At 39.0% G+C, this 144179-nt stretch overlaps 3 protein-coding genes and 3 non-coding genes across 10 annotated transcripts; 4 read left to right on the forward strand and 2 right to left on the reverse strand.

Annotated features, from left to right (window-relative positions):
* Nucleotides 1-539: 539 nt before the first annotated feature.
* LOC103059808 (pantetheinase-like) lies at nucleotides 540-12060 on the reverse strand. The gene is made up of 7 exons (XM_007425934.3): nucleotides 11781-12060; nucleotides 11552-11682; nucleotides 8096-8288; nucleotides 7341-7635; nucleotides 4689-5062; nucleotides 3634-3804; nucleotides 540-1774 (listed from the first exon to the last, which is right to left on the reverse strand). The coding sequence occupies exons 1-7, from the start codon at nucleotides 11991-11993 to the stop codon at nucleotides 1655-1657; spliced, it is 1497 nt and encodes a 498-aa protein (XP_007425996.2). The 5' UTR covers nucleotides 11994-12060; the 3' UTR covers nucleotides 540-1654.
* An 8345-nt stretch (nucleotides 12061-20405) lies between these two features.
* Nucleotides 20406-50508, reverse strand: SLC18B1 (solute carrier family 18 member B1). Of its 5 annotated transcripts, none has more exons than XM_088140925.1 (14): nucleotides 50129-50508; nucleotides 48267-48389; nucleotides 47044-47139; nucleotides 43538-43611; nucleotides 41176-41323; nucleotides 36475-36631; nucleotides 34508-34644; nucleotides 32252-32353; nucleotides 31803-31894; nucleotides 29565-29660; nucleotides 28599-28673; nucleotides 25808-25901; nucleotides 25671-25720; nucleotides 20406-23470 (listed from the first exon to the last, which is right to left on the reverse strand). In XM_088140925.1, exons 2-14 carry the CDS (start codon nucleotides 48339-48341, stop codon nucleotides 23413-23415), a joined length of 1254 nt encoding a protein of 417 aa, XP_087997051.1. In that variant the 5' UTR covers nucleotides 48342-48389; nucleotides 50129-50508; the 3' UTR covers nucleotides 20406-23412. The 5 variants fall into 5 exon arrangements, with proteins under 5 accessions (XP_087997051.1, XP_007425995.1, XP_087997048.1 ...); XM_007425933.4 differs by having other exon boundaries at nucleotides 48267-48406; XM_088140922.1 differs by having other exon boundaries at nucleotides 48267-48425.
* A 4675-nt stretch (nucleotides 50509-55183) lies between these two features.
* RPS12 (ribosomal protein S12) lies at nucleotides 55184-60215 on the forward strand. The gene is made up of 6 exons (XM_007425932.4): nucleotides 55184-55282; nucleotides 55444-55487; nucleotides 56702-56818; nucleotides 58992-59094; nucleotides 59366-59467; nucleotides 60125-60215. The coding sequence occupies exons 2-6, from the start codon at nucleotides 55474-55476 to the stop codon at nucleotides 60185-60187; spliced, it is 399 nt and encodes a 132-aa protein (XP_007425994.1). The 5' UTR covers nucleotides 55184-55282; nucleotides 55444-55473; the 3' UTR covers nucleotides 60188-60215.
* On the forward strand, nucleotides 58347-58420 carry LOC112540395 (small nucleolar RNA SNORD101). The gene has a single exon (XR_003084479.1). It is a non-coding gene; the product is annotated as a small nucleolar RNA SNORD101 (small nucleolar RNA).
* On the forward strand, nucleotides 59209-59298 carry LOC112540397 (small nucleolar RNA SNORD100). The gene has a single exon (XR_003084481.1). It is a non-coding gene; the product is annotated as a small nucleolar RNA SNORD100 (small nucleolar RNA).
* LOC112540396 (small nucleolar RNA SNORA33) lies at nucleotides 59783-59909 on the forward strand. The gene has a single exon (XR_003084480.1). It is a non-coding gene; the product is annotated as a small nucleolar RNA SNORA33 (small nucleolar RNA).
* Nucleotides 60216-144179: the final 83964 nt, after the last annotated feature.

A 144179-nucleotide genomic window follows, 5' to 3' on the forward strand; every position in this document is an offset into this window, starting at 1 on the left:
CTTGTATTTCAAAATAACCAGGTAGCATAATAAGTATAATAAATAAAGACAACAAGTTTGGTGTAGTGGTTAAGGTACTTGGCTAGAAACCGAGACTGGGAGTTCTAGTCCTGCCTTGGGCACAAAGCCAGCTTGGGTGACCTTAGGCCAGGCACTCTCTCTCAACCCTAGGAAGCAGGCAATGGCAAACCACTTCTGAAATCTTGCCAAGAAAACAGGGATTAGTCCAGGGAGTTACCAGGAGTCAACAATGCCTTGAAGACACCAAAATAATAACAATAGCAATAACAACAATAATAAAAATAAACAATAATACATAAAATAGCAGTTTGCTCCGCTTTCAGGATATCCCAAATCCCTGAGACAGTCACTTCATATTGCATAAGGATAGGACTGGTCCTAGGCAAAACATATCCCTTTCTTGCTTTCAGCACAGTGATATTGTCTTGCTCATAATTCTTTTAAGATTTACATATCACATTCCAGTAGTTTATAACAAACTGGCCTTTTAGGCCACAATATGTGTGTCCAAGTAAGCCAGGGAGACTTGCTTAAGTAAACCAAGTGTTTTATTTTAAGAAAAGTAAGTCACATAAACAGAAAAAGAAAATTCAGAACATTTTATTCACTGCACAGTGGTCTTTCCACTCCAACTAAGCATTCACAGGGTGACTTTTAGAAGTAAATTGCCTATCAAGCTGATTAGCAAAAAAGAAAAATGGGGCTCAAAAACTTAGCTGCTAGCTTCTGTGAGTACAGGACTTTTAAGGCTTTGAATAACAGAATTGGAGAATAAAGAAGATGCCAACACTTGGTCAAAACAGCTATGTGGTAATCTAGCGTCATTCAATATTCAGTTGGTACAACAATTCCGTTGATGGGACTTGAGGAATTCAAACACATTTCCTTGGGTTCAGGATAAATAGAGAGTGTTATAAATAAATAACTGAAAACTGATAAATCCTGAAGTGTGGATTGGATTACCCATACCTTCCTCTCCCCAGACATGACAATGATACTAAGAGGAGAGGGGAAACTTATTCGTCAACATTGACCTTTTCTGGGAAGATACTCTCTCCCCCAATCAGCAAAGCAAAACAGATTAGTTGCCTGAACATTTATACCTGGCATAGTAACTGACATATAGGATCAGCCCCCATCCTACCATGAACATGATATTGTGATTATTGAAAAATACAATACTTATTTGTTTAATTTTGTTTCTATTATACTGAAACACAGTTGCTCCTGGTTATAAAATATAGCCTGATGCTCTCCAGAGCAATGATGTACAAATGCAGGAAATTACCAATCAACAGGGACTGGGTACTGTCCTTTCTTTTTCTGCTCACCAGATTGGTGGTGGAAGGGGAAAAGATGGAAGTTGTGATGAAAAGTACCCTGCATTTATATAGAGACGGGAATAACATATGGATTCCCGTAAAATTTCATGGATGAAGAAAGTTGATTGCATAATTTGAAGCATCCATTTGGATCCTATGCATGTTGGAATGTTGATTATCTTTCACTTTGGCTTTTGCTGTTTGAGTACTAGAAATGTTAGGAAATAGACATAATTTCTGTGTCTAGAAAAATATTTACCAGGCACAGAATACCGACCACGTGAAAGGAAAGCAAATCATGAAGAGCAAGTTCATGGTGCAGTGGAGGTGGGGTGTGGAGAGTCTTTCTCATACCATCTTCCAAAAAGAGCCATAGACAAGAGTGGCTTTGACAGGCCTTTCTCACTTATTATCCGTCCATCAGGCAAAACCTGGAGATAAAAAAGTATAGGTCTAAAAATCACATGTGCAAAAGCTCTGTTATAGGAGAAGGAATGTGTCTGAGAATACAAAGAACTCAATCACTGAAAATCAAGTACAGCAGCTTCCAATTAGTTGGGGTTTTTTTGATGTGTGTGTGTGTTTTGCCTTCTGCAGCTTGTCATCTGAGTTGCAAAACAATCCATTTTCATCAGCATCTACTGGCCTGTTCCAAATAAAGAGAGCACCTGATAACTCACTGATCTTGGAGGGGAAATTGCCTTGTTTGTTTGTTTGCTTGGAACAAAATGTGCCTCTATGGTTCACATCCCAGCACCCTTTGCAGCCAGAACCACAGGTGATATTTAGCAGAGTCCTTTTGTCACACATTGTTAGCGTGTACTGGAGAAGGATTAGAACTCAGCTCAAATAGGAAACCAGCCTTGAGGTACCGGGATTTACTCTTTGATTCTCACTATAGACCAACACTATAGCATGGACCCCCGATGGCTAGCATAACAGAAGTTTCCTCTAGCAAGACACTGTCAAACAGTCTCTTTATTATAAGCTTAGAAATTAAGAGCATTGGGACTCAATCTGCCTTTCGTGGCTGAATACTTCAGTATACAACCATATAGGACCCGCATGGCCTACAGGCTAATCTGGTCCAGTTTAGACTGACTTAGGTGAAGCCCTCATCCCTTCCAGGACCAGTTACCTTAGAAAATATACAAATAAAATTTCTAAAAAACATCTTCCAAGTTACCCACTGTATTCCAAATGCTGTACTTCGATGGGAAGCAGGAGTCAGCAAACTCGAATCCAACCTCTGGATAAATATCTTTACCTACTGGTTAAAATTACATCACAACCCCAGTGGACTGACCCATCTAATACTGGCAGATAGCTTCAAATCCTCTTGGGAAATAGCCATTCAAAAGAAACTAAGTCTTTATGGTTTCTCCAGTGATGCCATTTTAACCTTAGAGTTAGAACAAGCCAGATTAACGTTAAGACAAAGGATCTTAGATACAGAAGGTCAAATAGAAACTCCTGCTTTTTCTCACAATATAATTGCTCATAACCAAATCTTAGCACCCAAACCAGTTTTGTACCTATATCATATTACAGTCCCCAAATTCAGGAGAGCTTATCTCTAGCCCAATTAAATGTCCTCCCCACAGCTGTTTTGGAAGGGAAGTATAGGAAAAGCCCATACAAAACCCAGCATTGCCCCCGTGACATGGGTGCTATAGAAACCATAACCCATGTTCTTTTGAATTGTCAGTTCTACAGGGATATTCACCAGCAGCTGATCACCCCCCTTTTATTTATATTTCCAGGGCACTCTGATAATTTTTATTTGCATTATCTGTTAAACAACCAAGATAAATATATTTCTCTAAAAGTAGCAACATTCTGCTACTTTTGCGTAAGCTTTGCCCACACATGGTTGCTAACAGTTATTGATGTCAGAGAATAATTTTGTTTTGTTTGTTTTACAGAACATATTTTTATTGGTTAATGACCAAAATAAAGTTTCTGTCTGTCTGTCTGTCTCACCCCCTCCAGCAAAGGCCCTTCCTCACCTACCCCTGTTGGTTGTCCTGTGGTTACTTGCTCGTATAATAGGTGCAAGTCTTCTTCACTGGGGGAGAATTGTACATTGGATAACCCACATGACGGATTCCTTAACTGGTGATATTAGAGAAACTCGTTGCCCTCCCATAGAGACAAGTGAAATTGCAGATATGCTTTTAACTTAATCACAATTCCATTCTTGTAACTATATATGTATTTTTCAAGGGACTTATTTTTAACCTAAAAATATCTCAAGAAGCCAATATGCTTACTGAAGTTTGAAGCTTACCTTAAATTCTCCAGGAGCCAGATGGGTCCCAGTGAGCAGCACTTCAGGAAACACATAATTAGTGTTAAATGAGCCACTGAGGGAAAAGAAGTTGAACCTGGTAGCAGCGGTATCAACTCGCTGGCCACACGATTTCAGATCTGTGCTGTTACACTTCAGTAGTGTGCAGATCTACAGTAAGAGGGAAAGAAAGGCTTATATGGAACCAGGTCATCCAGAATTATAAGAAAAACAGCCAACAGCTGGAACAAGCTACACTACTACTAAATATTTATGTATTAAAATTGTTTTTACTTCCCTTCCTTCACCTGAAAAGATTCCGAGAGGGATTTATACAAGCTCAAGCAATGTAGGACAGTATACGTTCAGAAGGTTGCAAAAGACTAGAAGGAAAAGAGCGGAAGAACAAAGAAGAAAGCAGACCCCTTGGCACTAGGTCCTTCAATATTATTTTGTAATCTGTCCTTTAAAAAATTCTTGGCATACCACTCTAGCAAGCCTTTTCAGGATCCTCTGACTCTTTCAGATATCATGAAGCTGTTGTAAATAGTTCATATTTTATTTCAGTCTTTTACCTAAAAAAGATTTGTCCTATGAGAAGTGTCATACATCATTCTTCTATAATAATCTCATAGAAGGGTTCTGACTGAAACATGGAAAAAAGATGGAAGAACAGTCTTTTTTTGTCTGTGTGTATCCCTGATGGCTTTGTCACACTGAATGTAGAAAATACTTTTTCACACAGATCAAGGCCAGCCCTATCCTTAGGCAATGAAGCAGATGCTTCAGGCATCAGATACTGAAGCTGAATGACAAAGCTATATATGTGCCATGTGGCCTTTGTTGCACTTTCTAAATAGCCTGCTGCCCTCCAGTGTGGTGAAAGATGCCAGTAAGAAGGACAGTTTAGCTGGAAATCTAGTTGTTGGTGAAATGAGCCATCAGCTTTGCTTTAGGCAGAACAATATCCTGGCCAGTTCAGATATGGATCTCTGTTATGCTCCCTTCCATAAAAGAATGTTCCACAACTCACCACACCTCATTGAGTCTTTTACCTGCAAATAATATTCTCCTTCAATCATGTGAAGCCCATCAAAAACACCCAAAGCATAAACTTCATCCTCTTGCTTTTCCGCCATAATGTAGCTTAAATAACAGCAGACGTTTTTCTGGCAGACAGTATAGTTTCCTGCTTCTTGTGATAGCTCCGTGAAGGTGAAATTATCAAAATAGATACTGCTGTTAAATACTGGGCTCTGCGGTGAGAAATGTTCAAGGGTTGATGCATACAAGCTCCAGTTGAAAGGGGGAGGATAGGTGGGGGAAAGATGGGGATGTGTGTCAATTTCTGCAAGCAAAAGTTTGCCATTCTGGGTTTCCATATCAAAGTGATACGCCTTTGGGCCATTGGGTGTAAAAATGCCACTCCCTGTGGAAGACAAAAGAGACAGACTGAGATCTGTTGATTGCTGTGCCGGAATGAACTGTGTAGTAGATCACAACTGTAAGGAAGCTACTTGGACTGCAGCTTTTCAACTTCATGCCAGAAGCTGGTCTATGAAAAGTTTGCAGAACCTGAAACAAACTGAGATTCATCACTGGGGAGTGAATATAAGAGGGCTGGATTTGAACATGGATGATCCAGAATTCAAATCTTGCTCAATTCAGAAATCTACCTTCTTAAACAACTACTCAGCTTCATACTGCAGCTAAAGGGGCTGCTTGGTATTCCTCAGAGAAAGAATAGCAAAAGGAATACAGATAGTCCTCATTGACTGCAACTGGGACTGGCAACTCCATCGCTAAGGCGATCCAGTTGTAAAGTGAAACATCACTTGGCCATGCCGACTTATGTCATTTCATCAGTTCCAGCTGCAGTCATTAAGTGAATCCCACCTAGTCATTAGGCATGATGTCATGTGATCGCCATTTGCAACCTCCCGCCAGCTTCCCTATTGACTTTGCTTGTGGGAAGCCAACAAAGAAGGTCATAAATGGCAATCATGTGACCGTGGTTCCCTGCGACATTGTAATTGCGAGCTGGTTGCCAAGCAGCCAAATCGCAATCCTGTGACTGAGGGAAGCTGTGATGGTCACAAGTTCGAGGATTGGTCATAAGTCTCCTTTCTCAGTGCTGTTGTAACTTCAAATGGTTGCTGAATGAGCAGCTGGTAAGCGAGGACTATCTGTAATCAAATGCACCCAGTCTTGCCTTTGAAGAAAGCACTTGTGAATCTTTCCCACATATCCAAATGAATGCAGAAAGTCACAAGAACTATCTGGGGAGCAATAATTTCAGATGACTCAGAAATGCATGCAGCCACAGACTTCGGGGAACAGCAGATTTATGCTAGGTTCAACAATGATGTAGTTTAGCATGGGATACATTTTTGTCAGCTTTTTATTCTTCTAGAGTAATGAAAAAAATTGAATATTCCATAAGCGTTTAAAAAGTTAATTTTTTGTCCATCTAATTTCTTGCTCCACAGATCTATCCAGTCCCTGAACTCATTTTCATGGCCCTTATAGCCTCCTCTAATTGCATCACTGAATTTCATCACTGCCACTGTTAAAAATCAGAAGCACAGTTTCTCCAGAAGTTCTACATTTTGTTATAGGAACTATACACAATGCATCTTCATAATAAATAACGCTCTGCACAGAAAGTCCTAGACCTTTCCATCTTTGTGTGACACCTCTTTATATGTTTATGTAAATGCCCCACCTAAGACAATATGCTCCACCTAGGGCAAATAATGAACTATGATCTGGAGCCAACAGGAGGTTGTTTATCCCTGGATGACTGAATTGCTTTAAAGAGAGGATTATGAATCTCAAAGGATTTTGAAGTATCACACCAAAATCACCTTGGCGCATTCATAATTTAGATGTTGGCTATGGCATGTTTCAAGTGCAATTATTTAACCATCAGGCAGCATTTCTATAAAACACAAGTCAATTTAAACTAGATTTCGTCCAGCCCCTCCCACTCTGTGTTCCTTTAGCTTTGTCCCCATTGTGCTGACTCACTTCCCCCTTTGTTCTTTAGATTCCGTCAGCATTGTCTCCATAGCAGTATTCTGAGTCACTTCTAAATTGCTATTTTCCCATTTATGTCATGCTCTATGTCATGCCACCTCTTCCACATAGTTCCACATGTCATATCACATAGGATACATTTGATTTCTAAGGTATTCTTCCACTTTCTGTCTTGTATTAATATATTCGCATGCAACAAAGAATGTAAGAACAACTCAAAGGTACATCGTAGTGTCTTTATGCAGCGCCCTGCATGAAACTGGCCAAATAGAAAAGAAATAAATAGCTTCTGTTCAGTTTTTAACACATGTGATGCAGTTCCCTATGACTATTTCTGAATTACAAAAAGATGCAGAAATCCAAAATGCTCATCACCAATCATACATTAATTTTGTTTCTCATTGTGTTTCCCTGTACGATATGTGGACTCATTTTACACATCTTGGTAAGCCTTAATAAATCACAGCAGTTGGATAGATTCACATTGCATGCTAAGCCATGAACTATGGTTTCAAACCACTATGGCTGAGTGTACACAACATGTAAAGTAAGACCAAACAAACCACCTTATGGCTTTCTGTGAGGTGCAAAGCCAGTTATTAGTATGCATTCATTCATATGCACATTAAGATCTAATCTTAAACCAAGTATATAAAGATTGTAATTACCCGTAATGTCCAAGCTGGGCCTATGTATATTAGCCGCAAGGATGTTCACACGCATTCCCATTGCCCAGGCTGAGTAATATTGAACAGCAGACAAAAGGGGTAGAGTATTTAACCAAGCAGTTGGGAAGAGGATAGTGTCCACCTTGAACTTTTCCACCAGAGATACAGCAGGTTCACGGAAGTTAAGCATATCAGCACAAGTGAAAACACCAAACTTCCCAAAGGAGGTGTTGAAGTTAATGAACTGCGGCTCCTTCGCAAAATTGAAGTGGACTTCCGAGGCAAAAAGGTTGTACTGTTTATAAAAAAGGGAGGGGGGGACACAATTTATATTTTTGGAAGAAAATTATTCCAGCAAAAACAGGGAAAAACACATTTGATGCTGATACATGTGCTATTTTCTAGTAGATATTCATTTATCATTGCTTTTCTTTACAATGTTATAAAAGACACAATAAGTGAAAACAAAGGTCTAGATAACAACTGGATTTTATGTTTTCAAAACAGGAAGATCAACCACTGCGTGTTTCTTTGTCTAGTAGCGCTTGGGGCAGTCCCTGCTTCCTGAAGCTCTTATTTGTTTGGAAGACTCAGGGGAGAGTACATTTTTCTTTTAATTCAATACAGCAGCATTACTTTATCTTTTCTACCGTGTTTATACAGAGGACTATCTGACTGATAGGACTATCATATTTAGATGGCAACAAATGGACATTACAACATTTGAAGCCTAGATAAGTAGCTTTAGTAGTTACCTTGTGATAACGTGCCACAAACTTTCCTTCTGAATCATAAACAACATTGGTATTGTATTGATAGTGACCATCACTGGGACACTGAGGATCACTAGAATTACATGGCTTCTTGTCCCCCATGTTGGCAACCACATAGATGCCATAGTTCTTTGCCATGCAGCTAAGTCTTTTCTGCACTGGGTTAAATCCAAACCTAGAATTGAAAGGAAGAATTTAATAATAAAGACAATCTAGGAACTACAAATCTGGTAGATTAATCACCAGTGCACAGATACTGGCTTGGGAAATGCATTCTTGCTGAGCTGGACCAAGGAAGGACGGAAGGGAGGGAGGGAGGGAGGGAAATGCTGGTTGATTCGAGAAAAGTCAGCAGGATAGATGATAAAAACAACACTGTGCCATCATGATGCAAGTTTTGCCGCTTTTGCATGTGCACTGTGAAGTTGCATGCCTGGATCAAAGGGATAGAGCTTGTATCATGCCACTGCCATGCTGATTTCATCCTTCTGATGAAAGCCTCCAATTCTGCAGATCCCTCTATTCAGAAGTATCAACAGCTTTAGAGAGATCTTTCTTAGTAATGGAGCAAAGAGCATGATTTCAAGGAAATCACTAAGCAACAGTGATATACCGATCTTACTATTCATACTATTCTAGCCAGTGGTGGCTAGAAATGTGACACCAAAAGAAGTGGCAAGCATATTGTCTGTGGCTGATTCACATTTTGTGTAACTGTCTCTTCGTAATATATAAAGATTGGGGCTTGTGCATTCTTTTACAGTGCATATACAATGTATTATATAAATTGACACAAATGAGATTTGCATATCTATGCCATCTATATCTGTATCTGAATCACACATCATGCACCCCGTTTACTTCTTTTTTGTAACAAGTAAATACTGGAAGCAGGACATACTTGTAAGCACAGAGAGCCTAAAGCAGTCTTCGCCAGTGTGGTCCAACTTAGTCTGCCAGACGTCCCAGATCAGCAATTCTTAGAATTTCTAGTCAGGCTGTACTGATGGGGGAATTCTGAGAGTTGCAAGACCCACACTTCTGGTTGACGCTTGGTCAGAAAAGCCTGGCCTAAAGTCAGGTCACAGAGCTGCAGGGTTAACTAGTGTTATGACATCCCTGACAGCCCTAAGACAGAACTGGCTGTAACCTTGGTTATAAACTTTCATCCAAGCTCCTAAAATTCAGCTACTCATCTTTCATTAAAGTGACTCAGTTGGGTGCAACATTTTACTTGAAAATTATAAATAAAGCAACAATTCAGTATTTCCTTGTGCTGGAGCTGACTTGCACCAGCTTTCTGGAATTTTGCCAGCCCATTGAGCACAGAGCTGAGCCACGACATCCTAGTGCACCAATCAGCTGTTCCACAGTTAGAGGCATAGCGGTAATGGAGCCGGCAAAGCTGGTTCTTAAACGTTCAGCAGCACACCATTGACTGTAAGTGGCTGACAATGCAATACAGGGAATATCTATTAATATCTGCTGTGGTGCCACTGTGACCTTTGATTAATAAAGTGACTCATATTCACTGAACTCTTGACTGTGCATGCGTAGGGATTTGTTTTGGCCTGTGAACTCTGATGAGACAGGTAGGATGTTCTCTGATGTGAGCTGTGGATACATGCTCCTTCTAGCTTTTTTGGGTAGCTGGATCCAGGACGAAAGGAGATCATATTGGTCATCACCTTGAAGGAGGCATTGGATTGGCCCCTGCTGAAGAGACTTTCCCTGGATTCAACTATACTGGACAACTACTGCCCTGGCTCCACCCTACATTTTTTTTTAGGAAAGGCTGCTGAAAAAGTGGTATGACTTCAATTACAGATGCGGTAGAGGAAATGGATTATCTGGACTCCTTACAGGTCATGGTTCAGGCCAGGGCATCAGATGGAAAGGGGATTAGTTGCTCTGGTGGATGACTTTTTTTTCAAGACCTGGACTGGGGGAATATGCCCTTTCTACCATTGACCGTGGGATCCTTCTGGATTGCCTACAAGGGTTAGGGGTAGAGAGTATTGTTCTACAATTATTCTGATCCTTTCTAAGTAGGTGACACCAGCTAGTGGGTGGCAGGGAACAGAGGTCAGCTCAGTGAACCCAGCACTGCAAGGATGGCTCCTCTCACCCCTACTTTTTAACTTCTGCATGAGATTGCTGGGAGAGATAACCCATTGCTTTGGATTGAAGCAGTGGTGGAGAGAATAATGAAGATGACCTTGATGGAGATATGCAGAAGCTGTTGCTTAGGCAAAAGGGGCTGAAATATTTTTAGCCAAAATGTCCAGATAATATATGAAAGTTGCTTAGACATTTGCCTCTCCCCCACCATCCACTGGAGTGTCAGAAGGGGGAGGTGGTACAGCCCAATTTGATTTGCAAGATTCTGTTATTATACCCAATCTCAATAAAAGTAACCTTAGCTTTCCTGTTACTATTGCCTCACTTATTTTATTAGTACATTTCATGGTGTGGTCCACCTAGTAGGACTGACATGTATGTTGATGATACCCATATATTTCCACCCAGAGCCAGTCCATAAATGCAGTGGACTCTTGATCTGGTGTCTACAGGCTATGAGGGCTTGGATGGGACTAAAACAGGCTGAGGTTGGATCCTACCAAGACAGAATTGCTGTTTGTCCAGAAAACAATTTAGCTCTCTGTCTGTTTTGGTCATAACACTGGGATGGGACATCACTTGTCCCGAGGAGAAGAACTTGATTTTTATAGAGAATCACATTCTCAGATATACAGAAGCACAGTAAACTAAGGAATTCATCATGACTATATGACATGGGGAAAGCTGCTGCCATACTACCACCTAGTGACAGAAATCTGGGAGACAGGTTTACAACTGTTTATCAGTTCAATCTGGTACAATATTTCTAGAACTCTATAATTCTCAGCATAAGCTAATGAAAGAAATCTGCAAAATGTTCATAAACATTTGTTCTCAGAGACTTCATTCTTTAATATGGTGATATACTTCCCAGTGAATGTTCTTAAGAACCCAGCTTTAATATATTTTAATACAGAAATGTATTATCATTATTTTTTGTTTAAAAAGATGAGAATCCAGATTTCACAGAGTCACTTGCAAAAGAAACTGCCTCACTTATTTTATCAGTATTTCCTAATTGCATTGGCAACTTTACTCAAATAAAATGCAAGAAACCCATAATAAAACACTGCATATATATCTGGTTACATATCAGGTAAATAAAATTGTGTGGCTATTCTTAATTATCCAACCAGTGGTAACTCTGTCCTTACAGTGACAAATACAGATTGGAATCTCTGTTGTGTACATACAAGAGCATTAGAAAAACCCATTATGACTTCACCATAAGAATGGAGAAGTGTGCTTGCTGAGACTCATTACACTACTTTGTGTACAGAACGTCAGGGAGATTCTACTTAGACTTGATGAGGTTACCTTTCTGGATCGTTGCATGGAGTCCAGTTTACTTCGGGATCTGGTATATCCTCAAGATAAGGATAAAGTGTTTCCCGAGTAAAGACCCACCCATAAATGCCATCTTCAGGAGTCACAATGATGCGGGCACCCTAAAAAAAGAAAGAAAACAATGCCAGTTCAAATAATAGATTCCACTGCTTCCAAGAACAAAGACAATAGAAGGTGACTATCCTTGCATCTGTTGTACCTGTTCAGCAGCTGTTTTTATGGCTTCTTCTAAGATGTCTAAATTTCTGTTCATTAGGCTCAAGGCTTCTTCTGGAGAGACAAGTTTTGGGGTGGCTCCTGTAAGTATAACAGCATGCTCATAGACAGCAGCAAGGTAGGTTTCCACAGCAGAAGCCCCAAGAATAGCTCCAGTCAGAAAGATAGCCCAAAGATGAGGCTGGAAGACAGCCATGCTTACAGAGCCTAATTCTGGCTCAGAATGAAACCAAATGGGAGGTCCACTTGGGTTAACAAGAAGGTAGGGAGGGATTTATTTAGTGCATGAATTTTCCTGTTACATAACCAGCTACAGGACAGGAAGAGTATATTGTGAAACATCATGATTACCACATTCTACCAAGAATGTTTCCTGAAGGTAGAATTATCTTTGTTAATAAAATAAACAAACATGAAGCTAAAATATACATGGTCGTTCCTGCTAAGGTAAATCCAGGGAATGCTTAGGAAGGATTGAAAGAAATGTATGAGAAGAGACAGAAACATCGTTGAGGCAACCTGAAATTAAGTCAGCCCGGCCTACCTGATAGTTTTAAGGAATAGCTGGGGAATTCCCTGAACCTGGCTGTACATTCAGGTTTTACTTGGTAGAAAAAGTCAATCAATTACCTTCTATTTCACAATCAGATCATAAGCACATTGTTTCCTATAGAATCAACAAAGAGTGGGGCCTGTTAAGCCAGTACAGCTTAGAGTTTAGTAGATGCAGGGGGCACTTAAACTTCCCTACAACCATCTCTCCAAGGTCACTTCTTTGTGGGAAGAGGTCCCATTTAGGTTTAAGCAATAGCAATGTTCATTCATCCTTCAGGGAAAAAGTAAATGTGTCACATTCATAAAAACCTGCTCACTGCTGTTGATCTTTAATAGAGAGAACTGCTCCAGATCTTCTGACAATACAGTCCTTTCCTCCCAACCCCATGGCAAAGCAATAGCTAATTTGTTAATTAATAATCATAAAACCCCATCAGGAAAAGAAAACTGTTAACAATTCCATGTTCTGGAATTTCATTATCAGATTCTCCCCACATGCTGACCTTTCTTTGATTTGAAGGTGGTTCAATCATTTCAATTTGCCAGCCTGGAAAGGGGGAAGTACAAATAGCTATATTATGTTATTGAGGAAATGTTACAAGCAGGCGTAATATATTTAAGGAACCTCAGTTCTTACATGTAGCCTCACCATATATCCTGATTTGACTGAGATTGCCCCAGTTTGGTGCTCAAGTTTGGGCATCCCAGCCACTTTACAACTTGCTCCCTCTTTTGCTGACATGTTCCTTTTTTGTGGTTTACTGTTCTATGTAAACTGGGCAACCGTGGCTTATTCAACAAATCACAATTAATAAGCTTGACTTAGCATCGCTCATTTATATGCAGGTAACCCACCAGTAGATTCCGGATAGTGTACAGGAGAGTAAAAAATAAATAAATAAAAAAATTAAAAAATGCAACAATTGTTTTCAAGAACAAAATACAAAAAGAATTATCTTATTGTTTTCAAGAAGAAAATACCAAAAAAACAAACAAACAAAACACCACACCCAACTTCTGAGTATGATGGGTGCCATAAAGCAATCAACTCTGCTTGAAAGCTTGGCAGAACAAAATTGTTTTCACTGCCTTATAGCAGTATTTCACAACCTCAACAACTTTAAGATGTGTAGACTTAAATTCCCTGGTGGGTTGGCATAGTTAGTTGGCAAGCTTGGTTTCTCTTAAGAAGAAGTCTTTTACTGATTTTGGTGGGGTGCCAATCTGGCTTCAGTGACAAAAATCCTAATTGGCTGGGTAAATCTAATTCATGAAGAGGCAAACTTTAGAGAAGACAAGTCTCTTTGTAGATCTTGCCAAGGTCTACCACAAAGAGACACCTGATGATACCACTTACAAAGTGCTGGTGGTTCCAGGATCCAGTGGCTTTCAGCACCTGATGACTTCCTGATCAAGCTTCCTTTCTGGTTAGCTTCAAGTGCTAGGCTTTCTCTGTCCCTGTAATGCATTTCATGTCAATAAAGCCTCTTTCGGTAAGGGTTACAAAACCTGCTTTGCATATCCTTAGTCAGATCAGATTCTCACACTCAGGAATGCTCACCCCCACACACAGAATGCTTCAAAGAAAGGTTTTTCTTTGCAGGCTCATACAGGTAGGCCTCGTTTAGTGACCACAGTTGGGACTGGAACTTGATCATTAAGCAAAGCAGTCACTAAGTGAAACCATGACTGTGCTTATGATCTTACTTCAGCTTTCCTTTGCTTGACAGACCTGCGAAGGTCATAAGTGTGAAGACTGATCACAAAGTTACTTTTTCAACACTGTTGTAACTGTGAACAGTCGCTAGATGAGTTAGTTGCTAATGTCCCTGCCGCAATTAAACTTTTCCAGGCGAAATCGCTTGCCCAGATGTTGTATGGGACACACCTTGGTCCCTCCTCCTCCTCCTTCTTACCCCTGGAGAGAGTCCAGTCCAAATTTTTAAGAGCAACCCTACAATTGCCTCGCTGTGTGTCAAATGCCTGCTTGCGCTTGGAGACTGGCCTTTTAAAGGTTGAATCAAGAATTTGTCTGTCATCTTTAAATCTATGGTTAAAACTTAACCTTTTTCCTCAAGGCCTTGCTCCATTAATTCTTCAAGATAAATTTGTTTCTTCATGGACCAAGGCTGTCGAGTGTAATCTTGCAAGGCTAGGCATCTCCCCGCCTTCGTTACTTCAGCTGGGCTTTGACAAGGCAAAACTGAACCTGAGACAAAGGGTGGAAGACATGGAGAGGCAAACCGATCTAGAAAAAGTTCTATCGTTTATGGCCCCAGAATCCACTAGATATACTGTAGCTGCCGCCAGATATCTCAGGCAGCTAGAGGTAGAGAACTACCGGAGGGCCTTTTCACTTGCCCGATGTCATGTACTCCCTTCAGCGGTGCTGGACAGTAAATATAAGGGAGTCCCATAGGCTAAAAGGTTGTGTCCATGTGGTTCTGGGGAAGTGGAAACCACTGAACATGTCCTCTTACGGTGTCCATTTTATAGAGAATTATGAACAAAATTTATTTCTCCAATGATCAGCAGATATCCTGGCCGACCGGACACTGAATATCTTCAAATTCTCCTCAAAGATGAGTGGAGTAATGTTACAGTGCAGGTGGCAAGATTTTGTGCAGCTGCTCTTAAGAGCCGACGTATTATTGTGAACAATTGATATAAGCATTCTGTGTTTGTATATTTATGTCCTCAAAAATTGATATTAACTCCTATTTTTAATGGTTTATAATGTGTAATTTTAGGATGATTGAAGCCATGGTGCATAAATTATTGTAAATGATTTTTTAATTATAACCGACAAGTACCTTGACTAGCTTACTTTTGGATATATAATCCCTTACTTGGATTGGACATATTTCATGTCTTCCCCTTTCTTTTAATATTGTACTGGTCTAATTGACTGTAATAAAGTTAATGAGTTAGTTGCTAAACAAGGACTACCTGTATGCTGCAGGTATCTCATCTTGAATATCCTGGCTTTCATTTCTCACTCCTCAAGTATTTCAGGGCAGGGAACAGCCCTAGCTTTAATTAAAGAAATGAGGAAAAGTCTACTGGCTTCTAAAATAGCAGATACTCATTTAAGTACAAAGAAGACTCTGAGCCAAAGTGTCATTTACCACAACTCATGGAAGCACAGCAATATAGACCGGCCACTATGAATACCTGTGTTGCTATTGGAAAATCAGAAAATATACAAATAAACAAAATTGTTCTTATTTCCTGCAATATTTATTACTTTTTATTGTAAATTAGTAGGCAATATTTTTAGGTGATAGTACTATATTAGCACAATGCTCTTTGAAAAACATTAACAAAATGTACTTCTAAAAAACTCTGACCTGCAGGTTGATTGACCTAAGATATTTTTTTAGGTTCCTGCCCAAAGATGCTAGTTGTGTGTCAGTGCCTGGTATCCAGCCTTAGATTGGGTAAGAGGGTGGGCATACAGCCCACTGGCTCTGATCCTGCTCCCCAGTGTGATAGAGAACAAGTCTACTGCCTCTTCTGTATGACAACCCTGAATACTGTTGTCATATTTTCCCTCAAGTCTTCTCCTCTGCAGCTGAACTTATCCAGTTAACTATTCTTCACAGGAATTGGTTTCCAGTCCCCTTGCTGTCTTAATAGTTCTTCTTTGGAGTAGCTCCAGTTTGTCAATGTAGTTCTTGGACTGCAGTGCCCAGAATTGGGCACAGTTTTCCAAGAGGGGGAAGGGATGAACAAGTCAGGGTAAAGTGGGGAAGTTATGTCACACAGTCTAGCCTTTATGCCCGTTAATATACCTCAAAATAGTATTTGCCTTTTTCAGCAGCTGCATACATGCTGTTGGCTCATGTTCAACTTGCCATCTACTAGGACATCCAGGTCCTTTTCATCTGAATAATTTTTTATTTTTATTGATTTATATTTCAAATTTGTCACCGCCCATCTCACTCTGCAGATACAATTATTAGAATTATAGGTAAAAGAATAAAACCCAAATAAGCTACAAAAATTACAAACAGAAAAATACAAAAGAAAAGAAGAAGTGTGGAAGAAAAAAAGAAAAAATAGAAAAGAAAAAAGAAGCAACTTCCCCCTTCATCCCAGCAAGTAAAAACAATCTTAGTAACTTATCACTGTCCCTAAATACAACATGATCTCACTTCACCCCCTATCTCATCTATTGAATAAAAAAAGAGAGTCCAAATACAGTGGTACCTCTAGTTACGAACGCCCCTCCTTACTAATTTTTCGAGATACGACCAGCTCCGGCCCCAAAAATTTACCTCGACTTGTGAACTCCGCCTCGACCTACGAACCGGATCCGCGGCCATTTGCCCTGCTGCCACGTGGTCGCGGCTTCCTGTGGGCGAGATCGCGGTAGCAAGGAGACATTCGGTGAGGCCTGTGGTGTGTTTTGTGGCGTTTTGGAAGGTTTTGGAAGGTGTTTGGTGTGCTTGTCAGCATGGCTCCAAAGAAAATGCAGAGCAGGCTTGGCAAGAATAAGGCTTTGAAGAAAAAAGTGACGATCGAACTGAAGAAGAACATTATAGAAAAGCACGATCATGGTATTCGTGTGACTGATCTGGCCTTGGAGTACAAGATGGCGAAGTCGACCATCTTGACTATTTTGAAGAATAAAGATGCCATCAGAGGAGCTGATGTGGCAAAAGGAGTAACCATCTTAATGAGGCAGAGGACACAAGTGCTGGAAGGGGTGGAAAAGCTGTTGTTAGTGTGGCTGAATGAGAAACAGCTGGCAGGTGATAGCGTGAGTGAAGCTATCATCTGTGAAAAAGCCAGGAAACTGCACAGTGATTTACTGCGGACAAACCCCTCTACCAGCGCAGAAAGTGAGGAATTTAAAGCCAGCAGAGGCTGGTTTGAGAAATTCCGCAAGAGAAGTGGCATCCACAGTGTGGCAAGACATGGTGAGGCTTCCAGTTCTGACAAGGCTGCTGCAGAAGCCTACAAGACAGAATTTGAGGAATTCATGAAGGTGGAAGGATACGTCGCTCAGCAAGTGTTCAACTGAGACGAGACAGGTCTCTTCTGGAAGAAGATGCCAAACAGAACCTACATCACGCAGGAGGAAAAGGCACTGCCAGGGCACAAGCCCATGAAGGACAGATTGACCCTTTTGCTGTGTGCGAACGCAAGCGGTGACCTGAAGATTAAGTCACTACTGGTGTACCATTCCCAGACCCCTCGTGCGTTCAGGGAACACAATGTGAACAAGGCCAGGCTGCCTGTCATGTGGAGGGCCAATGCGAGAGCATGGGTCACAAGGCAGTTGTTCATGGAATGGCTGCACGAGGTGTTCGCACCCAGTGTTAAAAAATACCTGTCTGACAACCAGCTGCCTGAAAGGTGCCTTCTTCTGATGGACAATGCCCCGGCACACCCTCCAGCCTTGGTGGATGATATGGACGCTGAATACGACTTCATAAAGGTCAAGTTCCTCCCCCCCAACACGACACCTCTTCTGCAGCCCATGGACCAGCAAATGATCTGCAACTTTAAGAAGCTCTACAAAAAGGCGCTCTTCACCAGGTGTTTCAATGTCACTGAGGAAACATCCTTGACTCTGAAAGAGTTTTGGAAGAAACATTTCAATGTCCTCCACTGCATCAGCCTCATTGACAAAGCCTGGCAAGATGTCACCTGCCGGACCTTAAACTCAGCCTGGAGGAAACTGTGGCCAGAATGTGTCGCTGAACGTGACTTTGAAGGATCTGATGCAGAGGTAGTGGAGGAGATTGTGTCCATGGGCAAAAACATGGGTCTGGTTGTCGATGATGCAGACATAGAGGAGCTTGTTGAGGACCATAAGGAGGAGCTGTCCACGGAAGAACTTGCTGAGCTCCAGAGTGAGCAACAGAAAGCGCTTGGCGAGGAGCATTCCACTGAGGAAGAGGAGGATGGGGAGGAAGTGAGCAGTGAAGTGATACAATCCATCATGGTGAAATGGAATGAGTGCCAGGATTTCCTTGAGAAGCACCACCCCAACAGAACTGTGACAATCAGAGAGTTGAACTTGATGAACGACAACGTGTTCTCTCATTTCCGGAGGGTTATGCAGCGCAGGAAAAAACAACTGACTTTAGACACGTTTTTCTCCAGAACTGAGCCTGCAGCTAAGAGGCAAAGAAGAGAGAAAACCCCTGAAGGAGATCTCCCCGATGTCCTTTTGGAGGGGGACTCTCCCTCCAAACAATAACTGCCTCCCCACCCCATTCTCCCTCTTCATACTGTGCTGTACTGTACTTTTTTCATGTTTTTGTGGTTTAAAAATAAAATGCATATGTTTCAGAACTGTTTAACCGTATGTATTTACATTGAACCTTATGGGAAAATTTACCTTGACTTGCGACCAACTCGACTTGCGACCAGAGTCACGGAACAGATTAAATTCGTAACTAGAGGTACCACTGTACTTTGTTGGTTGTTCTTCATCAGCAAAAGTCCAGTAAGGGCAACCAGATGTAACTATTTTTCTCCTTTAGCCCTGATCAAATAAACCAACCTTGTGTTCCTTCTCTGAATTTTTAAAAATACCTTTTAACACCTTCAAAAAAGTCTCAGAGCTAGTTTTCTGTTCATCAGTGTTTTAAGCCAAAAATCTTTCTGAACTTTAACCAATTTCTTTTGTATATCCAATAAGTAAAATTTATCCTTTTGTCATTTCTAAGAAAGTCCTTCAAAACTTTGACAGAACTCTTTTGTACATCCAGTAAAAAGATAATATCCAAGTTGGTTTCTTGATTCATTATTTGTACGTCTCCTTTTGGGAGTAAATCATCCATCGGTTCCATTTGTGTTCCCATATCTTCCTCCATATCTTTCTCATTGCTTAGTACATTTAAGTCCCCCTTCATAGTGATTTCAGAATCCTCCATTACAACTTGTTCTTGTTCTACAAATTCATTACAGCATGTTCTGTCATTTTTGTCAAGTTGTTTTTAATTATCTGTCAAAAATCTCAGCAGACATTCCCAAATTTGCATTATAGATTTCTGCTCCATTTTTTTTTATCCTTTAGCTCCCTCTAGCATCCATCCTTCAAAGGTCCCCTTATGATAAAAAGAACTCAAAACATTTGCCATTTTCCCTAGAGGAAAAATTCTTCTAATTAATTCAAAACTCTTTGTGGGCATTTAAAACTATAATTCCAAGTCCATCTGAGCCCTTAATCTGTTGTTAAACTTTCTAAAATCCATATTCAGAGCACCTTTTTGCTGTCTAATCCAAAAAATAATATTTTTCAGAAGTCAAATTTCAAAGTTCTTTCTCCAAGGAGAAAGAGACTCATCTAGCGAATAGAGTATAACTTGCTGTTCTGAAGGGTCCTAATCCCTTTTAGGCAGCAGAAAAAAAAAATCCAAAGTGATTAAGAAATGAGGCTCAGTTGAGTTTAATGTCCTTTAAAAAGGCTGCGTTGATGACTGTGAGCAAACATGGTTCTTCCCTCCACTCCCAGCTGCTCAACCCATAGGCAAACCATGAAACAAAATTCCTGTGGTTTACTCATGAGTAGCAGCTGTACGGAGTTGTGTGGGCTATTGCAAAGACCTCTCCTTAATCCAGCATTTCAGCAGCCAGGATCCCACATTCTGCACTGATCTCCATCACAACGCCATACCTCTGCAAAGGGGCATTCAACTTGCCATGGCTCTCAAGCAGAAGTCATCCAGATCCTTTTCACAACTTCTACCAATCCTCCCATCCTTTAATTTTTTTTTCTCCCCAGATGCAGGATTCTACATCTTTCTTAAACATCATTCTCTGGCCCGCTATTCAAGCCTGCCTAGATGTTTTGAAACTTTCTTTTTTAAGCTATAGCTACTGCTCCTAGTTTTATGTCATTTGCAAATTTGATAATCAGCCCCTCAGTCCTTTTATCCAGTTTGTTAGTAAAAATGTTGAATGGCCCAGGGCCCTGAAAAGAGCCCTGAAACATGGCCCTCAGTATCCTCCAACCTGATATACAGCCATTTATGAGACTTTATGGGTGTGATCAGATCACTTGGTCAATTAAGAGTCCATAAAACACTTGTATCATTAGACCACATTTCACCATTTTATTAATGAGAAGTTGATTGCAAATATATTTACAAATATAAAAATAACATACATTAATGTAAAGTTCAGTAGCAGCAATAACAACATTTTAGGAAGAGCAAAATGCTTAGTATTACCTAATCCATAGGTTAGCTGTTCTTACCTATATCAATAAATATAGAGTTGAATATCATGGTCTGTGAAGATAAATGCTGATAGCCACGAGGACAAATTTGGCCCAATATTGGAAAAGAAATACTTTTCTGACCATATCAGACTAGGAAACCCAGCTTGGGGAATACGCAGCAATGGCAAAATTAACAGTAGACATGCAGAATAGAAGTTTGACTAAATTTAAGAAAGAATGGCTTCCCTATATATTACATTTCACACAACAAGGCAAACTCACAGAATTAAAATATTTAATATTGTAATCAGAAGCAATTTTAATATGTATAGATAATTTGATGGAATCACTAGTTGGGTGCAATGGGAGGGAATCTAGAACTTAATACTGTTTTTACTGAGTGTTTTTGTATTTATTTTTTCTTTCATCTTTCATAAGATCATGTGCATTTATTTTAGGTAATGTCAACTAGTGGAGATATCAATATAAATATTGACATTTAGAGTTTTGCGGTGATTTACAGTTATTTATCGATATGTTGTAATGAATTTAGTTTTATATATTCAGTTAATTAATGAAATAATAATTTTTAAATTTTATGGCAATTGTAAATTCTGTTGATTTATACCAATATTTTATTTCCCATTCATTATGTCTTTTCTCATGTTTTTTTTCTTTTGTGTAGCCATTTATTTTATTCTTTAAATGTTTTAAAATTTATTTTTTAAAAAAATAAATACAGCATTGGTTGTCATTCTGTTTCTGCACAGAAAAACATGTGCTTCATCTGAGCAAGAATAACACATCACTGAGGTGATCAAAGAACATACAATTACTATCTTATATGGATTGATATACTTTCTCACACTCATACTTTGCCCTTTTTTTCAACAACTCTATAAAATAGGGAAATAAAATGCCATATATTTGGCTTTATAATGTATTAGGCATTCCATTATTTTTATTGGACAATGGCATCCCAATTGGGATTCAGAAAAAAGGTATATAAAAGTTTTAACCGCGTACTGTAGATATTAAAATTGGCATAAAAATGTGGCCTTTTTCACGGTGCTGATTTAGCACTGAAGCAGGTAATTCTTTCTCACCCTTTGTGAAAGGGTGAGGGGACATCTATCTTGTCAGCTACTATTCCAGCTAAGTTGGACGGGGTTGATTACAATAGTTTCTCTCCATTCTAAAACCAAACCAAAATGATTTCTGATTTCCTGATGTAGTTCAACATATGCACCCATGAGCAGTACAACTTAGCCTTACTGCTTAGGCATTCCATGGAACGAGATAGTTTCATTTCCTAGCAATTAAGTGCAATTGATGCAAACTTGGGTTGTTGTAAATCCTCAAGCATGTTTGGTTCCTGGGTAGATCTGAAAATTAATTTCTAAATTAAATCTAAGGAGGGTTTATCCATATCATAATATTGACTATGAAGGTTATGAAAGCAGGGCTGTGCAAAATATTTGTTCTGAGAGTTCCTTACTTAAACAAAACTACCAACTTCTGAGTTTGTTTGTTTTTTTGAGCTTAGAACAAAATAAAGCTCAGAAGACAACATGGTCACTTTGAGTATCATGCATATGCAGCGCTATGCAAGGCAGTGACTTCATTGAGGATTTTGCTGGGCTGCTGGAAAAAGCCCTGTTGCTATCTACAGGCTGCAGCTGAAGCTTTGCTGGTTCAGTATCTGTCTACCTCTAATAAATCCCCTTCTCCTACCGTTGTGCTGTTTTAATTGTTTTAGTAGTGTAAGAACTGATAGGTTACAGGGGGAGGGAATACCTCTCCCTCCCAGTCCCATTTTTCAAGGTAGCCCCCTTTAAAGTGAATAGCACATTTCTTTCCCCTCCCTGAACTGAAGCTTGCTTGCTTATTTGGGAGAAAACAATTTCCAGTTAAGTAGTGCGAGAAGACTACAAAGAGTACTGATAGGATGCTTGGTAGACCGCACCCACACAAACATTTCACTTTAAAACAAAGCTGACCTTTACTACTTCTCCTCTGAAACCTCCTCCAGTTTAGGAATAGTTGATTAGTCCATCCTGTTCTACACTGTAAAGTTCCCCCCAGTCTTCCAAACCATGACTGGGAAAGGGGCAACATGGTGGAGGACAGGGGTTTCAAGCACCTATTCCACTTGCCCCAACTAGCAGGCCCCTTTGCACGCGTCTTTAAGTGAGTAGATGGTGTTCTCCCTATATCACTGATGCACAGAAGTAGCAGGACTTTGCAAGCCAAAGGCTGTGATGTAAATATGCACTTCATGACAGCCATTTGCTCCACTCCAGGGAGTGTAAGCTGTAAATGTATGTTGAATTATTTGATTCTCTGAGCTTTGATATATATGCATTCTGTTTCTTCTGTCCCAGTGATGCTGAGTTTCAGAATGTGTTTAAAAAAGAAAAGGATACAAAAACATGCCCAGAATGCAGTTTCATATTAAAGTTCAATAAACTGACCAAACCAACATAGGATCATTTGAAATTAACGTTCTTATTAGTTTGCATTTTTGTGCATGCCCCTATATCAAAGTATAAAAGTCAATAATAGAACGTTTTGTGTGAAACACTTTTACTATCTAAACTTCTTTGACATTCTCTTCCACTGTAACTTTTCTCAGAAGATCACCACAGAAATGAAAAAAGGCTAAAATTGGAATGATAGATCTAATAATGGAATGGCATATTATTGTCTAATAAGAGAGCAGTACACCATAATTTCTTATAATCCAGGGATTTTGAAGGGGCATTGTGCAAGAACTACATTTCATGACATTTGCTTACTCTTCGTTTGCATATTATGCTCTTAAATTTGCAAATGAAGTTATATTTAAACTGGCAACAAGAAAAACTTCCCATTAAGTTTAATTCAATAAAAGAGTTCTCTCTTCCTTTGATCCAAGAAGATTTCCAGGATGGGACCTATGCAAAATGAAAAGAAAGAATGTTCTCAGCATATTGGACACTACAAAGACAGGCAATACGTGCACACTTTCCTACAACTCAAAAATAGCTACAATTTTTTTGTCTGATTCACATGGGAAGCCCAGAAAAGAGGGCTGCTGTAGAAAGGGTGGTTGTGTGGCAGCTTCAGAAGACTCTGGAAGAAGTGGATTATCTGGACCCCTTTTGGTCAGGGTTCAGGCCTGGGTATGGGACTGAGATAGCACTGATCACATTCTTGGATGACCTCTGGTGGGAGCAGGATGGGGGTGGTGTGTCCATCCTTGCTCTTCTTGACCTTTCAGCAGCTTTCAATACCATCAATCATGGTATCCTTCTGGACTGGCTCTGGGAGTTGGGGTGGGCAGCACAGTGTTGTGCTGGTTCTCCTCCATCCCCCGGGCTCAGTTCCAGTTGGTGTTGATAAGGGGGAAGAGATCCAGCTGGTAGCTCCGCCTTTGTGGGGTGTTGCAGAGCTCAGTACTCTCTCCCCTCGTTTAACATCTACTTGAAGCTGCTGGGTGAGGTCATCTGACAGTTTGGGGTGAGGCATCATCAGAATGCTGATGATACTCAGCTTTATATCTCCACCCTGGGCTACCTGAGTGATGCCATGGAGGTTCTCTCTCAGTGCCTGGAGGCTGTGGGGGCCTGGATGGGGCACAACAGGCTTCAGCTCAACCCAAGTAAGACTGAGTGGCTCTGGGTTTTTGACCTCCTGATCAGGGACCTTCCATGTTCGGTTCTGCATGGGGTGGCAATGCTCCAGACAGACCCAGTGGGAGGGTCCTCCTGGACTCGCAGCTCCTGCTTAAAGACCAGGTGGCAGCTGTGGTTAGGAGGGCCTTTGCGCAACTTTGGGTTGTGTGTCAGTTGTGCCTGTTCCTGGATTGGGAGACCCTCTTCACAGTCACTCATGCCCTTGTGACCTCCAAACTGGACTATTGCAATTTGCTTTATATGGGCTGCCCTTGAAGAGTATTCAGAAACTTCAACTGGTACAGAATGCAGTGGCATGGGCAGTTACTGGACCCGGTTACTCAGTGCATGTAACACCACTGCTCCGTGAGCTGAATTGGCTTCTGGCGTGCTTCTGGGTGCAATTCAAGGTGCTGGTTGTCACTTTTAAAGCCTTCATGGCTTGGGACCAGGTTACTTATGGGGCCGTCTCTTCCCAGTTGTGTCTACGTATCCTGTTAGAACTGGCAGGAGAGGCATCCTCTAAGTTCTGTTTGCTGCGGAGTGTTGGCTGGTGGGGCCCAGGAAAGCCTTTTCTGCCATGGCACCCATCATTTGGAACATCATCCCCCCTGAAATTAGATTGGCCCCATCCCTGTTAGCCTTTTGTAAGGCCTTGAAAACTTGGTTTTGTGCCCAAGCCTGGCGCCCTGGGCATGAAATAGAGCCTGTCTCCTGGCTCTGTGGATGATTGGTTGGATAATGCCTGGCTGCTATGTGTTTTATTTTTATTTTTTATTTTGTGTATTTTATTTACTTTACTGTAAGCTGCCTAGAGTCATATGAAAGTGAGATGGGCAGCTATACAAATTGAATGAATGAATGAAAATTGGTGCTCTATATTTGGCCACTTAAATCTCAAATTTGGATATAAGCCTTATCTGCAATGAAAGACTTAAGGAATATAATTAAAACAACCCACTATTTAATAATTAAGTAGCTACATCTGTGCTTGCAGGAGCCAGCAGTGGATATATTATAGCCATTTGCAACTATGCCATAGCGAATGGGGTAGGCCAGTGTTGTCCAAACTTGGCCACTTTAAGATGAGTGGACTTCAACTCCCAGAATTCCCCAGCCAGCATGAGTTGAAGTCCACTCATCTTAAAGTGGCCAAGTTTGCACAACACTGGGGTAGGCTAACACTCTCAGTGTGAATGTTTAGCAATGCAGTTATTTTCCAGTGATTAATTTGGTTTCATTTAATGGGTTATTTAAAAGCAAATATCGAAATTAAGAGACAAGTTGGCATGTTGTTCATAATGCTATTTGAATGGCATCTGCTGATATCTGTAAAAACACCCAGCCAATTAATCCAGTAATAACATAGAAGAGCTAACAGAAATTGGCATTAATTTTTTGCAGTCTAAATGAGAATCAGTAGCAAAGTATTCCCTTCCTTTCATCAGATTTTAAGAAAAAGAATAAAATTTCACTGTACCTCTTCCTTTGTATGGCTTCATAAATGTAAAAAATTGCAGATGCCAGTCCCTTGACAGAAAGCAATTATTAGTATATTTGTGATATTTCAGATTTAAATATAATAAAAGAATGAATAAATCATGTTAGTGTACATACACTTAACAATGAGAATCCTCCTTGTATGGCTGCAGACCATTCAAAACCCACTTTCTCATTTAAGAATCCGCCTAAAGTTGGACCTACAAAAGACCTGAACAAAAACACACCAAATTTATCATGGATCTAAGATAGATAGATAGATAGATATAAAAAAAAAATCAGGAAATAAATATGTAGCAGGGAATAAGAGGTTGGGGTAATCAACATCCAGGTAAACCTGCCAGGCTCCTTCTGGGAACTCCATGCTCAACCCCCTCTGCCTGAGTCATGGGGTGTCTGGGTATGGCTATTCCACAGGTGAAACAATTCCAGTTGGGCAGGTAGCTAATCTACTACCACCTATTCTGGAATGGGGAGATGCTACCCACTTCTGAACTCTAGATGTAGAAACTCCTCCTTCCCCAGATATAAGCTTTTAAATAAATGGCTCCAGTTTTGCCCTTTGAACCAAGGTTACCAGGCCCAAGTAGTTTCCGAATGCAGGGTGCTAAGGACAAACCCCACCCTGGAATGAAAAAGAATACATGATTTTATCTTAATAAAGACAACAAAGATTTGATAAAATACTTGAGATGTAACAGTTTGTGTGAGGCTGAGAGACACATACCAAAGGTAGTCATCATTAACCTGTAACCAGCCTGAGTAGACTAAGAGATAGACCAAAAATAGGAGTGCACATAAAGCTACCCAAACTGAGTAAGCCACACTGAAAAAAAAACAAATGATTCCTGACATGACTAACTGCGCATTCCCTGCCAAATTTAACTTGCTGGTTCCAAATCTCCTAAGACTTGGGTGATGGGCCTGAATTCCTAGGCTCAGTCACATGAAATCTGTTTCATAAGGCCCTTGCTTCTCCCCAAGACCATCAGCCAAGACTCCACAGAAACAGATTCCTGATTTTTTCCCCTTGACTTCCATCCTCTGCCTCTCACTTGAAAAGGATGGTTGTTATGTTTGTAGATTACTTAGGAATCCCCAAAGAGCCAGCTGGCCACTCACTCCACAGGTTCCTGGATCTACTACAAAATATGATATAAATATACAGGATGTACTAAAAGTCAGGCTCCACAGACTATTTATTATATACATTATATTAAATGTTAGAATTGGTTGCCATTTATTTCTAAACACTTCCTTACTCATTTAATGTATGACCTTTGAATATTTCTAAGTACAGTAACATTTTCTTTGAAGAAAAATCTATAAAACATACTGTGATTGACTTTTAGTACACCCTGTATATCAAGCTCAATATCAAAAAGAAGTGTATGTAGTTGGCATTAAGAGACACTTCCAGAAGCCAAACACTACCCCACCCCAAAGAATCAACTGTTAAGCCACATCTCATTTCTCTAGAGAAACATAATAAAAACTACTTTCTTCCACATCTATAAATAAAGATACAGAAACTACTTTAACTTCAGGGCTAGTAACTGTTTTACGTCTTCTGCAAGGGAAGATGTTTAAAATGCACAATTCCTCTGAAGTTTCACAGATGACAGGTTTGTATAGCCAGTACTCCTGACTTATCCCTGGCTACAGTGGATCATTTTGATTCATTATTCAGAAGCAAGCATGTTGGTGGAGTTGGTCCAACTGGTCCCAAGTTGACTTCTCCTACCAGTAGGTATGGCAAAAGCCACTATGAGTAAGGAGTAGCCAGCCCTTCCATATATGCATCCATCCTGATCTTTCTAGGCAGTCAGGAAATTTAAGCTCTGAGATGTGCTCATGACCGAGTGAGTCAAGCTCAGTGTCTGTTTCTACAAGCCAAAAAAAAAAAAATTGGCAGCTGCAAAAAGAAGTTTAGAAATAGAATGTATGACTTCCTATAAATCTAAAAAGCTCCTTTTATCTGTTCATATGATTTTATCCTTGTTTTTCTGCCCATTATGAATGAATATAGCATTCAACTATAGCAGCTAACATTAATAAGTTCTTATATCAGTTAGCTTTTCAATGTTATATTTATTTTTAAGAGGAAATGGCTAGTTTTACTTGTTGTATTAAGACTATAAATCTCAAATCAAAATCAGAAAACGTTCAGATATATTACTTTCCTTTCCATTACATACAAAATACTGGCTTGTGAAGGAAACATTGTAATATCTGTTCTTTAGCTGTGTTCATAACCAGCTTTCAGTGCAATAATAAGGCCTGCTTAATAACACAGAAAGATCCAAAGGAGAGCAAAATGACCATGATTGTGGTCCAGAGATCAAACACAATCATGCCCCTATCTTGACAAGCTATGATTATTCTGTATATGTGCTTTGGTGTCTTCATGGAGTTCAATCTTTTATACTTCTGGCAAGGTCCTACATGAGTTAGTCAACAATTACGGAGGATATAGATATTGGGAGAAATCATATATTGCCAAACTTTAAGGAGCAATGTTTCTGAGAAAGCCCTGTCCTCTCTCGCTATAACACTGATTGTTATAGCAAAGACTGCATATGATGTGGATGAGTAAGCATCACAGGCTAGTATTAAATAAAAATAGTGTCATCACTTGAAACAATAATAATTCTTCCTTCCTATGTCTGTGCCATTTTGTAAACCTCGGGTATCCTGTTTTAGAAGATAAAGGCTGTCTACACATTCTATTGCTCACGAAGCACCACTATAGCACCCTGATGGTGAAATGATGTAGCACTGTACCACAAGTGTCTCCCCTTGGGCAAGAGTTCCTTTTGTACTTGGATGATGCTCTCTGGTCTACATAATGGTCAGCAATTGTATTTGTTATCATGAATTATACAGGCGTTTGATGAGTGTTACATACCCAAGTGCCCATAATGCACCAAAGAGTCCAGACACCAGCCCTAACAAGCTTAATCCTTCTTCAAAACCATTCTCACTGCAGAAGGAAAGGCAGAAGCAGGGTTATTTCCAAAGACAATATTTTCATTCTCAACTACAAAATATTTTAGAAGGCAGTAATCTGAAAGATAATACTTATAGAATCCTAAAGCAGTGACATCTGCAACAGAACGGCTTTGTCTTTAAGTGTAGAAAAGAAAAATACCAAGGATTCTCTTTCTCCTCAGTTGAATAAATACAGCATTTAAAATCTTTTCAATGATTTGGTTACACACTGAACTCTGCCATGGTTTGCTTAATCGTGACTATTTCTGGGATTGGCCAAGGGCCACACTTAATGTTATTAATGGTCGAGGGCTGTATCAGATATGTGGGTTGGCAATTGGGGGGCATGGGGGTACTTTGTTTAAATGGATATGGCTTTGTTACATTCTTTTTTAATGTGTTTTCCAGTTCAAACAGCAGGAAATTGCCATTAGCTTTCAGCTATCATAAATGGGGAACACCAAGGCCAAAAAAAGAATTCAGGGGCCACATGTGGCCATGGATCGGGGGATGATTACTCCAGTTTATTGAATAAATGGAAGTTGACCAAGTATGTGCAACACATTAATCCATTAACCATGGCATGCAGACCTTTCCACATACAGATGCTGAGTGGCATGATGATGCCTTGTGTTGGGTTATGTTAAATGGAAGCCGTAGATGTATCATATGATAAGCAAGACTGGTCATTCTCCAGGGCAGGGTGAGAGAGAAGAAAAGGCTTTTCTAAACAGCGGCAGAGCCACCCCCCTAAATCATAATTTGGTTTAAACCAGAATAATCATTTTTGTATATTTAAAGCAATTCTAACATAGTACTGTAGTTAATTACTCTAGCCCTTGAGATCAAAGAATAACATAAACATCAAGAGAAGATAACTTACTATGCACAACTGAGCATTTCAGGAAATAATGGCATGCCAATCATCGCAAGAGCAAAGCCGATCAGGATCAACATCAGAATGAAAAGCCAAAGCTGGCTGCAAAATCATAAGCGTAGACACAGTGCTTCATTTCAGCTGTAATTCATAGTATGTATGTATGTACTCTACCTACCTACCTACCTACCTACCTACCTACCTACCTACCTATCATGGCTACCCAACTCACAGTGACCTTAGAGATTTAGAGTCTGCCACTTTTTTTTAATCTCTTAAGTGTCATTTTCACTGGCTGCAATAACAGTACATAGGCTCCATTCTGTTAATCGGCACTGTTATGTTAAACTTCTCCTGTTCCACGCTGGTGCTGGCTAGATTCTAAGCCAGTTTAAGAATATTCTGCCTGCACTCTGGGTTGCTTTAGTGAAGATTTCCCAGCTTTTCAATCAGGATTGCCAGCTACAGCAGCCCTCCACTGAATAATTCCCTGGCTGCTAGGCCCTCCCAACTTTCCATGCCAAGAAAGTAATTGACAATTGTATATATTCATAAAAATATATCTATCTAGAGTTAAGCTAAATCTATACAAACAGTGTTAAATTGTCAAAATATGCATGTATGCCGATACAACCACCAACTTTGAAATAAATAAATAAAAATCCTTTCTTGCATTTTCCCAGGTTTGGCTCAATAATGTCTGACACAGCTACTGTTACAAAAGTCTCTCAGTAGCACAGTTCTTATAACATGTGACTGACATGCAGAGATTCACTGGTTCATAACTCAGCAGACGCTTTTTTCTTTTAAATTACTATTTTTCTTTTCCTGAGCTACCCCCTTTACTATTGGGCTTTTTAAAACAAGTTTACTGGTACATTATTTCATTATTTTTCTGTCATTCAAGGGAGAAAAGTTTCACCCCAGTTTCCAAAATATCTGGAAGGGAAGGGAAGGGAAGGGAAGGGAAGGGAAGGGAAGGGAAGGGAAGGGAAGGGAAGGGAAGGGAAGGGAAGAGACCCCAACATTTCAATGGTGCACTGATAGACTTATTAAAAAGAAGACCCAAGAAAAAGTGAATAGCTCAAGGAAAGAAAAGTCGTGACAACACCAAAACCAGAAGTGATTCTGCCAGTTCGAACCAGTGACCCTCTGTAGGTCAAAGAAATGTTATAACCGGTATGCAACACTATACCAACAGTAACAGTAGCTGGAGCAGAGATTAGAGACTAGTGATCCAGGTGGGAGAGCATTCCAGCCACTATGCACCATGGCTAATTAAAGTGCAGGGTTTGCCAGCAAGAAAGCAAAACGCAACAAGCAAACCGGATAGCAACACTTGAGCTGGCACAAGCTGGAAAACACCCCTTTAAACACAGAGCAAAACAAAAAACAAAAACAAAAAAAAAACAGGCAGAGTATACACTCACACTGGGCTGAGGATGGATAGAAGATGACATTGCTCATTCCTGCCCTCCAGAAACAGTTGGCTTATATGATGGGGCAACCTGGTACTGTGGATGGGCCCTTAGACTAGCACCCCCATTTCTGGGCTAATCTTCATAATTTTTAACACATTCCAATGCTGTTGGGGCTCAAAGCTGCCTAATTTCTATGGGGATGTGTTGATTTCCCTGAAGGTGTCTAATAAGCTTTACTTCATAACCATTGTTTAATTTTGCCAATGAGTAACAAGAACCATGTTTCTCACTGCACAGGATCCAGGGTAGGGAGCAGGAAATGCGACTTTGAGTCCCATGAAACGACATACCATTTGGGGAAGGGCTGCAGTTTAGTGACCAGAACATGGGCCAATCGCTGAATCTCTAGTCACCTATTAGAAAACTGATACCTGTTGACGTAAATGAAAAGCATGCAATCTCCTAATTCCCTTCATATATTTGGTACCATTTTCCAGGAATACCACTCTGATCTTTCCAGATAAAAAGTTGAATGAAATGAGATGACAATGGAATTCTTGATCTGGGGATACAATGTCTCTGAGCATTCCCATTCACAGGTAAGGAAAAACAAAACCAGATAGCCTTTATTCTGTCCACAGGCTGAAGAAAACATTAAAAAGAATACCTAATGCAAGACAGCAGAATTCATTTATCAGGGTACAAATTTTTGATATTGGAAGGTAGTATATACACAGCCCTTCTCATTGATGACTTGAAGAATAGGAAAATTTCAGAACAGGAAAACTGTCAGTGGTGGAGAAGTCAGTGAAGTATATTTTACCTTTCAATATGCAAGATGGGAGCTGGTCCTAAGAAAAAATAGCATAATGCAGTCAGCAAACCTCCAAAGATTAACAGCCACTTCCTTAACCACTGTAAGAGATAGACAAAGAACTTGACTCTCACCAAAATATCATATTTGAGTAAACTGAATGCATTAATTCAACCAATAGGGAATAAAGTGAAATAACTGAGAAATCTCACATTATATGTCATTTCATATATTCCACGTCAGTTCAAACAGAACCTAGCATTCATATTCATATTGTTTTAGATAGCCTTTTAGTTTAATAGATTCCTTCAAGCTTTTTTCTACATTCATTCTCCAGGCTGACTGGTCTCAAGAGAAAGACCAGTACATTACATGTTCTAGGATGCAAATTTGGTTCACTTAAGGCACTATAGAACTTTACAAATTAAAATAAGGCTGGAGTAAGATTTTCTACTCACCGGTATTTTATCACTTAGAAAACCAAGAAGTGGTGAAGCTACAGAATAAGAGAGTGCTAATCCCAGGAAGACTAATCCTACGTAGCCTGCTGGCAATTTAAACTATAGAAAGAAAGCCAATATTCATGTTAAGGCATAAAAATAGCATATGATATTAACTGAACAGATTCTGTTCTAGTCTGTTGAATAACAGGCATTCTGAGGCCTTTCATAATATTTTACTGAGATTTTAAAGATACATATTTAAAAGTTAGAAATGAAAAGGAAAATTTGAAATACAAAATATAAAGAAAAGAAAAAGAAAAGGTGTGGTAAAGTAAAAGAAAAAAAGATATGAAAAACAGATAAATTCCAATCTATCTCTGGTCTTAGAAATAATAAGGCTATCATAAGTGCTAGTTTTTAATTCATTAAATAGGAATAATTCTTTGTCTAAACATATCCCATTACATTTATAATCTAATCTTCAAATCCCCATGTAAGCTTCACCCCACCTGCATTTTGCAAATAGTCCATCAATGGTTTCCTTTCTTTAAGGTAATAGTTATTTGAGTTTTCTTTTAATAAGCAAATCAGTTTGTCATTTTCTGCCATATCTATCAGAGGCATTCTGAGGCCTTTCAGATGTTCTGAATTAAGACTTCATCAGTTTATTTATTTAAAACATTTAACTCCCGGCTATCCTATACATATTTCTAGATGGATCACAACTTCCCTAAAACTACAGAATAATAAGTGTTACTGCAGTAGCAGTAACAAATAAGGTATTAAAACATCTGTTTAATTACCCACACAACCAAATTAAACATTAAAGGCCTTCCTAACAAAGAAGATCTTCATCAATCCAAACCCCTAATGAGGAAATAAGATGGTTGATGGAAATTCTGGAACCTAGGCACAGCTCCTGAAGGGACTTCTCTATAATCCTAACCAGTTGGATCCCTCATTATTACCTATGGAGTTCCCACCATTCAGCTTAAAGGGCTGAAGGATTTTGAAGTCCAAAACATCTGGAGGAAACCATACTGTCTATTCCAGCCCTAGGCCATTGTATCTGTTAGTCTGATGATACACAATACAGTCGATCATGTTCCCATTAATTTCAATGAAGGGGCAGATCCAAGAACACAGAGAAATCAGTACTTGAGGTTCAGGTAACAGTTCACAATTATTGGAGCAAAGCAAGATGCATTCATGATACATTTCTATGCAACACACACATACAATATCAAATCACGAAGTGACATTTGTACTTTAAAAACAAAACAAAACACCAGTAACCCTTAAAAAAAGAGGATGAATATCTAATAATGGCAGAGAAATAGGCTGAATTTTTAGTCTATTGAAAATGTTATGATTATATGTAATTATATAATTGCACTAATTGTGAGCTAAGAATTAAAAATAAACCAACAGTATTGTCCTTAATTATAATTAGCCTAAAATGGAGTGGCATTTGTAAATATGTTTCAAATGTATATGCATTTGGAATCACTAACATGTCTGTCTGACTTTAGCTCACAAGTACAAAAGGAGGATTTGTCACCCACCAACCAACCTAGTTGACTGAGCTTTATCTTTTCTCACATCTCTCCCTCTCCAACCCAGTTTTGGCTTGAAACAGGGGACATAATTTTTTCCAAACCAAGGGCTACATTCAGTCTTTAAGAGGTGAGCAGGGGAAAAAGAATGGGTGGTACCAGAATGAACTTATAAATTTTATTTCATTCTACAGGGATTTGCTCCTAACCACAATGATGCCAAAATAATGCAAACGTGTGCTGGGGTATCATAATGCAATTTCCACTGGTTTTGTATTTGCATCACATCTCATGCAAATACCTAAGGGGCGGAGTTGTACCCATGACATTGTGATACCCATTTTGTCCGTTGCCCCTTCTTATCCCCCCAGGGATACCTATGTTTCATTCCATTTACTTTACTGACTACATGGCTGAAGATTAATCACATCCATTGTATTTAATTTTAATAATTTTCTCCTTCCATTGTTTTAAAAGTTATAATTTCTGAGACATGAGCTCATTTGCTTTTTGGAGCACATATGGCCCTTTGACACCCTTAATTAAAGTTACAGTATAGGAAGAGGCACCTAGAGATTTGAATGGCAAATCCAGCAGCTAATATTTCTTAGACCCAGGATTTATAAATCTTTCATCAAATCTATTAAGCTTAAAGAGTTATTTTCGAATGGATAGGATGTATCTAAAAGATTTTTTTGTTCCTAGAAGTACCTACTTTTTCCAAGACAAATAATGACATTGTAGGATCTAGAAAGGCTAAGCCTGCACTTAGTCCAAATATAGCTAGACAAAGGATTAGAACTTTTGGTAGAACAATAAGCTTCAAGAACGAATCTTTTTTAGGGACTGAATCTGTAATTAGAAAAACACAGAATATAACATTAATTATTATAGTAACTAATCTGTAACAATTTTTTTACAGATTAAAATCTATTAGTCCTTGCCCTGAGCCTACAGTCCTGAATTCAGATAAAGAAAGGGGAAGATAGCCTTTCCCTGTTTATGCCTAACCAGTTGTTTCAGTTACGCAGGCTGATTCACAAATTGTATTCATCATGCATTTTCTTATAAACAAGAATTAACAGGAATCATTTAAAATATCAATTATTAGCAGGCTCCATATGTCAGGACAGAAACTAGCACCCTATATACTGTATATAATGAAGCAGTAGTAGCGTACAGGTAGTCCCTGGGTTAAGAACACCTGGTTTAAGAACGACCCATAGTTAAGAATGGAATCTATTGTAGCAAAATTTGAGTTAAATACACATGATTCAAGTTAAATATGCAATGGTTCAAGTTAATTATACAATGTATTATTCATTTAATTAATTAATTAATTAATATAACAATAATACTGTTCTGGCTTACATACAAATTCGACTTAAGGACAGACCTTGGGAACAAAACTCATTCTTAAACTGAGAACTACTTGTACAGCATATAGACGGATATAGAGAATGATAAGACAGCTGGAAGTATTATGCCCAAATAAATTTCTCGTCTCAATGTCAACTTCAGCCCAGCCCATTTCCAAGCATTTAAAATGCTATAAGAACCTGCAGAACATGCTTATCAGAGTGGCTGACACACTCCATTGGCAATAATGTTTCTATAATTATTTATTTATTTAGTACATTTATTTATTAAATTGTATTCATTAAATTTCATATAAATTTATATGAAATTAATTTTCAGCACTGTAGAAACACAGTCAGAGGTGTCTACCTTTAATGCATTTATTTCAAAGAAACAAAAAAAGCAATTTCTTCCTGCAGGACACACCCACCTGAAATACCCACAAGATTTTTTCATTGTGCTATCATCATCTCTCCTGTCTCTCACTGCTTTCTAAGCTTTCACTGAGGCATGTGAGGTCAGACTGCCATTTAAGACAAAAAGCATTACAGTAGAGTTCTGGTGTGTAGCACCTCTCTGCAATTTTTTAAAACAACCCCATCTTTTCCTGAAATCATGTAGCAGCATGCAATCATGGGAGAAGATGAAGCTGCTTTCAAGAGTTGCAAACAGGTGCTGTTTGTGCTCCCAAGTACCTGAAAAGGTATTTTCTGAAATTTTATCACAGCACTGCACAACTCTAAAATCCATGAAATTATGGAAAAGAGTTCTATGGATTACAGCCAGAGACTACTAGGGATAATAGTAACAAAAATAAACAATAGCCCACTCTCCAGGAAAGAAACTTCATTACAGGTAGTCCTTGACTATGACCACAATAGGGACTGGAAAATTCATTGTTAAGCAGTGTGATCATTAAGCAAGGCATCACATGATCACACCCAATTTTTTGTGGTGGTCATTAAGCGAATCACATAGTTGTTAAATGAATCATGTGGTTTCCCATTGATTTTGCTTGTCAGAAGCTCCCTGGGAAGGTCGCAAATGGCAATCATGTGACCCTAGGACGCTGCAACTATCATAAATACATGCTAGTTGCCAAGTGCCTGAACTTTGATCACATGACCGTGGGGACACTGCGATTGTCATAAGCGTGAGGACTAGTTGTAAGTCACTTTTTTCAGTGCCATCATAACTTTGAACAGTCACTAAATAAATTGTCATAAGTCGAGGACTACCTGTAGTTGAATTAAACAGCACAAACCTTTTTTTCCCCTTCTCTTCCCCAGTTTTAAAAAGGAAGGCAATAAAACCTCCACCTACCATAATTTGGTAAGATATACATGTTCAGAGGCACCATGAGCAGCGTTGTACTTCCAAGTGCAATGAAAGGGACTTCATAGCCAAAACTCTGGTACAAAAAGCCACCAATTGGGGGCCCCATCACTAATCCCAATCCAGTAAAAATTTCAAGAATGCCCTAAAAAGAAGGAAGAGGCAGAAATGCAGTGAGAAAGGATGGACTTCTTGCACCAGCAGAAAATCATGGTCTTGGTGAATAACTACCATTTATCAACAAGAGTACTGTAAGAATGATTTGTATGACTTGTCTAATCTAAGTATGTAACATGTGTACTGAACCCCACTACAATAATTGCTAGTGCATTTTAAAAGGCTGATCATTCTTATGACTGGTTAAAACTCTGCAAAATAATATGACACCCTGTTTCACTGAATTGCTGTGCCATTTTAAAGCAATGCTTCACTGGCCCTCTATGGTTTTTCTGGACAGATCACAGAAGACCTTTCCACTGAAGCAAAGTCAGCTGCCTTAAGCTTTGGTTAGAGATAAAGTGCCTCCATTTTCTGCATTGCAGAACCTTAATTAAGCCTGGGACAAGCCAGTTTGGTGTAGTGGTTAAGGCACCAGACAAGAAACCAGACTAGCCCCACCTTAGACACAAAGCCAGCTGGGTGCCCTCGGTCCAGTCACTCTCTCTAAGCCCCAAGAAGGAGGCAATGGCAAACTACTTCTGAAATCTTGCCAAGAAAACTGCAGGGACTAGTCCAGGCTGTTGCCAGGAGTCAATGCTGACTCAAAGGCACAAGAAAAAAAATTATTAAAAGGACTACACCCCAATCAACTTTTCTGGCCTCCTAGATTAGATTATTCTGAATTGTTAGCTATTCAGGTCAAACAAGCAGCTGGCAAAGGACAGGATCATTTCAGTGATGGCCTCCTATTTATGAAATATACGCATAGTGTAGGTTTGATCATTTTGATCATTTTTGAATAAGTTTTCATAAACAAGTCCCCATTTAATTAATAATATTGAACTGGATTTTTTTCTCTGCCTCTGCTTGTTGTTTTATATTATGTAACTAATCTTACCCTGAATTGCTCTGTGTTGTCATTTTAAGTTCTAAAATGCTTCTGCTTATTTAACATTTTTTAATGCTTAAAATGTGTTTGATGTTTCAAAACACTCTTTCTAGAATCCTTAAAACTTACTTTTCTGCTCTGAAATGTGAAATAAAATACTGTAGAAACAATCAGCAAGCAATGGACTCTTGTGCTATACAGAAAGAAGAGAAGGGAAAAGGGAGGGCTCCAAGTTTTTATGTAATACAGGATTGTATATATTTTTTATTATTATTACTATACATCACACTTTTTCTCCAGCTGCTTTTTTTATCTTCACAAGAGTAACCCTGTGGGATACAACAGAGTGAAAAAGAGTGCGCCTGGCCCAAAATTCCCTAGCAAATTTGTGGCTGAATGGGACTTGAACCTGAGTCTCCAAAATCCAAGTTCAGCATTTTAACCACTGTATCATGTTAAAGGTTATTTATTAGAAAGAATAGTGCTATTTATGTTGCTTAGGCATTAAAGCCAGATGGGTGACTTGGGGCCAATCACTCTCTCTTAGCCCAACCCACCTCACAGGGTTGTTGTTATGGGGGAAATAGGAGGAGGCAGGAGTATTTATTTATTTAACACATTTATATAACTGCCCATCTCACTAAATGCGACTCTAGATGGCGTATAACCAATAGTTAAAACAATATCACTACTATTAAAACACTTTAAAAAATAAATGAAAACAAGATAAATAAGATAATAGAAGCAAGATTGTGGGGGAACATCCATCTAAACACAGTGAAACCATCATGCAGGATCCCCACGGGATCCCCAAAGTTACTGGAAGAACCATGTTTTCAGAGCCCTCCAAATGGCTAATGGGGACAGGGCTAACCTCACCTCAGGGGGGATAATGTTCCTGAAAGCAGAAGCCACAGCAGAAAAGGCACTCAGAGGCCACCGAGAGGTCAAGGAGAACAAGGACAGATGCACTACCCCGTCCCACTCCTGCCAGAGATCATCTGAAAGCATGATCCATATCATTTCCGTCCCATGCCCATGCCTGAATCCTGACTGAAAGGGGTCCAAATAATCTGCTTCATCCAGGGCCTGCTGAAGCTTCTGCTCAATCACCTTCTTCACAACCTTCCCTAAGAAAGGGAGGTTCAATACTAGATGAAAATTGTCCAGTATAGTGGGGTCCAATGATGGCTTCTTGAGGAGGGGGCGGACCAAAGCCTCCTTAAAGGTCGCCAGAACAACCCCCTCTCTCAAGGATGAATTAACCACTGCTAGAACCCAATCATACAACACCCCCTGAGCAACCTTAACTAGGCAGGAGGGGCATAGATCTAAGGAGCAGGTGGCTGAGCTCACAGTCATAAGGACCATGTCCACTTCCTCAGGTCAAACAGGTTCAAACCATTCCCAGATAACCAAGCAAGACTGTGTCCCAGGCACCTGCACCAGACCTGAACCAAAGCTGGCATCTAACTGGGAACAAATTTGAGTGATTTTGTCCAACAGGTGATCTGCAAATTCTTCTGTGCAGCCCTGTAAAAGAACTTCTGAGTCCTCCTTCCCTGGGAGGGCTCATGTCACCCTAAATAAAGCTGTCAGGTGGCTATCTGCAGATGCAATAAGGGCAGAAAAGTATTGTCATTTCGCCACCCTTACCTCCACTAGATAGGCCTTAATAGCGGTTCTCACCCATGTTCGATTAAGTTCAACCCTCATCAACCTCCAGCAGCGTTTGCTTCTCCTGTTTCATCTTTCTCAGATCTTCCATAAACCATGGAGAGCAACGGGATCCATGGGACAGGAGAGGTCACATGGGCATGATCTGATCCAAAACCTCAGCCACCATCTCATTCCAAGTGACAACCAAGGCCTCAGACAGCTGTAGAGCAGACCACCGGGAACAACACCCAGTTCCTTCTGGGACCCATTAGGGTCCATTAGTCACTGGGGGCAGACCAATCTAATAGGTCCCACCTCCCTGCAGCAGGAGGCAGTGTCAGAGAATCTCATGATCTCACTATGACAGGGGAGCTACAGAGAACTCCTTCAACTTCAGATCACATTGCCACTGCTCCAGCAGGAAAACCAGATCAGGTGTGCGACCACTGCCCTGCGTCAGGACCTGGATGACCCGGGATAGGCCTATGGCTGTCATGGTGGCTATTAATTCCTGAGCCACCTCGGACCCTGCTTCCAGAGAAGGCAGACTGAAGTCTCCAAGAACCATAAGCCTGGGGAATTCCACTGCCAACCCCGAGACAGAGTCAAGGAGCTGTCCCTCAGGGAGGTTGCTATGCAGCAGGGAGGCTTATACAGTAGCAACAATCCCAACTGATCCCTACAGCCCAACTTAAGGAACAGGGTCTCACATCCGGCAACCTATGAAACAGCATCCCTGAAAGCCGCAAGAGACTCCTGGATGATAACCGCCACACCCCCGCCCCGGAGTCTTGGCTGATGTCACACATGAAATCCCGCTGGGCACATTTCCAAGAGGGGACTACCCCACTCTGGACCCAGCCAGGTCTTGGTAATACATACCAGGTCATTAAATCACAGATGAGGGAGTTTTATTGCAGGCTTATCTGGCATTTAGCAGCAACGGCCAAAACCCAGGGCCTCTGAAGGCCTGCTGTCCAGGAAATGGGGTTGAGTTCTGGGGGCTGGAATGTGGTAGTGGTACTTGGCACCGGGCCCGCGTTCCCCAAAAGCGTCCCACCCCCAGTCTCCCACTGTACCTTCCCAATACCCATCATCACCATGATATTCTGACCCGCTATTATTAGTACTAGGTAAGTTGACCAGCTTGAGTTATATATAAAAAAGGCAGGATAAATATCTAATAATCATAATCATAATATACTTGTTTCCTCTCCCTGAATATACAACAGGGTCCAATTGGGATGGAAAGAAAAAGATAGTGAAATACATATCATGCATTATGATTGTGTTTTATTATTATTATTATTACTAATTATTAATTATAGCTGCCCACTCTCATAGGCTCTGGGCAGTTTACAAATACAAAAACAATAAAAGCAGTTTAAAAAAATACAGCACCACAGGCAGCCTGGACTAAAACAATCATAACAATAACAAAGCAGACCAGGGGCCCCACAAACACATTAACCCCAGGCCTGACCCCAAAGCCAGGTCTCGAGAGCTTTCTGGAACCCCAGGAGACAGGGCGCTGTCCTGAACTCTGAGGGGATGCTGTTCCAGAGGGTGGTGGGGGCCGCGACAGAGAAGGCACGCTTTGGGGTGAGGCTGCAAAACGGGTGCCAGATTGAAGATTAAATGAAAGCTTGGGGTAAGGAGAGGCAGAAAAGCAAAAGCAGCACAGTAGCTTTCAAGAAAGGGACTGTGTTCTTTTGTTGTGTATTAGGCTGGAAAATACTATGTTGGCAGGGGTGGGGAGCTTTTAGATTTTTTTTAGAAAAGAGGTGCTCATCCTAAGTGATGGTCACGCATACTGTATTCAGAGAACCAAAGTATACATCGTGTTAGAAATGTTGTTAGATGTACACTATGTAGGCATTTTAAATAGCCATTCATCTGACCCTATGTTCCCCAGCAGAGCTAGGTCTATTTTCCCAGAAGTCATCACAACATGACATGGTTTTGATCGGCTTCATACATACCATAGCTGTAGCTACATTTTGGGGGAAAGTGTTTATGAGAATAGAAAATGAGGCTGTCCCCGCAGCAGAAAAACCGATGGCATCCATTGCTCGAACCAGAAAACACAGCCCTATGAATACTGGCCCATCAGGTGCTTTGTCCAAAAATCTAAAGAGAAAGATACAATACATCACTCTATCTCATAAAGGAGAGAATCCTGTTTTAATAACAGAAGCAAATGTCTTTCTGCTTGGGTAACCTAATCATCATGGCATGGCATGACTAGGGAACTTTTTCTGGGGTTGACATTTCATCCAGGGTGAGCTGCTAGTGCACATGGTAGTCATAGTGTCATCTTCTCTCTCTCTCTGGCCAAATTAATCCACAGTACTAAACTATATTGTGGTTTGTTGTCAACTAAGCATGATGTTGAGCATGAAACTGAGCAAACTCAGGGAGGCAGTGAAGGACAGGAAGGCCTGGCACAATATGGTTCATGGGGTCACGAAGAGTCGGACACGACTTAACAACAACAAAAAAGCATGATGTATCAATCTACTTGTTATGGGCTGTTGTTATGTGCAATCCAGACATTGTTGTGTGTTAAAAATCATGACTTAACAAGTTGTTTCAATACAGTGGCCTCCCATTCAATTTGTGAAACTCTTGCTGTGCAAAAGAATGGCTGCAATTAATCCAAATACTGCACTGAAAAATGATTCTACGTGACAATTTTTCTGGCAGATATCCATCTGGCCACTTGCACAAATAAACTGAGTTGTGGATATATCTTACAGTACTTTCTACTGTAAAGGTTGACTTGTCTTAAGTATATGGCTATTTTCATAAGATAATAGCCATGCTATGTGATGTTTTCCATTAAATAAAGGTCAGTGAATATATCATCTTTCTTTATCTGGAAAGAGCTAAGCATTTTATGGTACTGACATTCGTACAGATGTTAAAGTCATAGTATATTGATTAGTTTAGCAGTATTCTACTTCAGAATAAAATAAAAGTAGTCTGCATTTCCAGCAGTGCTCCAAAACATGGAAGTACTAACAAATGTTTCACCCTGCTAAATTTATCAGGGTCAGGATAATTGCCTGGGACACACAGTCTAATATCAAAAGGAATGGAGAAAAAAAAAATACTTTAATTCTTCAAAGGGACGGCTTTCTTATATGCAATACAAAGAAAAATTTAAAGTTGATAAAAAAGAATTTGGATTTGAACAGAATAAATCAGAATTTGAAATCCAATTATGTGAAACGGATGAACATTTAATAGCAAAAATGTACAAATTATTGTTGAGAGAAGAAATGGTTGAAGAACAAGTTAAAGAATGCATGATTAAATGGGCAAAAAATATTAGACATAATATACATATGCAGCAATGGGAAAATATGTGGTCTAAAGGATTAAAATTTACTTTATGTTATAACTTGAAAGAAAATTTCTATAAAATGATGTATCAATGGTATATGACACCCCAAAGACTATCAAAGATGTATGGGACAATTTCCAACGTTTGTTGGAAATGTAACCAACAAGAGGGGTCATTTTACCATATGTGGTGGACATGTAAAATTGCAAAGAAATTTTGGACTCAAATATAAATGTTGATGCAGAGCATACTACAAATATAGATCCCATTTAAACCAGAACTCTTCCTGTTGGGGATAATGGACTTTCAAATAGGAAAACATCTTATTAGAATTACTCAATACGTGATTACCGCAGCAAGACTTCTTTATGCACAATTTTGGAAAACCCTGACACTACCAACAATACAAGACTGGTTGTTAAAACTGGTGGATATGGCAGAAAATGATAAACTGACTTGCTTATTAAAAGAAAACTCAAACAACTACTACCTTAAAGAATGGAAACCATTGATGGACTATTTGCAAAATGCAGGTGGGATGAAGCTTACATGGGGATTTGAAGATTAGATTATAAATGTAATGGGATATGTTTAGACAAAGAATTATTCCTATTTAATGAATTAAAAACTAGCACTTATGATAGCCTTATTATTTCTAAGACCAGAGATAGACTGGAAGTTATCTATTTTTCATATCTTTTTTTCTTTTACTTTACCTCACCTTTTCTTTTTCTTTTCTTTATATTTTGTATTTCAAATTTTCCTTTTCATTTCTAACTTTTAAATATGTATCTTTAAAATCTCAATAAAATATTATATTAAAAAAAACTCTTCAAAGGGACTAAGACAATGACCTCTAGTGATAATCCTCCCTTTCAAATAGCAAGTCTAGTTAAAAAAAAGAAAGCAGATACATATGCTAAAATACACTAGCCACAAAAACACAGTGGGACTTTTAGGAAAAGTTGCTGTATAAAACAGAAATCTATACTCACCCAAAAAGAATTGTGACACATCCTGAGACAAACATTCCAGTAACAAACATAAACTTTGCTCCAATCTGTACCAGCTGTGAATTGTTAAAAAAAAAAAGCTTGTTTTGTGCACCTAGTTATATTTCAAAAACAAATGGTATACTTGTACATTTTCCTTTGTAACATTTTAAATAAATGAATCAACCTAGTTTCACAATGTGAAGAAAATCAGTGCAATTAACTGTTATTATTACTAACAGTTCATACAGTAAATCACATAATAAAACTTTATGTACTAGGACGAGCACTATAATAATGCTTATGATTACCAAAGTTTATTGAAAAGATCTAGGAACAGTGACTGGCCAATAAAATACTAAAAAAAAAAAACCAAAAAACCCAAAGTTAAATGCATACCAATGCATCTAATTCTAAATTCACAGCAGGATAAATTGGCCCCAATATTGCTGAAGCACCATGGAAAAATCTTGGAGTTTCATAGGAAATACAAGACAATATAACATCAGGCAAAATTTTTGAACTGGTGGGCACATTTGACATTCTTAGATTATGTTGAAGATGTACTCATTAAATGGCTACAAAAGGAGTTATGCCTATGTACAAAATGAGTGCCATGGAAGGCATAACCACTCAAACGCAGCCAATTTTCTATTGCTACAGCTTTGTTTCTTGATTAAAGGTTCTGGGACTTTAAAAAAAAAAAACTTGTTCTGTTGCCTGAAAAAGTTTGAAAGGCTATGGCTTAGATGGTCAAAACAGTGAAAACAACTATTTTCCATAGAAGATATAATAAAGGTTTTTTAGAATAGCAAAATAACTGAAAGCAGCAGTGAGAATCAAAGTTTATCTGGTTTGCTATCAAGCAATATTTTCTGAGCAGCATCTCTTGAGGTGTTCTTAAGGTTCCGATGGATATATACATAATGCAGCAATTGTTCCTATTAACTAGTCCAAAGCCATATAAAATGTGTAAGTTAAAGCCAAGACTTTAAACTGTGCTGTGAAACAGACTGGATCCAGTGGAACAGGAAATGTAAGAGTGTGCACCTTTCTTGGGCCTGCACTTGAAAACAAACAATTGTGAGCCTCTGCGGATCAAAAGGGGCGTGGCCAATGTCATGATATCACTGGGTTGCTGGGGCCAAAATTTTCAGATCTTAAAAATTCAAATGTGGGAATTTTTTGTTTCTCTCATACAGACAAGATAGATTGGTACCTAGGATTATTTCTTGTTTTATAGTTTTGCTAATTTTATTATATTTACATAATAACATGTAATATATATAGATATAGATATAGATATAATAAAATATAATTTTATTATACTTATATAAAATATAAAATATATAGCTTATATTTCGTTTTATCTAATTTTTAAACTGCCAGAGTCGGCTTTTTTGTGGCAGTCTCAGTTCTACAAAGCTTAAGGTGTCCATTTTGACTCTTAAACCCAATCACCCCTAAAACTGTGAAATGCTCTAGACTCATCTAATTGCAGTGCATTGGGTTGTGGATGTAGAACTGCATACCCAAATATTGCTGTAATATGGCAGAAATATATTGTCCCAGTTAATAGACTTATTATTCAGAGAGTGTGCCAGAAAAGTGTCCCAGTTATAAAAATTATTACTAAAATTATCATCATTATTATTAGTAGTAGTATGGAAGAAGTCAATAGGCAGCAGCTTTCACAACTACAAGGACGTATATTATTACAGTGCAATGTAAAGAAATTCTAACCAAAAGTATCTAATGGATTATTTCCTTCTTTTATCTTTTGTGCAATATCTCAAGAGGAAAGTTTGCTTTCCAGCTTACAATGTAATTCAAAAGACCCACATGCTCTTTTTTCTTTTTAGAGAATATCCCCTGTGAGCCATATCAAAGCTGCTAGTTTTGAAGGGTGAGATCTCTCCCTTATGGAGATATGCTTTAGGAATAAACAGAAAACTGGAGGCCTATATTGACTATCAAGCTAGCTATGACTTCCAAACAAACTTACAGGTCTATAAGTGGGGTCCCTATCATGATCTCTGGTGGGACAGGATAGGGGTAGTGTAACTCTCCTGGTCCTGCTTGACCTCTCACTGGCTTTTGATACCATCAGTTATGTTATCCCACTGAGCTGTCTCCAAAGATTAGGAGTAAGAAGCACTGTATTGTAGTGCTTCTCCTCCTTCCTGAAGGGATGGTTCAAGTCGGTGGGGATGGTGGGAAGAGATTGAGCTCCAGATACCTTCAATGGGGGGTGCTACAGGGCTGTTTTTCCTGCTCTGATTCAACATCTACATGAAACTATTGGATGAAAAGATCTGTTGGCATGTGAACGCTTTTCAACAGTAAACTGATAACATTCAATTGTACATCTTAACCCCTGGTTAAATAAATAATACTGTCAATGTGCTATTCAGTTGAACTACTGCAATACACTCTACATGGTGCTGCCCTTGAAGAGCGCTTGGAAGCTACAGCTGGTCCAGAATACAGCAGCTCGAGTAATTAAGGATGCATTTTAAGGCACCCATATAACACTTCTACTACTGGATGCCAGTTAGCTTCCAGGTGCAATTCAGGGTGGTGGTTGTCATCTTTAAAGCCCTTCTTAACTCAGGGCTTGGGTAGCTAGACCACCCATTAACATCTACCTGCCCAATAAGATATAACAGGATGGAAACACTATGTGTCCTATTGATTAGAGATTGTCATCTTCAAGTACCTCTTCAGTCACCACCACCCTCCTCTGGAATAATATTTCTTCTGATGTGAGATCAGTCTCTTCCCTGTTTTTGTTCTTGTTTTTTTAAAACAGTGAATCTTGGTTGTTACACCAAGCCCGGGGCATGGGAGAATGGAGGCTAGACTGTTGTGACGGCCCTTCACATTGATGGATTGGTCTTTATTATTATCGTAAATGTTTTAGTCATAACTCCTGTTTGTATAGGAATATGATATATTGTTGTTTTTAAACTTAAGTATATGGTTTTAATCTGTATTATATATTGTGGAGTTGTATATTAGAGTTGGTGGATTGGAGCAGTCTAGAAACCAGATAGATAGATAGATAGATAGATAGATAGATAGATAGATAGATAGATAGATAGATAGATAGATAGATAGTCTAGAAAGCTTTGCCTTCGTATATCTGCTAGGAGAGATTCAACAGCAGACCACTGACATTGCATAATTCCTTCTGTTGCCCTTGGGTCATGATTTAGGATTCTCATATAGTCCCAAATTCCTTGGTTACTGCATAATTTAGGGATGGTTTTGGATTTCCCAGACCTGTTGAGAGGGTCAATTTTTGCAAAGTACTAAGGGTGCATATTTATTGAACAATGTTTTAATGGACATGTGCTGCCATTTAGAAAGCTTGGACTTTTCCCAGAAACACTGTTTTCAGGACTGTTTAGAACATTATGAACTATTTCACTGGTGAAATGATTTTTTTTTAATCAGGCTATATAACATTTTTACTTAGTAATTAAGATATTTTTGATGATACTTACATATTTTCCCATTATCAAAGATGTCAGGAAGTTGAATAATGCAAAACATCCAAAAATAAGTCCAATAATTGTACTACTAACCCCTTTCCTTTCTGCCTTAAAAAAAAAAATCAAATGCAAAGACTCAGAAAACAAAAGCCTGTAGCATGCAGAAAATAATTACATGGCTCAAATTTTACAAAACTGCCTAATGGAACTTGTCCTACTACAATACTGTAAGGAAAGAAACTCTGGCTGTTTTATAATATACATGCTTTTTCCTTCTTGATTTTCCCCCCTACAACTAGTGCTTTTGTGATATGCTTATATTTATGCACTCCCTTCTACCTACAAGTCTCATAGTATTGTGAAAAATGACTGCAGGATTTCTCAAGTATAAAGCAAGAAGAGGTAAAACAAATTTAAATGCATGAATGCCTGTGGTATGGAAACATTGGTAGATATTGAAAAGTGGCATGAATTAATTAAATTAGAAGAACCCCTTTTCTGCTGCTTTTTGTACCATACCTCCATGGGTTCAGTCATTTGTATAATGCTTAGATGAATGTTTAACGTGTGCTAGCAATTTGAGAATAACTGCATATACCTACAAAAGTCAGAGTGATTGTATGTGTCTGCACACTTGACTACTAAAAGGAACATTGTCACAGCAAAGCGAGGTGAGGCAATCATTTTATAATGTGTTCCCCTAATTATGCAAGTAGTTCTGGGCATGAAAGAGAAGTGAGAGTTGCTGAATTCTCCTTTAAAAACCAAACAGCACAATGGTGCTCGGTCCTCAAAGAATGGGAGTATACAACCTTGTAGAAACTACTTTTAAAAGGTTTATTAAACCCAGTGGGAATCGAATCCAACTGAGGGGCAAGGATACCCAGTTGGGAGACTTGCACATATTTATTTGCTTTTTAAAAAATAAAGAGTCAGTAAATAGAAAAGAAAAACTAATGATATAATTATGTTGTACTAATTCAAAAAGGCACCCACTTTTTGAAATGTCATAACTATTATGTTCCCTCTACATGTTTGCATAAGATGTACTAGATCGGGGAGGGAGACAGAACACTTTGTCTAGCAACAGTTTACAAAATGTGAGTTCTTTGTATTCTGTGAAATGCAAACTGCTACGAGCCTTTGTTATATCCACTGCTACGTTAAGTGCTACAGCGTTCATCATTAAAGAATCTTATTGCAGACTTTTGTTTTAAATGCATACATCCATTTACCTCTCTTGGAAAAAAGGGTCCCAGAATCGAGTAGCAAACCATTGAACTGAAGTTGAGAGATGCTGTTGATATCATGACAAAAATCTGCTCTCTGCTCAGCCGCCTGGGTTCCTCATTGGCAACCTGTGATATGTCATTATCTGAGCAGCAAAAATCTCTCTTAGAATGGTAAAAGAAATGCAGCCTTCAGAATTAACAGTTGGAAACAAACAAGTACAGATTTCTTAAACTGATCAGCTAGCAATGGAATGCAGAAACCTATGAACAAATCCTGCTCCTATTGAAATCTAATACTGTATGTGCTAAATCTACTCACATGACGGTAAAGCTGTAATGAAAAGTGTAACAGATTTCCAAAGCACACTCACTAGACAGTGCATTCTTGAGAAAGTTCCAGACATATAGAGATTAAAATTCAAAATCTGTCTTTCAATGGGATCGGGAGTATGAGAATTCAGCTATACTTTAGCCTCCCCTAATCCAGAGTCCTCCAGATGTGTTGGACTGCAGTTTCTAGAATTCATATGCTAGCTGGTAACTTGGGAATTTTCAGTCCAAACATTTGAAGAGCATCAGATGGGGGAAGATTGATTGCACATCAGGTTTTTGAAACAGTCATCTGTTTATGTCTTGAAACGCATCGAATAGACTACATACTAGATCTGAACTAACCAGTTAGAGAAGAAAAAAACTTGATCAAGATGATGTTAGTTTATCTTTAATAAAATCTTCTCAAAAGTCTTTATTTTGCATATTTACAATGCAAGTCAGTGCTTCTTTATTCAGACTTCAAGTATAATGACTGATTTTGGGTGGCTTTGAGTCTGTCTTGACTCCTGGTGAATTCATGGACAGGTCCTTCAGGTTTTTTGACAACATTTTTCAGAAGCAGTTTGCCCTTGCCTTCTTCCTAGGGTTAAGAGAGTGAGTGGTCTAAGGTCACCCAGCTGGTTTTGTGCCTAAGGTAGGACTGATCATTTAGTGATTTTCATAATTTTTTTTTTTTTTTGCTGCTGCTGCTGATCTTTCTCTACTCTGGGTTGTTGTTTTTTTTTAAGGTCCCTTCCATTCCTTTATTTAACAGCCTCCACAGTCTCCCAGGTTCTAGCCCAGTTCCTTTAACCACTAGATGAAGCTGGCTATCATGAAATTTTTTATATATATGGGCCTTTGAGTCAGTTTTGACTCCTGGTGACTGCCTGGATTAGTCCCTGTAGTTTTCTTGCAAAGATCATTGGAAGTGGTTTGCCCTTGCCTTCTTCTTAAGGTTTTGTGCCTCAGGTGGGACTACAGCTCACCATTGCCCAGATTCTAGCCTGGTGCCTTAACCACTACACCAAGCTGGCTCTCATAATGATTCTTACTCCCCCAAATACTTTGGGGGGAAAAACGGAAGTACCCATAGACAGGTATAGTAGGTATGACTTTGCAAAGGACATTTCCAAGGCTGCCTTTTGTAGGTGTGCCATCTAGAGAGACAGTTTGGTGTAGTGGTTAAGGCCCCACCTAGAAACCGGGAGGCCGTGGGTTCTAGTGCTGCCTGTGGCACCAAGCCAGCTGGTGACCTTGAGCCAGTCCCTCTGTCTCAGCCCTGGAAAGGAGGCAATGGCAAGCCACTTCTGAAAACCTTGCCAAGAAAACTGTGGGGACAGTCACCAGGAGTCAACACAACTGTGTTGTCCTATAACTTCTATCGCAGGATAAGGCAGTTAAAATCCATTAGACCTACAGATGATCAAACATGTGGGGAGCGCGGGCTGCTCGTCATCCCGGGCTGACGTTCCTCTGAAGAGAGCGCTGCGGGGAGGGGAGAAAAAGACCCCGGGGACCCCGGCACTAGCTCGCCTCCGGACCCCTCTCACCTGGAATCTCGCCAACCTGGGCACCCGCCGCTTCGCAGCTTTCCATAGCCGCGGCTCTGCTGCTGTAAGGCGGCTTGGAAGGAGCGGAGGCTGAGCCTGCCTTCTCAAGGTCGCCCGCACAGGTCGATAAGCGTCCGCGATCGCGGTCAAGGCGAAGCGCCCCACGAGGACCGGGAGCAAAGATTTAGCCGGAAGCTGAAACTTATCCAAGCCTGAGATCCCTCCTTTTAGTTACACGCCGCGATCGGAAATTAGCTCATCCTTACTCACCCGTCGCCAAGGCAGATTTACAACTGTGGCAATGCCCCGGGCACCCTTCAGCGCAATTTCGAAATAAACGATGGAAGAGTCAGGCTGGATTCCTGACGACAACATTGGCCGGTATTGCTTTCTTCCGAACTTTCCCCCCCTTTTCCTTTAGTTCCCAGTTGAGCTTATAGACCCGGATTTCCCTTGATCTCCCCTCCAAGTACTGCGTGATCTAACCTTGCTCAGCTTTTTGATATCAACCTTGGCTAAGTAAACGAGAAAGAAATGCATGGGTTATCTAGCCTTAACTGTATTCTAGTCATCTGGAAATTCAGTTAGGTTTATATATTGCCCTATGCTGCATTATGGTTTAAGTTAATGTATTGAACTCAGCCACTGTAGTTAGTAAGCCATGTTTTATGGCACAGTGAAGTTGTCTGAATTCTGCCAAATGCTTTATGCAATAAAGTATGATTGCCTCAGGCGATTTGGTGTGGCCCTTATATTTTAATAGACACTTTCTGCCATTCATTTTAATGGATGGGTTTACATATGTCAATTTATGGCTTGTTTACCCACACTGTGGTTAATAAATTACAATTGATTAAAGTCAAGAAGTTTGTTTTACAAACTACAATGTGCTCACTGAATATTTTAATTCAGAAACTAAACCAGCCAGATTATGGTCAATGTATGATTCCAAATTGGCTGGTTAATAATTATGACTTACTCAATATCTAATCTTCTTGGTTCCTACAGCAAACTGCACCTTATTAACTGACCACATGGTATGAGTTTGCATAGTAGATTAAATGTGATTTGCTAGTTTGTGCTTCAGGGAGTCATGTAAATACAGCTAATATGTTTACTTATTTATTAGATTCAAATCCTGCCTTTCCTGCAGGAGCACACGGTGTCATACACAGTGGTCCCTCCTCCCATTTTTCCCCATAACAATCCTGTGGGATAGATAAGAGCTGAAAGGATCTCCCCAGTATCAGTCCTGCACCTTAACCAATGCACCACAGTCTCTTTCATGTTACTCCAACATTACTATATGGAAAATAAGGTGCATAGAATAATCACCATGGTCCCACAAATCATAAACTTGAAGAGTCTAAATATGTTTTAGTCTAAATTTCCTGCTGTGAAAAAATATATTACTACCTCCAAATCATTTCCATTTCCCTAGGTCCAACAATATGTAATAATTATCAACCAATCTCTAACCTCTCCTTTTGGAAGTGAGGAGTAAACTGTAAAGCGCCCTAATAGAAGTGAATTGTTTAGACCCTTTTGTATCAGATTCAGGCCTATCTGGAATGGAAATGGTATTGGTTGCTCTGGGTGATGAAATGTGTCAAGACCTGGAAGAGGGTAGTGTGCCACTTGTAGTCCTGTTACATCGATACTTTAATACCATCGTAGTTTAAAACCATGGTATCTTTCTGGACAATCTGAGAAGGTTGGAGAATTGGAGGCGCTGTTTTGCAGAGGTTCTACTCCTTCAATGGTAGATGGCTCCAGTTAGTTCCAATGGCCCAGCACTTGGTAGGCCGGAGCAGGTAGACAAAAAAAAAAAACTTCCTTGCCAAAGCTGCTCAGTTCCACAACAAGCCAAAACACACACCCAAACAAAATCTCTCTTCTTCATGTGGTATCCAATCCATCTCCTTCCACCCTTACCACGCTCTGAAAAACCTAAGCTAGTGTCAGACAAAATCTATTAAAATATTTAGAATCATTTAATCTTTAACTCGTGAACACTTATCTCTGTGCTGTTAAAGTCTGTCAGTCTTCTGTAAGTGAGCACCCTCTAGATGCAGAAACTTATGTATTTTTTTGAAATATAGGTGATCAGCATAAGATCAGCATATGACTCATTTACTTTTTAAAATGTTAAACATTTGAGCTTTTTCCAGAAGTGCCACATGCACACATTTCCTGCTTTTATGTCGTGTGATCCTGTATGTGATGCTCAGAAATAAACCAAATGCACTTACTCCTCTTAGCTATTATTTTATGCACTAAATTTAAACACAGTGGAAAGCTCACAGTACTGATTTACACAACTGCTGTAAAAATATATCTTAAGTTTTTTTTTTAATCTAGATAAATAAATCTTACCCAGATAGATTTGTATAGGAATGCAGCCTTAGAAAATAACAGTAAAGAAACACATTTACTTTGATGGGCCAACTTTGGAAATAGGATGCATAGGATTCTATTACTTCCATCAGCATATTTACTGTAGCCATCACCGTCTACTGAAATAAATACCATTGAATTCCAAATTATTACTTCCTCATAAGCAAACTTTCTGTTGGAACCTTATATATTTATGTTTTATACATACATTCATGCAATCTCACTCAATCCCTTAGCAAAAGTTCAAGCATAACACTAGGTTACTTGAGGAACTGTCCCCATTACATTGACCCATCCCACTCGGTCCAGCAGAAAGGGTATGTTATGGACCCCATCACCCAGAGAGTTCTGACTGGCGGGGTCCAGGAGGAGAGTGTTTTCTGCCATGGCTCCTGCCCTCTGGAATATCTTGCCCCTTGAAGTGAGATTGGCCCCCACTCCATTGGCCTTCTGATAGGGCATCAAGACCTGGCTTTGCCAACTTGCATGGGGACCCAGTGGGGGTTCCCAGCACTGAGGGTGGTTGGTAACTTGAGGATGTATAGTGGCAATGCGGAAGACCATTGTTATTTCAAGGAGTTTAGGTGACAGTTTGATTTCTCCTGCATGTTAAGAAAGTTCACTCTGAGTCATAATAATTTAGCTGGCTTTTTTTTCACTTTTACTTAGAAATGGGGGGGGAGAGAAACACTCAGGATTGTTTAGGTTAAGCACTAGCTTATCTATACAGTTCCCAGGCTCTTGATTCACATGATGAGCAGGTATCACATCTGGTCAAGGTCACTTTCAAGCCCCTGACTCCAAAACGGAGTCATGGGATTGCAGTGCCAGACTTGGATAAAAAGCCCTGGCATTGCCCCTGGGATTGGGAGCGTGGATCCAGGCCTTGGGACTAGGCGCTGCGTTATCTAAGCCATCTTGGGGTCTCTCCGCTGTTGCCTTATGGCCGCTCCCAACAGTAGGGGAAGAGTTTTATCAACTTGATTGGCACGTTATGCTTATATTTTATTTATTTATTTAATAGACTTGTCCCCGCCCATCTCCCCATAATGGGGGACTCTGGGCGGCTTACATCAAATTAAAATCATAAATCATAAATACATGATATATACTATGCTTATGTATTTCTGTTTAATTCTATCTGCTAATTCTTATATTCCTGTTTAAAACTGTTTGCTAGAGTTAACAATAAAGCTTAAAATCTTACTGACTGGCGTGTTCATTGTCTCTGGATCTAAAAGAACTAAAAGAACCAATTGCCTGGGTACCTGATCACTGCCTTGACAATTGGCAAATGCTTTCTCCACCTTTTTAGTTTGTACCGTAGTTTTAACTTTTAATTTTAACCTTTTGTAGTTTTTAACTTGTATATTTTTTCTAAGATTGGATCATTTTTTACTTGTAACACCACCTAGAGTCACTTGTACAGTGAGATGGGTGGCACATATAAATTTGAAAAATAAATAAAATAAAAATAGATAACTTAAAGCTAACAAAGTCCTTGTCAATTTGCTGCAACTGGCTTGAGTTGCTTCCATGCAAAGGGCTCCGCCTAGTGTTCAGAGATCAACAGGCATTCTATCTTCCTCTTAAGAGGTATTTTTTCTGGGAAGGAAGAATCCGTGAGAAAACACAAGATTATAAATCCAAGGCATCATCTGGAGTTCCAACAACATTCTGTGAATTTCACTATACACTAAACACTTTGTTTAAGAGTACAATTCTTTCTAAAACTTACGTATGAACTGTGCTGCACTCAGCAGCAACTCAAGCACCTTCAGCAGCATTTACTAATTTCAAAAACTGGCTTTGGACTAGGCACATTGTAGGTTTGAGCAATCAACCAAATTATCCACCATCTATTACCTAGTAACATGATTTTTAAAAATCGAGTCTTTTTTTAAAATAGAAGCTGTAATTATCACAATTGCCATGTTAAAATGAAATCTGCCAGCTGTTAAACGAGAATGTTGAGCATGAAACTGAGCAAACTCAGGGAGGCAGTGAAGGACAGGAAGGCCTGGCACAATATGGTTCATGGGGTCACGAAGAGTCGGACACGACTAAACAACAAACAAAACGAGAATGTGGGTGTTGACATGCATGATTACGAAAGCCCCTACTCGATTTTATTTACTGTGTACCGTAACCTTCAAGCATCACGCACCCATTTGCTAGCCCCAGTATTAGGCGAAAGGGCGTGAACGCGAGCACGAAAGACGCGCAATTTGGTGCGCGTGCACGTGTCTTTACTACGATTTTTTTTAAAAGGCTAGTCAAACAAAAAGCTCATTTTCAAAACAAAACTGATCAGGATACAGTTGATAAAACAATAAAGTAACAGAAATGTGGCTTGCCCCTGATAATTTAAACAGGACGAATGCCATTCACTTTGTACCCAGCACCGCTTCTAAAATGCAGGCAAAACTCCCGAAAGCCAGCCTCACCCCGCCTTTCGGGTGCTGCAATGGCCGAGCAATGTGCTTCCGGCAATAGCGTGGGCACCTATTGGCAAAGCGGTCACTGCCATAAAGATCCTCGCGCCCTGAATACCCGGCCATCGACTTTGATAGGACGGCGTCCATCTGTTCCACGTTATCCCAAACCTTGCACATCCCTAGCATCTTTTCCTCTCCTGCCAAACAGGCAATATGGTCAGACGCCTATTTTCAGAAGTGAGAGTGGGTCCTTGCGGGGTTAAATAAGAGACCGGAGGCTCCACCTCTTCCTTTTCATCAGACTCGTGGAACGTGTGAGGTAAGCGCGCGCCTTGTTAGGCCTGGAGTTTAGCAGAAGGTTGTTCTTTCCTTTCCCTCTTCCGAGGCGTGGGGCGGAGGAGAGAGGCTGAAAAGAGAGAGTAGGAGGAGAAGCTTTGGGGTTTATTTTCCAACGTCTAATAGGGATTTGTCTTGTTTCAGGAACCCCGGGTGGGAGCATCACCACCAACCATGGCCGAGGAAGGGTAAGTGTGCGCAAGGCGGAGTTGCAGCGGAGACGTTGGAATTCTGTCCCAGGAGTCCACGAGGCTACCTGGGTCTCGCACGCGCTGCCTCGTCCCGCCTTGTCCTCGGCAAGCGCGGCTCTGTGTGTAGAGCGCGGGGTGCTACCGGCTCGATCCTCGTGGCGGGGCCTAGTGCTTTTTTTTTGCAGCTCTCTGATTTACGGCAAAAGCGAGTAAAAAATAATTGCCGCCTCTTCTATTTTTGCCCACCAATTAGTTCTGTAATCGCCAAGACGACATTTTCGAATGTATTTACGTGGTATATCTGTGCAGTGTTCCTGTAACAGTTGTTGATTAATAGGTCACAGAACCTACCTGCGCGAATTTATCTGCCGTGGGGTAAAAACTATTTGGACGTGAGATTTTATCACTAGGGGACAAAAAAAAGAACAGGAGCCAAATACTAGCGTTTTGAGGGGTTTCAGCTGGTTTTTACTGATGATTTTTAAGTACAGAGATGGTGTGTTACCTGTTTGTATGCTGCCCTTAAAATCTGGAATTTAAGATGCATTCATGAGTTTTATCACTCTGTAGGGTTGGTGGGGAGAGGTCCTGCATCATTTGAGGAATAAGGACTGGATAGGAAAGTTTTCTTACGTAATTTATATAGATTAAAGTGGAGTAGTAGGCCGTAATGTAAATTTGGCTTTTGTTACTTCCTTTTACAACTGCGTTGAGAAAAAGTAGTAGAATTACAGTTTCAGAGTAATTATAATCAGTTTCTTCTATTTTGCATGGAAATGCCAATCTACTTTTTGAGAGTTTCATGCATTTTGGTTTTCTTTCTCCTCTATGCCAGCTGATGATTTTTCACATACATTCAGTTGGTTCTTGCTTGTTAAAAATGCATATTTTATATACAAAGTTTTAGTTTTTTGACTGTTAGAAGTGGCATAGACTTGTGTTTTTATGTCCAGGCACTTGTCTAAATCACTGCAATCATTAGTATCCCTCCAAATTGAAATTATTTTTCTCCCTAATTTTTAACTCGTAAGGACTCTTTTAAATTTTCATCAGTCCTCATAATTCATATCTGTTTTGAACTTGCACATCCTTTTCATTCTTCAGAACTTTTACATTTTTGTGATTAATATTACCATTAAAGTTAGATCAACGTTCTAAGGAACTTCTGCGCTGTATATTTTGGTTTGCTTATTTCGTATTTTGTTATATAGCATAACTGCTGGAGGTATAATGGATGTCAACACCGCCCTTCAAGAAGTGATGAAAACTGCACTTATCCACGATGGATTAGCTCGTGGAATTCGTGAAGCTGCCAAAGCCTTAGACAAGTAAGTGTTAGGTATTAGTGTTAGACTGTCTCCCGATCAAAGTGAGACTTTTACAGCTTACTGCTTTGATTTCGTATGAGATTCATCTTGGCATAGTACTTGTCAGAGGATAGACAGATAGACAATACTTTAAGGAAATATATGTCCTAATTTTAGATCTATTAGGGCAATAGGTCTGTTACTGGTGTGAGGTGAAATCAATGTAGGATTTAAGTATGTATGCAATTTAAGTCCAAATGTAGGACTTAAATTGCAAACTTGCCTCCTCACCCTGCAATATTTGTTATAATTAACCAGAATGTGTTGTAAAAGTTTAGTGTCATGGAAGAGATTCATACAGGTTCAGGATATATTCATGAGCTTTGTTTAGAGATGGGGAAAAATTATTTCTATGAACCCATGGCTTGTGGAACTTGATGTTCTTTGATTTGCCATGTTAGTTTCAAATTTATAAAACATGTACCATGTCAGCTTACTGTGGTTCTGTAGATAGCTTTTGTAAGTATATAATGATAGATCAGTCCCATGTTTAATTGATCTGATAGTATTTAATGTTCAGTATCAGTTGGGTTCAGTCTTGTATTCCTGGTACTGGAAGAATTGGTGAAGGTCTGATCTTCCTTTTATTTGCTGTGTTTTCATTAAGGTTATCGCTTTCAAAATGTTCTGAAGGACAGGAAGATGCTCCAGAATGGAATATAGGGAACCTTGGCAGTTATATTGGAAAGGGGAATAAAACATACTGCTGTTATTACTTTCTTCAGCAGTATTCTTTTGTATACCAGATTCTAAAGATGTGCAGGTGTTTGGGCCCAAAGTGGAAAACATGCTTTGGAGAGCATGTGGATCTTCTCTAAGGTGGCTTAGGGAAGGTACATATTTTCCAGGATTTGTAGAGTAGTCATGGTCTCAAGAGAATATATATAATCTCAGGAAGATATTGTATACAGTATCTTCCTGAGACTATATACAATAACAGAATGCAATGGTCACACACTGTCTAACACCTCTATAACTCAAAATATATTTTCCTGGGACCATGTAGCACCCTATAAAGAATATGCAGACCATTCTGTGTACAAATCAGGCACTCTTGAGCAGTCTGTGCATGGATTAAAGCACACATGCTTTACTTACGCACTAAACTGGAGCACATGTGTTTGGTGTATGGACAGACAGCATATGTGTACCAGTAGACTTGTCCAAGAGTGGGAGAAAGGGGAAAGGCGGGCCAGCAATATGTAGTGATGGTGAGGTTAGATAGGTCCATTGGGTGGATACAGGAAAGTGATAGCAGAGGTAAAATTGGTTCATAAAGTGAGTAGAGTAATTGTAACAGGGAAGGAAAGTGTTGGGAAGATGGAAAAAGAGCAAGGCGGGCTACGCTGGTATAGTTAATGGTGGGGTACTTTTCAGATACCCTCCAGTTAAACATGGTGTAATGTCATACTAACTAAACTAAATAATTTTAGAAGGTGGCTAAATGAGCAGCAAACCATGTATTATATTCAGAGATAAGAACTACAGTGTTTGAATGATGACTTTATGAAAGTCGGATACCCCTTCACTCTTTTTATGAGTGACAATAATAGTCTGACAAACCTGTAGAGTGAACAAGCCAAGTACAATAGCTTAAGCTTAAACAAGATCATTCTTTTTTAATGACTCTAAATGGTTACACTAGGTTTACTCACTTCTGAGTAGTAAACAAGTGGATATTTTTTAAAAAATGACTTAAAATAAACATTGACTAGAACTCTAATACTTTAAGCATTAGGATAGCAATGGTATAAAATTCACTAGTACAACAGTTGAACAATACTGGTTTTAACTTTAGAATTGTATGATGACATTTCATTGTTTAAGACAAAAATAGCATTTCTAGTCAGTGGCTTAGTATTAACATTTCTGTGAACTAAACAGAGCTGCATACAAACATTTTAGCTCTGCCATATTCTTTTGCAGCTTTCTGTATCACCTTCCCAAAATCTCTTTCTGTGGGTAAAGTGCAGCTAGGGAATGATTGAAAATTATGATCTGGGTTTTGTGGGTGTAATCCCCTCTTTCTCCATATCTCCCACCTTGCAAATAACACTTTTAATCCATACTGTTACATTAAGGAAATAGATGTATCTAGCCTTACCAATTTTATTTGATAATCTTTCCATTTTAGACGCCAAGCCCATCTTTGTGTTCTTGCATCCAATTGTGATGAACCTATGTATGTAAAGTTGGTTGAAGCTCTTTGTGCTGAACATCAAATCAACTTAATAAAGGTAACAGTTATTGTTTTATTTAGAATTGATGATGTCAGAGAAGTAGTACCTTGTAGTAAAATCATGCAACTGTTCAGGAAGTCTTGGTTAAAAGAAATTAGTAATGCTGCTTATGCTGTACAGTGATGATAACTTGGCTCCCTCTACTGAGAATTGTGAGGAAAACAACCACAAATTGTTACCCTATTTATCTGAGTGTACAGCTACCTTTGATTCTGTTCTTTACTGTCTTGTACTATGTGCACTTCTAACAATGCAAATCTCTTGACAGGTTGATGATAACAAAAAGCTTGGTGAGTGGGTAGGTCTCTGCAAGATTGACAGAGAAGGAAAACCTCGTAAAGTTGTGGGCTGCAGTTGCGTGGTTGTTAAAGTAAGATAACAGCTATTCTTTTTATTTTAGATTAGTTGCAATTATTGTGTACTTTTACAGGCTCCTTAAAACTGCTACATCATAACCTTTGAACATTACATTTAAAGTATTCATTTCTGCCAGGCCACATAGAAGTTGCTCCTTTGCTCATAAATAGTAGAGAAAGGTGGAGAAGTCTTTTTTTTGAGATGTTAGTTTGTACAGACAAGACAATAAGTGTGTGGCAGAGAGATAAGAGAAACTTTTCTTTTTTAATGTTTTATTGCCCTTGCAGTCTTCTAAATAACCACACTATTATTTGCTTGCACTAAGGAGCTGCCAGTAAGACAAAATCTGCTTAACTTATAAATGTTCTGCAGAAGATCATTGCTGGCAATAATAATGCCAGAGTACGAGCCTTGAAGACTTTGTAGTCATTGAGGTCCCAATAAAGGCAACATTGGTGCTTTGTGTATGGATTTTATTTGAAGTAAAGGATATGGTTAACAATTGTTAACTAATAACTGCATTCTTAACCTAAATAGCCTTTTTTTTTACTGATTCTGCAGCTATATCATAATAGATCACTAAAGATTTAATTACCGGTCTGGACATTATATGGGTGATTGTTTAAATCCGCATGATTTACTGAGATACTAATGCACTGTGTTGTTGTAGGACTATGGCAAAGAATCTCAGGCCAAAGATGTCATTGAAGAGTACTTCAAGTGCAAGAAATGAACAAATAAAAATACATTTGAGCTGACAATATTTGTATTTTGCTGGTTTATAAGGGGCCTTTGAATTATTTTATTGTATTTATAATGTTTATGACAGACCTAATTACAAGTGATGTACAAAGAAAAACACATGGTATAATGAAATACTAAATTTATCAGCGATACAACTATATATCAGATGGCCATTTACAATCACAAGTTAAAGGCTTTTTGAAACAGGTAGTCCTCACTTACCGACCACTTGAAGTTGCAACAGTGCTGAATGAGTGATACTTACAGCTGGGCTTTGAAGTTCCAGCACCCCTGTGGTCACATGATTACGGCCTGGATGCCTGGCAACCAGCTCGCACTTATACTTGCAGTGTCCTGTGGTCACAGGATTGCCATTTGCAACCTTCTCTGCCAGCTTCTCACAAGCAAAGTCAATGGGGAAGCCAGCAGTGAAGGTCGCAAGTCGGTCTGGTGAGTCACCCCCGTCCACCTCCCTCTGTGCCATACCTTCCTTCCCTTGGTCCCTGCACTTGTCCTGCAGCACCCCCTTCCCCCAATTCAGGGGTAGCCTGCGCAGGGCCTCTCTCACCTCTGCAGCACCCTCCCCGCAGACTACCTCAGCTTCCTGTTTAACAAATTGTGCGTCTTGGGGTTACAAGAGCAACCAGGGCTGCCTGGATTGCTGTTGCTAAGTGATGCAGTCATGTGACATTGTGCTTTACAACCGCATTGCTTAGCGACAGCAATCCCAGTCGTAACCCAAGCGCTACATGTACCCCTAAAGGGCATTTGGGGATGTAAGGAGGGTCAGGGCCAGATGTACTTCTGGAGGCATCCTGTTTTATGATGGTGGGGGGTTTCTAGATATTGATTTTTGAAAGCTAAGGAAAAATAACCAGAATGCTGCTAGGTGTTTTTCACAAGCTGGTTTATTGGAAAATGGAGTATGATTGAAGATGATGTTGAACATTAATCATCCTCAGCTCAGTTGCCACATGTAGATATGCAAACCCAATCGCTGCATTTTCAGTTTGAGAACTTGAATAGAATTAGGTGGAGAATGTCCTCTTAACAAAGTACTGATTTCATTGATTTATGAATTTGCATCAAATAAGTACCTGGATAGCTGTTTACGTACTGACCTAACAACTTGAAGTTTTATTTTTATAAAGCAGTTGCAGTCTGCCATGGTTTAGTTGCAAGTGAACTAACAGCTTTCCAGAGGTCACAACTGAATACAGTGTTAAGATTTCAGATGGAATGAGCTACAGAGAAGTCCCATGATAATCACTGATGGTGATTCTCAGTTGTGCTGCTCAGCCAAAATAACGATTTATTATACTGAGTTGGAGAAACTTGAATTTGAACTACTCCATATTTTGTTAATAGTTTATATTTTAAAAAATGCTAGCTGCAAATTTGGAAGCAACACAAACCATAATGAGCTACAGAACTGAGACATCATTTGTGTTCTTGCATCTTTTCTATGTTCATTCCTGGCATGAATTCTCCCTTAATTGATATGTGGAAGATTCAGTCCCATAAAAAGAAAATCCTGTTGATTAAAGAGATTTTCATAAAGAAATTAGGCTTGATAAACATTTCTGATGCTAGAGAGTAGGCACTCAATATCATAAATACCATGAATGGAAATTTAATTTGCAAACAAGTGTGATGCTGCTTTTAAGGGTTTCAGGCCTGATGCGGAAGAATAAATTTAAGGGGGAAAGAAAGCACTTAGTTCCAAAACTAATATGAAAGAGATCAACCATTCAGAAGTGTGATATATGTGCCACAACAAATGAGGCTAGTATAAAGAAGGGTAACATGAAATTGGAGCTGTTCAAAAGGGATGCTCTGAGAAGTGCATTGTGAATGAAAAACAGGCTGCCATATTAGAGAATAGCTGCTTCAGGGAACTCCCAGGCCCCTGCATGGACAATACTAGATTGTAGGCAAATCCTTATTTTGCAGAGTTCCCCTGGCAATGCTTTGCACAGCCCCGAAATTACAAGCTGCTGATTAGTGGTAACATTTGCATTGACCATAACAAGAACTTGGGTTTAATTTCATCTTATTCTGGAAAGTTAAATTATTCAGAAAGGGTACGTGGCCGGTGTGATGAAATAACCATGGTTTGTTAAAGTTTTTTATGGATGGTAATGATCAAACAATTAAGCACGTAACGTTCCTAAATGGCAAACAATTTGTACTTTGGTGCATATGGGTAATACAGAAGGAAATCAAAACCAAGAAAATATTGGAATTAAAATGCATGGAAATGGAAGAGTGCTACGCTTCCTCAGACAACAATCCTATAATATATAGTGTAATATTTAAATGCTAGCAGCAGTTTGGATCTTTAGAATAGTTTTGGATAGCATATTGTCACTATTGATACAGGAAAGTTATTTTAAGTAGTGGTAATTTATCTTTGTAAATAGTTTACTCTTTTTCTGAGAGCATTGGGATTCCTGCAGAGCTGTGTCCTGTAGGGTTCACTGCATGTAGATTTCAACAATACTTCCAGAATAAAACCAGCTCCCAGAACTTACTGAACTGTAGGGAGCAGCAACCCTCTTCCTAAGCTTCAAGCCAGCACAGGAGGTAGACACGGATAGTATGATTCAATTTCAGCTCTAGAGATTGTGTCAGCTTCTGATTACTTAGGGATTCATTGAGGAGCGCTATTTTACCAAGTTGATTAAGCTTTTGTATACAGCTATATGCTAACCTGTTAATGCAGAACAAAACAGTCACTTGTTTGATACAAGCTTTCGCAATATATTTTTAAACTCTTAAACATTCCTCAATTTTAAAGAGGTTGGAAAAAATGTTTATTCACTAAGCGTTTGTGTTTACTCCAGCACAGTTTACTGAAGTGGGTTACAAGAAACTGTTGAGCAGAATAGCTGACAGAGTTAGATTGCTTAATTTGGTACTGGGGGAGATGGAGTTTCCTCTATATTGTGGTTTTATGGTTGCCTTGAAAACAGGCTGATTCTGGCAAGAAGTAGTACATGTCACCACACTACCCCAGTACCTCCTAGCTAAATTCATGAGCCTTTATAATTGATTGTAGGAATTAAACAGGAGAGATTGTGAGGAGGCTAAGAAAGAAATGTGAGGAACTTCAGACATAATCAGCAGATGGGAAAGAGATTAGTAACTTCATAAAGGGCACTGGAAAAAGCTCAGGAACAAGAGAAGGCATTCACAGAGAACCCACTTAAGGAACTAATAAAAAGGGCTGGAGGTGAATACACTATTACAGTTTCCAGGACACACTATCTTTTCTAATGTTTGCATTACAGTAAAACTTACTGAAATCTCTGATTAGTGCTTCCTTGATCATGTGGTGTGGGGCTTGACATCAATAGATAAAGGCTTTCCCTTCATTTCCTCTCTTAACATTTTATGTTGTTCCAGAGTACCAAGGAAGTATTGGACTAAAACTCCTATAATTCCTGGCCAGCATAGTGGTTGATATATGCAGTTGCAAGAGAAACTTAAACTATACAATATAAAATTTCTGTAGAATTGCCTTAAGGTAAGATTAGTGTACAGCAATGCCAATAATCTTGAATCATTTGTTATATTCTTAAAATGAATATGCTTTAATACGTTTGGAATGAGAGTTGCAACGGATTTTAGCTGCCCATCAAATACATGCAGGAGCAGAATTTATTGTGGATCTGAGCTGCTTGCAGAACTGATAGCTTTGATTCAGAATTTAAGCAAAGATTACACGCTGTCTATCGGATAAGATAACAGAGCACTCCCATCTGAACAGGAAGTTGAACTCTTGAGTGCTTCCTTCAGTTCCCTGTTGTGTTACCTCCATAAAACACACTCTTTTATGTGTGCCTGGAATGCTATGCAGAGTCGTAGTGAGAAATGAGATATGGTGGGCCTAAAACACATACGTTTGGGTTGTTGGGGGTGGGGGGTGTTAGATCCAACCAAATCCAGTGGACTCTATGATAAAACTACGCACAAAAGGACTTTGAATGTAGACCTTTCAGATGTCACTCTATCTTAAGTTTTTTGTACACCCTGAAAAGAAATAGCATTGCTTGGGGAATTCCTTTTTCCCGTAAATGTCTAGTCAGCCTTTTAAATCTATTCTGTTTTAATTACATACATGGCATGAAAAGAAATCACCAAAGGCACTTGAGAAAGGGTGATTTTTGGAAAAAGGGTGAAGCACCAGGTGGCAGTATTAGCATAGGTCTAGAGCAGCTAATGCCAATGTAGAGGTAGGGAAGAAAGATGGTGCCGAACAGGAGCCTAGCAGGCGCTGCAGTGGTTCCTTTCAGCTGCCTTCTTAGGAAATCAGAATATTGAAGAGTTGCAGCATTTATTTCCCCAATACATAGCCCATAACCTTGCACTATGTGTTTTACTTGAGACCTTTTTTTAATGAAATTGGAATTTTAGAAATAGAGTCTTGAAACATAAAGCTGCAATTTTGCTTTCCCTGCTTGTCTGCTTCCTGCTGCATCTTCTCCACAACTATTGATAAATGGTGCTAGTGGCAGAGGAACAAAAGCCCTTCTAGTTTCCTGTACATCTACAGAAAGAGGCTGAATCAATTTCTAGCCTGGTCATGTTCTAACAGATATTCGTTATCTTCTCGGGAAGGTGACTGCCCAAGAAGAGGAAAACAATTGACCCAAGAATACTGATTACCCTTGAGACCATCTTCAGAGTGCTTAGCATGGAGCTGGACTGGCAGAACTGTACTGGCAGTAGCCACCCAAAGAGAGATGGGCTAGTAAGAATCATGTTGATTGTGACTTGGAATATAAGAGGAATGAATGATGAAGAGCATCTTTAATCTTTCATACCGGTCACCCACTTTTGTATTCAATCCACATTCAGCACACAAGTCTTTTGTGATCCTACTCTTCTAGACATCCCCTCTGCTCACATTCAAAACTTGTGGGAAAGATGGTCAGTGGTTGCTGCTACTGTTTGGAATAGCGCTGGCTGAGAATTTGCTGGCAAAGACTGCTATTCAGCAAAAGTGGACCCTCGTCTTTCACCTTTGCCTGCTGTCAATCATGAGTCTCCCAGACCGTACTGATTACACAGCCTTCCACTGCTACAAGATGCTCCCATATGCTGCCTCTGTTCAGGTGAAGTTTGCACATTCCAGCTGTCACTGAATAATGGCTCCTGTAATACCTTTGTTTAGCCACTTCATCACAAGGATACCCATAAGGCAAGTAGCTTCTCTAGCCAGGGAACACCAGAATGAAGGGAAGCTTTTCATCCTTCCCTCAGGTGACTTCACAAGGAGGAATTCCAGGATGAGGAGGGCAGTGTTAGCATTCATGAGATTAGTGGCCCCAAGAAAAGGCTTGAGAACCAACATGAGTTGAAATTCCACTTCTGCCAGCCAAGTGGTCCATTTAACTCCAGTATCCGCTACCTCATAGACTGATGCTTCTGTTCAACCAAACATTCATTGAACTGCCACATCCTGATGGATTTGGTGATGCATGAATCACTGGCTGCTTCTCTCATAGCTGAAGGCATGTTTCACATTGTGGTTAAGGTTGTGATTCTGGACAAGAGTATCTGCTTTGCACTATATTGACCAAATTGGTGCCATTATCAGCAACATGAAGCCTGTGGTTCATGGCATGTGAGAGCTTCCATGCACTGCCTACTGATCCTAATGCTTTAATTAGGATCCTTGTCCTCTGGAACCAAATGCTTGCATACACCTGGAAAAATATGTGTAGCTTCCACAGCTATTGTTTTACTGCTCCACATGTCAGAGCTGAAGTGTAGAATTATGCCTGGCCCTGCCATTTGCAGGACCTTCCTCAAGTGCTCTCTTTATTTGGGAGGCATCACAGATTTGCTGAAGCCTCTAATTCCCTTAGATAATGATGCAGCTCCATTTGGAGAGTTGGCCAACTAATGCCAGCATCTTGCCTATCCTCTGGATCACCTCACCTGCCTTGGGGACCTCCTGACTTTTGCCTGCTCCAGTTCTCCAGTGCTACAAGGTGTGCTACTCACCTCTAAAGAAAAAGAGATTTGGGCCTAATGGCAAGGGGCACTCCTCTTGCCTGCATTACTAACCAACCATACAGCCGCAAGAACAGGACAGTGATGTTTCCTCAAATGTAAAAGCACTGACACTATAAAGTCTACCTTGTTGATGCTGTTCTTGCCAAGGGTACTGACAGAAAACCAGGGTAATATTTTTTCTGCTGAAGGGGATCCCATGCAATGTTAGCTGCCTATTTGGAGGTGGCGGGGGGGGGGGATGAATGTGCAGATCCTGCATCTCTTTCCACACTATCATCGGTACTGTAAGTTGCAGTCTCAGCAGATGAGGTCTGCCTTGTCTTACCCAGTCAGGGATTTCAGTTTCAAGGACGACTTGATTAAACTGCCTTTGAATCAAATCAAACTTGGAAGCTTCTCACAGCCATTGTAAAGAGATCTTCCTGTATTAACCTGCCTGGATACATTATGTCAGTTCAATAAAATTGCAGTATACTCACAGAGTGCAATGTATTTGACATTCCTACACTAAATGCTTGTGGTTAAACCCATAATGTACTGCTTGCTGAAGTTTTGCTATATGTAATATAATATCTACATGTGTACAGGGCATGCAGTATTTTATTTTTTTGCTTAAGCCAGGGAATGTGAAATTAAATTTATCAGTTGAGGAATTTGCACAAGAACTCATAAATAGTTCTCGACATGCTTCTTGTGGCACATGGAAAAAAGGGGGAAGGGGAAGGAGGCTAAGAGCTTGAGAAGCAGAAGGAATTTTTAAAAACTTTTTTGCTTGTATTACTGAGGAAGCAGATCACTATTTACAACTTGGTCCAAACTCATGTCCTTCTACAGACTGACCTTGAAGCAAATAAAATGGAGACAGATTTTTACAATTCCTTAGGCAAAAATAAAATAAAGCATTTAAGCACTTATTTCTTTGACGAAAGCCTTCTAATTCCTTTCTGTGCTTGCACCCTGTTGCCAAGCCAACTTGCCTTCACAGTTTTCCAGAATGGCAGCTACATGTCAACCAAAACACAGACTTCCTGAATCCACATCATTCAGGGCAGGTGCTCGTGGTAGCTCAAGTATACAGGCAGTTCCCCCCATCCCCTCCCTTTCTGATGAGAGAAAATCCAGTTCAAAACCAAATTAGAAATCCAGAAGTTGCTGGATGAGAAGCTGGAGACCAGTGGGCCTTATCATCTCCGCTTGCTTGCCTTCTGAGTTTGGGACTATTTGCATTACCCTGCCAATAATCATTCAGACTATTAATGTTTCTCTTTTACTGGCACACTTCCCTGACATATTAGCAGTGGTGATACCAAGGTCCTAAGAAACCATTTTTGGATCTGGCCTGCAGACTCATGTCCAGTATTTCCTTTTTATCGAATCTGGTGTAGAAGGTGTTTCAGTACAGCTCATGGAACTTTTAGGGGAAATGGATTGTTTCTATCTTTTTCTGCCTGGCTTTAGACCTGGCTTTAAAGATGGTCTGATCCAAAAGACAGTAGCATGGATGGTAAGTAGTGGCCTCACTACTTACCATCCATTGAGGCCTCACATTATTCTCATCTTGAAACAGTTTTGCTGGTTGCTTTCCAAACCCAACTCAAAGTGCTCACAATAGTGTTTGAAGCCTTAGATGTCTTAGATTTGCAGGGTCACCTGTGCCTTCTAATCCCCTACCCCTCAGGTGAGCTCTGAGCATTTCTTGCAGGTCCAACCATGGATACATTATCATATCAACAATCAGTTATATTTTCTCTGTGGCGGACCCATATTATGAAAAAATAACCACGAAACAAGTGTCCTTCATACTACAATTTAGGAAGGAGCTCAAAGTGTCTACTACCCCAGGCTTTTTAATGTTACTGCTTTCATTCTGAATTACATTTGTCATGATTTCAATATTGCTTTTATGGATTTTATTGTATCTTTGTAAGGCACCCAGAGCAGTTAAGGCAAAGGGGTAGCATTACTAAGTGGCAGAGCACTTACAGTATATGCCACTAACTGAAAACTGCATATTTATTTATTGAAAATCTGCATACTCTTTCTTAACATTAGTCTTCCTGGAGCCAGGCATTCTATGAGAAATTAAAATCTCTTGGCTTTTCATGGGCTGCAATCACCGAGATGGGCTATGAACATGCATTAGCCAATCTTAAGCAATGCACTGTTGACTTGAAAATTTAAACCGACCTATCAGTCTTGTCCAGAAACATGTTTTTGAACCATTCTGCTCATTTACTCCACCCTGCTCAGTATCTTAGCTGTATAACAGTCCCCAGGTTCAGAAGGGCTTTATCTTTAGCCAAATTTAACATCCTCTCAACAGCTGTTACCAAGGGGAGATACTGGAACATCGTATCGGGGCAGAGACTGCGCCCTTGTGATGGAAGAGCATTTGAAGCCTGGATCACATGGTACCATGCTCCTTGTTCTATGCTGACCCTCACCAGGGATTGCTATCCCCACTTTTGGTCCAGCACCCCAGTTGCTCTGACTCCTTGGATCTCTAGCTGTTATTATCTATTATCAATCTAATTCTACTTTGCTGAATTTTGCCAAATATTGTTCAACTATCTGTACAATATGCCACAAACTTTATTCAAGTATTTCTTAGACATTTCTCATCTGGCTTTGTTGATCACTTATTTTAGCAGTAGCTGTTTATTCAACCAATTATCTATACTCATGTATCATGTTTATATGTACTTTTATTGATTATTGATTATATTTTGTATTCCCTTAATAATGTGTTCCCTTAATAATTAATTTGCCTAAAAGGATTCAGCATTTAACTGACTGAAAGGAGAATGCATAGTTAAATAGCTATGAATGGGGATAGATCTATCTTCAATTGTTCCCTCAAAAATATTTTTATTTGGACTTTTCTAAAATGTTCAGTCACTATATCAAATCACCAAATGCCTAAATAAATGAATTAAATGTTAAAAATCCTGGAAAGTTCATAATCAGAACCATGGAAGAGTACTAACATATTTGTATTTTGACCAGGAATACATTTATAGGATGACATTTCAAACTGGTTATGGACTCCCTGAATGGACAAAGTTTGTCATTAAGCTACAATTCCATGTATGAAAAATGGGAATGGTAAGGATGATAGGCTCATGAAGGCTTTTGATCTGTGTGTTTTTGTTTTCATCTGTGTGATTTTGTTGTGCTTTGTGGGTTTTCTTTTTGCCTTTCTCCTTTGCGGATACTTGACCTGCATGCTCTGTCCAAATTCATTCTGAAACTCCCCATAGTTTGAGAAGGCTTGATAGGAGAAGATTGCTCTGATTTCTAGAACAATTGCAGGGTCCAAGTGGCATTCTGAAATCATCTACCAAATCCATGGGCAGAAAAATTGTGTGGACATATCTCCAAGTATCTTCATGGAAAGAAGAAATTCTCCAACAATTTCTCAAGGACATGATTCTCTCACAGCCTGAACCAAAGCTTCACTACTGAAAATGTCCAAGGAGAGGAAATCCCTTCTGCTCTCTTCTATGGGGCTGTGGAAGCCAGAGAACAGGACACAGCTGGAAGACATTGCTATGAAAATCCTGGCCATCCAATGGTGGTCGTTGGGGGTGGGGTGAGGCTGATGAAAGCAGGACTGTGATGCCACATGTATGACCTCAAGGCAGCTTGCACTGCAACACCCCAATGTTGTTTCTGTCATTCTGATGGAAACAGTAAGATCCTGAAGGGCAAGAACTTTAGAAATTCTTTCAAAGGAGAAATAATTCTCATGGATATTCTTGCCCTTCAGCAACAAATTGAATGAGAAGTCCTGGAAAACCAGTGCAGAATTTTTCTGCCAAGCTTTACCAGGAAGTAATGCAAAAGAACACAGGTGTAATTTCTGGTTGTTCTGGGTTGGGGTTTTTTGGTGCCCTCGAGTCAGTTTTTGATTCCTGGCAACTGCCTGGATTAGTCCCTGCAGTTTTCTTGGCAAGTTTTTTTTGGAAGTGCTTTGCCCTTGCCTGCTTCCTAGGGCTGAGAGAGAGTGACTGGCCCAAAGTCACCCAGCAGGCTTCGTGCTCAAGACGGGACTAGAACTCCCAGTTTCTAGCTTGGTGCCATAATCGCTACACCAGTCTGGCTCTTCTCCAGGTATAACCACTGTCATAGTTAAGGTGTTGACTAGAACAGGTCAAAATCCTTCTTCAGCCATGTGAATGAGTTTAGGACAGTCACTCTATCTTATTCCCACCTACTCCATAAGGCTGATATTGAAATAAATGGAGGAAAGAGTGCTACATATGCTGCCTTGAACTCCAAAAGAGAAAGCAGGACATGAGCATAACAAATGATATATATGGCAGAGAACTGCTGCCAGTTTGTGTAATTAGTGCTAAGGTTAGTTAAAATGCAGTTTCTGATGTTCCAAATTAGTTTCATGGTTACCTGGAACTTGCCCTTTGCATATTACAGGTACAACTGAAATTATTACCTCCCCCTCTTCTAGATCAACAGTTCCAAACTGTTCTCTCTCTAATAGATCTTTTAAAGTATGGAAAGAGATAGCTTGAAAAATACAGATGATTCCATGTTAAGATAAAATGGTCAAAAATCCTCATAAAATTCCATGAAGAGCCTGTCAATTGCATGATAAAATCCTCATCTATTATCGCTGAAGGGAAAGAAGATATTTAGTTTGGAATATATTTCTCCCATGTATAATTTGCATTTGGAAGTCTCTAAGCATGGCATAATACTATATATACATTCAGTCCAGCACATGCAGAAAAGCTGGAACAAGAAAAGAATCTCCTCATCAATATTTCATGCTATATTTCAACACAAACTAAATAGCTACATCAGGTGAATAATTAAATTGCAGTCTGCCAAGAATCCTGAATTTAAAACAATAGTCTAGTTGAGTGGAAAGTTCATACTTTGAAGCAGACACTTAGTCTATATTAATGAATGTGAATAAATGGGCAAGAACAGCTGGAAGCTATGGGACATAACGTCTGTGGGGTTTTCCTGCCAGTATTAGCCTTACAAGAGTAAAGTAAAATATGACATAACCATGGCTGTCTTTCTACACCATTACACATGTGTGGCCTAAATAACTTGTTTAGCAGTTTCTTTACTTAAAATCTTATTCTATCCAAAACTGAAATCTGGAAAGTAATGCTTTGGATGTTGCAGATAAATATTGTGGTATATTGTACAGCTCAACAATTACCTACAATATTCTTTTCCTGCATATTTGGGAACACTGAGGGACATGGCGCAAAACATTTCAACCTCTAATGTGTCTGACCTCAAAAGAACCATCTCAAATATTCCAAACAAAAAGCAAATCATGGATGAACAAAACTTTAGAGTATTGTTGTTTCAGGTGTTTTGACTGTGGCAACTGAGCTGTTGTTTTGCAGCTTCTGTGATTGGGTTGTTGTTTTCTTTCAAGCATAAGAGTAGGCAGGCTAATTCAGGCCAAAGTCCAACTTGGTCCAGCTGTGGGTTTCTTACAGAAGCCAACCAGATGCCTCTGGGGTGCTCACAAGCAGAGGGTGGAGACCTATCCTTTCCCTGCCATTGTTCCTGTGCAACTGGACCTCCAAGCTTCCTGGCTCCTAACCCCTTTTAAATACATCCAAGTTACCACATCTTGTGCTAACAAATTTCATAGGCTACTTTTGCACTTCCCTTCAGGTTCATTAAATTGCCTGCTCCTAGTATTTTGAGAGAGGTAGAAAAACTTCTTCCTGACAAATTTTCTCCAGGCCATGCTTGATCTTATACATCTCAATCATATCCCACTTCAGTTGCCTTTTTTCTAAGCTAGTCCTGGAATGTTTTCTCATAAAGCAGGTTTTGACCCCCCATAATTTTGGTTGCTCTTTTCTGCCCTTTTTGGCAGCTCAATTATATTCTTTTTTGAAAGTGGTAACTGGACCTGTACACAATATTCCAGATGCCAACATCCAACAGATTTGTACAAAAGTATTATAATATTGGCAGTTTTAGTTTAATTCATTTCCTACTAAACCCTAACATGGAATGTGCCTTTTTCACACCTGCCACACAATGTGTCAACACCTTCCTTGAGCTATTCATTATGAGTCCAAAATCTTTTCCCTGGCTAGTTATGGACAATCCAGACCCTATCACTATATACAGTATGTAAAATACTGTACTAAGTTTTGTTTCAGCAATCATTTATTACTGCCTTCAATGTCTGTTTAAAGCACTGTTTCTCAACCTTGGCCACTTGAAGATGTGTGGACTTCAGCTCCCAGAATTCCCAGCCAGCATGGGGAATGGCTGATAAAGCAAGATTGCTTCACCCTATTACACAGCTGAAGTAGTCATAGGAAAGATCTCCCTGTCTGACAGCTTCACTTCCATTTCATTCTCCAATCCATCAGTCGCTGGGGTATATCCTGACCTCATATTTGAATGTCCAGCAGGCAAAGCCTGGTACTCCAAGTCATCTTAGTTATATTGAAAGAGTTAAGCACATGCAGTACTCACCTCTCTCTTTCCTACGTACAACAGGTAGGACTTCCAAGAGTTTTAACTTCAGCTGGACTGTGTCCTATGAAAATACATCTGACTTGTATATTTTCATTGTCAAAGCTAAAAAAGTGTATTAAAACTGCATGCATAGTGAAAGAATATAAGCCATAGTTTAAACTCTTAGAACATTGGCTAGAATTAAGTTACAACACTCAGTTCAGTTCCTGAAACCACATGAAGTACCGGGCTTGTATACATCCAAATGCAGACTGAATTCTAGAAATTTACTGAGCGCTGCTCTAATGATGCCTTGAACGGCAAGAGAAACCTGAGTGGATTATCAATGTCAACAAACCCCAGATGGAGTTACAGTTTTTAATGTGCTGTTTGGTTATACCTTATTTGCTATAATACACAACAAAGATAATGTTCTATTAAAAATATACAGAAGAAAGCATTTGTTAACCAGAATTGTTTAAAAAGTAGATTGGATTTGACAATGAATTGTAAAGTGCAGATTCAGCTTTACAGATGAAGGTTGATGGATGGAAGCATTGCAAAGAGAACAGCGTTTTTCTGTTTAGCAACTTGGGCCTTTGGAGTCTTAGCATGTATTGCAACTAGTGAGAGTCTAGTTGAATTAAAATGCATGATTGCTTACAACCGGTAATGTTTTCATATTGTAGGATTTCTTAAAAGAACAAAAGGTGCCCAATGAGCTTGCTAATCTTTATGTAACCAGTATGGCTCTAGAACAACCTGGATTTGAAGGGCAAAAAATAATTTGGAAAACATTAAAGCATCAGAGTCTTTTCCTAGGCTTATGCACCTGCATAATGTAATGTATGGCCCAGATTAGCACTGAGAAAGGTGGTTGACTACAAGGGGTTAAGCAAGTGTTAGTACAAAAGGCAATATAACAACAGATTGAAACAAAACTGGTCTCATAAATGTAATTGAATGTTATTGCAATCACCATGCAACAATTTAGATTTAGCCCTATAGACTGCAAACTAAACACCATTATTATCATCAACATTTTCTCAAAGCTCCATTTTTATCCACTAGGTTGGTTTGCTTGCCTGCTTGTCCAGAAAGTAGATCAGATCTGCCAGAGAGCAACTAGCTTGTTATCGGTTAACCACCATAATTGATGAGTCAGTCTATGTCACCACAACGCAACTTAAAAATATTTAGCAACAATCAATTTCTTAACTGTTTTCCTGAAAACAAAATTGTCGTCTTTGGACAGTTTGGTAACTTGAATTTTGTTTTGAGAGCAAAGTTTTAGTTGTAGTATCACAAGTCTGCAAATAACCATTGGGACTGGCAACAATAGTTTCATAGCAGAAGCAGAGATACTGAAAATTAGATTAAAATATTTGTAACCTATTAGTTGAAATGCACACTTGCTACAGGAAATGCCAGATGCAAAAGAATTCAGCTTCTGTTCAACTCCTTCTAACACCACTCTTCCCAAAGCTAATGTCAAAACTGATTGCAGTAAGCAGATGTTTTGAGAGGCATGCATACCCCAGGTTTACATGAAATTAGGCATCTGTCTTATACTCTTTCACTACATATTGCATATATTTCGCCCATTTTTATGTATTATTGACTTTGGAGGGTCTAAACAGAATAAAATTAATTTCATAATGCAACATTTCAAATGCAAGTTTAAAATGGAATTATCATTGTTTGGCAACTTAATGCCTCAAATTCTTATTTCTGATTGATAGTTTCACTCCACAAGGAGTTATTTAACCTACTAAATTCTAATTATTCAGTTATAATTAACACAAGTTTATTAAACTTTTGTTCTTTCATTTCATCTTGTTTTTGTTGATCTTCTAGTGCACTGCTCCCATGGGTGCTCTAAACAGTAGGGGAAAAGGTTTTAAAAGTTTTCTAATCTGTCATTATTGCATCTTAAAATTCTGGGAACATTTAAGCTCCTGGATGGTTGATTTAATTGCCAAGGCATTTTTTTAAAGTTTATACTGCAGACTGCTTTTAGAAGTAGAAGAAGTTCCAACTGACCACAAGGCTTACTCTTCATTGTGAATTTAATACTTCATTGTAATTGCTAGCAAAATATAATTTAACCCTAACATATGCTGAAGTGGTAACAAAGTACCCTTTTTTCTTCAGCAGGAATATGAAAGCTTGACCAAAATGTGCCTGGATGGTTCCAATTAGGTGGAGGAATGCTTAATGTAAAGCTTCACTTGATGAATACAACTAAAGTCTCTGACAAGCTAATAAAGTGGAGTTTAGAACACAGTTACGGTGTACTATATAGTCAGAGAAGTAATACCTAGTTTGGGCCACCAATTTTGGTCAAGCTTTCATATTCTTTTATATTAAAATAATAATGGGCTGGTAATGTGATTTTCTTCCATCTGTAAACATGGAATGAGATTCAGAACAGACTGCATTCAGATGTGATGAAATAGCCTGCTTACCAATGTTTCAGTTGCCAACCAGAATTTGAAATAATCTTAAACTGAGTATACAAAAAAGCAGAGAACTCATTAAAAGCATACAAAACCAGAAATCAACAAAGGGATACTGATGTCTAATACATTAATCAGTGTTTTGTTGCTACAGCAGTACTACAGTAGGTTGTATTATAAATTCCAGGCTGATACTATGAGTAGGAGATAATCCCAGGAGCAGTCTCACTGGATGGTGTTTGCATCCATTTGGTCACTTTCTGCCAAATACTCTGTAGGACCTATCTTGATGAGTGATTACATGTTGATAATGTATTTTTTTAAATTATTGTACATATAATTTGAGAGCCAGTTTGGTGTAGTGGTTAAGACACCAGGCTGGAAGCTGGGAGATTGTAAATTCTAGTCCTGCCTTAGGCATAAAGCCAGCTGAGTGACCTTGGGCCAGTCACTCTCTCTCAGCCCCAGGAAGAAGGCAAGGGCAAGCCACTTCTGAAAATCTTGCCAAGAAACTGCAAGGATTAGTCTAGGCAGTTGCCAGGACTCAACACTGAGTTGAAGGCAGCTATAATATGGGTGGTAAACATAGGACTAAAACCAACAAAGGCAACAAAATCAAAAACTAACAACACAATAATAGCATAATTGCACCTGAGAATAATCTAACCCAAATCCACACAACCACAATCATGAAAAATCATACTGATGGGCTTACTCGACCACCAGATTCCATGCCTGAGGGAACATCCACATCTGGGACCAAATGAATCTCAGAGTATGATGTGACAAAGAAGGTACTATGAGATATTCTCAGAGAGATACAACCACTGGACACTGCAGTGCTTAAAAGTAACTTTGACATAATGGAACCAAGCCGTGCAAGAGGTTCTCTCAGAGGGATATTTATTTATTTAATTAACTTGTACACCACCTGACTCCCAGCACCTCTAAGTGGTTCATAAAGAAAAATACACAGAAAAAATACAATGAGACTCTATAACAATAAGAACAAAGGAACAGAAGGATGGCAAAACCGGGCAAAACGAAAACATATGCTCATCCTACCAAAAGTCCTGAGTGCAAAGCCAGGTCTTTAAGGCTCTGTGAAATGCCAGGAGAGTGGGAGCCACTCATTCCAGAGGGCAAGCGCTGCGACAGAGAAGACGCACTTCCAGGGTCTCAATAGATGGCATTTTTTAATCGAAAGAACCCAGAGCGTGCTAACCCTGTCGGATTGAATTGGCCAGGTAGATACTATGGGAGATAGGTGGTCCTTCAAATAACCAGTCCCTATGCCATGTAAGTAATAACCAGCGCCTTGAATCACACCCAGAAGCAAACCAACAACCAGTCTTGCTCGCAAAGCAGGTGTGTTACATGGGCATACTGAGGCACGTGCATCACTGCACCAATTCATTCTGGACCAGTTGAAGCTTCCAGGTGGTCTTCAAGGGAGCCCCATGTAGGTTGCATTGCAGTAGTCAAGCTGTGAGGTGACCAAGACATGAGTGACTGTCTGAAGGGCCTCCCTCTCTAGGAAAGGACACAACTGGCACACCAGATGAAGCTGTGCAAAGGCCTTCCTGTCCACAGATGCCACCTGCTCATTCAGCAGGAGCTGTGAGTCTAAGAAGATCTTCAGATTGTGCACACTCTTGAATGGGAAGTGCCACCCCATCTAAGGTTAAAGATGGAATATCTTCAGATCTAGGTGGACCAAACACCCACAGCCACTCGGTCTTGGCACAATCCCCATCCAAACCTGCATGGACTCCAGGCGCTGGGGCAGGACCTTGACAGCCTCCCTTGATTTCTTTAATTCGGAGCAGGTAACCTGCAACCCTCAGGTTATACGCATTCTCCTGTCTGCTTTATCTGTCCCTCACACAGCATCTCCAGATAATATACATCCATACCCCTCATGCTATTTCCTTTGGAGTGGGCAACATTATGTGGAACACAGACAAAAAACAACAACAGTAAAACAAAACAAAGCAATTAAAAGGCAGGAGGAAAAAAGAAAAGGAAACAGAGCTACCATTGCACGCAAAAGCTTCAGGCACACCTATACCTTGCATGTTTCAATAAATCCGTGTGTGTACAGAAGATAGCACAACCTCAGGATGGTACAAAATTAAACACTACATCTTTCTGCAAATCTGAATGCATACTTACTATTTATGCTTAATTGCTTAAAGATTCAAACTAAGAAAACAGGGAATGCTTCCTACGGTTGTTCTACTTTCACTCATGTTTCTTTCTTAACTGCCTTCCTGTGACCTGGGTGGGAAGTAAATTTAAAAAGAAAGAATGGGCATAATAGTCATAAAAAGATTGCTTACTGCTGGTTTTATGAATTAAGAGGTTTTATTGCTGGATGGCATTTTAGCTATTACCCGGCCTGATTTCAGTACTAGCGTGCATGCAAAATGTTTTGACTGTTGTTTAACATGCTTAATGGTTTTGATAATTCAGCATTTCCATGTGTGGTTTTATTAATTGGCTGCCTTTAAGAACAGAAAACTTTCCAAGGCAGCCTATAAAGATTCCTCCCCCCCCCAAAAAAATAGCAATTCCAGTTGTGATGCATGGAGTCTAAACATATTCAGTTCTAGCTGGTGTTGCTTGTGTCAGCTTCCAGATAACAACAACAACAACAACAATTATATATTAAATTTATATGCCACCCGACTCCCAGTAACTCTGGGTGGTTTAATGGCCTTTAATGTCTTATCCCTTATCTCAGATTGACCCTCTTCGTTAGGTTCTCCCCCAGCAACAGACATTTTCCACTTAGAGCCCAAACACAATTTCTTGCCACTTGTTCTTCTTTTGGTGGCTTAGTGGATCTCTAATGGCTGTATCAGGGATTAACACTAATACCCTGTTCAAAGAAGAGATTTCAGACTATTCTTTCCCCCCTCCACCACCGGGGCCTTGATAAACGAGTGGCCTGAAGCCGAGAATACTGAAATCTGTCAAGGTTCTTTTAGATTCCTCTCCACAAAGTTTTGTCAAGGGCATTCTGTGTCACATTCCAAGCCTGTCTGCTACATTTGATGTACTTGGCTTTCTCTACCAACGTAGCTAGAGGTATTTATGCTCTGTGCAAGGCCAGTGCAGCAGCAGGCTGCTGATGTTGGAAAGGAAACCAGAACTGCATTGATTCTTTCTTTTTTTTCATCACCCTTCTGCACTTCTTCAAGCCACCGCTTCACTTTTCTGTCTGATGCTTCCCATCTCATGCTGAAACTTTTGTCTTTCCTTTCTCCACTTTGTAACAGCAGAGTAGTTCACTTGGGAGATTGTTGTTGCATTTTTTAAAAAGGCTTACGCTCACTTTTCTTTTCAATATTTATTTTAGTTTATGTTTTGCTGCCGGAATCTATCCTTACAGCCTTCACCTCTGGGGAAAATATTGAACAAATTCTAGCTGGAATCCTCCAATTCATGGAGTAGGGTGAACACAAGTGTGGAGTAGTATCAGGCCCATGAAGTGTGTATAGAGACAGACTTTTAAGGTACACAACTATACAGAGGTGGAGCCCTGTTGCAAAAACTCAGATGATGCGGAGGAGTGGAAGTTTGAGAGCTCCAGATTCCTACCCTGTAGGTTTAGCCCTGCTTGCTACAAAGTGTATTGCTTTAATCAGGCAGTTAGAATTTACCAATTTTTCCCAAGACAAGGAAATAGCTTTTGAAATTGGCCAGTATTTGCTTGGAGATGAGAGTCAGATCTCTAGGTTTTCTCTAAAACTGGATAATTAGGGAAAAGGTCCATATAATGCCCGATTAACCTTAACTTGCTACTGTACCAAAGAAGCCATCTTTTTCTCAAAGGACCAGGAAGTGTGGCAGATGACTAGCTACCTACAGACATATTGGAGCAAGGACCAAAGGAGTTTCCTATGTCAATGATTCTGTGTACTGTGTTTCTACAAGGCTTAAGGTGGTGGGAGGGATGGGGTGGTCACGTCTTTAGAAGTGATAAAATCTGGCAGGAAAGTTTTAGTTCCAAGTCATGGGAAATGATTTGATTTAATTTAATTTAAAGAGTACTTAAAAAAAAAAAAAGAGTGGGTGCTGATTGGATCTGATGAATCTATCAGCTAAAGAACTTTAAGGAACTGCAAACTGAATATAAATCAACAGTGTAATATGAGTGAAAAAAGAAAAAGAAAAGATGAATGCTATTATGGAATACATTAACGAAAACATCATGTCAGAATCATAGGATACAATATTACCACTTTATTTGGTTTCATTTGAGCTGCATTTGGAGAATGGTCATATTTTAAGAAGAAAGAATATTCTTTTCTCCCCTGAAAGGAAGTTGTACCTTTTCACTTAACAAATTAGGTTCCTTTTCTAAAAGTTGATCACTTCAGGACATTAGTTACTCACCTAACCTTCTTGGGTATGGCATGGTAGACCATCCCCTCATTCTGCAGCAAGCTACATTTCACTGATATTTGGCCTAGAATTTGAAAAAAAATATTTAAAAAAGAAGGGCAGCAAAAGCTGGTCATGCCTGAACACTGAAGTATGTGGGGCAACAGTACCTCACCTTGGGGACTAAAAAGTCAGCTTGAGGTTCTTGATATTTCTTGCACTGAACTTTACATTTTTTTCTAGGCCAGAAGCTGACACAATGAGGGAGTTAACTCCACATGTGATATGTAGAATTCATCACTGTTAATCGGAAATCATCTTTCAGCATATAATCATTATAATAGTAATAATAATAATTTATTAAACTTGTATGCAGCCCAACTCTCAGTGATATCTGGCTTTAACATAGATCAGATGTAGGCAGCTAGTCCTTGTTTAGCGTCTGCAGTTGGGACTGGCAATTTGGTCGTTAAGCAAAGTGGTCACTAAGTGAAGTCATGACTGTGCTTACGATCTTATTTCAGCTTTCCTTTGCTTTACAGACTTGCGAAGGTCATAAATGAGAGGATTGGTTGTAAAGTTACTTTTTCATCACCATCCTAACTGCGAATGGTCACTAAATGAGGCAGTCCCTGAACGAGGACTACCTTTAGTGATAGAATTCATTTAGTGATTGGAATAGAACTCTTCAAGAGTGTGATCCCATTAAAAGTTAGCCCAGTTCTTTGGAACACGATGGGCTAAATTTGATCCTGGAATCTGAGAAAAGGAGTTGGTTCCCCTCCCCTCATCTGAATTGTCTCCCAGATACTGACTCATGTATTTTGGTTTCTAGAATTCAGAGAGGTCTGAGCTCTTATGGTACATTGCCAATAGGGAAAAAAATCCACCATGAAGTTCCTTTGGCACCATACTTCATACTAACTGTGGGGCTCTGCTGTAGCAAAAGCAAGTAACACTTAAGGTAAATCGACTCTGTCCCCAGTCACAACCAATTTTCCCTCTAGGGTAATAGGTGACAAAGACTAACAGATTTTACAGACCTTGAGAATACCCTTAGAGAGTGTTAGAATAATGGGGAAAACACTATTTTAATCCCAGTACAACCAAGAATGATTTAAACATGTCTCAGTCATGGAGTGGGCTCTTGGCTTCTCTCAGGACCATCTGGACATTACATTGCAGCCATATTTAAGATTTGCATTAAATGTTGCTGTCACTGTCAGGTTTTTTTTTCAACAAAGTCCTAGGCCAATGTTTCTCAACCTTGGCAACTTTAAGATGTGTGGGCAACTCTTCAATTCTGGGAGTTGAAGTCCACCATCTTAAAGTTGCCAAGGTTGAGAAACACTGGTCTAAGCTGTTGATTTTTCCCATGCAGAACTCCTGCATTCTGGTGTGAACTGTTACAAAATACTTCTGAGATCTGGAACTCAGAATTGACTCTGCTGGATTTGTAAGGTTTCTACAATCTTGCTTCAAGACATACTTTTTCAAATATATGTTTTCAGCATAGCTGTTGGTCTGTTTTTAAGGCAGGAAAGAATTTTGAAACTGGAGAACAGTAAGAACAGAATTGTTTTGAAAGGAGTTGCCCTGCAGTATTCAGGGCCAAAAGCTTTTATTAAAATTTTATGAAAATCCTTCCTGTTTTTTACATTCCAGTTCAGTCTATCAACTCTGCAGGTTTTGATAATCCAGCAGGTATAAGTACTTTTCACATTAAATATAGCATTAGCAAAGAAAATTGACAAGCAAAGGTTTCATTAGTTGGGGATTATACTAAAACCTTTTTCCCAGAATGGAACATTAATTCTAATGTTCCATTCTGGGAAAAAGGTTTTAGTATAATTTAGTTTAAAATATGCACAACAGATATAATTTATTGTCTTCCCTTGGTTTTAAATTTATCTATTGCCTTCTTAATAATTTGCTAAATGTTGTCTTTACATCCAACACAATTGTATGAATGTAAGAAATGCCTGTTTAAAAAAAAAATGCAGGATTTTAGTCTGGTCCTGCTGGTAAGTTGTTAAAAAGGAGCATTTGCTCTTCTATCTAGTGCAGCAAAATTGTCTCTGCCTCTTGTAACTTTTAATTTAAATATCTTGCAGAATTTTAGCAAACATTTTGCTTCTTCAACTATGTTATGTATTTCTGATAGGATGGCTGTAGCTCACACATCCTCAGACGCAGAGGATTTTGCCAGAGATTCAGCTGCTTTTCTCATCGTTTCTGGCTGGAAGTTAATAATTAACAATCATTTCTAGCTTTATCAAACCAGGAATCTAATAGTGCCATCTGCAGAACAAGTCCGATCTTTGAAGTTCTTTGAAGCTGATGTAAGAATCTGACTTGTTCTGAAGTTGCTTTGTAACCATAGTTTCTTGCCTGAGATGAAATGGGAAATTATTATTAATTAGAATGTTCTGCATTATAGTGCAATCTTTACGTTGCCATCCAAAATCACGTTCTAGGGTCCTCTTGTTTTACAGTCAACATTTCTGCTTCAACCAGAAAAAAAAAAGAGAGAGAGAGAGAGAGAGAGAGAGATCCCAGTTTTAATCTTCGGAGAGCAGTCTTTGTTTACATGTACACACAAACATAAATGACCAAACAACAATACTTGGATGGGTTACAAACAGCCAGCGCAAGAAAAAAATAGTTTCTAGAAATAGAAACAAAGATGATTTCAAGTTCAAACTCTCCCATCTCCTTCCAAAGTGTAGGTGTATCAGGGAGAGAGTACCTCTATTAGCCTTACTGTATTTCCAAGGATGCAATTCATTTAATGTGCACTCCACCAAAAGAATTGTAAACCATTTACTCTTCCAGCAGGTGGCAGCAATCAACAAGCTCCAATAGTTCTTCTATTTTTTTATTTTTTTTTCTGTGTTGCAAAGCTAAGCTGGACAGCTACTGCTTAGTCAGCTAATAGGAACTGCATGTAATGAATCTTCCAAATTATTAATGGTACTCAAGATTCTTCTACTCTAGTGATGATTTCAAGCCACTAGGATCTACTAAATTCAGCTGGTCAGTATAGGTGATTTTAAAGACCATATCAGGCACAATAGCAAAGAAATGCTGATTTAAGAGAACAATTAATTCTACCCGGGTTATAATAACTTGGAACCAAATACACATCTATTTTGTTTTATATATCATTGACTAATTATGTGCTGTCAGGTTGGTATCAGCTCTTAGCAATCTCATATGTAGACCTTCTCCATGATGATCTGTCCCTAACTTGGTCTTTCAGGTCTCCCAACGGTGCACCCATCTTTGCTACAATTGAGTCCATCCACCTTGCTGCTTGTGGTCCTTCTTTTCTCTTTTCTTCCACTTTTCTCAGCATCATGAACTTCTCAAGGGATCTGGGTCTTCACCTAATGTATCTAAAATATGATAATTTGAGGCTGTCATTTGTGCTTCAAATGAGAACTTTGGATTGATTTGTACCATCACCTATTTGTTTGTTTCCTTGGCTATCCATAATATTCTCAAGAGTCTTCTCTAACACCAAAGTTTAAAAACATCAATACTGCTTCTATCCTGCTTCTTCAAAGTCCAATTTCTCCTCCATAATTCTGATCTTTGTAGGTATAGACAAATCTGGAATATCTTTTTCCAAGGTCTCCATGGCTCCTCTACCAAGTGCTAGTCTGTGGCATATTTCTTGACTCCTTGTTCCTTTACTGTCGATAGTCATCCTAAAAGCCAGAAGCTATCTATCACTTCAGTGTCTTCATTGTCAATTCTAAGGGTGGTTGCTCTATCTGTTATTAGTTTGGTCTTATTTATACTTAACTGTACTCCTATTTTTTCATTGTGCTCCTTGACTTTCATTATTAGAGCTTGCAGATCATTTGCAGTTTCAGCTATTAAAGTACAGGTAGTACTCACTTAGCGACCACAATTAGGACCAGCAACTTCATCACTAAGTGCTGTGGTCACTAAGTGAAACATGTGATTGCGATGGACTTTTGACATCACTTCCCATTTGGTCAGTTTCCATTTTTTGGATGATATGATTGATTGTCTCTTTAATTATTACTGTAGCATGATCAAGCCATTAAAGCTCAGAGTGGTCCCACTAAAAAGTTGAATGAACAGAATTAACTAATTAATGAGTTGTCAGTACCATGGAAATGAATAGGAATCAATACTAAAAGACCAAGCCCAGTATGAGCTAGATTTAACTTTAATAAAAACAAGCAAACAAACATGGCAGCTCAAATCTTTCTTTTAATGTTAAATAGCTGGAGGCACTTATGAAGTGAAATATTTGAAACCTTCTCCTTAATCTCTTGTGTCCTAGGGCCCTTTGCCCATAAATGCACTGTTGCTGAGACCACAAGCAGCATAGAGAATTCCATCCATAATCTCAAAGAGCATTTCTACACTACACCCTTAAGTTGCTACTGTCCTATGTTCATGCCGGTTGATTTAAGAAAATCTTGCCCAGACTGAGATGCTTTGGCAAAATAGATTACAAAATATCCAGTTTGGACTGCAGACTACCACATCCTCCCATTGAATAATTCCCCTGCTACTGTGCTCTTCCACCTTCCTGTTCCAGGAAAGCAATAGCCAGTCACTTCCTTTCCAGTGGATGGGTCTCACTGGATACATATATATCGCATGTGTATGTGTGTGTGTCTGCAACAGAACAGTGTAATAAAATTTGCTTAGCATTTAAAATGTTCATTCAAAAGCTAGCAGATTTTTTAAAATACTACTTTTGTTCCTTGAGCTACCTACTTTTCGACTGTTCTGTTTTGTTTTTGTCTTTAATAAGTTCAGTAGTGCACCATTTCATCACTGTTCCAGTCAATTGCCATAAACTAATTGGAGAAATGATGAAACAGTGCACTGCTGGACTTACTTAAAACAATGTGGAAAAGTGGATAGTTCAGGAAAAGAAAAATAGTAATTAAACAAAAAAGTTTCTGCTAGGTTTCCAACCAGCACTGTTTTATATTCTAGGCAAATCTCATAATTGCTATTGAATAACTACATTAAAGATAGCTCTAAAAGACATAGGAAACCATGGCAACCACCCTCTCAGTTGAGAGAGTGTCCCTGTCTCTGCAAAGTAGCCAAATTGTAAAGTTTGGGCTACAAGAAAATAATGTGTCACAGGCAAAGCAGACAGCAATGCTTGAGGCACCCAAAACAGGAAGCAATACTTTGAAAGCAGAGCAGGAACATGCACTTAGAGGTCCCTTTCATGGTGTGAGAGGAGGGAGTACAGGGCAGTGTCATCTATCCCTCCAATTCAAAACCAGTTGGTAGCTCACACTGGCAATGAATCATCCTGGCAGGGTGAATAAACCCAGAGATGTAAATCATGCATTATTTGTTCGGTGACTATTAGCAAACATGTGTCTTTTCTACAAATCAAATTTTGAAGGCTCACTTTTTCCAGTGCTTAATCCAGCTTCAGACTTTGAGTTGAACTGATCTACTTCTGAACTGGACCCCTGAACTGGGCCCCCAAGTTGGAAAGAATGGTTTGGGTATATCCCTAGCATCCAACTCAATGACCTATTATTCTTATAAACCACCCAGCAGTGTTTTCACTGGTAGCTGACATGTTTTTGCTTTAGCTTTCCTTGAACATTTTATTATGGAAAAGGCCAAAAAAGAGAAACCCAGAGGAATGTAAAGTCCGTTGTATACAGCATGCTTCACTAGCTGGCCAGCTGGTCTATATTTAGGCCGTATTTCTGATTTTTCTCTAAATTATATGCACAGTAGCACAAGGCTTTCCCAAAGTTGCTGGAGAAAAGAATTTACTCAGCAACTGGTTAAAAAAACCCTCCAATTGCTTTCCATAATTAGCTTCCAACTGCTGAGTTAGTCCTTTACATGGCAACCATTTAAAATGTTTTCTGAAAGGAAGGAAAACATAAAAAGATGCCAAGAACAAGATTAGGAAAAGGGACTAGAAGAAAGAGTTAAGGGGGGTCTCAAGGCTAATATTTCCTCTTTGTCCTTCTATAAACTGTTAGAAGCTACATTATGAGCAAATCAATTTGTTTTTCACTTCCAACTAGTTGTAGTTCAGACTATTACACCTATTTCTACCTTCTGGTATTCCCATATTCATGGAGTCTTTAACATTCTAATTTCTTATGAAACAAAACAGTGCTGCAGCAATTTAATTTTGGTGTTTATAATTAATTTACCATTAGCGCAACTTTTACATGAGTCATGCAAGCTAACACTTTCTCTGTATGATGCTGGAGGGAGCCACCATTTTTCCCTCCCCCATGCCTCCTTGTTTCTCCACCATTGAGTTGAAGGGTGATATTGCTATGGTTGTGTAAATATGTGCTTTAATTGTAATAATTAATAAATTAAGCCAACTGAAAATCATGCAATGTTGGGCCTGATTGGTACTTAGATGAGAGACCACCAGGAAATCTTGGGCGCAAGGCTAGACAGAGAAGTTCAAAAAACAGAAGGCAACAGCAAACCACTTCCCAAAATGTTGCCAAGAAAACAACAGGGATGTGCACATATAGTCAGGAATTGAATTCCATACGGAAGAGGTGTTTGCTTGTTCTGAGGAGGTGCCTGTGAGTCAGTCTTGGCTCTTGGAGACTGCCTGGGCAAATGCAGCTTCTTGGCAGCATTTCCAGAAGTGGCTTGCCCTTGCCTGCTTCCTGGGGCTGACAGAGAGTGACTGGCCCAAAGTCACCCAGCTGGCTTTGTGCTTAAGGCAGGACTAGAACTCACGGGCTTCTGGTTTTCAGCCTGGGGCCTTAACCACTACACCAAACTGGCTCTTGAGAGAAACTTTACTTTATAATAATCATGTACTTACTAAGTGGGATGCAAAAGTGTCTCTGTGCATATGGACTTTCTATTCTGTGCATCTGAAAGCCAGGACAGCAAAGAAAAAATAAATCCAGTTGTGTTGTTTTGTTTGTACATGCATGTATTTGTGGAAGTCTGCTAGCAGCTATTGTAACTGCTGGTATTTAAGTTGGTTATTAAATGTATCAATGGTACATTCCTTTTATTTATGGTTTTAAAGCTAAAAGCCTTGATTTGTTTTTCACTGTACTTCATTTTACGTTTTAGAGAAACACTACCTTCTTCGTCTATGTCTTGCAACTGGTGAATTAATCAAAACTCGTCTAGGTTATTTTTAAGTCTCTGAGATGTTTGCAGGGCAGCTGTTTATCTGATTCTAATCATGCCTTGAGAACCAGATTGATGTAGCGGGGAGACCTGCGCTCTGATTCATCCCAAGGCTCAAAACCCAGCTGGGAGACTCTGGGCCAGTCACTCTCGATCTCAGCCCTAGGAAGAAGACAACTGCAAGCCACTTCTGAAAACGTCACCAAGCAGACAACATGGACTTGTTGGTGATGTCTCCAGGAGACAGGGTGGACTAGAAGGACCTTAACAATAGCACAACAACAAATTATGTTTTACAGCAGTGATGGTGTTTTTTGTAGTAAATATTACTATGGCATCCCTGAAGAGACCCAAATTTAGGCTTTAATCACCCAGTTAGGGTTTGCAGTCCTCTGGCATCTTCCCTCCTTTCATTTGTCTAGACCAGTGTTGTCCAAACTTGGCCACTTAAGATGAGTGGACTTTAACTCCCAGAATTCCCCAGCCAGCATGGCTGGCTGGGGAATTCTGGGAGTTGAAGTCCACTCATCTTAAGTGGCCAAGTTTGGACAACACTGGTCTAGACAAAGTCTCTTAACAATATCCATTCAGCATTTTCTATGGTGGTGGTTTTTAGAAAGCTGCTTCTTCCTTCTCAAGCTATCTTTTCGAATCTACTGACCTCTGAATGAGTGGGATTATAATTCCCATCATACCTTACCAAGTTGCTCTAAACCAGTGCTTTTCAAACTTGGCAACTTTAAGATGTGTGGACTTCAACTGCCAGAATTCCCCAGCCAGTAAGTCCACACATCTTAAAGTTGCCAAGTTTGAAAAAACACTGCCCTGAACCACTTTAAGAGTTAAAACTGGGAATCTATATTCAAATGGATAATTCTCCCATTCTAATAGACAGATAAAAATTGTTTTTCATTTCATGGCAAGTTCCACATTGGGGATTCAATGTGGGTTTTTTGGGTATTTTTGGGTATTCAATACCAAATTTAAAAATTGCCTTTAATTACAGACTGAATAAATGAAATTAGTACTTCTAATTACTTTTCATCTTAGCTTGCCAGATTGAAATACTTTTTGCATGAGACTTCCAAAAATCTGTATAAGATACTCTAAATTACAAAAGGGTTGAACAGTCTGACCAATCATACCTTTTCTTTTTCCAAAGGAAGCAATGTAATGCTTTAGAAAAATAATCAACAGCTTTTCCATCATCAAACAGCTTTATTTTCTCCATGAGATTAGGGTGGTCTCTGAAGCTCTCAGCAGCAGCTGATCAGACCAAATCTGAAACAAATTGCTATTGTGATAATCCTTTACTGGCATTAAGTACTGGATGGGAGAGAAATTAACTAGAGCCACATAGCAAAATTGGCTGCAATACCATCCTGAATAACAAGGTTTCAATTTGCTGAGCAATCCATTTGTACAAGTTTATCAGAACATATTAAACTTTTATTTGGGCTGTTGTGTGCCAGTGGAAATGATATGTACAGATCTTTAGCAAGCTGACCAACACTGTTGAGCACTACTGTTATTGTTTCTGTTGAACTGATTTATCCTATGTAGTATCATTAATGAGTCCGCTTAACCCTTCTTTCTGAACCCTTTCCATTATCTGCCATGTGGCTACATTTTTTAAACGAAGATTAATTTAAGGGGTCTTCCAGTTGGTATGTATAGTTCACTTGTATTGGCCCCTTGATCTGCTGTCCAAATCAATCACTTTACTTTTTATAGGACGCAGAGCCTCTGTCTCCAATAGAATTTTCTCTTTGCAAAATATTTTGAATTTAAACTGATTCAAATTTGAAACACACACTTCAAACTCAAAATGTTCTTTTTTCTTATTCAAAATTGGATGTTTTGATTATTGGAAGTGTCTCTCAAGCTTGAATTACCCTTGTTTCAAGTGTGAAACACTCTGTTTCAGGGTTAGAACATTCCAGAATGGTCAAACCATTTTTAAAGTAGAAATGCTTTAGATATTTCTGTGCAGTTATTTTAGAAGTGTGCATGGAATTAGAAAATGTGCTTTCTTCTGCACACAGTGCAGACCAGTTATGGTTCAGAAATTTAGCTGCAATGGTCCTGGACGGGTCATGGTCTTGCCAGACAAAAACTTGGAATCCCTTAAATATTCTTAGTTTTGGTCAAAAGAAATTCTGGAACTGTCTGGCAGGGTTCAAAGGGCAAGCTTAGTACATGTTGTCCCTCTCTTCCCTCCTCCATTAAGTTCCCCCAATCTTCTCACATTTTCTTTTTACTTACCTCCCTTTAGCTATGTACAGCTGCTTACACCCCACGGATCCACGGGCCAACTTGCTTGCCGGTCTTTTGCAGTTAAACGTACCCAGCTCCTTAATCCACTGATGATGCTGCACTTACCCAATCGGTAGGCCAGCACATCCAGTCTGATCTGAACTCTTGATTCACTTAGATGATTCAGACTGATTTGGTAAATCAAAGTGAGTGCATCCAATCTGGTGATTTGATCGGAATCGTCTGTCCAGTTGGAAAAGTTGGTTTGATTCTGAGATTCAATTTAAATGATTTTGTATTCAAAAAGAATCTTTGTCCAAAATCTTTCAGGAGAGGGTGGCATATAAATGCATAAATATTGTATTTCTTACAATAATTTATAAATAAAGAAACGGTCAAATATAAGATTTAGAGGCCTGAAGTCTTCTGGTAGAAAGGCTAGAGTTGAATTCATTTGTTATGGAACATGAAAGCAAATAAAAACGATAGGTATCTTGCCAATTGTATTTTATTTTGTGAATGTTGTAATCTCTCCTCTCACATACTGTAAAATTTCAGAGTAGGATAACATTAGTTTCTAAATATCAAACTATTGGGAGATTCCTCTCCCCTGACTTAATTATTGACCTGTACAGTATTTGAAAATTCCTTCATTTTTTCATAGAGTAATGGAAGGGGATTAGAAGAGCTTATCAAGTTATAAATTAATCACAAAGTACTTAAGATATTGAACACTACCAGAATGATAGTGTTACTGTCTTTCAGTCACATTTGACAAACCTCAGTCTCTGACCCTGCATAGTTTGTGATTATGCTTAGCTCAACTCGTTCTCCAAGATATTAGCTTGCAAATGTGTATAACTTGCAGAAAGCATTATGGAATCCTCTTTTTTAAAAAACTGACTAGAATAAGAAACAGCTGCAAATTAGACTCCCAAATCCATTAACAGACATTAGATACTTAAACAGAAAATCATAATTCTGATTTTACAGATGGAAAATTGGTCCTTCTTGCTGATGTCAATTGACATTTATAGCCAAAAAGCAAGCAAGCAACCCACACAAGATGGCATTTGAGTAGAGTATCCTATGGATTCCAAAGCATAATACTTGGCCTGTTATTGGCATAATTAAAGTAGTGATGGGAAATCTGGACAGAGAATATTTTTTCTGTCCAGTGCGTCGTTCTCCAAAAAATTCAGACATAAGCAGAATTATTAAGAGTATCTTCCTAATCAGAACACGTAGCTTTTATAGAGACTTGGGCTCTAGCTTTTACAGGTTTAAACTTAATATTATGCATCACAAATATTTCTCTAGATAAGTACATTAGTGGGTTATTTTGTTATAACACTTGAAGGTTTGGCCAAATATGGATTTGAATGTTTAATTAGGAAGAGCTGGTATCTTCAGCAAGGATTTGTTCTGCTAGTCTGGATTCTTTTTTATACCTGCAACCTTGCTATTAATGGAATTTATGTTCCAAAAACCATTTCAATACTTTGCCAGATGTTCTAAGTGTGGAAAATTAGTTTATGAACCACTCTCCACTACATTCAAATGTATCAGGGATCTTCTGTAGTCTGAAAGTTATTTGCATAAACTGGTTTAAGGAAGCATCATCTTATGTATCATCTGTAGAGTTAAAGTTTCCCAATTGTAAAGCCCTGACAAATCAAGTACAGATGGACCCCCCCCCTTTTTTTTCTTTTGCCTGCAGGCCTCGGTCTGCCCACTGACTTCTCTCACTTGTATCTTTCTCCCAAACATTTTTCACTACTAGTAGTTATTGAAAGCTGTTTATGTAGATATGTTGCAGGTACTAAACATGACATTGAACATTAGTCATATGGGTTTTTCTCCTTTGATCAAAATCCCTTACAAAATAGGGTTGGCATGTAATTCTCGGCGTCTGGTTATACCACCTGGAAAAATTTGCTCTGCCAATCAACAGATGCCAGACAGATTGTTCCAGTTTCTGGAGAGATGTTTCAGATAAGGAGTCAGGTCCGATAAATGGTTAAACTTGAGCTGGCAAAAAATTCCATCAGGTACTTTTCTGCTGTATGGTGTGTGTGTGTGTGTGTGTGTGTGTGTGTGTGTGTGTGTGTTAACTGAAAGGCACGTGTAGCCTTAAAGCTGGGTTGGACACAGTAGTGTTAAAAATGAAGTGATTTATGATCATTCCTTGAGGGCATGCTCAGGTCTTGGAAAAAATCTTGCAAGTTATTACAGTGATTTGCAAGTTTTTAAAAGCTATGTTAGCAATTCTTCGTGGCTATTTGGTTATTAATGAAGGGGGTAAACACACAGAAGATTCGGCAATCTTTGTTTCTGATTACTTTAAGACTTAAACAGATTTTCTTTGCTGGTGCCCAGTTGTAAGTTATTTGATTTTAGTCTTTGATCTCCCTTATGCTGGCAGATCATAAAAAACATATCCCTGGTCAAGTTCTGGATTATGCAGTTCCTTTTTTCTTTCGTATGTTCACCAGGCAAGCTGCACATACAGAATAAGACTCTCTTTGTTTTTGATAGGGTCCAGGTGTTTATCGCTAAGACTTACTAATGGATTTGACCGCGAACATATACATGCAAGAGGCATGCTGGAAAAAAAAAATGAATGGCAAAACTGCTGGCTTGATAACTGAAAGCATGCTTTCCAGTAATCAAATAGTATGCACCATTACCTAAAGTGAGTTCTGTAGAGGTCTGAAAATTGAATTCCACTGTTGGTTCCGATGAGACTGAGTCATTCCATACAAGTAACTATGGTTGCACTCCTATAGAGACTTAACTGGAGTTGTGCCCCTTAGATTTGATGATAGTAATAAGCCCCTTGAAGAGCCAGGTTGGTGTAGTGGTTGAAGCACCAGGCTAGAAATTGGGAGACCTGGAGTTCTAGTCCCGCCTGGGCAGAAAGCCAGCTGGGTGACCTTGGGCCAGGCCCTCTCCCTCAGCCCCAGGAAGGAGGCAAGGAAAAACCACTTCCGAAAACCTTGCCAAGAAAACTTCAGGGACTTGTACAGGCAGTTGCCAGGAGTCAATGCTGACTCAAAGACAACCCCCCCGCCAAAAAAAAAACCTCTTTGCAGAACTGCCATGGGTTGGGTTTGCTATTTTGAAAGGCTTTACATTGGCCAGTTAAAAGATACTTTGGTGACTTATCTAGCTGGGTATTGATTTGGCAACCAGGTAGGCACTTTCATGTAGCTGATGTTTTGGATGATAACTCTTCACATTTTAACCAGTGCAAGTACTAGTGTTCCAACACCAATTCATATTCATAAGGATAGTGAATTCTTAGTTTCCTCAGTATGCCATAAAGAATATAAGATTGTATGAAGTTCTACTTGCCTTCATCAGTGAGAAAAGTTTCAGGTTCTAAACTTCCAAAACTATGATGTCAGCAGTGAGGACTGCTTTGTGTCAAGCCTTTTCCTGGAACTAATGAAGAACAACTACTGAAGGAGATCAACAGGAGATTGGATGCCCTTAGTATCCACATGACCCCCAACTCAATTTCTCTGTAACATCTTCAGTTGATTTTGTGACTCCTTGAGCCCCACCAGCAATGAGTCATGGGCCAGGGGGTAATAAATTGAAGCTGAATCCAGATGAGATAAGTGTTTAATGCTGAGGGCCAACAAACAGTCATGTCCTGAGTTAGCACATGTTAAACAAATCCCTCTATCTTTCTGAACATCATTAGCTGGCGGGAAACTATTCACCAATCATGAACCATCTGTCAAACCCTGGTATCTCCCTACAAGCCCAATTTGAATAATAGATTCATGGGGGGGGGGGCAGTTTTCCTACAAACCCAGGAGTGTCTTTCCCTTAGACAATCAGTTGCTGGGCTGTTGAAACCCCCTGTCAAAACAACCTCACTGGACAATTGCTCTGTAGGGTGCAGGGGACTACCCAATAAAATGAGAGAGGTTCTCCTACTATACCAGGTAGTTCCAACAATCATCTGTTGGTGGCTTTCATTTTGTTGTTTAAGTAAAGCAGCCTTCATTGTCTTATGATTAGCTATCTAGTGGATTTGTACTGAGTGGAAGTTCAACTCTCCAGAACTTGCAGAAAAATGCTAAATCCATTCTCCAAGCAAGTCCCCTGGCCTGCTAATTACTGGACTATGGGAGCTGTCCAGTAATGCAGAAGAACCTCTTCCCTTTTACCAGACAGAGCTATACAGATTTAATGATCAGCTATCCAGCATTGTTTAGAATGGATTTAGCACATTTTTTCTCCTGGAATCAGCTGGACATACCCAGACTCTGGGAAGTGGATGATACAGTGGGACTGCCTGGTTCATTTGTACCTTCTACTTCCAGGAGTCCATCAGATAGCTGATCTACAGACTCTAGGAGATGGTAAATATACCTGGAGAGTCCAGTGTAAAAGAGCTGGACTTGCCTGCTGCCAGAATACAGTGGCCCTGAAGGAGGGGAGGGGAGCCTTGGGGGAGGGAGCATGACCTCAAATGGTCCCAGGCTTATCTTACCCCTCTGTTTACCTGACTGCACCAATGACAACTACACATTTCAGATTTTGCACACCTTGAACTGCTAAGAGTTGCAACTGACTTAAGGAGAAAAACACCACTTTATTACCAGAAAAGCTAGGAATGGTCTCAGGTATGTATTAGAGAGAAGATAAGTGCAACCTCCTGAGAAGAAAAGTTTTCTAGGCTGTGCTTGCCTTGTGGTTAGATACAAATGGGTAAACACCCAATGACCAGGAGCTGAACTTAAATGAACTTTGAGTAATGCAGCAGCAATCCCATTTTTCAGAAGAAAATAAGTTTAAAATAGTACCGCACAAGCTAGGCACTTCCAGACTATCTCCACAACATGTTTTGTTTTAAGGGGTCTGATTTTTTTTGTCCAGAAACTTGAATTAATGCAAAAAACAACACCCAAATTAGTCTCTGGAGGGACTCTGAGACCATATTAACCTGTTCTGAAAGCCAATTTGTTTCTTAGTGAGACATCAAAACCTAGTTGGGGTTTTGGTTTGTTTGTTTGTTTTGAAGCCTTCAGTGGCTTGGGGTTGGGTTACCTGAGAGAATGCTTTCATCACTGTGATTAAACCCTCTCTTCCCACTCACTGAGATAATCTGAGATGGTTCTCCTAAAGTTGCTGTAGGCTTGTCTGCATGTTAGGATCAAAACTCTTCTGCCCCAGTCTCTACACTGCAGTCAGTGCTACATCTATGGGATTTATTTCTTGCTAGCTTTTTAAAAAATCCAATTTTACCTTTTTAAAATCAGTTTATCATCAGTGAAGACATCACTCTTTTTAAATATTTTTGGTTTTGATTCCAGTTTTATGCTTTGGTAATCAGCAATGTAAAAAGTTTAGTAACATAGATAATTACATAAAGTTTGTTATCCCTATGCTGTAAATTTAGATATTGGCTTAACATAAAACTATTTCCCTGTTGAATAAAACTACTGAATTATGAGATAAAAATTTAACATGATACCCTAGAGAAAGGATCATATATTTCTAAAATGTAATAGTTGAAGGTGTGATGTTCATGCAATGGATCTGCACTTTCTTCTTTTCCAGTCAGTAGTCTTGTAGACCCTGATTTCTTCTGGAGGATCTCATGATATTTTGGACCAGATTCTGGAAGAACATGGGGCGGGAATCCATTGTCTAGTGATGTCTGTTTCATTGGCAAATGGTCCCAGGTTGATAATTCTCAGTCCAAATGGCATCCAATAATAAAGTAAATATAGGGCACAGAAAGGTCTAGTCTAGAAAATCAGGTAAAAGATGTAGATCTTTGTCCCAGTGATCAAAAAAAGGAGATAACAAGAAAACAAATGCCTCTCCCTCTGCTTCAGCATGTAACAGAGTATTGCTAAGAAGGCTAGAACCAAAGCATAGCAAACAGCCCTGGCATTCCCTAAGGAGTATAAGGCCTTTAATTTTGTCCTCTACAAGGATACCCCGGTCTAAGGAAACAGTCACTTGTACATCCCCCCTGTAGGATTTGTCTAGACTCTGAGTATGTGTCAAGCAAGAGTTTTGTGCCAGCAAATGTCAGGGTACTGTGAAAATAGTCCACAGAGTGCACCTGATCCTGTTAAATTTCTGGGTAGCTATTCCAAATGCCCATTTAGTATATGGGCTTCCCTGGATTACCCCCTCTTCCATTTTAAAAAAGGGGGCCATCTCTTTCTGAGGGCCCATTGTGCACCTTCCCGAGCATCCCATTGTATTCCCGGCACAAATGAACAGCTGCAGTTTAGTTGCTGCTGGAAACCTAACAACTAGCCCCTGTCACAAGCTCCGATTTTGGGTTGCATGTTTGGTAGTACTGGAAAAATATCCCTCCCTTCCCTCCGCTCTCCCAGACTCTGCTTTTTGAACGATTGCACCATTGCAAAATCAGTTTGCTGTACTTGCGGAGAGGGGCTCCTTTTCGCACAGACTTCTACGTGTTGCATCAGTAGCATGTTAAACTGGGTGTTAACACAGACAGTTGCTCCTGTGGAACAGAATACCTTGTCTCATTCTTCACTGGGAAATTTACCAAAATTAGTCCTCTGACTAAACATAACTTGGGTCAGGTGTGACTCTTGGCGACTACATGGAAACATCCATTTAGTTTTCTTTGGCAACAATATGGAAATTGCTTGGCAGTACCTTGTGTGAATTTTTTAACTTCCCAGACTAACCTAAGGAACCTAGGATTTCCTGGTGTTTTCCCATCCAACTCCTATCCAGGTCCAGCTCTGCTTAACTTTTTTGAGAACAGCCAAGTTCAGCTAGGTGCTATGACTGGAGCAACATATTCTTTGTACTAAACAATAATATTCATAGTCAAAGTCCTTCACTATGATAACGGAACTTCCTTGCCAGCAAAACCTGGATTCCATGACTGATAAAGATAACCATGAGCATTTCAGACAGTGCTGAAACTTGGCTGACATTTGTGAAGCTTTGGCTGAAGTTTATGAAATTTAAGTTTTTATGCTTCTTGTCATGAGAAAGAGCAAGGACCTATACAGATTCCTGGAAATCTTATTCAGCAATTTCTGTCTTTGAAATTATACAAGATATCCCCCACCCACCCCCTGCATTCACATAGATCCTCACTGCTGTAAGGACCAGAGCTTTTTAAACAATAGGAAAAAAAGTATCTTTGACAGTGGGAGTTTGTACTCCATATCCTAAGCTTTACAGAAATTTGTAGTTTTCAGATACTTTGTTCCTCTCCCCTTTCTCCCATGTGTGGTTGGTTTTTTGTTTGTCTATTTCTCTGTCTCTGTCTCTCTCCATCTCTCTATCTCTCATTTATCATTCTCTCTCTCTCTCCCTCTCCCTCTCTCTCTCTCTCTTGCTAGATTAATGGCCAACCCAGGGTTACCTCTTAACAGTGATCAGGAATGCAGCCAACATTTGGTTTGGTCCATCAATAACCTGATCATGCATCATTGAAAGGGACAGAAGTGAGCCAGGCAATTTGTTTTTTTATTCAGTTTGCAATCCTAATACTTTGCAGCAATAGTGTTAATAATTAATTTTTCCACATTGCCCTTGCTTGGCAGTAGTTAGTATTAGAAAACAGGCAGAGTTTGTCTTTAAGTATGTTTTTCTTTCCCTTCAGACATCTTTCTGAAAATTCCTCCTGGGTGATATGATCATCATTCTTTTTTCTGTGGCCTAAAGTAATAACATCAAAAATTTTGGAATGATTTTTTGCAGCTGCTTTATTCAGCATTTAATTCAGTTAACAGTATTTCAAACTGTCATGCATGAAAGCAACCTTGGTTCTGTCATGCAGCCTTGTTTCTGAAGAAAATCCAACTGCTGCAGCTTTTCTGAATATTTGGTGTATATTCAGTCTTCCATCTGCATGGGGCTAAAACCCCAGGAAATCATGGCCATTATAATCTAGCACATCTGAAAGGTCCCCACTGAAAAATAGTTGTACCTGAACATATGACTCCACATATATAAAAACCACATCTGCAGTGGGGATCGAAAAAGACAATATGACAGTGCAAACTGGATTAACTGTTTTACCCTACAGTATTCTTCTGAACATTTTAAAGAGATTTCACCACACTGGCTGAATATCAGATATTTTTTTATTCTTTCCAACCCTACCAAAAGTTGAAAGAAGTTATGTAAAAGCACTATTACCCTGTCCATCTGTTCATTTGCCCATCTGTTTGTCTCTCAGCAAGAAAACTCTTTGAAAACAGAATATGGGACCAAATCTGATGTGGAGGAGAAGCTGGCAAAACCAGAATCAAGTCTGCAAATGGGTTGTATCCAACCAGGACTGCAGAGAAATTTGCACAATTTCCCCCCGATGCATCCTAATGAGAAGGGAGTTGGGCAGCAGCTGGGACTATCGCCAGCTTCACCATTTGAAGCCCCCTCCTTTTTCTTTCTTAGTCATATGACCCAGAGTAGACCTATCATTAAGAGGTTGGAAAGAATTCCATAAGCCATGCTCTGTGTGCTTTTTAAAAAATGCTTGGATAATCTGATCATTGTGGAAATTGGATTCATGACAGATCAGAGTTTCTACACAGGCTAATGGCAGCCCTGCATTCCTCTGTGGGCTGAGGCCTTTTTGCTGCTGATAATAACAGCCATTTGGCCCTCCCGTCCCAACTTTGGAATGACTATTAATTTTTTAAAAAGTATTTCATAGGGTCATGTAAACATGTGTGATTTCAGCTATTCAGTAGATGAGTACTGACATATACAACTTTGAGGGACCTATAGGAGAGTCTATGAAGATTTACCAAAGCATATCCCCATCTTTAAGACATAGGTATGTTTTTTTCCCCCCATCACAGTCTTGTTATGTCCCTCTTTCAAATTAAGGAAACTCTTACTTCAGAAATAAAGGACATTGATGATAACTTGCGACACATTACAGGCTATCCTGTCAATAGACAGCATGATTACGTTTCTCCAGATATCATTTGGACACCTTATGAAGTGCTTAAACTAAAGGGGAGGTGGATCAGCTGTTATGAATACAGATCAGAATTGTCATTTAATTTTAATTGTTGATTAGTCCAGGTTTACAACCTGCACATGTCTAGGACAAAGGTATCTGCCTAAATGCTCATGAAGAATTGGATTGGCAGAAAGGAAACTGTTGCATGCAGTAACCATTTTGCACAAATGTCTTATAAGGGAACATTGTTTAATGACAATAGCTGTTTGTAATTTAGGACTTGACTGAGTCACAGGATAAACAGAATGATCGCAAAGGGAACAGAAGATACCACAATAGATTTAATTTGGGGAATTTTTTTCTCTCTCTCTCTGGGTGTGTGGGCTTTCCAGATCATTCTATTTTCAGTCTCCACTTAGCTATTCCAACAGCACAGCAAACATGAAGTTGCAGCAGACATCTCCATTTTGTGCTCCAAAACCAATGCTTCAGCAGAAAACACATGAAGATCACACTGGAGAAGATGACAGCTTTGGCCATAGGTAGAAGGAACTTTATCCTTTTCCTAGCTCCTGCTTCTATGTATTTTGCAGGCAAATGCTGCCATTTACAGAGGACCTACTCACAAAACATGTGCATTTGTCCTGAGAACTGAAGGTAGATATGATATGGATCCAGCTACATCTCTAAACCTCCCTAGGTTTGCAGCCAACTTTTTTTGATGCACCCCTATTCTTTCAAGATGGTATTCAAAAAGCAAGTGAAAGATTGGGATAGGGCCAGCTGTGTAAGGCAAATGTTTTTAGAATCAGCGAAAAGCCTTGGCTTCATCTCTTAGTTTGACTTTTTTAAAAAAAAAAAAAATGTATCTGTACACCCCACAAGCAATTTCTCTTGCTTTGTTCCTCGTGTTAGTTTTGGATCATGTTCTTCCTTTATGGTTTATAAATTCTATAAAATGAATAGAAGCATACAATAGAGAGTGCTCCAGTCAGTTTGGAGCCTCTCCTGCTGTATGATTATAAACATTTGCCTATCCTGCTACTCAGTGTGAGAGGTCCCATTTCCACCTGAAGGACAGTGGTAAAAAGCTCCAGATGCTTTCCTAGACAGAGCTAAGATAAGGTATCCCTGACCACGGGTGAATACAATCAACTATTTTGACTGTATTTCTATTTATATTGACTATTTTGAGTCATCCTTCACACCTAATGACTACATGAATATGTCTGTCTGTTTTTTTTCTTAGCAACAATACAGAGCTGGCTTGCCACTGCCTTCTTGTTCAACAAACCATGGTTTCAAAAGTTCTTAGTGTGATATGTGAACATAAGCCAGTATGCGTCCATCAAGAGGCCCTATTGCTGTGTAATCCAGGAGATCCTAGAACTTTTCCATTCCCACCCACTTTGTTACTTTGCCCACAAAAAGACACATTGATTCAGCTAAGAAATTGCACTGTTCCTATCTACAGGATTGTTCTTAGCAATTTATCTAATTAAACTGGAAAGGGTAACAATTCATTCCTGGAATACTAGTCAGTTTCAATCATCTGTATCTAGTACATCTTTCATCTTAGCCAGGAATGCATGATTAGAAGAGGTTGCTTAATTCTCATGTGGAATTCAACTGGGCTGCAAATGTTGTAAACAAAAGGGTTTTTCAGATGTGGTTGAGAACTTTTGAAGCGGCTCTTTTTGAGAGAGGACAGTTGCATGGACAGAAAATGTATAGTTACCCTGATCCACAACATTTGCATTGTTTTAGCTGAACGTGTTTATGGATTGTTTAGCATACACTTTTCTTTTTCCTGAAAGTTGGAACAATGTGATATAATTAAATTTAAAAAAAAGACATCAAGATAATACTACGCTATTTATAATAGTATCCACATAGCTAGCAGTACTCGAGCTTGCATTTTCATTTTCCTAGGACCCTAATGTCTACCGATAGAAGCAAGGTGAAAAAGAGTTATTCTAGAGAGGAGCCGATCTGAAAGATTAGTAAGGTCCACTTTCCCTCAGTCCTATGCTCTTGCATGTCTGCCACAGGCTAATGCCAAGTAACAGTGGCACACAGCTCTTCAGAACTGGAGCAGCTACATTCACTTGGAGATTCCTCATAAACTGCATGGAGATCCTGGATATAGTGATATTGCATCACCGATGCATTTCTTCCTCTTAGTAATATCTAATGTCCACCAGGAAGTATGGATTTGTGGTGTTGATCTAAGCACAAATCTAAGCCAGATCTGAAAGATTAGTAAGTTTCATTCAGAAATGTGCCTTGTGGTATGAGAAATAGGAAGTGGGGAACATAGAGGGGTCAAAGGGGTAATAAATAAGATGTCTGACAAGGTGTTTCAGAAAGTTGTATAATACTAGCCCCAGTTCATATTCATTACAGCTGATATGAGGTTATGGCGCAGCATAGTGCCCAGAACAAAATTCTACATATGATCCATCTTCTTGCTAGCACTTTACTTTTTCTCAGCCAGTGAATCTGGACATCTCTGGGGAAAGCAGGGGTACTGTACTGCCTCCACTTGAGTTGATCGCCTGCTTCTGTGCAAACCAGCTCTTGGTGCACCAACCTGGGCTGGGCTTTGAAGCCGTGTCCCATGTCTTTTTCTTTGCTGGGGATCCTGTTTCTCCTCTGCCTGCTGACTGCAACTGCATATCCAGCACGTTGTTCCAAATGCCACAGGACCAGATCAGCTCATCACCAAAGGCATTATTGCTGCAGGCAATCTGCATGAGCCTTCTGATTGTCCTGGAGCCACAGGTCCTGCCTCATATCCAATAAATGTACCACAAAAGTTTCATACTCCGCCAACTTGGCTTTTACATATTAGCTTGTGGTCTTGTTAATCTTTTCCAGGTACTGGTCAGTTTTCTGGGATTTTCAGTGCAACTCCAAGTCCTCTTTTGAACTATTCTACTTGTATTTTATGTAATCCCAGGAATACCATGCATAGCTCCTACAGGTCTGATTTGAAAAGGCAACCAATATTCAGATTGTTGCACTTGCTTAGATCAACACCACAAATCCATACTTCCTGGTGGACATTAGATATTACTAAGAGGAAGAAATGCATCGGTGATGCAATATCACTATATCCAGGATCTCCATGCAGTTTATGAGGAATCTCCAAGTGAATGTAGCTGCTCCAGTTCTGAAGAGCTGTGTGCCACTGTTACTTGGCATTAGCCTGTGGCAGACATGCAAGAGCATAGGACTGAGGGAAAGTGGACCTTCAGAGGGGAGACACCATGCTGATAGATTGAAGGAGCCTGGTGATCCAAGAAGATGGTCCAATGTGCTCTAGCTGCACAACTGAATAAGGCCTTCTCATGGAGAGGGATGAATGTTATAAATAGCCCTAGCCAATGTTGACCCACCTTGAATTATCTTAGGCAAAGTCCATCCACTCATCCTTATTTGTATATTTGATGTTCCCAAGGACTTATCTATACTCGTCTTTGAACAGTGCTATGTATTCTTCAAGTCTAAAGGCTTTAAAAGCAGTTGGTGAAAAGGCTGCCCTAGGTAAAGTGGCTTCAAACAATGATGGAAACACCTGATTGGTAGCCCTTGGAGACTCCTGAAATGATGTAATCTCCATATCAACAATGCTGGGTACCTAGGAAGTTGGCCTTGGCATTGCAGTTATTCTAAGTAGCTTTTTATTTTTAAGTTAACTCAAAATCTTTTGCATGTTCATGGATGCTCATATAAGACATTCCCATGGCCAAAGTTTTGGGAGAAAACCCCCCCAATGGGAATGTTTCCTGTTGCTATTGTTAAAAAAAAGAGGGGGAGGGGATTTAAAAAAAATAATGCCAGTCTGTTGCAGTGCAACCAGATATTTAATTGTGATATTGATATACTTTTTAGTCCTGTCCATATCCTTTATATTATACAGGAGCAAAGACAATATATATGAAAGGATTAAAGGCCTATTAATAAAATAAAGGTTTATCAATGGAGCAAAATATTTGAAGTTCAAAACCATTGATTATTTCATTTACTCTGATTTAGAGTACTTGAAATGAATTCAGAGACTCTTGGGTAGCATTTTGTAGGACTTCAGGATTAATTTTCATTATGTACCTTTTTCATAATACAGCTTCTGCTGCCTCCCTGTACTTTACAAAGTATGGTTTCAATTATGCTGGATCCATATTGTTGCATGTTTAGCCTGGGAAAATTCTATCCAACTTACCAAAAATAAAAAAAAAAAAAAAAATCCAGTGCTTTGGGGTTCTCTGAATGTTTTCCTGCCACTGCTTAGTTTTTGTCATGCTTGAAATACTATGAATGGCCAGAATGGGTATGATATGGGAGATATGTGATTAGGTATCCCATTTAAAACAAAAAACACAACTTAGGAGTAGGAGCGTATTCTGATTTGGCATAGACTCTGAACCGATCACAGAATGGGGTAAATTCAGGTGTTTTTTAAGATATTTGAGGCATGACAGACTTGTCTGTCTTGTCCTGTCTCCAGTTAAAAATTCTCCATGATGTTTGGTCTCTAATGTGTAATTTGAAAGCTCAATGTTCTAATATGTGTGCAGTTATTTGATCGCTGTTTAGTTTTATATCCCGCCTTTCCTTTAAAATCTTAAGGTGGCATTTGTACTGTTCCCTCTTCCTATTTTTTTCATACAATGGCAGCCCTGTGAGGTAATCTGGGCTGAGAGAGAGCGATGGGCCCAAAGTCACTGTGTGAGCTTCTGTGGTTGAAGGTGGCCTAGAACCTGGGTCTTCCTGGCGTCAGTCTAACACTGTAACTATTACACCACACTGGCTCTATTCTATCCCATAGTTCCTATGCTTGGAGGATGGAAATCCAGTTTTTCCAAATAATGCTCCAAACTTGGGAATCTCGTCTGCCTGGAATAACAAAAGTTATTTGGGCTATTTTCCAAGTTTGGTATCCAGCCACAAGTGGGTTGGATGAACTTTGCAGAACAGCAGAATGGGTCTTAACACTCCAAGTCATTCTCCTGATCTAATGAGTTTACTCAAAGTTGCTGTCAGCCCTTCTCGGGGGAAAGTACAGGTACCCGTATGCTGCTAGCTTTACTGTTCCATTTTTGTTTCAAAAAGGAAGGAAATCTCATCTGCTTTTGCATCAAACTTTTTTTTTTTTTTTTTTAATGGGAGAACTGATCATATCATACCTTCTTTGGAGCCAGTGACAACAATTCTATGTAATCTTTATTGGGTGGTTTATAACTTCCACTGAAGTTTAGCGGGCTTTTGAGCTTATAAATATATTCATAGTAGCTACTGAATATGCTCCAATCCAGAAGGGTTTCACTGTTGATATAGAAGTCTTTATTTTCCTATTATATTTAATATTATATAAGATGCCTCACTGAAATTCCATTACATATTGGAGCTACTGGGTCCTGGCAAAAGTAAAAAACAAAACAAAACGTGGCATATGTCTGGTGAAACAAAATTGATCAGGAATCAAAGGAAGTTTTTTTTAAAATTTCTTTTTCCTCACATTGATTGGAATTGGAAAAATCATGAAAATAGTTTCACACAAGTGAGGGAGTTTTGGCAACACTGTCACATGGTACCTCTGCTTTTAAGGAAAGAAACTTTCAGAACTAGTTTGTAATGGCACATTGGGGGATGCTGTTCACAATATTATATGATGTTTAAAATATAAGAAGGAAAGATTTAAAGATCTCACTGGGTATGGCTTATCATAACTCTTGGATCCTGGTCCCTGATATTCCTTCTATTGTTTTTCCATTCTCAGTGCAGTAGATGAGAGTAGCTGAACAAGACACTGGATGAAAGTTGTCAACTCTGAGAAATAAATAAGATTTCAATATGGCATAATCATTTTATTATTTTTAAGTCATTCTTCATTTAGATAGACTGCCCAGCATTGATGAAAATTAGTAATGTTTAATGGGATTAAACTGTATCTTTAAAACTTTAAGAAACAAGAACCCTAATCCAGATTAAAGTCATCCCTTCAAAACAACCATAAGAATCTTCCCAATGCTAGCTGTGGATTTTGGACAAGACTACTAAAACATATTTATATAGTCACTTGCCAAGAACTTCTCAAATACTAAAAGAACTTGGTTTTCCTTTCTAAGGAAAAAAAAAAAAAGGACCACATACGGTAAAATGAAACTATTGCTTGCAAATGTAACAATTCAGAGCCAAGGTTTAGCCTAATACTTAGTAGCCAGGGATCTCCTTTTTAAAAAATCATCCACATCTTTTTGAACATGAGTGTGTTCTGAATAGCAATTGATGACATGGTATAGGAAACCACTTTTCAACTCTTGTTGAGTTGCCAGGCAATCAGGAATCCTCAAGAAAAGCCAGGTGAGATCCAGAAACGTCTCAATAGATGCATGTGCTCAAGTCAGTTTACAGTTACAGGACTCCCTATAAAAGCATGTCAGTGTCAGGATCGTGGCCAGGTCTGTTTTGAGAAGTTCTGCTGTGGAAGACTCATTTCTGAGAACGAATGGTCCCCACTGGATTGAATAATGGAATTATCATAGATTTTTGCAAATGATTGCGCACTCTGAGTTTTACCACACTTAAATTTAACTGAAGATTGTCCAACTTCTCCCATGCCAGACTGATGCGTGCTTTCAAAATTATCTAAATGAAGGCATTTCTGTAACACAGCTTCACTTTGTTCATGTTCTTTTGATTCTGCACTGTTTTTTGTAACATTTTGCCTAAGGGTGAATTCTAGAAGCCTTGAAGGTTTGCACAATCTTTCATGCGCCACTCTGTGTGTATGTGTGTGTGTGTGTGTGTGTTAATTTTTAAATGGATTAATACATTAAATAAAGATGGGGCATTATATGCCAAAATTGGGAAAAGCTGGAGGGAAGATTTGGAATCAGTGTGAGCAGGAAAATGTTTTTCATATACAGGCACACGAAGAGAAGAGAAGAGAAGAGAAGAGAAGAGAAGAGAAGAGAAGAGAAGAGAAGAGAAGAGAAGAGAAGAGAAGAGAAGAGAAGAGAAGGAGGGTTTCTAAGCTATTGTTAAACACATTAATGTATAATGGGTACTAAGTATAAATGTACATGCAAATTGGCCTGTGTTTACTGACTCCCATACTCGAGGCTTGCAATAATTGTCTCTTAATTTCTCTGCCATGTTTACCTGCAAGTACATCAAAGCTATGCATTGTAGCAGTCTTTGCTTTCCTAAGAAATGTTTAAATCACGTTGCCTGTTTCACTGTGCCTTCCTCAGTCTCTCTTTCCTTTGAGTAACTTTTCTCACCTTCAAATGTTCCTTCCTTCTGTTCCTTTTCTATAAGAATTTTTTTTTCATATTGTACAAATCTTTGATGCTGCAAACAACGGATGCTATTAGCTAGCATTAAAAAAGGTGAGACGATTTTGAAAAAATAATAATAAACTTTATATTAGACTGTCATGTTGCATCTCTCTAAGAATGAGATCTGACATGTCATTTTATTCACAGTTCATGGAGCACAGCTCTGACTGGCATTCCTGCCCATTCCTGTCTTGATAAGCTGCTAGCAACTTAAACAGAAATAGCTTTTAAAAGCAGAGCTGCTGTTTTGATTAGCCAAACTAGCTAAGCCAAACCTGACAATAACGCATGTGCTTTAGATTTCCCTGGTTCGAGGCACTGTTTACTCTGGCAGCTCTATCATTAAGCGAAGCTTTTTCCCCCCTCAGAGCTGTTACATGGTAGACTGATATTGGCTGACCCTGAAGCAAAAATATGAAAACAGCACATTTATTTTCTCCCTAATGCTGAACACACATGCAATGAGGCATACTTTGGTCTAGCTTGGACTTTTTTCAAAATCACAACCTTTCTTTCTTTCTTTCTTTCTTTCTTTCTTTCTTTCTTTCTTTCTTTCTTTCTTTCTTTCTTTCTTTCTTTCTTTCTTTCTTTCTCTCTCTCTCTCTCTCTCTCCCTCCCTCCCTCCCTCCCTCCCTCCCTCCTCTCTTCCTTTCCTCCAGCTCCTCTCCTCCTTCTTTCTTTTTTTCCTGCTAAGAATAAATGTGGAAACTGAATTTTCTCCCAGGGCAAAAATTAGCTTAGATCCAGTGAACATAAGCAAAGTTTCTAGCTTCATCCATGGGTTTAAACTATGATGGTGATTGTGATCTTAACATAGGTTATCTTCACTGAGAAGTGTGGAAAATGTTTTTGTGCACATACTTGGAGACAATTATAGTAGGCATCTGTTACACACTACAGGAAACCTAGTGCATCTACATGTGCAAGTATTTGCAGACTTTGCTTATGGTTTTTTTTTCCTTAGAGACACAATTCTGTGCACAAGTAGTGCGATCCAAAACTATTTCACTGTCACTGTGACTCAGCAGAGCCATATCAGCAGCTGTTCCATATAATATTGGCTTATGTGCATCTGTCCTTAAGTAAGAGTTGACTTAATTCAGCAGCTGAATTAGATGGATTCAGCTGCTGGAAACCAGTAACCGGATCTGTTACTGAATCAAAGATTTAGAAAGTCAAAATTGCCTGCTTTAGCCTTACACTCTTGCTCCGTCTGTGGCTATTCCCACTGCTAAATTAATAGTTCCAGTAAGCTTACATACATAGCTTCCAACATCTCATCATCCAACAGACTTTGCTGTTAGTGGTAGTGATGAAGCTTTAAGGAACAATGGTCACAGGTAGGACGTGACCAGTGGTACACTTCTTATGTGAACTCCTAATGATTCAAGATCAACTCTCCATATAACTGAACCTAATCTATAGTTTTATCCTAGTTCATTGATAACTAAATAATGAAAAGCAATTTAAGAAAAGCCTGATGAGATATCGACTGAAATGTGACCTTGAATCTACACTGTTGCTGCTGTTTTGAGTTACTTGCTATCCTGTACCATTTGTATGGCTGACACTAATCAACAACATCCCCCACTCCAGGGTGAGGAATCAGCCTAGGCCAAATAGATTTTTTAAAATAGAAAATCTATTTTATAAAATTCACGTATGATTTTTAAGAATCAAAATCAGCATTTTGATTTATATATCTCTAAGACTGTAGGAAATCAGTGCAGAGAACATAATACAATGTGGGAATGCCAAGAGTCTTATAGGAACAGACAGTTTCTAAGATAAAAGTTCCATCTTTATGATGGCCAACCAGATCCATGCCAGAAGTGCATTAAAAAGATGTCAGCGCAAGAACTCTTGCACATATTCAGTGTTCAGGCATATTATGCTTGATATCCAAAATAATCTATAAATACTGTGACTTGTAGACACTCCCCATACATGACTTCTCTATAACCTTCACCATATATTTGGTTAAACCATTTTTAAAGATGCCTGAAAGGGTAGCTAATCCTACATCTTGCAGATGCCAGAAAACTGGTGTAGGAGAAGATGACCTACAACATAATGCATTGGCTGAAGTGACCCATCAGAAGTGACCCATCATTTTCAAAGGTTCCTTGTATTAAGTATAAAAGTAAGCCACACCTTAGTAGATTAGATCCTGCCTTATCTGATCCATGTTGCTCCTCCCCATCCAAAGTATCTGTGACTTGTTCAGGACTTTTCTTTCATTCCTTTCCTGGTGTTCATGGCTATGCCAACCAGCTGTCCAGTACTGGCAGCTGCCAGGCAGTTTGGGCCATTTCAGTCTGTTGGCATGCACCCTGCCTGTTCTTTATTCTAGTCCCCAGAACCACTAGCCATCTCATCCTGGATCTAGCCTATGGATTCTTGAATTAGTGTGGGCCCAGAATCACATATTAGAAGCCAATAAAACATCAACTTCTCAGAATGGTGTGGAATAGAAAAATTTGCAGAAAAGAATCAGAATGCAAATGTTTACCTCTCTGCCTTCGCTTCACTCTTTTCCTTGTCTTGTTTCCACCTACCCAGCCAATTCTGTGACCAGGCATAAAACCTGCTGGATGTGTGGTTATAGAAAGGTGGAGGGGTGTGCTAGAGTGAAGATTTGTAGAGGAGAAGCAACAAGGAGATGGAAGGATGGAGTATCTGTCTCTGCATTGCTATTGAACGGCAAATTTGCAGTGGGGTAGTAAGCTGCAGCTTAAACTTTAAAATATATCTGTATCTTTTTGACCAGGCCTTCTCATTTATATGTGGGCTATTTTATGTATACAATTTAGGCTCCCTTTGAGGGTTCTGGTCCCTCTCAAGTGGGTCACAAGAGAAAAACATTGCAACAGTATCAAGCACTTTTGGTTTGGAAAGAATCACTACTAAATTTCTATAAAAATTGCTAGTTAATTTCCAATCTTAGTTCACAGTGCTGGTATTATTCCCTTGATGACTTTGGATCATAGTAGCCAATAGAAACATTTTTTACAATGGGCCTATCTATCCTCAGAGGTCTTCTGGGTGCTTTCCCAGGCTGAGGTGTGGTGAACAGCTGCCTAGGGGAGTGACTCTCACTGGTGGCCCCTTTGTCTGGAGTTTCCTTTCCAGTGAGGTATACCAGCACCTATTCTGTTAGGTTTCCAGGGCCAGGCAAAGGTTTACTTATATTCCCAGGCCCTTTAACACATGAAGAAGTAAAATTTAGATTTGTATGCAGCAATGAATTTGTTTAACCAATCCACTGGATGTCTATGATTATATTGTTTCTATACTAAATTTTAAGTCACCATTTTAGTTTTTAAAATGTTTAATTTTAATTATTAATGTTTAATTAGCGTGTTTGTAAGGTTCTCTGAGAAAACTGTTTGAAAGGATGGCATACAAATTTAGATAGACAGACAGACAAAATAATTTCTACAATTGTAGTTCAGCATGGCAGAAAGCCAATAGATGTTAGTTGACTGAATAATGGAAATGTTTCCACTGAGCAGTCTAAGTTGTCACTTGAGAAGATGCGCTTCTCCAGCTTAATTGGCTTGTACTATCCAGCGTTGGCTTTTCCTATTTCTCATCAGCTGCATCAGAGAAGAGAAAGGTTAGAAGAGAAACATGGCACACTGAGCATGAACTTAGAAGACAGAAATTGGCTCAGCTCTTTGCTGCTCTTGAACTTTTGCTAAGCATGTGATGAAAGAGAGTTTTCAAATTGTGGAATTGTGGCCAGTTGTGGAAAGGTTAATAAAATAAAACAAAAGTAATGCAGAGCATTAAAGCTTTGAGCTTTGTTGATTTTCTGATTAAAAATAACAAGTCAGAGGCCATGGTTGCTAAAAACTCACCCTTTTTATTTCTGTTTTTGTACTGTTATTTTTGTAGCTTGGGGCTGCCCACTTGGTCAATATTTTTAGTTGGAACTATGCACAGTCCATGTTGCAAATAATGGTTATCCCAGGACTGTCCAATACAAAAAAGAGCTCCTGAACTTTTAGCAGAAAGGGAAAATCCAGCAGACATAATGGGTTATGAATACTCTGTGGTGGGCATGTCATCTTTTCTGAAAAGCAGGGACGAGATTTTCCCACCTTGGCTAGAATAATTATGCCAGCTTTGTCCAATTTAGCCTGGAATTGGCTATATTGGTTAAGAATTATGAGAGTTGCAACCTCAGGTTGAGGAAGGTATACAAAAATTACCATGGAGAATTGTGGCTCTCAAAACACTAACATTTCTGGACTAATTTTTAGGTCTGGGGTATAAACAAGAGGATCTTTTTTATCCAAAGTAAGCAGTGTGAAAATAGAAGTAGGCATTGATTATTCCTCAGCATCCTTTGTAGATGCTGGAATTACTGCTCCAAGATTCTGGACAGCAAGGCTGGTATTCGTTATATAAAAATAGGCCTAAGTAATACAGTGATTAATTTTGCATTTGGAGATTTCTGCCCCTGTGTCAGAAGACACAAGCATCTATAGCTTTAAAAGCCATTTTATTCCATGCTCTCAAATTTTCCTTGCACTACAGTTCACTTAAGGGTAATAGACTATGGCATATTTACTTGGGAGAGGTGATTGATTTCTGGCTAAATACATACAGGTTCATGTTTTCAGGCTAGGTTCTTAGGTGTTCAATTTTGGAGTAAGCTGTGTTGAAGTTCCTTAGGTTTACTTCTGATACACTGTAACAGTGGGCCAAGGAAGCAGAACCTGGGATGGGTCCATGAGATCAGAATAAGCTGGCTACTAGATTCACCATTGCTTGGAAAAGGACTATGCCTTTACTTTGTTAATGTCCCTTGGGTATAAATTGTTCCAACTGTAAATTGCTACTTTTGGTCCTCATTTATTTGCTCTATTTGACCAAACTACCTCAACCTATTTCTTTCATGTGATCACTCACTTTTGTGTTCATTCTATATTCATTCAGCACCATTCTTCTTGACTTTATCTCTTCTGGTTTTACAAACATACTTCTTATGTACCCGTTTCAGCTTACTTTAAGATTTCTAGCAATGTAACCAACCCCTCACTTCCATATAACAAAGTGAGCAGAAGCATGTTCTTATTCACAACCACTTTTGACAAACATACATTCTTCATAAGAGATAACTTACTACCCACTACCTTTGTATCAGCATTTGCACATCTTTCTCCATTTTGCCAATTTTAAAAAACATTCGACCAAGGTACACAGATACATAAAACTTGATTTTTAGTTTTTTTTCCATCTATGTATAACTAGCAATTGTTAATTCTATTTTCTCCATAAAACACAACTACAGAACTTTGATCTTTGATGCATTCTTTTTCAAATCTATACTCCTTGTTGCATCATATAGTATATCTTAACATTCACTGCAAATCAATCAGGTTCTTTGCCAACAACATAGCATCGCCTGCATACAAAAGTAATATATACACTTACATCTACAACTAGCAGATCTCTAACAGTACCATAAACATTATTTATATATTTCTTATTTGTCTTACTCCATGTTGATTGTTGAATTAAGCATTCTGTTTATTCTTTAGCATATTTTACTTTTATAATACATTTACTGTTCTTATGGCACTCAGCAGCCAACCTTCAGCTCCATATTCACAGAAAACATTCCATTTTCAAGCCAAATTATAGTACACTTTTTCTACATCAACAAATATACAATACTGTAAACGTTCTTTCTCACAATTTACATTTCTTAATGACCTGTTGAAGAGGAAGAATCTGGTTTGCAAAGTCGTGCCTAACATTTTTTAAAAAATATTTAATTGCTTTAATACAACTGAAAAAGGAAAGGAAAAAGAACCAGGAACACAAATAATTAAAAAAAAACAGAAAACAAATACAACAACCCAATAAAAAAGAGGAAAAAGTCCTAAACCTAATATAACAATAGTACTCATGGCTATATAAAAAGTTGCTACAGCTCTGTTTTTAAGCAATGGATTGAACCTTAATCATGCAAAATCATATCGTCCAGTCTTTCCTTTTGCTGAAATCAGCCAGTTCAAAGGCTGACAGTTGGCACATTTCATCAAGCTCATTTTGATATCTTGTACACAAGTGTCTTTCTAGGAACACTTGACAGTCTTTTTGGCAACATTTCAAGCATGGTAAATCCAAAGTTCCTGATAGGCAGACAAGTTCCAAATTTTGGGAATATAATTTAGCAACACATTAACATATTTTAAATCTTAACTGGTTCATCACAGTTAAGAATATCCAACCAGTAAGAAGCAAGTAGAGGGCATGATCAAAACATCTGTACTAATTACCATCGACATTTATTACTGTACATTTCTAACATAAAAGCTAGATATCCAACCTTTTTTAATATCTGTTGAGCAGTCCAAAAGACTTGATTTTTTTTCATTAAGTAACTTCATTTTAAGATCATAAGAAACATTTTTTGAAACTTGAGATGATTGGTTTTGTAAAAAAGGAAATTCCAATTCTCCATTCCAAATTTGTTGTATATTATTCACATTTATTTTAGTAAAGTGTTTTAACTGGCAATAAAGCTGGATTGTTGGTTTAGCCTCTAAAACTTTCTTTAATATATTCAAAATCAGAAGGGTTTTCAAGGCAGCCAATACATCTGGTCCAAAGAACATAAAAATGCTTTAACTGAATGTTCTGCCATCTAACTCTTTTTGGCAGATTGTATTCTTTTTGTAACCTTTCAGAAGCTTTAAAAGTATCATTAATAATTATCTGATTAAGGACAACTATCCTATTTTCAGCCCATGCTTTCTAAACAAAAGCTTTATCCACCAATTTTAAATAAGGATAATTCCAGAGAGTCAGGTTGTTATGAGAGCTGGACTTAAATTTAAGTTTCTTATTCAGTATCTTCCAAATAGGTCTGATTGTTTTCAATACTGGAAATCAAATAGCATTCTTACTCTACTTAGGCCCAAGTATTTGCCAAGATTTCAAAGATGACAAATAGCAACTCTCCAATTTGGCCTATAATAGTACATTATCTATCTATCTATCTATCTATCTATCTATCTATCTATCTATCTATCTATCTATCTATCTAATTTGTCAATGCCCATCTCACTGCAGAGCAACTCTGGATGGTTTACAGTAAAAAAGAATAAATATTAATTACAATAGAAGAAATATTAATTAAAATACACTACAACAACAAGATTCCCATATAATGCTTCCAAGAGACTGATGTTAATTAGGAGTTATTAGACTCGGGAAGCGTTTTCAAGGTACCAGCCACTCCCTGGTCATCAAAAGAGACTTGCATCTCTTCTCACCCCATGGAGCTGGCAGAGCCAGGTCTTCAATTCCTTCCAGAAAGCTGGGAGGGTAGAGGCCCACCTCCCCTCTGGTGTGATATCATGTGCATTCCAATACAAAACTAAGGTTAACTAATAGTTCCAGTAGATACATTTTAAAATCAAGAAAATTACATTCCCCTCAATTCTCATGTACAAATCACAATTTTGAAAGGCACAGCCTTAGAATATGACCATTCCATAACATTTAAATAATTAAATTATCAATTTATTTAAAAATATAAACATGAAATTAACTTAAACATCCCTCTTAAAATATATACCAATCCCTACAACATTTATTCTTCTCTAAGGCTCACAGGTATTTTCAGCCATAAAGTATAATAAACTATTATATTAGTGCCTCCCCCCCCCCCACCTTAGTGTTTGTTATACATAATTGTATCTACCAAACAGAATATTTTCCTAGGAATTATTATTATCAGACACAGTTGAAATGTCCACACATGTTAAACAATTTGCACAGCCACTACATAAGCAAGTCACATCCATATTTTAAGAGTTATTTAGTTACACTGTCTACACTGACAGCTTTACCATTTATCAACATGCTCATAGCACTGATGACTTCCTTTTCATCAAGTTTTTCTTGGACTCTAACATTTGTAGCATTTGTTTCAATACCACTCTTCTAATGTAACTATAATTAGAATCTCTAATGACATCTCTAACTACTCTACACTATTCAGTTGAATCCCAAATTACATTTGTTTTTAATTCCATTCACTGTAATGGAGCCTCCTTGTTTAGCCCTTTGACCCACTTCCAAATCAACTTTTTATTTCCATCAAAATCATTCTGCATTTTTTCTGGCTCTTTTAAACTTAACTGTTTCATGGTCACTTTGACTATATTCTCTGCAACCAACTTTCTTTCTTTCTTTCTTTCTTTCTTTCTTTCTTTCTTTCTTTCTTTCTTTCTTTCTTTCTTTCTCTCTCTCTCTCTCTCTCTTATCTATCTATCTATCTATCTATCTATCTATCTATCTATCTATCTATCTATCATCTATCATATTTATATAGCAGCCCATCTCACACATGACTGTATGCATTATATATTCCTCTTATCCTCATTTTTTTTTCCAGCAATCATTCTGTTTAGTGCACTTTTTCCTGAACTGCAGTCTCTTATTTCATCATTCCACCAAGTATACTTTTTCCTACTTCCCATTAGGATAACTCTACACATTTCTGTGGATCTCTGTAACGTAATTCTTTTATTCTGTTCCAAGTAGCTTTCACATACCCTTTGCATTAATTCTGTTGGGAGAATAATTGCTTCTCTAATACTTTTTTTTTTCCCATCCAGGATGTCTTGTCTTACTGTCATTCAGCTGACTAATTTCTTTGATTTCTTTCCTTTTCTTCCATCCCCATTTTTTTCCCCATGATCCCCATTTGATGTTACTGATAAATATTCATTTTTAAAATTGTTGTATTACATTATAGAATGTAAATAATAGCCAAGTACAGTGGTATTTATACACTGGGAACTGGAAGCTATTAACACTGTAATGATTACAATTAATTAAATCTTTCAAAATAGAAAAATTATATCAGTGTTAAATATGATTTCTGAGATGTAAATTGATGGAGAGTTCCTTAAATTGTAGAGTTGTTGTTGTTGTTCAGTTGTTAAGTCGTGTCCGACTCTTCGTGACCCCATGAACCATATTGTGCCAGGCCTTCCTGTCCTTCACTGCCTCCCTGAGTTTGCTCAGTTTCATGCTCATTGCTTCAGTGATGCTATCTAACCATCTCATCCTCTGCCATCCCCTTCTCCTTTTGCCTTCAATCTTTCCCAGCATCAGGGTCTTTTCCAAAGAGTCCTCTCTTCGCATTAGGTGACCAAAGTATCTGAGCTTGAGCTTCATTATCAATCCTTCCAATGAGCAGTCAGGGTTGATTTCCTTTAAGATTGACTGGTTTGACCTCCTAGCAGTGCAGGGGACTCTTAAGAGTCTTCTCCAGCACCACAGTTCAAAGGCATCAATTCTTCGGCGCTCAGCCTTCTTTATGGTCCAGCTCTCACAGTCATACATTACTACTGGAAAAAATTGTAGAGTTAGTGCTGAATATAATATTGATAAGAAGTTGCAAAACACATTTAATTATTTTAATAATATGAAAAAGTTTAGATCTTTGAGGTTAATACTAAAATCTCCACTGTATTGTTATGTATGAAAGGGGGGCGGGGGGGGGAGGAAAAAAAAGGGGAAAAAAAAGGGAGATGCTTGGGAAAAGTAGATGGGTATTTAGTCTCTAACTTCCCCCTTCTCTGTACTCTGACCAATTTGCAGTGGTTATAAACATTCCAACCTCCTTAAAAACCATACTGTAAGTGTTGATATTTGCCTTACTGCATGATCTATTACATGTGTGGAAGCCATTCTTGCTTGAATTTAGTTAAGTTTTTGTTGTGCATATATGCTGCTAGTTTTGCCATTGCTGCACATTCTCTAGTTTAAGTTCCTAGTGAGATAATGTTGGTATTGTATGTTTCTTCCAATGTTGAGCAAAGTTTCTCCTTGCAACTATGAGGATGTACCTCAGTAAATTATGGTGTTTTTTTTTAATTATTATTGATGTATTCAGGGATTATACCTAGTACAAAAATTGTTATTTCATTTCAAATTCGATTTCTAAAATTCTCCAAATTGTGCTATTTATGTCTTTTAAATACTTTGGGGGTGGGTGGGGAAGGTTTGCACGTCCACCACATGTGGTAAAATGTTCCAATAGAAGAGAATACGTGTAGCTTGGGGTTGAACCGTGGAGTCCTTGGTGCTCTCTGAGCTTGGTTGTTGCTTGCAGACATTTCATTACCTGACTAGGTAACATCATCAGTGCTCAGGTAATGAAACGTCTGCAAGCAAACAACCAAGCTCAGAGAGCACCAAGGACTCCAGGGTAAAAAGTTTCTTCTGTTTCATGGTGCTTTACATTAATTCTGTTGGGAGAACAGTTTCTTCTCTAATACTTTTCTTCCTTACGGAACTCATAGCTTCTTGTCTGATAGTCATTCGACTTACTAGTTTCTTTCATTTCTTTCCTTTTCTTCCGTTCCATTTTTCCCCCATAATCCACATCTGATAGCTTATTCCAGTGTGTGATATCTGACTGCAGGCTTCTTATCTGAAAGTTAGCTTCCTTATATAACTGTTTCATGATTTATTTACACATAAAAAACACCACGAAACAATTTTCTTTTTCTTCTCCAAGTGTGTGTGTGTGTGTGTGTGTGTGTAATTTTTTTAAATGCTTGAACGTAATTTTGGATTTAAATCAAAAACCTTACTGAATTGTGGACCTCTTCTGGCATCTTCCTTTAACAGAACAGCTTTAAAATTACAAATGCCATTTGTAGGTTCTATAAATGCTATTACAACTCATTCAGTGGTCAGTGAAACACATTACAAATTTACCCTCTGACTCTGGCAAATATGGCTGAGTGCGTGGGTCATAAGAAGACATATTTCTGTTTCAGGATGGCAGAATGATGATTTATACACTGTGCAATTCAAAGGGATTTCAAGGTAGTTGTAAATTACTTTTTTTAAGGAGAGAAAAGCATTTCATTTATTTGAGTTTAACATTTAAAAACAAATAAAAAAGAGTCAGGCATATTTCCTCCCTCATTTTATAGAAAATAAGATAAACGAGATTAAATTTGATACTAAGAGAGAGGGGAAAAAATACATGGCTTTTGGCCAGCTTTAAAGCTGATTCCCTCCACGCCTACTCTTTTATTTACCCTTAAAACCTGCTGTTGATCGCTGCCAAAGTAGAAGTGTAGTAACTTACTACAGATTTTGCTTTCAGTTAGGACTGAAAGAAAGAAAGAGAAAACCCACAAATGAAAGAAACTCTTTAATCAGATAATTGACCAGCTTGTAATCTTAGCTCTTTTGTGACACACCAGTTGGATTTTTTTTCTCAGTTTCCCTTCCATTTGGACACTTATAGAGCTCCTCTGTCTCATGAGTCTCCAGGGAAGTTTCCCAGACATTTTGAAGTCCTGAAAAAAGGGCAAGCTCTCAGAGAGAATGATTACCTGTGGACACACAGATGGCACCACTACAGGTATTCAAGCTACCCATCATGGGAAGGAATCGAGCCATTATGTGTAGTGCATCAGATTTGAAAGCAAAAAGGTCCTTCAGAAGGTACAAGAGCACCAGTCTGCAAATCCTTAAAGCAGCTGTGTCTTTTGCCAGGATCGCATGATCTTGAGGAGAGTCATAGCTGCTCTAAGGACTTCTGGCCAGGGCTAGGTGAGTATTTCACACATTCGGAAGGTTACTTTGGTTTTGACTCTACATCATTATCATCATCATTTTTTAGCATTGGTTCTCTCAGTTTGCAAAAATAATTGATTACGTGCCATCAAGTTATTGTCAATTCTTAGTGAATGGATAGATTTTCTCCATGAGCAAAAAATAATACACTAGGATAAGAAATTAACATTCAAAGTAATGATAGTGATAACAATCCCTTAGAACCCTGAAGAAGCAGAAATGTTGAAAGAGCCTCAAGAAAACATTTTAATGGCTTAAAAAAGCATCCACTCAGAATTTACAACAAACTCAGTGATAACAGATGACCAGTTTGAATGCCCTTTCTATTGTTCACAGAGAACAACTAGATTGTCCCATCCTATTCAGACCTTAAGTACATATGTTCGATCTTTAGGATTACTGAATATCAATGTGCATGAATAATATTTACAACACAGATAACTGCATGACATGAATAATCAACACCTCACATACAATCTGAAAAGGATCACTAGGGCAATTGATGTGTGGGCCCTATGCAAACATTATATCCCTTTTATAATGTAAAGTGCCCCTTATCCCTTTTAAGGAGCAGAGCAAGTGAGCTTTGTAGATAGAACCATGCCAAACCTTTCCAATAAAATATAGTTCAATAAACTGTGGCTTAATGGGATATTGAACCTGGCCTATAAGAATGTCTCAGAGAACTATGAAATCATTTCTTCTGCAGATGTATCGGTTTTCCCCAGGCAGAATTCTTATCTCTGATTCATATGCTCAACATGTATACGATGAATGAGCATTATGGGGGTGCCCCCTGGCTTAAGCAATATTTAAATCTTTCTTACTGTAGAAATTTCCTCCAACCTTCTCCAGTCTGGTATGTCCAGGTAGATAGGCTCAGCTGCAGTCAAATATATTTGCTTTAAGGATTTGAAGAAAAGGCTCTCTCCAGTTGTTTCTGCTAGCCTCACCAGAACTGACAGGGTGGGCATGCTTTGGATCCCTTCTATTAAACAACATCATCTTGGGGGACCAGGAGTCCTAACTTCTCTGTCACCATCCCTGTCCTGTGGACCTGCGTCTTCCCAAAGGTTGGATGGCCCCAACTCTGTCAGCCTTCCATAAGGTGTTAAAGACCGGATTGCTCCCTCTGTCATTTGGGCCAAGACATTAGGTAAGCCTTGTTGCTCAGCTGTTGGTTGCTGTTTTCTTATTGATTGTAAAATGGAATGATTTTTAGGACTCTGGCATCTGTTCTGCTGATGGTTTCTAGTTGTTCCTTTTTATTAACTTTGTTTTGTTTTGGCTGGTGAGGGTCTTCCGGGCTGTGTGGCCGTGGTCTTGAAGTTTTGTTTCCTAACGTTTCGCCAGCACCTGTGACCGGCATCTTCAGAGGGCAGGAGCACAGACAGGAGCAGTTCTCTCTGTGCCCAGTTAGGGTTAGGGTACAGAGAGAACTGCTCCTGTCTGTGCTCCTGCACTCTGAAGATGCCGGTCTCAGGTGCTGGCGAAACGTTAGGAAACAAGACTTCAAGAACACGGCCACACAGCCCGGAAGATCCACACCAGCCATCGTATGCCGGCCGTGAAAGCCTTCGACAATACACTTTGTTTTGTTTTGTTTTGTTCTTGGTTTAAAATTTTTGTCTGCTACCCAGAGTCAGGGTTCTGAGATGGGCAGTCATACAAATTGTTTAAACAAACAAACAAACAAACAAACAAACAAACAAACAAACAAGCAAGCAATCTAAAGTACATCTGATTAGGGAAACCTGCTGCATTTTAAGTCACCAAGAGCTATAAAAAGAAAGTGAGTGGTAATCCACAGGAGGGGGGATTTTTCAAAGCATTAAAAGAAAAAGAAAGAAAACAAAGAACCCTGAAGTTGAGATGTACCTTGGTTAAAGGACTCCAAACTCTAGTTTTTAAAAGTCCTTGCCAGCATTAGAGAAAAGCTTAACATATCAAGTCAGTAAGGAGAAGTAAAAACCGCTTGATAAAGTACAATATTACTGATATCACAGTGCATTTTCTCCCACGTCTGTTTTCCTTTTGTTCGCTTTCTCCGGCTCATGTCTGCTGGGACCTCTGAATGAAATGTAACATGCAAAATGACTGACATCTATTAACCCTCTTTCACAAACCTTGGGCCTTACATCTGAAAAGCTGGTGACACACACACACACCCACACACCCCCACAGCAAATCAGGGGACAGCGGGCAGAAGAGAGACTGGAGGATAGTGTGTTGTTTGAATCTGACTCAGCTGAACCACTGCCAAACGCAGGCCATTCCATTCAAAGGACTGAGTGAATAAATGAGAATAACATCCTTGGGGACTTTCAGGATCAGTTTACGCTAAAAATGTTCAGCCTCACAAAGGGTCAGAGTCACAAGGTAAATGAAAATGGCTGGGAGGGGACTTTGAGGGCCGAAACACTGTAACTGTAGAAGACTTGAAAGAATCAAGAGAGAGAGAGAGAGAAAAAACACCAAGTAGACAGGAGACTGCAGGAAGCAACTTAGAGGTAAAGGCAATTTAAAAGGATAATCTAAAGAATTCCATGTTGTTAATTTCTCTTTATTCTTCAGAATAATGCTCAGCTTGAACAAAATTGGTCAGCCCTGGTTTATAATAAAGTTAGAAAATTTCCCTTTTTTCTTGGATTTGTTGTTGTCGTTGTGTATTGTTCAGTTCTAGACGTATAACGGGTAGAATTCCTGTGCTGAAGAGCAGAGGGCTGTTATGCCATGGAGAGGCCTTCCTTCTGGGCTGGTGGCAACACTGGGAATTTTGAGAGGACATCATGGGACCTTGTTCCAAAGTGAATGCTATGAAGGGGACCTCATTTGTTCACTAAATGGCAGCCAAGGTTGTCGTAATCAGACAAACATTACATCCATTGCCCAAAAGGCCAACTGGTGAGATTGCTCCCTGCCACCTCTTCATATCCTGTCCATCAACCCATAGCTTATCTTCATCTTTTTCCTGGATCTTTGAATTCATCTCCAAACAAAGCTCTAGGCTGCAGCCGCCTTCTATTTTTATTTTCCAAGGATGCCTGTGAGTCCTATATATAGCCCAATTATATTTTTGGAAATAAAAGCAATCTTGGGACCTAACCTTTTATGTTGCAGCCAGCCAATTTTCCAGATATTCCTTCTAGTAAGGACAGAGATTTAACATATATTCTTGGTGAGCAAGGTACTTTGATTAGTGCCCCAGATACTAAGGCTTAGTATAATGTAATTGGGAAACTTAGCTTTATTTCTATCAAGAATGCTTTCTTCCAAGTTTTCACAGAATAAATCCCTATCAAACAAACCACTTTATGGTTTAGCATGAAGATAAAAACAATCAGTGCCCTTGACCTGTATTTATGTATTTATTTTGCATTTTAAAATTGTACATCTGCAATAACCTTCTGAATGGCATACATGCACATGAAAAACATTGCTTCCATCATTGGTCTCGGCAGCCAAGTGTGCATGTGGAAAGTCAGTGAGCCTGTGTTCTTGATACTGTATGTCCTTCTCTCTCTCTTTTTTTTTATTTGCAACTGGTGCCCCCCCCCCCCCCAATGTGGTACCCCTGTACAGTGCATAATTGCTGGGTTGCAGCAGCCCTGGCTGGGACTACCAATGAGGAAAAGTGATTGTATACGTCTGGAAAGATAGTGTCCTGGTCTCACTAATGTCAGTTCATTACTGCCATCATAAATCCATCAAACTAAGCTCAGGGTCATAAATTCAGTTCAGGTTCAGCACACATAAGGAAACTTATTAGTAGGACAGCATTGTAAAGAGTAAATAAGTCAGACATGCTACATGAAAAGCCAGGGAGGCTACTGCAGCTAGTTGAATGAATGGCCACTCACAGAAGCCTTCACAAACCATCATTGTTCCAGCTACCTTGCTGAGTCCAAGATGTTCCCTAACTACTAGTAGTTGTTGCCTCCACCCGAACATAACAGACCCTAATCAGATTCTGGCTTTCTATAGCAGGTTGGTTAGTCTCATTTGTCTCTCAGCATGACCAAAGATCTTCTGAAGCTCTGTCTTCAGAAAATGGTATTCTTGAGAGCTGGGTGGAACAGGGAGATGCTGGCTCATCTTCAATGCTGGGACCTGGAAGTATTAGGTCTAATTCTTGGGATGTCTCCTGATATTCTTCCTAAACTAAGGAAAGCTTTTGATATGATAATTGGTCTGGGAAGGTATTTGAAGCAAGCTTTCTCAGAGACTCTTTAAATGCTTAAAAAATGATGCTTTGCTTGTGCCAATGCAAAGCCTTAATTATATAATAAATCAGTATAATCAATACATCAGGAACTGTGGAGTCCTTGATTCTCTCTGAGCTTGGTTATTTGCTTGTAGACATTTCATTACCCAACCAAGTAACATCATCAGTACTAATGAGTGTGAGGTTTGCTCTCTGCTTATATACAGTAGCTTGCTCAGGAGCATTGCCCAAATAATAATAACAGAAGAAGAACATGATCTCAGTTAGTTAGCAGCATGGAGTTACTCTCAGGAGCAGGACTGCAACCTTCTCTCACTGTAGTTTCCTGTGTAAAGAAATTCATACCATTCTCACGGTATCAGTAAGGAAGCTCAATTTATTATAATGGAAGAAATATACATAAAAAAATAATAAAACCATTCTCTAGATTGTTCAAGCATACAAGAAGCTTGGCTACTGATTAAAGAATCCATAACAGTAAAAGAAAAAACTGCAGGCTTTCCCTAAATCATAATTTTAATCTTAGGCTACCCTAATCCCTAATTTTCAGCTGGAATTCAGGAGAAAGTAGGAAATTCAAGTTTCTGCACAAGAACTATAATAATTTTTACAATAATTTTATTAAAAATTACAATTAAAAAGGTAAAAACTAATACAAACTAAAAAGAGAGAAAGAAATAGAAAAAGAAAAGAAATATATAAAGAAATGACTTCCCCCTTCATCATAAGTATAAACAATTTTAGTAACTTATCACCTTCTCTAAAATACAATAAATGATCTCTTCTTCCCATATCCCATCTCTTATCTATAAACAAGCCCTTAAAGCCTTATCATTTCAGTCCTGATCAGCAAAAGTCCATTAAGGGTAACCAAAGATAATATATTTATTTTAACCTTGATCCAATAAACTAACTTTATATTCCTTCCTTTTACTTTTAACAATCTTGATCTTTAGTCTCTTCAAATAATGTCCTAGAACTTTTCCAGCCCATCCAGAGAGGGAAGAAGAGGACCCACTGGGGCTCCTGCCCCGCTTAGCCAGCGGGGAAGGTGACCCGCTGAAACCCGCTCGAGAAGCCGTATGGAGGAGACCTGAATGAGCTGGCCAGTTTCCTGAACCAAGTCAGGATTTGCATGGGGAGCTGCGGTCATCTGTTCCCGAATGATGCCTGGAGGGTCATCTATGTCTCTCACTATTTGGTGGTTCTCAGTTTATCAACATATGGATGTCTGCAAATATACATTTTGTATGGGGTTTTTTTCTGTTATAATTTTGCATATTCTTTTTCTTTGTTTTGGTATTTAGTTAATAAAATATTAAAATTTATGTGGTTCTGAGCAAAACTAAATGTTGTGAGGTCAAATCATTCTAAATTTTTCAGCTGTTTTGACAGTTCTATTGTTATGGAACAGTAGAAATTGTTCTTATTGTCCTAATACTCCAACAATTACGGGGAAAACTTTTGCCCATCTATTCCATAATCTCAGTATCTCAACTGTTAAATGTAGTCTTTTGTTCCTTTTCTGCTATTCTGCTACCATTTGGTACTACAACATCTATAAATAAAAAATGCTTTTCTTCAACTACTATGATGTTTGCCATGTTGCACTATAGATGTCAATTTACCTGAATTTGGAAGTCCCATACAATTTCCAAATGTTCATTCTGGAACATTTCTTTACCATTATAATCATACCAATACTCTGGAGCATCAAATCCCTACTTTTTACAGAAATTCTGATTTATATATAATTCAAATTCAAGTTCATTTTGGCCATCAATCATGTCTTGTCTTATAATCTGGGTAGTTTTGCCCAGCTGCTTATTAGGTGGTCAATAATCTCATCTTTCTCTTTGCATAATCTACATTTAATTTGGTATCCAGTTTTTTTTAATGTATTATTATTATTATGGTTAGTTGCACAGTCAGCCAGATGTTTAGACTGGATCTGGCATTTGTATCCACCTATCGAGTCCTTCCCAAGGACCTGGGATAGGCAGATATTGTTGTTTGATGATGTTAAAGGTATCACTGCAGGATAGAAGCTGTTGCAAGTAAAGCCGCCTTTTGCAATTGATTGACGGTGATTTTGTCGATGGTCTTCAAGTGGTGCTCCGGATGTTTTGGGATTGCACCTAAGGTGCCTATTACTATTGGTACTATCTTTGCTTTCTTTTGCCATAGTCATTCTACTTCTATTTGCAGGTCTTTATATTTTGTGATTTTCTCCAGTTCTTTCTCTTCTATTCTGCTGTCTCCAGCTATTGCAATGTCAATATTCTGTGCCTTGCAGTAGAACTTAGCTGCATGCTGCTATACTGGAATACACTGGACAATTTCAATCCCTCTTCAGAAGTATTGTGCAAAACCTCTACATGGTTGTTTGGAACAAAACTTGTGTATAACTGGAAATGCAAGGAGGGAGAGCAGAGGGCAAGAGAAGCTGCCTAACATACCAGAACTGGTCCTTTTCTGCCCACCAAGACTCTGCTCTTTTCTACCAGATGCAGGTCTATGAAAGCAGCTGCAGAAGAGACCTGGAAAATGCACAAAGAACTAGGCACTCTGTGTTCTGAACCACCATTTTAAATTGCAAATTGCTATCCATGCCTAATATTGATAATAATAAACAACAACAACATCAAACAAGAACATCTGTCTATCCCAGGTCCTTGGGAAGGACTCGATAGGTGGATAAAAATGCCAAATCCAGTCTAAACATCTGGCTGACTGTGAGACCAACCATAATAATAATACATTAAACTTTTATGCCATTTGACTCTCAACTATTCTGGTAGCAGAGGAGAAAGGCCAGATGTCTGTGGGCAGCCAAATATTTGACTGTAGTATTGGACCCGGATGAAAGTTGACCAGTAAGGCTATTTAGCACATGTGGTATGCATATTTCTCCTGGATAGAGGAAGCTTCAGCAAAGAAGGCCACAGCAATTCTATACTGGTCTCCTTATCAGGAAGAAGATCCAGGGCTTTCTAGTATGACAGATAACTCATAATGCATATGGTGGCAAGTGTATGGCTGATGGAACCATCTATCTCATTGTTATCTCTGAAAAAGAAGGAGAAGGAGAAGGAAAAGGAGAAGGAGAGGAGGAGGAGGAGGAAGAAAGAAGAAGAGGAGGAGGAGGAGGAGGAGGAGGAGGAGGAGGAGGAGGAGGAGGAGGAGGAGAACAGGCAGGAAATGGTAAACCGACTGAGTCATTTGTTAGGTGCTTTGCTTTTGTTTGTAGATGCAAGAGATTGCCTTACAAAGAAAAGCAGTTTTAAAGTGCCACGATGCTTGGCAACATACAGATAATACCTCTATCCTAGAATGTGATAGAGTTCATTCATTCCTGCTGGGGAGGCAGAATCGTTCTGCCACCCATCACTCCCCACCACCTTTATTCATCTGCACAGGATAGAGACATATTTTGGACAGATAGCTTTGTTGCCCAGGTTTGCTCCTTTGTTGAAGAAAATGCCATTGTTTAGTTCAGCTGCTTTAAAGTGCAGCATGGCTTTTATCTAGGTTTAAATACATGGCTTTCTTTTCGAAGAAGGAAGGAACGGATGACACAACAGAATATCAGTATCAGCACTGCAGCATTTCCACCCTTCTGTGAGAGTTGAATGAATGTAGAGACAGAGTCAGGACTATATATACGTATGTAGTATAGATGACTAATCATTTTATCCTTAGCCTAATCTATCTCATTAGGTTGCAATGAGGATAAAAGGAGGGGACACCCGCGCATATGCAGTCTTGAGGTGTCTTTTAGTTTTATTACTATAACATATAGAAAAGGAAAGTGAAAAAAAATCAGTAGAAGAAAAGCTATTAAGAAAGATATAAAAGAAGAAGAATTTCTGTTTTGCCAATTGTCAGGGTGGTGATCAGGTGCCCAGGCAACTGGTTCTTTTAGTTCTTTTAGATCCGGAGACAATGAACACACCAGTAGGTAGGGAGATCTTAAGCTTTATTGTTAACTCGAACAAACAGATTTACAGTAAACAGGAATAAAAGAACATAGTATAAAAGCATAACATACTAAGCAAAATGATAAAACTTTTCCCCTACTGTCAGGAGCGACCATAAGACAACAGAGGAGAGACCCCAAGATGGCTTAGATAACGCAGCGCCTAGTCCCAAGGCCTGGGTCCACGCTCCCAATCCCAGGGGCAATGCCAGGGCTTTTTATCCAAGTCTGGCACTGCAATCCCATCACTCCGTTTTGGAGTCAGGGGCTGTGAGATTGGCCTTGACCAGATGTGATACCTGCTCATCAAAAGATTCCAGAGCCTGGGAACTGTAGAGATAAGCTAGTGCTTAACCTGAACGATCCCGAGGGTTTTGCTCCCCCTGCCACATCTAAGTAAAAGTGAAAAACAAGTCTGCTAAACATTATGATTCAAAGTGAGCTTTCTTAATATGTGCAGGAGAAATCAAAGTATGTCACCTAAACTCCTCAAAATAACAATGGTCTTCTGCATTACCACTACAAATTCCCAAAAATGATATCAGCAAAAAATTGGATTAATTATGTACAGGACTCATTTTTTTTGAACCAGAAATGAAACCATGTCCATATAGAATCATATTGCTTAGTCTTTCTATTTAATTGATAAAGGGCAATTCAAAGGCTGAAGGTGAATGCATTTCTCCAATCCAAGATTTTAAGTCTAGAATAGAAGCTTCTTTCCAACCATGCAGAATTATTGGAATTTTTACTACACTCCAGGCTCAATAGAACCAGAGTTCTTCTGGTTCTAAAAACTGGTAGATTCCAAGTTTTTAGTTCAACATCACATTAATATCTTTAAACTTTGTTTCTCTTCCTAAAGAATATACAGTCAGAAGAAGGGTAGGATGCCTATGTTATAATAAACAATTAACAAATAATTAAGCATCGTACAGATTCTTACATTTAAGACCATTACTGTCTTAGATGCCTTTACAAATAACTCTCAGGGGATACACTCAAAGCTCCCCATTATATCAGCCAAACAAATGAAAAGGTTTTAATCACACATCTTGTAAAGTGAAAATTTTTTGCTTCTGTTCCTAAATTACTAAAAGGTAAAGATACACTAAAGTCAGGCTCAACACCTGACTTTATTATACAGTTTTCTTGACAGTATTAAGGCCATTGCCTTCCAGGTATAATCACAGAAGACCCAGTTGAGTCCTATCTGCCAATGGTATAATAAAATAACAAGAACAGACATACAGTACAAATTCAACATACATACTGATCTGGTGTATGTATAGATGACTAATAGTCTATTAGATGACTTATGGATGACTATAATACAAAGCTAAAACTAAGAGCCCCATCAAATAGGAAAGAGGAAACCATAGTGCAGTCATTAAAAGAGCAGATATTAGATCCTGGGAAAATAAAGAAATCTGAAGTTGTGCCAAATGGTGTAGGCACCTGAGAAGCTTAGTGAGAAGTAATAAGTAGAAAATACATCAAATAATCAGTGTGAAACACATGGATTTACAGTATTCCTTTAATACTATTGGCTGATAATTTGTTGATCAACAGCTTTTCAAGAACTAAAATATAGGGTAGTTAAGATAGGATAACCCAAACTACAGTATGTCAAGCAACCTGGCTTCCATAATATCAATTTGTAGGCACAGCAATATGTATAACTGTAGTAGTTGGATAAAACAGGTTATATTTATTTTTCCAAATGGCATCATATATTTTGAATGCCAAGCAAAGTTAAACATGGAAGAAATAAGAGAAAGCAATTAAAATTATTTCAATAGTCAGCACAAACATGTTTTGAAGTAGTCCTTTCTGGCCTCACCTTCTACAAGGACTTTTATATGGAAGAGTGGTCCATTAGTTAATGTTTGATATTTTCATAATTCCCTAGCTTCCCTGTCCTATCTTTCCTGAATGATTCAACTGATTTGCTAACTTTGGCAAATTAAGTTTTATATTCTCTCCTTCCAAGTTTTTTTTTTTTTGGTGGCCTATCACCAAAATTAACTTAAGGAAACCTGGAATCCTCTTGAAATTTGTTGTTTGAGAGTCAGCGGACTGATAGAAGTTTGCTTCTTTCAGTGAACACAACCTTAGCCTTCAAAGGGCAGCTTAATCCTTGCACACCTGGGTGTGCCACCATGTGTTTCACTGCAACTTGAGTTCTCCTTTGCTCAGAATATGAAGCAAAAGCTGAAGATTGTTACACTTCTTATCTGCCAGTAAATGGAAAAGAGAAGCTGCAGCCAGATTTAATCAGCACCAAAACCTTTTTCTGGATGGTGTTCATACTCTCTGATAATATTTTATTCTAAATAATTGCTTAGACAGTATTATTGGTTCATGTCATGTCCTCATGGCTCTGCATTCTTGTGCAACTTATCCAGCTGCCAGTTCTCTTTATGAGCAATAAAATAAAGCAAGATAACTCTTTTATAGGCTTTAGGCTGCATATCATATGGGTGAGATGTAATGGATGAATCTCTTGCCCAAACCCATTTTCTAGGTAATTTCAATATTTTATATATCCCAGCTGAATTTGGGATATATTCAAATACCAAAGCAAATACCAAGGCAAATGTTGGTGTGCCCAAATACCCAGAAGAATATGGAACACAACATAATTTCTGTTACTGTCTTAGAATTTTGTCCATATATATTGCCAGTTGCCCAGTGTGACATCACAATTAGCCACAGATAAAGGAGCATTTGTTAATGATTCCAATTATTCTTTCATTAGCTTTTATATACAAGCTAAATTTGTCCATGTTCTTCAGCTGATCTTACATTATGTACAGTAGATAACATACATGAGTACCTTGCTTGGAAAGTCATCTAATATATTAATTGTTTCAGATAGTAACTGAACAATGGTTGTTAACATTATATTGTACTGTCACAGTTTATACATTGCACAAATCGTAGTCCAAGTTTCTGGGCAACATAAATAAATGAATTTCCTTTCTAGAAAACTGGAGACTTTAAGATGCATTTTTTAATGTAAGGGACAAACTGTTCAGGAAAGGGGGAAAGATCCTATGACACTTTTTTTTTCCAGCTCTTTCAAAATTGCATCCTAACTTCTTGGATGGAAACTGTCCTCTCTTACTTTGCTTCCCCTGTATGCAGACTTGCAATATGTTGTTCCTAGGAGTAAAATACATGTGATGTAGAAATTCTATCATTCAATCCCTTGACATTACGTGTCATTTTGGTCCATATAGACACACATGCAGAGAGCTTGCCTCAGTCCCAACTCTATAGGAGAATTCTCATGGACCTAGCATCTGGACTAATTAAACTATCTAATATTATTTGTCTAAGCTGCAGTGGGTGCAGGAAGCTTCTGCTTTTGGTTGGAGAAAGGGGCCTCACAAAGTTTCTACATGTGGGTGATGAATTTTGATGGCAGAATCTTAAGCCTCCAGAGATCACACAAATGCATATCCCAAAGCTTGGGTTCCCCATCCTTTTTCTAGTCTAGTGAAATAACCATTATACCCAGGAATTCCTGCACATTTCCCGAAAGGAACTGTAGTTGAATGGCACATGCTTCTCTTCCCATCTGGCCATTACTATCCTTTGTACTTCCAAAATTGCTCTAAAGAGTTCCCCAACTCCTCAGAGCAGATTTTGGGAAGATGATAGAGGGCTTTAGATCAGGCAAAGTCACTAAGTATATGTATATATTTGCCTATACATATATATGCTCCCTTACTTATTCTCTGTCTCTTACACATATTTAATATTGTTTAAAATCTTCCTTCTACTCATTATTTTCTGACTTCAATTTTCACATTAACATCATTTACACCAAGCCTTTTGTCTTTATGCACTTGAGAGGCTATCAGAAAATCTCTTTAATGAATGTTTAAGGGAGGGGGGGAAATTGCAAGACATTCACTGGCAGTTCATTTATTCCTGAATTCTGTCACGAACAAAACATCCTTCCAGAAAATTTTGCAAAAGTGTGTATTTACAAGATTCTGTTTCAAGGCTAATTACAACTTTTTTTTCACCAAATTCAGTAACTTTCACACTTTGGAAAAGCCCAGCTGCCTAATGTATGTAATAATTTAGCCAACTAAAGTTTTGCACGGTTACAGAACAATATGAAGAGTGAAAGTTAACATAAAGTGTGTGTGGTGGTGGTGGTGATTCCCAGTGCCGTTGCTAAGCAAAGATGACTGTTGGTGCTTCCTGAAGCAGTTCCAGCCAGTGTCTCTCTATTGCCTTTCTGTCCCTATTTTTTTTTTTTTTTACATAGCTGTTTTTTCTCTGAATGATCAAGGCTCTGAAATATTAGAAGGGGAATGGAATGTTTATAACTGTGAGAGTTTAATTCATGGAAAACAGCCAAGTGTCCTTGAAAACTACGTATGAGATCTGTGTCACATGTAATTCACCATTTTAATAATGCCAACAACTGGAACTATAACATCATCCATATTTTTTTAAAATGCATATTCTAAAAGGAAATTGCTTTAAAAATATAGCTTAATATTTGCTAATACAAGAAAATTTGCAAACATTTGGGCAGAGAAAATAAGTGTTGTAGTGTGGTTCTAGATAGGGGTATCTGCAAGGGGGTCAGAATTTGAAGATGGTGGCTGCCACATGTCACATGTGCCACACACATAAAAAGGGGGACGAGGCTTTGATTATATGGTCATGGTCACCATCCTAATTTTTTAACCCTCCTTGTGGTTCCAAATGACCTTTCTGACCTGCCCATCTCAGTTATAGGCATTTTGTAAGGAGTCTCCATTTATAATTCTCCCTCAATTTCCCACTTTTCACTCCATTAATGAATCATAAATAAAATAAAACAGCAAGCAAAATCCGAAAGTATCCTAACCTTTAAATAGTTCCTGTGACCATTATTGGATTGAATTGAAGGATGACTTACTGGTTGTGCATAATCTTAAAGAAACTGGAGAAGAGAACAGATGCCAAAATGCTTGGGGCTTTTACTGTACATCCTTTACTTTCTTGGCAAAATTGGTACACTTGGCTATTTTGCCTTTAGAACACAAATCTGAAAGGGCATTGAAACTCAGCATATTTTAGAATTACAGGAACATAATAAAGTCTATCTCAAAATTTTGTTCAGGGCATTTTAGAAATAAATATTGATAGCCTGTACTTGCAAGTGTAAGAACTTTGTTTATCTGTTTAATGTTCAGGCTGCTTCATCCGCGTATTGAGTGTAAACTTAAAATGACCAACAACAAATGAAAACAAAACAAAACCCTTGTATGAAGCAAACAATCAGTTTGATAAGACTAATTTCTGTGATGGAATTTGCTCTGATTCTGGCATATATTAAATTGTAGACAGAAAAAAAACTTGAGATGGCTGCCACATAACATGTACATTTAGATTAAACATACAGTCTTCTGCTTAGAAAATTTATTTATTTATCATATTTATATAGCCGCTCATCTCACACAAGGTGACAAAATGTTAACTACTTCTAATATAAGATACTATCTGAAAGTTCTTTTTTTGTCTTCTCTACTTCTTTCTTTCTACTTTTTTTCATTTGCTTACTACTTTCCTTTCCTTACTTTTCTCTTTCAAAATTTGTATTGTTTTTATTCTTTTAAAAATGTCTTTAATAAAAATAATGATGATGATGATAGACAGATATTATCTAAAAGTATCACCAGCTTGTGATTCATGTCCCTTCCTTCATCAGTAGTTATCTGCTGCTACTTCACTTAAAACATAGCTCTTCCAATGTTTTCCTATTGTTCATCAAATTCATATGCCACCAAATCATTAGAAACTCCTGATGGCTAACAACAAAAGCATAGTAAAGTGTCCACAGTGAGAAATGAAAAGGCATTGTAAAATGAATGCAAACAACAATGAGCAATAAATTACTAACCCCAAAAATACCTGTAATAAATTACAGCAGTAGAAAAACATTATATTGTCCCAGCCTAAGAATTTACTCAGGATAAGGAGGAGATCATGAGGTCCAAGTAGCTCCATCAAACTATCTAGCCTTCATAAACTATGTAGGCAGCAAGAAGTCTAACAAGTCCATGAGATCAGAGCAAAGATCCCATTCATTCATAAAAATGTGTCATTTAAATCAAGCTCAACTCCAGGCGATTTCATGGATGGATTCAAGCAGTTCTGTTGGCAACAGTAGAAAAGTCGTTTGCTACTGCCTTTATCCAGGATTTTTCTTTTCCATTTTCCTATTTAGCTTGTAAAGCTCTGAGAATTTCTGGCAGTTTCTGATTCATGAACTAACCAGGCCTATGCTCCTGCTTAGCTTCTCAAGATAAGCCACAATCCCCTAGGTCAGCTGGCTGGGGAATTCTGGGAATTGAAGTCCACACATCTTAAATTTGCCATGGTTGAGAAACACCGTTCCAGGTACTGGGGTAGCCATGTTAGCCTGTTGCAGCAAAGAGCAACAAAAAGTTTAATGGCCTTGAAGAAGATAACATCCACTTAGAAACACAGAAGGTTATCCTGAGATAAGGGCATGTGTGCCTGGGTCTGGGCATGCGCACATACTGAGAAACAGATTACAAAAACTGGAATGTAGTTAAAAGAAAGGAAGAGAGGAGAGGAAATGGCTGAACCTAAAATAAAACTTACATGATGTTACATTTACAGCATGTGCAGTCTGCACTTGTTCTCCTTCCCAGTTCTGAGAACTATATGAATGGCTTCACAACTTTCCTAGGCAGCTGAGATCTATGAATGGATCACAAGCTGTGTTTAAACCTTGGTGAATGAAGCTAAAGAAAAAGAAAGTAAAGTCCCATAATCAGTCTAGCATATCTCTCTGAAACCTTGGCAAAAGATACAATAATGTTGATAATGATTATAAGCAATGATAATAGGTATAAGATTATGGACATGCTAAATCATCATCATCATCATCATGATTACTATCACTATAGTTACTGGTGTATTAGGTGGAATAGCAGACAGATTAAACCATTTTTACAAAAACTAAAGATTTTGGGTATATCACATGTGAATTTACAAAAAATATGTTTCAGGGAGGATTTCAGGGGAGGTATGGTGAACTGAAGTTGGCTCTGCAAAAGTGGAGTCGATGACTGCAGCAAAGACCAAGGAACTGGTGAGTAGACTGGTTCCTAGGAACCTCCCCGGATAAGGAAAGGACAGGAAATCACCCACATGTGCTCTGAATGGCTGCTCCTCGTGAGGAGACTGCAGGACAGTGGTTTTCTGAGGGTTTGAGCACCGGGAGATGACAGGATCAGCCATCTTGCTCACAACTGTGGCGGAGCCTTTTAAGGGGCACTAAGTTAGCAACCTTACTTTCTAATCACTTTCAGAAATTGCCTATTAACCATCTTAAAGCTATTAGAAACCTTCAGAACAAGAAGTCTAAAAAGTCTTCATCAGATAAGTCTATCTTCAACTCTGAACAAAAGAAAAATTAATCACAAGCTGAAGAACTTAAAGAATTTGAAATAAACAGCAAAAAGCTAAATAAGATTTTGATCTAAGAAAGTTATAAGTGGACTGAGGGTCCAGATAAATTTCAAATATTGACTTTTACTATAAGATTTTGGAATTAACTATAAAAAATAAATGACTTCTCATGGGAAACAGACTTATTTTAGCTATCCTGGCTATTGCAAGTCATAACAAAAGATAAGTGATGACTACAAACTAGACATTAGAGGGGACTAAAGATTTTAAGCAGAAGAAAAAAAAATACAAGCAAGCTTGTTAATATTAGGTCTTACAAAATGACACAAAACATTATAACATTGAAAATATTAAAGGAGATCTTTGAAGAATGGAGCCAGAAATTAGTAACTGCAATATCAATGCTGTCAGTAATGATGTCTGCTTCTGTGGATAGACTGTGTCCAAAAGATGTTAATGAAGGAGTGACAGATGTGGAACAAATTTTATCTGACAAGACAGAGAAAGTACTGAAAGTGGAACTACAAATGACAGCCCAAAAGAATGATTTGGAAAAGGACGCTTTACTGGATATACAAAAGAAACTGGCTGAAGTTTTAAAAATTAAAAGGGAAATACAAATGATAAACCAAGAGAATGACCTCGAAAATGTTTTCTTATTGGATCTACAAAAGAGGCTTCTTAAAGCCTTGAAGAAATCTATGTGATGGGATAAAAAAGAATTGAAGAGAGAGCAAATACTGTGACAATATTTGATTGAACTAGACTGTTAGAAGTAAAAGGAAGGAATATAAAGTTGGTTTACTTGATCAAGGTTAAAATAAGACTTTTTCCCCCTATTTATTTATTTATTTATTTATTATTAAACTTGTATCCCACCCATCTCCCCCAATGGGTGACTCTGGGCGGCTCACAATAACATTTTTTTCCAATGCTTTGGCAACCCATTATGGACTTTTTGCTGACACCAGGATTGAAAAGATGTTTTATGGATTTGTTTATAGATAAGGGATGGGATATGGGATGAAGTGATATCTGTTTAACTTTGCAAGGGGTGAAGAGTTATTAAATTTGTTTATACTCGTTGTGATGAAGGTTGGAAATCACTTCCTTATATAGTTTTTCTTTTTCTTTATTATATTCTTTCTTTCCTTTTGCTTCTTTCTTTTTTCCTGCACTTTTTATTCTTTTTTTCCTATTCTCTTCTCTTTCTCTAAATTTAGTTTGTATTAGTTTTTACTATTGTAATTAAAATTCTTAATAAAAATTATATTAAAAAATACCTTGCAGGATACATATTATATTTTATGGTGTTACTTGGATAATTCTTATGTTCTTGGCTGAAACTTGAATATCTGAAGAACGCCAGTCAAATGGGTAATTCTTTTTGTTTGTTCCATGTACTGTGTAATAATAATAATAATAATAATAATAATAATAATAATAATAATAATAATAATAATATACTATGACTAGTAAATATATATATACATATACATACATACATACATATATATATATATATTTCTCGTCTTTATTCCTCTATTTTTGATTTTAGGTTGTGAGTACTGCTGCTTATCTAAACAAACATCACCACAAAGAAATAGGAGGTATCAGCAAACTAGGGACATCTAAAATGTCCAGAAGTCCTCCTTTTTTAAAAAGAAAGAAAGAGACAGAGAGAGAAATTTTGTGCAACAGAGAAGCCTTGAAAAGAGCCCAATTTGGACTGAGTATTCTTCTAGAAAGTTGATTATGGTGGAGCTTACAGACAACAAGATGTGAGAGAAATGGAAAGAAGCTGAATAAATGAAGACTAAATAAAACCCCCTCAAGTTTATTCTTGCTTATATTTTAAAACTCCTCCACCCTGTCCTGTTAGCTCAGCCAACCTAGCTAACTTTGGCAGAATGCTTGGATGGGAGACCACAAAGAAACACAGAGCTATAGCCCTAAGCTGAGACGTTTTAAAAAAGATCCAGAGGAAGGCAATGGCGCACTGCTTTAGCACTGTTTCAAAGAAAACGACATGGGTGTGCCTGTGAACTCATCAGCAGTCCAGTTCAACTCTAAGTAATAGAGCAGCTGCACATTAAAGTATCCTGTCATTTAGCTTTTAGTAATTTGGGTTCTACAGAATGAAATACGTGAACCAAAAGTCACAATGAGAAGCCGGCTTTGTGTATGTGCATGAGCTGAGTTTGTTTTATGGCAGTGCGCCTTATGGGATTTCACTGGCACTTAATAGAAAACGAGTCCAAATGGAGCAGTTAAATCAGACCATTATTTCTCAGTGACTTAACAAGAACATTTTATGATGCTGAAATCCTAGCCAGACGTTTATTTCACTTTCTGAAAGGAATGGAATGCTGTCCATGTCTGGGAGTGCTTCAGCCCAGCACCATTTCCACTCCCCAATTCCTCCCAACCATTTGCATGTGAGCTGCCAGTCGCCTTCAGTCCTGTGCACCATGGAACTCCGGGAATCAGCCTGGAACACTGCAAACCAGGAAGTGCTGTTTCTCCTGCTGACCAGGAGGAGTTTGCAAAACAGAGCACTGAGTCAGGGGAAATAGTCAACCCAGTTGCTGAATGCAAACAACAGTGTGAAAATACAGAAAACCAGAGCTGATCTGGAGGGAGGAGGGGGGGACGCACAGAGTCCATGTGGAAATGTCTTGAACGTCCACATGAGCAGCAGCGGACGGCTGTGTTCATACAAAATGCTTAATGTGGTTTCTCAGTTTGAAAACAACTGTCCATGGTAAGCCACTGAAAGCACAGATCAGACTTAACAAGTGCAACTGGCAGCTTCTGTATTAACACATGGGATGGACAAGGCCACTGAATTCCAGTATCTCTTGAAGAAAGAGAGAACTGCTTCTCGAATATATATATTTATATTTCTTGGATACATACACCCCCCCACCCCACTTTCTAAGGGATATGAATCAATACTAAATTAAATTATTTAAAAGCTGGCGGTGAGTCATAGAATAATGGATGAATCTGATATTCCATGCAAGGATAAAACATGCTGATAGGATCTACCATGTGTTCAGCAGCTGCTCTTTTTGGCTTGAACAGGAGGTGAGAAGAATTACAGGTAGTCCCTGCGTTAAGAATGCCTGGGTTACAGGCAACCCATAGTTAAGAATGGAGCCTACTGGAGCAAAATTTGAGTTAAATACACAATGGTTTGAGTTAATTACACAATACTACTTATACAGCATTATACAATAATACTGTTCCAGCTTACATACCAATTTGACTTATGGACAGACCTTAGGAACAGAACTTGTCCTTAAACTGAGGACTACCTGTACAGCGACTGGTAGTTCTACCTACAAGTATTTCCTGTTGCTTTTGTATCTAATTGCACCTGATTTGGTAGTTAAAATATATCTTGAATGAAGGATATCTCGAGGGGAAAAAAAAGCACTCTTTTTATGACTATTTTTATAGTGTTCAGTGTCACAGAAATCCTGACATAAAACAGCATGGAAGGTACTCTGAGACTTTTGTTATTTTCTGCTTTCAGGCTGCTTCCCAGTGGTTCTGTCTTCACTGGAAACAACTCTTTTAAGACAGAAGACAGAGCAGGGGAACTGTAGACCATACCTTGCCCAATTCAAAAAATCAGCAGGTGAATTTGCCTGGGCACTAAATGCTCTGCCCTGCTCCATGGTGGAGAAAAGCCCTGACTCAATTATGCAGCCTTCCAAATGCAAACAAGGGACAGGTAACTATATCCACTGATGGGAAATGTAGAGGCTGGGTGTGCAGCACCCAAACTAATTACTCAGAAATGATTGCTGGGGACTGGGCCAAGTATTATTCTCATGTGGCTTCAGCATTTGCTGTAGTGGCATGACAAATTACAGTAATTTGAGAATGAGATAAAAGTTAAGGGGAGTGAGGATGCACTAAAGGTGTGCATTAGGTATGCATCTGTGTTTTGCTCTTCCTTCCCTCCCAATCCAGGGAAAAGTCAACCTGAAGGTTCTATGCTGTGGTAAGCTAGCTCAAGCATCAAGCCATGATAAGGTTAGTATCAATGTACTTTGTTTTTAACCCTCCTGGTAGGGAATATATGCAAAAGAAAGAGCAGGATAGTTAACTGGCATATTCCAGATCTCATGTAGCCCCTCTCATCAATTTCTTTCCTCCCTCCATCCTCAGCTTTGCCCTGCGGTAGACATTATATTATTTTAAAATATTGTATTTAAATGAAGAATAATATTGTTATGCCCCTTTTCTACTTAAAAATCACTCTGAAAAGCTACTGGCGGTGGTAACTCTTCTTGGGCAGGCAAACAGCACTTGTGGAACAATTTTAATCCTGATGGCTCAGTTTCCATGTGATGTTAAGATGGGTTGATGCCATGGTGTTCATTACAACCAAAGGTGACAATTGCAGCCCCATACAAATGAAACCATGGCTTTAGAATTAAAAACAGCTGAAATTTCACAAAGATATTCATAGATTTTGACATTCTGATGCAAGATCTGATAAGAGTTCAGGATGCTATACCAGAAATGAAATTACATTTAGGTTGTGGGGGTTTTTTGTTTGGTTTTTGCTCCCAGGTTCCACCACTTGGCTCTTGGTTTTTAAATGGCTGAAATCTCATGAAGTTGTCCTACATTAAGTTATGGTATGGCTTGAAGTGACCAAATTCCACATGCTGGTTCCTCCTGTAAGTGGGTATGCCCTGTCTAACGTCAACAATACCATCAGGCTTCCTTTCTTCGCTCCTGGGAATCCCTTCTGACATCTTTTCTGGTGGGTGGAAGAATTTTTAAAAGCTTTTTCGGTGTGAAAAATCAGGTGGATGCAGCTCCCGGTACTCTGAGGAAGCAGAGCCATAGTGGAGTGACGATGACACTGCCAGTGGCCCCACTGTCTTCTCCTTCAGTTCATCACCATCCCAAACTACCCCCTTTCTCCTCCTTCCTCCTACAGACTGTGCATATATGCTTGTATAAGGCTCAAGGTTTGTAGGTATGCGTTCTCAAGTTGTATAGCTGATACTACCATAAATATAAACTGAAAAACAATCTCCCAACATCTCTGATATTGAGGAAATCTATGGCCATCTGCTTTTAAACAAGCCTAATTGCTGATGGTTAAAAATGGTGGATAGGCATTATCAGGCTCAACTAGTTCTTCCTACCCTTGACTTTATTGACCAATTAAAACCATTTATTGACCATCTCTGGGGGAGATGGGTGGCATATAAATTAAATTAATTAAATTAATTAAATTAATTAAATTAATTAAATTAATTAAATTAATTAAATTAATTAAATTAATTAAATAAATAACAATGTTGGGATTATTGTGACCCACTCCAGTTTGAGCCCCTCAGATATCTCAAGCTTGCTCTCTGCTCCAGGCAGCTACCTACTGGTGTGCAGCACAGTAATCAACTCACATCCCTACTGAAAGACTCTCATGGCTGGCATTCCTGGGCTCAGTCCAAAGTATTAGTGTTGGCTTTGAAAGCTCCTAATAGGGCCTATCTAATGGAGGGACCAAAAATCATCTCACTATGAATTGTGGTTACTAAGACTTGTAAGGGAAGCCCTCTTGGAAACATTTCTCTCCCTCCAGCCCCAGAGGACCGTCTTTCTCACACCCAGGAAAAGGGGTTTCTCCTATCTCATCCTTCACTGTGGAAACCGTCCCCTTAAGGCTACAATTGGTCCCACTGTTTTCCCTTTTTAGAAAAGAGGTTATGATATCTTCAAATTGCTGTCACTCTTACGTCGGGGTTTTCACACATTAAAGATGCTTCTTGGTTACCTGTTTTTTATGGTGTCTGTTCTGCTGTCTTGGTGTGCGCCTTGGTAATGCTGTTTTGAAGAAAGATGTCAGTGTAATTAATTAGTAGGGCAGAAGACAGGACAGTCACTTAAGCTTGCTAGAACATGGCAGCCCAGCTACTTGTAACAGGACCAGCATGATGGTTCTAACGCCACCGCTGGTGTTTTTATGTTGTGTAAGAAAATCCCTTGGTGTGCCAAGTAGGCCTCCTCCTGTACTGCTTGAAGTGTTAATCTTCTGCCAAGCCCTTGTTTTGGCCAGAATATTATTCAGGCAGCATTCAGTCTCCCTTACTGTCCTTTCTGGAATGTTCACAATTGAAGTATAAAATTACCTACGCAGCACAGCCTAGCCATTGTCATTATTAACTTATCCAATTATTCAACTTATCCGACTGGAACATAGGCCATTTCCAAATTCTGGTTTTAAACCCTTCTTTAAATAACAACAATAATAAGATAATTGATCACAACAACAGGAAAGATTTTTTGTTGATGACAGCCCTCCTCACAATTTACACTGAGTGAGAAATACAAGGGAGTGGCTGCCAGTTTTCTTTTTTAGCTAATGTTTTCCTCCCCCTTTATGGTGATGTTCTGGATGGCCTACCTGGTCTGTAGATGAGATGAATCTGTTCCTAAAAAAAACTTTTCAACATTAATTTGAATCTTCTCTCAAGCTGCCCATCTGTGATCTCTATTGCCCACTTGGAGATCACTGCTGTTCATAGAAAGCATAGGCAACTGGAGACCACATTGTCCACTTATTCTTCAGCCCCCAAAGTTGAATGGGGTGTGGCAGCAATGTCATCAGAGGGAAGGTTGAATTTTACTTTACACTTTTTAAAATATTTGTGGGGTTTGGGTGCTTGAAGTACCTACCTTATCTCTTCTTTGAAGGGACAAAAGTACAAAAGTATGTCACCACTACCCAACACTTCACTGCTGAATTTCAACTACATGATTTTAGAGGCTTTTTGTACTTCAGCAGAAGGGGCTGGCAGGCCATATGCTGCCCAAGGCTGGCCACACTGTAATATACACTCTAGCTGGATAACCTGTGTGTGTAGCCCTTGATCATTAAAACGGTGGCATGTGGAATTGCAGGGAATCTTATTGTCAGCCCTTCAAGGTAGGCCAGGTCAGGAAACCGAAACCACAAGAAATACTAAAAGTTGACTTTATTGAGATAGGCTCAATAAAATTCTGTAGGAGACTCTTGAAAGCCTGACAGCATTTTCTCTTCCCTCCCTCTTATACCAAAGAAAGTCAGTCTTGAATTTCTTTCTCACATTTTCTTGTTTACCTGGGCTAAGCTCATGTTTTATTAATGGCTACCCAGCTTCTCCAAGGTCATCCCTGTGCTCCTCTCCCTAGCTATCAGCTTAGCCATTATCCTAAAGGAAAAGTGATGTCCCGTTGTCATTAATGGTAAGAAGCTAAGCAGACTGGGCCTTGCCAACCAGTTGTCTATAAAAGTTCACTTTTGTCCTTATTTATTTATTATTAAATTTGCATGCTGCCTGACTTCCAACTCTAGGTGGCTCACAAGTAAAAAACATTTAAAAATAAAATTAAAAATAAGAAATAAAAGATAGTAGGATGTCAGACCTGGAATGGAATGGAAAAAAGAATCAAAGGGGACTTCAATCACCCTGGCTAAATACCTGGAAGAAGAACCAGGTAGATCTTCAAGTCCCTTCAAAACACCAATAGAGTGGGAGCTGCTCAACTCTTGGGGGGAACTCATTTCAGAAGGCAGGTGCTGCAACAGAGAAGGCATGTCTGGGGTCTTGATCAGGGTCAGTTCTAGGCCTAGGCAACCTAGGCAGTTGCCTACGGCACCAAATTTTAGGGGGCGCCAAAATTGAAAAGATTTCCAAAATACACAATATGGGTAAATTCTTATCTTTCCTCGTTGCTTTATAACTTTTTCTTTCTACGCTTTTCAAAAACACTTACCCACAAAGTCAGTTGAGCGGTAGTGAACAGCACAGTAACCAGATGTTGCAAGTCATGAAAAAGAAATTGTTATTACAGCTATGGACCTCAGGAAACTGATAATATTACCAAAGTAAGACAAAGGTCTGATAGGAAGGGACTAAGCAAGTGAATCATGTGACTATCGAAGTAATACATGGAAAAGTGGTAATGATGCACTCTGTGTGCTAACACACCCACATGAAGGCTCAGTATAATTTTGCAGAATTGTTACCATATGACAACAATGGGTGCTGATGTAATTAAAATACTGTGATTCAGACTAAACAGGGTGAAAATGTCTGAGAAAAGAAAAAAAATTGTCTGGGGCTGGAAATTGTAAGCATAAAGCTCAAAAACTCAAAGAAAAAAAGAAACAAGAAGGTACCTTTTTGAAATTCCTAACAAAATCGGAAGATAAGCCAAAACATAAGGGGTGCCAGAATATGACTTTGCCTGAGGCACCAAAATGTCTGGAGACGGCCCTGGTCCTGACAAATGGCATTGCTTAATTGAAGGAATCTAGAGAGTGCCAATCCTGCCAGATTGAATCAGCTGGGCAGGTATCATGGAAGATAACCCCAATTATCAGGTTCCTAACTTCCTTCCTTTCTTCCATTTATATAGCTGCCCATCTCACAGCAGCGACTCTGGGCAGGTACAAGGTTAAAATACAGTTTAACAGTCCTAGCCACAACATCCAAGTTAAAACTACTTGCTGGGAGGGAGAAGGGTAAGGTGTAGGGTGTATGTATGAGTGATTGCATGTGAATAAAGATGCATGAGTCTGAACATGCAAGTGGGTGCATGCACTACTTATGTGGTCCTCAGGATCAAATGTTGCCCACCCACATGGTAGAAAGGCCATACCAGGCCAGGCAGGCCCCATACAATGCCCTCTCAGTGCGCTTGATTGTCCTTGGGGAGAAATTATTTCTTGCCTATCTTCCTTTTAAGGAGCCCAGCCCCCAGCCTTCCCAGAAACTGAGGTGAAACCTATTACTCTGTTGTATCGGATACTGGTGGACAGTTGACAACATTTGATGCAGGACACGCAATGGCGAACAACAGTTTAACCATATGTGACAGTTGACAGCTTGTGGGACTTTGCCTCTCAAGCCTGTCCAAATCAGAACTATCAGAGATGTCAATAAGCCTTTAAACATTCTGATTTCTATGCACATATCAGATTTCAGCCCTGAATCCTTAACTGTGCACATAAGTCCTGTTTGCTTTAATGGGGCTTAACCAGACCTAATTTTCTCATCCTGGTGCCAAATGAGATTCATTAAAATATTTTCAGTCTATTTTCCATTGGGTTTCATTGCTGCAAGAAAGGGGGAGGTAGGGTGGGGAGGGAGACTTTTTCAGCTTTAAGAAGAGTTAGTGTTTGAACTTCTAAATTAAAAAAAAAATGAAAAAGCTCTGTCTCTCCTTTTCTTTCTTTCTTTCTTTCTTTCTTTCTTTCTTTCTTTCTTTCTTTCTTTCTTTCTTTCTTTCTTTCTTTCTTTCTTTCTTTCTTTCTTTCGCTGCCCATTCATATTCTTCCTTCACCCTTGGTGGCCATCTGACTTCTCAGACAAAGAAAGGGCTTCAATGTGCCAGATAGGCCTCCTCCTCTCTAATGCAAACCAGCAGCCCAAATTACCTGCGTGACCTTTCCCATGAGCGCAAGGAGAAATCTCTCCTGGAGTGAGATAAAGAAATTAGGGCTTCATTCTTCCGTGGTTTACTCCTAGGAATGCTTCTTGGCTGGACGCTCAGAATAAACCAGTTATTGAAAAGGGGAGCTGGGAAGCTGACAAGCATGGCTAAGCTGAGTAAGGAAATTTGATGAGGAAATAAGATGCTTTGTAGATCAGTGTATAGTGATTAGTCTTTTGAAAGCTGGGATTATTATATAAGCAAAAAAGAGAGGGGGTGCTTATTGTAACTGACAGCTTCCACTTATGCAGGTATTCTTCCAACTAATGAGAAGCATAATGGACTATTTGTTTATAAATCTTTCCCTTTGCCCCCCTCTCCCGCCTGTTCCTCAGGCCAATTAAGTGGGCTGGAAAGCTCGAGACAATAATATTTCCCCCTTCCCCCCACCCTCTGGCAGCCTCTCCCCGCCTGTTGCAATCGCGGTAGTTGGAATCTCGACAGCCGAAGCAGCCAAGAAGAACGAGAAAAGAGCTTCTTTATTTCATGCCTGTGGCTGAGATCACACAACCTGAACAAGACTGATAGGCCTTTCTTTATCATTCAGAAATAAGGTCTGAGGGCATATCTGCAGACACCTTTGACAGACATCTTCTCCTTTCTTGGGACAGATAAGAAAAACAGAGATTCAGTCATTTTGGACCTTCTAAACAAGAGGTGGTTTAAGGCCAGGTGTTTGGTCTCAGTAACTAGGCAAAATTTGTATCAAAGTACAGTATGCTCAAATGCTAGTTCAGGGTTCTGTGTAATTTTTATTTTCTCTGTGCATGCATATGTGTTACTTATCTGGAAAATCTTTCACCTAACAGCTTTTTTGAGAAGTATATTTATTTCTCTTAAAAAATAAATTTTCTTTCAGGTGAGGGGGATAATGCTAATGGAAGTCAAAAGGTTTTTTCCCCATCTTTTTTCCTGGACAATTTAATATTATGGCTTCTACCTGTTCTTACTGCACCTGCTATTGCCACTTTTCTCATTCCTTGGTGAAGCACGTCAGCCAGCCCAGCTAATCAAGGCTTATGCAGCAAACAGGGATTCAGCAGAAAGTATCAACAGAGAGAAATCACCCACATATCAATCTTGGTGATAGAAGTTTAAAATAGCCTGCAAAGTTTTTTTCCCTGTTTACAGCTACCCTTGACTAAATGATTAGCTCATACAACTTGGAGTTCAAGAGTTTCATTGTAAGATATATATGATCCTGTTGTCCTTTATCATTAGCTTGGCATCATTATTTTTGGCAGCTGGAGGACTAGACCTATAGCATGCCTATCTCTGGATGTAAAAATAACCCATCTCATCTACTCATGAAGTGAAAATGAACTGGGAGGACATCTTCTAGATAGGCTTCTTTTCCTTGGCTTTTGAAAAATGTCACTGTGTCATAGTCTTTCATGAATGAAAGGTTAGCTGGAGTATTTTCAAGATTTTGCAAAACTTATGGCAGTGGCATGGAATGGGTAACCATTTGATATTCTAGCTTTGATGGACTATTCGTACTTCAACCAATTTTGTGATTATGGAGGAGAAATAAAACATCTGTATTTATGTAGACAACAAAGCTTTCTGACAACCTCTTCCAAAAGAGGTTGCCTTTGTTGCTTTCCAAATCCTCTTACAAGCATGAAATATCCATCTTCTGTAAATCTTATAATTTTCTGAAGATTGTAGCAATCTTTTCCAATTGGTTATTCTTCCTTAAGTTGGGTGATATGTGGCTTGTCTATGCTCCACTCCACCCCCACTTACTAAAATATGGCATCAGTATCAGAGAAGAATATAACTTTATTATCATCCATGGCTGCTCACTCAACACATGGTTCTAGGCGGCTAGCAGTCAATTAAAAATGACAAACAATAAAGAAAGATTATTTAAAACAACACAGTGCACTTGGAATGAGTAAGAAGATATACAACCACAATATGAAAATAGGCTCAACCAAAGTCTGGCCCAATGTCTGGAGGAAGAACCAGGTCTTCAATGGCTTTACAAAAAATTTTGGGACAGGGGAATGCTGTTTCATAGGCCGGCTCTGTTACAGAGAAGGCATGCCTCCTGGGTCCCAGGAAGTGGTATTGTTTAATAGAGGGAATTGGGAGCATACCTTCCCTGTCAGACCTCATGGGA

This window comes from Python bivittatus, unplaced genomic scaffold (genome assembly GCF_059951505.1).
Source record: "Python bivittatus isolate LINGU-HERP-01145 unplaced genomic scaffold, Pbiv_v1 ctg000020_np1212, whole genome shotgun sequence".
In the NCBI taxonomy this organism is placed as follows: domain Eukaryota; kingdom Metazoa; phylum Chordata; class Lepidosauria; order Squamata; family Pythonidae; genus Python; species Python bivittatus.

Coding starts and splice junctions, on each gene's coding strand:
- RPS12 (XM_007425932.4), top strand. Junction 56,819..58,991: donor GCTGCCAAAGCCTTAGACAA/GTAAGTGTTAGG, acceptor TTTCCATTTTAG/ACGCCAAGCCCATCTTTGTG. Junction 59,095..59,365: donor ATCAAATCAACTTAATAAAG/GTAACAGTTATT, acceptor ATCTCTTGACAG/GTTGATGATAACAAAAAGCT.
- LOC103059808 (XM_007425934.3), bottom strand. CDS start 11,993: ATGGCTGTCTTCCAGCCTCATCTTTGGGCTATCTTTCTGACTGGAGCT. Junction 8,289..11,551: donor CCATGCAACGATCCAGAAAG/GTAACCTCATCA, acceptor TTTCAATTCTAG/GTTTGGATTTAACCCAGTGC. Junction 1,775..3,633: donor TGGCTCCTGGAGAATTTAAG/GTAAGCTTCAAA, acceptor TTTTATCTCCAG/GTTTTGCCTGATGGACGGAT.
- SLC18B1 (XM_007425933.4), bottom strand. CDS start 50,174: ATGGAAAGCTGCGAAGCGGCGGGTGCCCAGGTTGGCGAGATTCCAG. Junction 41,324..43,537: donor TGTGTCACAATTCTTTTTGG/GTGAGTATAGAT, acceptor CTTTCTCTTTAG/ATTTTTGGACAAAGCACCTG. Junction 23,471..25,670: donor GAAGCCATACAAAGGAAGAG/GTACAGTGAAAT, acceptor CATTTTGCATAG/GTCCCATCCTGGAAATCTTC.